A 144179-nucleotide genomic window follows, 5' to 3' on the forward strand; every position below is an offset into this window, starting at 1 on the left:
AATTGTATAATAAGTTTGTACACTATTATGATTCTATTTTATACTTCTATAATCACAAATTTAGCCAAGGCTACACTATAAAAAAAATTTAATAAAGACCACACTTAACCTTTTTTTTTTTCCTACCTAAGCTGATAGCCTGGAGCGGCTATTCCAGCGTAACCGTGGCTAGTAGGTGAGCTCACGGGGCTCAAGCCTGACGATGATGCTAACACGAACCCTAGCAAGAGCCGTGCTTCGCAGAATCTACCACCGGATCGGAAACGCGACCCACTGAGAAGATCCGGCGAAAAACTCAGTGGGCTCTGTCTGAGAGTTAATTTACTCGTCGAGCCCTTCGCCGCAAGCGACGGGGTCGACGAGAACGGTGACCGGTGCTTGAAGTACCTAAAAGCACCGTTAGTGGATCGGGAGGATCCGAGATGACGTGTTTTGGGCGACGTCGACTGCTTTCCATTCTGTCCGCAGGATCGGGAATGTAGTTACCGGCGGCCACGATGAGAGGGTTCTCGTGTCGTGCCGCTTTATGGAAGTGGCGCATCGACGCCGACTGTAGATACTTACTGATGGACTCTAAGTCCAGGTCGTCGTGGAGGTCGACGTTCCTGACGAACCACGGGGCTCCGACGGCTATCCTGCAAAAACAGGATTGAATAATTTGGAAGGATTTTAAGTGAGTGCGGGCCGCGTGAGCGAACACTACACTTGCATACTAGGCTGCAATAAAAGTATCGGGATTGGAATATTTCCACTGTTCCTGTCATATTAAAATCTTTTTAATTGAAAACTCCTGGGTTTTAAAAATCCAATACCATTTATTTATATAAAAAAAGATTCTCGGTCTTGTCACGAGGTTTTGTCAAACTTGTTTAGTCGTTGAGAAAATGGAATTGACTCGAGAAAATTCAAGAGCGATGATTTATTATGACTTTCGAAGTGGTTTAACACAAAAATAGTGTGTTGACCTGATGATTTCTGCATTTGGTGATGAAGCCCCATCCAAAACCACAATTTATCGCTGGTTTGCTGAGTTTCAACGTGGACGTGTCAAGCTCAGTGATGATCCCCGTCAAGGTCGTCCAAAAACTGCAGTCACCCAAGAAAACGTTGATGCTGTGCGTAAGCTGATTGAGGAAGATCGACATGTGACATACCGCGAAATTCAGGCAACTTTAGACATTGGCATGAGTCAAATACAAATAATCTTGCATGAACAATTAGGTGTAAAAAAGTTGTTTTCCCGATGGGTACCGCATTCGCTCTGTGAAGAGCAAAAAGCAGGGCGCGTTACTTGGTGCGTCAGAACTCTCGAAAGATTCCACGCAGGATCCTCAAATGCTGTATACAACATTGTATCAGGTGACGATTCCTGGATATACGCGTACGAACCCGAAACAAAAAACCAGTCACGAGTTTGGGTGTTCGAAAATGAGTTAAAGCCAACAAAAATTGTTCGTTCACGGAGTGTTGCAAAAAAAATGGTGGCCACGTTTGTCTCCAAAACCGGCCATGTTAAGACTATTCCTCTTGAGGGACAAAGAACGGTTAATGCAGAATGGTATGCTAGCATTTGTTTGCCACAGGTCGTTTCTGAACTCCGTAAAGAGAACTGCAACCGCCGCATCATCCTCCATCACGACAATGCGAGTTCTCACACCGCGCACAGAACAAAAGAGTTTTTAGAGCAAGAAAACATAGAATTATTAGACCATCCGCCGTACAGCCCTGACCTAAGCCCTAATGAATTCTATACGTTCCCTAAAATAAAGAATAAATTGCGTGGACAAAGATTTTCATCACCTGAAGAAGCTGTGGACGCCTACAAAAAGGCCATTTTGGAGACCCCAACTTCCGAATGGAATGGTTGCTTCAATGATTGGTTCCATCGTATGGAAAAATGTGTCAAATTTCGCGGAGAATACTTCGAAAAGCAATAAATACATTTTTAAATAGTAATGTTGTGTCACTTCGTTAATTCCCGAAATTTTCAGTGCCGCCCTCGTAGGTCATGCAGATAACCCCCAATAGATACCGCATTATATAACATTTGTTTCAATTCGACTTCACCAAATGTTGAGGTAAGCATGAGTGGCGGGGGATGTGTCAAGTGTGCTGTGATTGGATATTTCAAGGAAAAACTTACAATGCATCAAACCATAGTGATGGGACAGATTTAAAATTGTTGATCGATAAATTTAGTAGGATGATCTGGATCATTGATATTTTAATTTTATTATTAGTTATAAATAAAAAATAAATCAATTCTAAATTATCCAATATTTATTAAAAATAAATGAAAAATAATCTAAGTATATTTCACTGATTTTTAAAATGAATCAGCTTAGTAAAAATTTGTCTTACAGAATTCTTAGGATCTGTCTTCCTTACTATATATCTATGTATTTTTCCACGACACTGTATTAAATCAATAATATGATTACAATTTTCGTGATCAAATTGGTGATATATTTATTATATCAGGATACTTTCACCAACAAAACTACATAATGTTTGTGTTACAAAACGTTCTTTATCTTTATATAATATTTTACAACCTTATTTATTGAGCTTCAATTCAATGGTCTAGTATTAATAATTTGGCGAGATCAAAAGCAGATGAGACCACGGAACAGTGTGCTTAGTGCGCGTTTAATAACGTTCTCGATAGCGCAACAGTTAATTCATTAAGCAGTTGGAACAGCGCTTATAGCGGCAAACGTAGGCAAACGCTCCAACTTTATACACATTTGAATTAACTTTTACGCTATCGAGAACGTTAAAAAACTTGCACTAAGCTCACTGATCTGGTTATATTACTGAGACATAGCATCGATGTTTCGTTGTGTTTCGGTCACAGTTTGTCCTACATTTGAAATACAACTACAACTGAAACGCATAAATGCTAAAAGATTCCAAGTACCTAGCTAATGATAAAGACAAACAATATTTAATCTATTCTCAATTTGACCACAGACGTCAAGAACAAAAGTTTGACAATAAATAGTATGCATTCGTGTGTGCGTCAAATACGTGGTATATAGTGTGTGTAATGTTTTCTTTATTGATTTAATGTATCTTTTATGCATTATTTTAAAAAAATATTAGCATTGTGGACTTCTTCTCTATATTCTCTATAAGTGTGGAAAATTTCATACTCCTCCGTTCGCGCAATTTTCGTAAAAAGGGATACAAAGTTTTTGCTTCACCTATTAGGCAGGCAGGTAGGCAGCGGCTTGGCTCTGCCCCTGGCATTGCTGAAGTCCATGGGCGACGGTAACCACTCACCATCAGGTGGACCGTATGCTCGTCTGCCTACAAAGGCAATAAAAAAAATATATATATTAATATAAAGATAAACTTATAATTTTGCAAATCTTCAAAAGAACATAACGTGCGTAGTAACGTGTATATATATTATACGAGTATATATATCCATGATAGATATTCTGAATGTCGAAATCGTATAACTACATTTGCTAATGTCGACTTATAGCATGCATTAAGATTTATTGCGGCAATAGCTAACAAAACGCTTTTAACTCTTTTAATTTCGGTGTACAGCCATGACCATACTTTTTTCCTGTCAATTTCAACATGCATCACTCTGGTAGAACGTAGTATATCCATCCAGTTATCACACCGGCTTAACTCCTTTCCACGACGTAATGATAGACAATCAATTTTAAGGTCTAAATTCAAAGTAAAAGCGTTGTACTTACTACTTTTGAAATTAAATGAAGGAACAAAATATGAGTTATTATCATAAAAGTATTTTCGGAGGGTTTTCGCGAATTTTAGACATCATTAAAAGTTTAGCATTAAATTTCGTGATTAGTATCTGTATATTCAATTTACCTTGTTGCGTTGACCTTTAAACAATGGGAATCGTAAATATTTATTGAAATTCTAAGCCGGTTATACTCCTTTTTTTATTGCCTAGGTGTGTAGACGAGTTCACAGCCTACCTGGTGTTAATGATTACTAGTCCGTAGACATCTACAACGTAAACGCTGCCACCCACCTTGAGATATAAGTTCTAAGGTCTCAGTAATTACAGTACAGCGGCTGCCCCACCGTTCAAACCGAAACGCATTACTGCTTCACGGCAGGAATAGGCAGGATGGTTGAACCTGCCCGTGCAGACTCAGAAGACGTCCTACCACCAGTAATTATGCAAAATATAATTTTACGAGTTTGATTACACGATGCTATTCTTTCAACGTGGAAGTCAATCGTGAACATCTGTTAAGTACGTTTTTCATTAGAAAAAATAGTCTGCGGGATACGAATGCAGGCACATCACAAGCTACGAATACACCGGACGTGTGTTTTAGGCCACGACGACTTCGACTACGACAGCTTGACTCCAAGATCCTGTTTTTACCTTATACGTGCAAAAAAACTTAAACGAAAATTTTATTTCATTATTAGGTAGGCAGGGAGAAGCCATTCAACAGCTTAGTGTGCTGTATTTACTTTAGACGGGTAAGTGTACCAAAAAGCTAGCTAATGCAATTGGACGCTTTAGTCTTCTGTGACCTTGAAAACTGTGAGATACATTTTATTTAAACCTCCGGAATTCTGCAAAATTCAAGTACACACGCAGAATTAACCTTAGCAAATTTTCGCGTAGATTTCCATAAATTTTCCTTTATTCTCCAATAACGCTGTTGTACATGGTGAGAGGATTAGCCTTTTCCCTTGACTTTATTGAATGATTTTAATGATTATTAAATACAGGCATCTTGTTCATTATCATCTGGTGGTAGGACTTCTTGTGAAACCGCGCGGGTAATTACCACCTCCCTGCCTATTTCTGCCGTGAAGCAGTAAAGCGTTTCGGTTTGAAGGGTGGGGCAGCCGTTGTAACTATCCTGATACCTTAGAACTTATATCTCAAGGTGGGTGGCGCATTTACGTGGTAGATGTCTATGGGCTCCAGTAACCACTTAACACCAGGTGGGCTGTGAGCTCGTCCACCCATATAAGCAATAAAAAATATATAAGCAATAATATCATCTTTTGACGTGGCATCAAACAATCTAGGTAAAACTTAATTTCATTTACTTTTTTTACCTATGTATTTTTCACGATAAGTTGCTGCTTAAATACAGTCAGGCGTCTGATTCTACACGTTACATTTATTATTCTCTTTTTGAAACATAAACGCCTCCACCCACCTTCTTCTGACTTGAGGTTAATTGACACACCAAGCAATTAGAGGCATCATCATTATGTAAGGTATTTCTACTTGACGTCAATAACACATTGTTTCCTAACAAGAAAAGAGTAGACTTTCTTGATCAAAGTTCACAATCATTTGCTTAGTTACTGGAATCGTAATGGGGATTGTAACATGGTATTTATTGTGAAATTTATTCATACATTGTTTGAACAAAAACATTGCAAATGTTAATAATAAACATTTTTTTGACGTGACAACGTCTTATAATTCGATGGAGCCGGCTGCACGCACGAAAAATCATGACTCATTGAGGCGTTCCATTTAAGGCAAAGAGGCACAATCGGCCTCCGCGTTCGGCAGCGTTCGACATCTGTCTCTCTCCTACTTGAGTGAGCGATGCATCCGCGTGGACAGCTGCTATACAATAATACATTTACATGTTTTCTCAAGTATAAAGTTCAGTGAGAAGTGAATGTGGTGTCAATTGTCCATACAAAATATCTATCAAACTAATAAAATTAAAATTTTCTTTTGAAAAATGAAACCTTTCCATCAGTATTTTCTTATTACGTTGTCATAATACGTGTTCAACCATCGTCAGTAAACCGACTTTACAGACAACCGTTTTTTTTTATTCTACACCAGAATAACAAAAAATCCCAATTCTGAGTTATTTGCGGATTGGTGGCGCCATTTCCTTTATAATAATTTTTTTTTTTTAAATTTTAGAGATTTTTGACAGATCTTAACCAAATTACGAGACAGCCTTAGAATAAAAACCAAGCGATCAAAAAAAAAAAAAAAACGTAATCGCGTTAGTTACTGCGGACAAATTGTAAGACGTACACAAAAAACGTATTGTCCAAATTGAGAAACTCTTCTTCTAGTAGGTAAAAATGTTTTATCCAAGAAACGTTTTTCTGCCCAAAGACCGCAAATAAAGTTTCGCGATGAAAATAACTGGTCGTGACTTGGAAACTAACCGCGACCCTGAAATCCTTTAATTAATGTTATTATACGATTTTTGGATAATAACTGTTTTTTTAAACATCTATTATCATTTCTTTGATATTAAATAATGATCAGTAATAATGAAATCTGTCATTTGAACTATCGACTAATGTGGTTTGTGTAAGGTGAAGGTTTGGTCAATTAGATGTTAGGTTCCAAGACGTATTCTTTTCAGTTGTTTAAATCAAAATAATGCATCACAAAGATAATTTTTTTACAACATATTTTTATGGTAAATACATAACCACTAAGAAATACATTTATATTTTTTTATATATATTCTATCCGTGAAGCTGATTTCACGGAATAAGAAAAAAAAATTTTTGTTAAGGTACGACGAACACTGTAGATGAACGTGTCCATGATTCCTTGCATTGAACCCATATCACACTTTGTTGTTATTATTGAATAAGGGTACCCCGCTATTTATATCAAGAGTTTCATAACTTATTCTTCTTTTTCTTCACCTTATCCCACTAGGTGGAGTCGGCACAGCTAATTTTTCTCTTCCATTCCCTTCTATCAGCGATCAGCTCAACACTCACTCCTCTCTCTCTCTCTCATATCGTCATTCACACACTCCATCCATATCTTCTTCGATCGACCCCCTCCCCCTCTACCTTGCACTACCATTTCCATACATCTCCTAGTCACATGCATCTTCTCTCTACGCATCACATGTCCATACCACGCTAACCAAGAGTTTCAGAACTGAACGTCTTAATTTCGGATACTAACGACTGATCCAAATAAATATTTTATTTCCTTTATGTTTTTATTAAGCGTCCTATCAAGACTTGTCCTGCTGCAAATCTGTATTCTGATATTAAAAGGTGATGTTTATATTTTAAACTTAGGTTTACTGTAATTTCTTATGTGTGCCTTTGAATATCAAGGCATCTCTTCCGGTGGGCTTTGTGGCAAATCTTTGTGAAAAGTGACAAATCACCATAGAATAGGCAGCACGGTTCTCTGAGCACCTGTGTACTACGATCGCAAATCGTGATTTTCTGGTGGTAAGGCGTATTTTAAGCAAGCTCCGGTGCGTATAACGACACTGTCTATTTTTGCTGCAGTCATATGTTCTAGTAGATAGGACAGTAGTTGTACATTAGAATACTACTGAAACTACGACCTCATTTCCTAAGGTGAAAGACGGCATTCACAGCGTGATGTGTATGGTCTGCGAACACCTTGTTACGCTGAAAAAATAGACCTTTTGAAAATTTTTAAGTGTTACAATTATAAAAACTTTACCGCGTTGCAAAAACAATGCTTGAGCATCATATCTAGTTCGATTTTTAGTGTTATAATGTTTGATTGGATTTAATGAAGGAATTGAAGTGGTCGTGGCCTAAAGGATAAGACGTCCTGTGCATTCGTATGTGGCGATGCACCAGTGTTCGAATCCCACAGGCGGGTACCAATTTTTCTAATGAAATACGTACTTAACAAATGTTCACGATTGACTTCCACGGTGAAAGAATAACATCGCGTAATAAAAATAAAACCCGCAAAATTATAATTTGCGTAATCACTGGTGGTAGGACCTCTTGAGAGTCCGCACGGGTAGGTACCACCACCCCGCCTGTTTCGTGAAGCAGTAATGCGTTTCGGTTTGAAGGGTGGGGTAGCCGTTGTAACTATACGGAGACCTTAGAACTTAAATCTCAAGGTGGGTGGCGCATTTACATTGTAGATGTCTATGGGCTCCAGTAACCACTTAACACCAGGTGGGCTGTGAGCTCGTCCACCCATCTAAGCAATAAAAAAAAAATGAAACCTAAAAATCAAGGTGGAACCTATACATTGCACAATGTACACATGTTTATCGAAGCGTTCGTCGGTAAAAGTGCGCGCCCGAGCGAAACTTCACGATTTCATCTCTGCGTCCGACTTGCTTATAAAATTCCTTGAAAAAAATTTATTAATATACACTTTTTCTAGAAAATAATAAAGACTTTTTCACGCAACATTTATTATAACAACCTTCCGTAAGGTACATTTCTTTCTATCTTATCCAAGATATCTTTAATCTTCTATCCAATAATAATATTATTAAATTTCGTTCACATATTATTACTCTAAACAAAAGAAGTAAAATTGAAAAATAATAGATTCGCAGTCTTAAATTTTACTGTTAGTTAATGGGTCCTGGGAAGGAAATTTAAAATCTAATGTCACTAGATTGGTAAACATTTTATTTTATTTTAATTCCAAACGTATATAAATAATTAAAGCTACACGACGAAATAAACAAATGCAGGTTAAAAATCACTTAAGTTCTATCACGGAAGCTAGCATCTCCTAGTTCTTTTACAGTTATAATAGTATTCGTTATCTGATGTCTCGTACGCTCTGTATCTATGCCGTGTCTGAGGTTCCTCTTCATGATGCTTCCTGTAACTTTGTTCTACTGACGAAGGTCTACGGCGATCAGGCCACCGCCTTCTGGCGTGGTCCTCATATACAGTACGAGACGGTCTACGGGATCTGGTTCTTGAACTGAAATAAAAGCTTGACTGATCACGTACATATTTTTAATGTCAAAGTTCTGTAAATGGAACACGGTGCAATAGAAATGCCACCTTGAGACTTGTGCTATAAAATTTATTATCTGACATCTCATCTATCACTTTGGTCGGAGCTATACAAGAGAAAATCCTGGTCTATGGCCATTGAATTAGGAACTTGTCTTCTGAACCTGATTATTTTTTCTCTAATTAAAGCCATTTACTTTTTTCCCCATACCTATTCGCTGTTAGCCTAAGGGGCTATTACCTATAGCTACGCGCGGACGAGTAGATGGGCTTACGGGTTCAACCTGAAAGAATTTGCTAACACTAGCCCTAGCAAGAGCAATGTTTCGGATTCACCCTGGTGCAAAAGGGTAAGAAACGTGCCGCGGAGTCTCGAGCTCCCGCGGCCGCTAAAATTAGCAAAGCCGCGAACGCGTCGCGCCCCCGCCCTCAGACTCCCGTTGCGCCTCCAGCCCGTGCCACTCCGTCGCCGCGTCCGGTGGCACAAAATAAAACCCAGACCCCTCCCCCGGTAATCCTTCAAGAGAAGGCAGCTTGGGAAAGAATTTCCCTGGCCCTTAAGGCCAAAAATATCAATTTCACGAATGCCCGTAACCTCGCGAACGGCATTCAAATTAAGGTTCGAACACCCGACGACCATAGGGCCCTCTCTTCTTACCTCCGTAAGGAGCGTATAAATTTCCACACGTATACGCTCCAGGAGGAGCGCGAACTCCGTGCCGTTATACGTGGCATCCCTAAAGAGTTGGATGCCGAGCTCGTTAAGGCCGACCTTCTCGAACAAGGCCTACCGGTTAACTCCGTACACCGCATGCATACAGGCCGCGGAAGGGAGCCATATAATATGGTTCTCGTCGCCCTCCAGCCTACCCCCGAGGGTAAGCAAATATTCAACATCCGAACGGTCTGTAGCCTTTCCGGAATCGCAGTCGAAACCCCACACAAGAAAGGCACACCTAGCCAGTGCCATAACTGCCAATTATACGGGCATTCTTCCCGTAACTGTCACGCGCGCCCCCGATGCGTCAAGTGCTTAGGCGATCATGCCACGGCCCTATGCACTCGCGATCAAAAAACCGCGACGGAACCGCCTAGCTGCGTCCTGTGTCGAACACAGGGTCACCCCGCAAATTACCGCGGATGCCCCCGAGCCCCTAAAATAAATCGACGCGTCGCCCGCCAAAACCGCCTCCGAGCTTCCGGCCCAGACATCAAAGCCTCGGCACCCTCTGTGTCGCAAGCTAAGCCAGCGTTCGTTCCGGCGCCGGTGCCCAGTGTCTCGGCCTGGGCGAAACCGCTGCCGTACACGAACACGGCTACAACTCCCTCCTCCGCAATTCGTCCCGCCCCCGCGACTCGTCCCTTTCCCGCGACTTGCCCTCCGACCGCGTCCGACAATCTCGCTTTAGCGATCGACTTCTTTCAGTCGATCAACTTTGAGCGCGTTAACGCTTTGGGCGACGCCATTCGCGCTGCCTCCACTGCACAACACTTTATCGCCGTTGTGCAAGAATACGCCGACGTATACGCGTCATTAAATACGTACGTCCTCCCCTCACTCCGCCGGTAATCAATGGCGTATATAAGTAGAATAAAGAAAAGGATTTTTTAACGCTTACGGTCTCGCAAATCAACGTGATCAGGTTTCTGACTTTTTGCGTGACCATCAAATTGATATCTTTTTAGTGCAGGAGACCCTACTTAAGCCCGCGCACCGTGACCCTAAAATCGCGAACTATAACATGGTCAGGAACGACAGGCTCTCTGCTCGTGGTGGTGGTACCGTCATTTACTATAGAAGAGCCCTGCATTGCGTTCCGCTCGATCCTCCCGCGCTCGCTAATATCGAAGCATCAGTGTGCCGAATCTCACTGACGGGACACGCGCCGATCGTTATCGCGTCCGTTTATCTTTCACCGGATAAGATCGTTCTAAGCAGTGATATCGAGGCGCTGCTCGGCATGGGGAGCTCTGTCATTCTGGCGGGCGACCTAAATTGTAAACACATCAGGTGGAACTCACACACTACAACCCCGAATGGCAGGCGGCTTGACGCGTTAGTCGATGATCTCGCCTTCGATATCGTCGCTCCGCTAACCCCGACTCACTACCCGCTAAATATCGCGCATCGCCCGGATATACTCGACATAGCGTTATTAAAAAACGTAACTCTGCGCTTACACTCGATCGAAGTAGTTTCAGAGTTAGATTCAGACCACCGTCCCGTCGTTATGAAGCTCGGTCGCGCTCCCGATTCCGTTCCCGTCACGAGGACTGTGGTGGATTGGCACACGCTGGGCATCAGCCTGGCTGAATCTGATCCACCATCGCTCCCGTTTAGCCCGGACTCTACCCCGTCTCCTCAGGATACCGCTGAAGCCATAGACATCTTAACGTCACACATCACCTCGACATTAGATAGGTCATCCAAACAAGTTGTAGCGGAGGACTTCCTTCACCGCTTCAAATTGTCCGACGATATTAGGGAACTCCTTAGAGCTAAGAACGCCTCGATACGCGCCTACGACAGGTATCCTACCGCGGAAAATCGAATGTTGCCCTACAACGCGACGTAAAGTCTCGCATCGCCGAAGTCCGAGATGCCAGATGGTCTGATTTCTTAGAAGGACTCGCGGCCTCCCAAAGGTCTTACTACCGCTTAGCTCGTACTCTCAAATTGGATACGGTAGTAACTATGCCCCCCCTCGTAGGCCCCTCAGGCCGACTCGCGGCGTTTGATGATGACGAAAAAGCAGAGTTGCTGGCCGATACATTGCAAACCCAGTGCACGCCCAGCACTCAATCCGTGGACCCTGTTCATGTAGAATTAGTAGACAGTGAGGTAGAACGCAGAGTCTCCTTGCCACCCTCGGACGCGTTACCACCCGTCACCCCGATGGAAGTTAAAGACTTGATCAAAGACCTACGTCCTCGCAAGGCTCCCGGTTCCGACGGTATATCCAACCGCGTTATTAAACTTCTACCCGTCCAACTCATCGTGATGTTGGCATCTATTTTCAATGCCGCTATGGCGAACTGTATCTTTCCCGCGGTGTGGAAAGAAGCGGACGTTATCGGCATACATAAACCCGGTAAACCAAAAAATCATCCGACGAGCTACCGCCCGAGTAGCCTCCTCATGTCTCTAGGCAAACTGTATGAGCGTCTGCTCTACAAACGCCTCAGAGACTTCGTCTCATCCAAGGGCATTCTCATCGATGAACAATTCGGATTCCGTACAAATCACTCATGCGTTCAACAGGTGCACCGCCTCACGGAGCACATTCTTGTGGGGCTTAATCGACCAAAACCGTTATACACGGGAGCTCTCTTCTTCGACGTCGCAAAAGCGTTCGACAAGGTCTGGCACAACGGTTTGATTTTCAAACTATTCAACATGGGCGTGCCGGATAGTCTCGTGCTCATCATACGGGACTTCTTGTCGAACCGCTCTTTTCGATATCGAGTCGAGGGAACCCGCTCCTCCCCGCGACCACTCACAGCTGGAGTCCCGCAAGGCTCTGTCCTCTCACCCCTCCTATTTAGCTTATTCGTTAACGATATTCCCCGGTCGCCGCCGACCCATTTAGCTTTATTCGCCGACGACACGACTGTTTACTATTCCAGTAGAAGCAAGTCCCTAATCGCGAAGAAGCTTCAGAGCGCAGCCCTAGCCCTAGGACAGTGGTTCCGAAAATGGCGCATAGACATCAACCCAGCGAAAAGTACTGCGGTGCTATTTCAGAGGGGAAGCTTCACACGGATTTCCTCCCGTATTAGGAGGAGGAATCTCACACCCCCGATTACTCTCTTTAGTCAATCCATACCCTGGGCCAGGAAGGTCAAGTACCTGGGCGTTACCCTGGATGCATCGATGACATTCCGCCCGCATATAAAATCAGTCCGTGACCGTGCCGCGTTTATTCTCGGTAGACTCTACCCCATGATCTGTAAGCGGAGTAAAATGTCCCTTCGGAACAAGGTGACACTTTACAAAACTTGCATAAGGCCCGTCATGACTTACGCGAGTGTGGTGTTCGCTCACGCGGCCCGCACACACATAGACACCCTTCAATCTCTACAATCCCGCTTTTGCAGGTTAGCCGTCGGAGCTCCGTGGTTCGTGAGGAACGTTGACCTACACGACGACTTGGGCCTCGAATCTATCCAGAAATACATGAAGTCAGCGTCGGAACGGTACTTCGATAAGGCTATGCGTCATGATAATCGCCTTATCGTAGCCGCCGCTGACTACTCCCCGAATCCTGATCATGCAGAAGCCAGTCACCGTCGACGCCCTAGACACGTCCTTACGGATCCCTCAGATCCAATAACGTTTGCACTAGACGCCTTCAGCTCTAGGAGCAGGCTTAGGGACCTCGGTAACCGTACTCGTCGAACTCGACAAAGAGTTCGCCGTGCAACCTAACCCATGAATCAGCTCGCTGAGTTTCTCGCCGGATCTTCTTAGCGGGTCGCGATTCCGATCCGGTAGTAGATTCATTCGCGAAGCAGCTACTCTTGAGTTGTTAGGTCTCCTTCGGAGGCGCTCGGGTAGCTGTTAGCAAATCCCACCCCTCCTGGCTGAGCCTTTGCTCGCCCACCTGTCCTGGTGAAACTGGAAAGGCCTCCGGGCCACCAGTAATCCTTCAATCATAAAAAGCAATGTTTCGCAGAATCTACCACCGGATCGAAATAGCGACCCACTGATAAAATCCGGCGAGAAACTCAGTGTGTGTCTATGGGTAGTTCACTCGTTGAACTCTTAGGTACGGAAGTAAGTATCCTGCCTATTTCTGCCGCGACGTGTACTTGAATTCCAGATTACAGGTTGGGGCAGGCTATTACAATACAATTGAATCTTAGACCCCATGCCTCAAATTGTGTGGTATGATTCACGTTGTAATGTCCAAGGGCTCCGATAACCCCTTTATACCTATTAGATTGAAAGATCGTTCACCTATATATGCAACGAAAAGGTGATTGTAGATTTATAAGATCCGAGAAAATCCGCAATGTTTTATATGCTTAAGTAATGTTGGGACTAAAATTACAAAGATATTTTGAAGATAAGTTGTGCGTTGGATAACCGCTACAATGCAAACATTACAATGAGATATCTCGAGCGGAGTCTTTGAACTTCAAAACATTTCGTGCGCAACGGGTTCGCGTTATTGTTATTCGGTTTGCATAACGCGAATAGACTCGGGTGCGTGTGAAAATGTCGCGAAGTTACGTTATGTGCAAACAACGTTGTGCTAAGAAGGAATTTTAATTTATAATTAATCTTAAAAGAAGTTTCTTTTCCTAAATATTACACGTTGGTGACAGTTGCTTTTGAAGCTGAAATAATATTATTATAGATTTCCCTGTAATTAGCCTTTCACCTTAAAACTGTAACATTATACATTAAAATTCGGACATGGTATCAATGTGGTTAGCGACATTAATGTTGTAAATATAGCATTTTCAATAACATATGCAATAAAATATTTAGACATTAAACACAAAGTAAACCCGGGCCCGACTTTGCATAAAATTTTAAGATCCAACAGCTGTGCCAAGAGTAATTTTTACTAAAACTAGCAACCCGCCTTCGTTTCGCTTCGGAAACTGTAACTTATTATTGATTTCTCCACTATTTAATGGATGTTATTATACGTATAAACCTTTCTCTTCAATCACTCTATCTATTAAAAAAACCGCATCAAAATCCGTTGCGTAGTTTTAAAGATTTAAGCATACATGGGGATATAGGGACATAGAAAGCGACTTTGTTTTATACTATGTAGTGACAACTTATTAAGCACTTACCACACAAATCGTGAGCAAATGCTCGGGTCATGAACTAGAATATGGCTCCACATCATACGGATCGCGAAGCGCTAAGTACCTACGTGTACGCATGCATGTACTCACTTAGATGGTTTTCTAGAATAGTGCACATTTTTCTTTTCTTTCTGCGGCCGCGACACGTATTCTTCGTCGTCTTGTTCGTATTCAAACTCCTCGACTGAAGGTTTCGAATTATGAAAAACTGGCCTAACGTAAGGAATGTGTACAGGATACGGTTTAACCACTGGAACTGTCACCTAGAATAATTCAAAACTTTTGTTAAGGTGAGATTTAAATTGGTGAGCTTTCATAATCATCAATTTTGTTTCGTTTAAAAAAAATAACGCACACACTCACTCGCCGACACCTTAAGATACGAGATTCATTTTGTACATTAAATTTTATGTTTTGATTCATCATAAACATTTGTAAAAAAAAAACAACACTCGACTATTTTCAAATTTTTACTATTGATAACACTTAAAAACTAAGTTTCAAAACTATTACACAAAAATAAAATTCGTTGATTTGAAATGAAAACGGCGCTTACCCATTGCCTATTTTTATATATAGAATTGGTTTTTTTCAAATGATTCTCTACATGAAACCTAAACGATGAATGATGAATTCGTGCTTTGCTTTCAAGGATGCATCATGCGTGTTATCATGCTATTTGTTAGTGCTGGAATTTTATGTGCATCATAAAATGAATAGCGTTATCTTGCCGTTCGATATCAATAAATATTTTAAGCCTTTCCTAAGCCTTGCAACAACAGTACCTTTGCAATTCGATAGATGTTTTAGCAAGACAGTAAGACTTTACGAGTTGCTCGTTGCATCATTCAGAATCATAAAATAGTTTATTCACATTTTATTACTAGTGGTAGGGCCTTGTGAGCCCACATCTTCCATCTTATTTTTTCCACAAAACAGTAATGCGTTTGGGTTTGAAGGATTAAACACTATAGACTCTATAAAACTGAGACTTAGAACTCATCTTTCATGGTGGGTTGAATTTACGTTGTTGATGTCGAGTACGAGTTTTTTTTTTAAATTGAGACTTGAGGTCTATATCGCAATTGTCTCGTAACTACGCAAATTATATTATATTATTACACAATGTTATTCGGAGTTTGCATTTCATTAGAAATAATAAGTAGATGGCTGAGGGATTTGAACGTGGGCATAGTTGTATCTTTTTTTTCCTACCTGAGTTGATAGCCATGAGAAACTATGTCACGTAACCCTGTGTAGATGAGCTGTCGGGGCTCAAACTAGGAGGCTTTGCTAATACTGGCCCTAGCAAGAGCAGTGCTTCGCAGAATCTACCACCGAATCGGAAACGCGACCCACTGAGAAGATCCGGCGAGAAACTCAGCTGGGCTGTGTCTATGGGTTAGTTTACTCACCGAACCCTTTGGTCGGCAGGATTGGGTATTTAATATCTGGCTGTCACGACAAGAGTTTTCGGTCCGTGCCGCCTTCTCAAAGTAGCGCACTGATGACGATACTTGCTAACGGAGTCAAGCTCCAGGTCATCATGGAGATCCACATTCCTTAAGAACCACGGTGCTCTGACGGCTATCATGCGAAAACGGGGTTGAATGACTTGAAGGGGTCTCAAATTAGTGCGTGCCGCTTGAGCGAACACTGCACTTGCATAGGTCATGACCGGGCGTGTGCAAGTTTTATAGAGTGTCACGTTATTACGAAGTAGTTGCATCACTTGATACAAATAAACCGGACGTTTTATCCTTTAAGCCACGACGAGTAAACAAGGAGACTTGATCGTAGCCCATCTGATGTTACATTGTGGCTGGAGTCATCACAACGTAAATGCTATTATTTTATCAGGGCACGTGAAAATTAGTACCGGCTAAAAAAATTTTAGACTGACCTCTTTTTCCACCGTCACTGGTACCGGCTTTTCTACCGGATAAGGAACTTTTTTAATAACAGGATAAGGTACTGGTTTCTCTATAGGTATTTGCAACTCGTGGACCACTGGCACAGCCACGGGCCTCGACACCGGAACATGGACAGGGTAGGGCTGGGGCACCGGTACTATTACTGGATGGGGAACTTCAATCTGTAAGTTCGGTAAAACGAATTCTATATCTTCGTATTTACCTCTTCAATCTTCTAAGCTTACCATTAACTGTCTCTTAAAGACATTTTCAAGACCGCTTTAATAAACATACATCAAGAGCTACATGGAGACATTCTCTCAAAAACTGTAATTCTCTATCAAGTAATGATATTGTAGTAATGAATATGAGCCACCATTTTGCTCTAATACCAATAATAATAATAAATATATTTTAATAAAATTAAGACACATCATAACTTAAAGTTAAAAACAAGTGTCCCAAGGAAACTACTCAAGAAATTGCTTTCACTATTCATTGAAAGCTAATCTAGCGCAACACTATTCACAGACTATGAGTCGATAGACCCATAATAAGAATATCCAATACTTTCTTCAGTTACTCAGTGTTTTAAAATTGGCGACTTAGGAGAAATCCTAGTAACTTTAACTTTCAATAATGACTTGTGTTGCTGAATCGTAATTTTATTTCCATTTTATTATTGTATGTAGGTACCTACTGTTCTTTTATCAACCTCGATCAATTAATTATTGATATATTCTGAAAGATGTTCATCTAAACGCTTGGATGCACATTATCTTACTGACCAAGAACAAGAAAATAGTGCGAAACGTAAGCCAAGAGATTTTCCGATCCGCATTCCATCTAGATTTTTTATAAATAATTTAGCCATGTGGTTTCACAAGCAATTTGCCCAATGGATATATTAATTGCTGTATTAAAAATGAAACATGCTTTCGGTAACTTAAGAATAAAATGCCATGGTCATCGATGTTAATACTTACCGGGTATGGTTTTGGTACAGGGATATGTAAAGCCTTCGTATCTGTTCCTAAGCTTTCGTAATCCCGAAAATTGGAATCCCTATATTTCGATCTCAAATATGATTGCCTCCACCTGTCCACGACTTTGTTATAATAATCACTATCATCTGAACTACTGTATGCTGTGGGTTTGTAAGTTGGAACATATGATGGACGAGATGTATCTTGATTTCTTAAGCCCAGTAAATCCTCTTCAGATTTAAAGCGGTTTGGTTCTTCGTTATTCCAATCTTTAGGTCTGCTAGATTTGTAGGGATTATGATAGCCATAGGGCCAATAATTTGGTTTATTTTCATATGGAGTGGAGTGGTAGTGATGATATTTATTCCGTTTTGGTATGCTAACAATTTCATCATCAAGGTTATCACTGAAATGTGGGTGTTTTTTAAACGATGGCAACTCAGTTACTTCATAAGTATTTCCCCAGTATGAGCTAGAAGACGGCGTGGTGCTCAGTTGACTTCTATAAGCATTAGAAAAATCATTCAACTTCTGTTGCGAGTCTTTAAATGACTTGATACTAGAATAATCACTAAACGAAATTTCAGGCATTTTTTTAAAAGTGGAAAATATCTGTTGCTCTGGATAATTCAAATCCACTAAGTTACTGCTTGCTGGCACAATTTCATCAATATTATTTAACGGATTTCTCGATTCATTAGATTCGTATTTAAATGTCATATTTATGTTATTATTTGAATACTCGTATCTTTTGCCATGTGACCAATCTTTCCAGTTACGTATACCTGTGCTATTTTTATTTAAAAACCAGGGCTTTTCTTTTATTTTTTTCTTGCTTTCTGTAGATTTGATAGGTTTTTTATAAGGCTCGTTTTCGTTGTTATTTGGAGTAACACTATTTAAACTATAATGATTAGAGAAAATCGCATTATCGTCATTTATATTGATATGTTTATTAAAATTGTATTTGCCATTTATACTAGATCCACTTTTTACCATTTGACTATTATTTTCGGACACTGCATTTTCATACGCATTCCCAGAATGAGAATGTGGCAAAGAACCATAATCGATTATGTCCCTGGGTGTGGTTGTTGAGATACTATGAAATGAAATGGGGTAATGTGGTTTGAGATTAGTGAAATCGACGACTTTTTGAAATTGAATTGGTTTATGTGTATTCTGAACTGCATTGTTTTCATTAGTATTGAATTTATTAACTGAATTTTGATTTTGTACATTTTTATCCGGATTGTTCGATTTTGTATCACCGTCCGCTGTCGTTTCATGCGTATCTGTTATCATAGGTGTATTAGCATAGTTTTGATAAATATCTTGGCTGGGAAAAGTGTTATTTTCCGTATAATTAAATCGTGTTGGTTCTCTAATTTTACCTTTATGAATTTTGGTACCGTATATAGGATTTTCTCTATCTTCACTATATAACTCTACGGTTCCTATATTTCGGTGACCATCGTTTGGATTTTCAAATGTTTGAGAATTAAAATAGTTAAAATTATTCGGAGGGTATTGAAGAACGCCAGATTTCTGACCGTCATTATCGTTTACGCCATCAAAAGCTTGAGTAGCAAAATTGTTTCCAAAGTCCGTTGCATCGAGAGCAGTAGGGAAAGCGGGCGCGTACAATCTCGTTGATGATTCTTGATTGACACCAGCAGAACTAAAACCAGTGTAATCTGCGGAGGTCGGCACGAAACCGTCGTACGATCCGACATCATTAAATCCAAATGCTGAATACGAGATGACGTTGGCTTGTGGCGTGCTTGTTTCTTCATCGACATACGGTCGCCTGTTTTTCTTCGATTTCTTCGCTTCCGCAGAAATATAGAGGTAAAACAATGCGATAAATAAAATATAAATTCGTCTTTGAGACATGTCGATTTAATCACTAGTATAATTAAGAGCGCACTATGAACATTGTTTGGACGTGATGTTTAAATGGTTTCCGTCCGTCGACTGTGGACGTAATGGAATTATCGCGAAAACTGACTGGCTTCCACGTCTCTATTCGGTCTGACCACTACTATTTACTCCTCGTCCTGAGAAAACGAAAGCGTTTCATGCATGAACAACTCGGAAATTTTCCCCGATTAATTCACTAATAACATGTTTCGATGCATTCTGATAATTGTGAATATCGAAGCGTGAAAGAAAATTACCTTATCGCCTAGGAAATGTGTCTTCCGTCTTTTTTGTTACTCCTATTGACATATAATGTTAATTTAGATATGTGACGTTTCCAGTTAAAAAAAATTAAGCAATCCACTTATAACGTTAATTAACAAAATGGGTAGGTAATAAATATTTACATTCGAACAAAATGCTAATTCAAATTAATGCTAATTTTTATTTGGTTATGCGCGTAAATAAATAAAGAACTTTGCTAAAAACAAGTTTATTTGACTATGCAAATTAATTTCGTACAGCTTTAATTTTCAAACTTTCAAAGAATGAAACGCTTAATAACTACGTTTACGCCATAAACTATCCAACTTAAAATGGCCACGGCAGCTTCCTAAGCTTCGAATAGTCAATCCTTCTTATTACGAAGGCGCCACTTTGTACTAAATTAAAATACAATTCAACTTAACAACAATTTTAACAGAAAAAGAAACGAAGTATTTAGTGAAAGAATAACAAGTGGAATGACTTTTAGTAATCTGATATTTGAAAGTTATCAAAATTGATGAACAAAAATTTACATTTCCACTTTCCACTACTGATAATGTCCGATAGGTAATAAACAAACATGCGAATAGGCACAGTGGAGAATTTATATCGTAAGAATGAATATATAATAATTATATAGTTCCTAGAAGACAACGTTACTAGAATTTTAGAGATTCTAAATGTAATCTATACAACTATTACTAAATTATTTATGGTGATTATTATTTTTTTATTATAAACTCCGATAAACGTTTATCATGTATTATGATATTTTAATATAAAGTTTAAACACTCAATAGAATTACGTACATATACATTTAATATTGTGACTTAGACATTTTCTTGCTACAGAACATCACCTAGGTATAACAATTTATATGGGTTCTTTCACCTAATATCATTTAATATCTATTAATTTGTGAAATCTGTCTCATTTATTAGACATCGAATAAAATCTATAAAAAAATATTCTATCTTTGAATTTGAACACTTCGAATGCAAACATACTGGTCGACTATTAAGGGTATTTCAAGTTTAAGGCCATTACAATACAAGTGCAAGTGTATAGGATCCAAAAAATGTATTATCTTTAAAGGAGCGTTACATTTTCCGATAACATCTAAGACGTGAACAGACACTACAATAACACTATTAAAATATATATATGTAGAATTTCTTAGTATGTACTATGATTTTGTTTTTTTTACTCTAATATTCATAGGATATCTACTTTTAAAATATGAATAAAACGTTTAAATATCTATCCAATATACTCTCTATAACTGTCAATATCTATCTACGTTCTATAAGGTGTTTCATAAAAAATGTATTTGTATTAACAACTATCAAAACTATTTGTCGAAGTTAGAAGGCTATCCACCAATATTTTTTATTTACCAAAAATATATGAATAGGCAACGTTAAAGGCGTAACCAGTAAGAGATGCATGTTCATAATTGTGTACAGTGAGCTTAGTGCGAGATTTTTAACGTTTTCGATAGCGTAAAAGTTAACTCAAATTGGTTGGAACGTTTGCCTACATTTGCCGCTAGGGGCGCTGTTCCAACTGCATTCAAATATAAGTTAACTTTTACTTTATTGATAACGTTAAAAAACTTGCACTAAGCACACTGAACGTGACTTAGTTATTACAGATTTGTTTTCTGAATTATTTTAAACTTTCGCGACCCTTACGATACGATACTATTGTTATTATTATACACACTGTTATTTAACGAGTTCTTGTAACAATTTTAACAAGCAATGTGTTCCCCTATATTTTGACGCCGCTGTAAATCTATATTTAGTAAAAGAGGATGCATGTTTAAAATTTTCGGAAAAGTGTCGATACCGTTAAATTATAGGGTAGGGGCGAGTCATTGAGTGTTAATGGTGACACCAGAAAGAGACTAGAAAGAAGGTAGACAGATTTTTCCGTTCATGGCATCCTACCCGCAGTCTTCTGTATATCCGTGATCATGGTCACTGTTGCAAGCGCCAAATTGAGATTAGAACCCGGTAAATAATAGTGTGTGTAGTTTTCTGGAATTCTCCATAAAATAATGGACATAATTTTCGGTCTGATTTGTGAAAATAATGATATTGTGTATCGAGTTAGAACAAAGAACATAGCTGCTAACATTGACAAAAGATTTAATCTTAGGTTGTGACTAGCAATTGATTTTATTGAGAGTTAATTTTTTGGCATTATTTTTTGTCGCAATCACAGAGAATCAACATTCATTTGTTCACATCTGATGGTAAATAGTCACCGCCCATGGGCACTGGCAATACCAGATACCGGTTAATCTGTCTAATCTAGTTCTACCATATGTTTTTACCAAAATTGACAATAGCTTGCACTATTCGTTTATTCTTTTTTTAATTTTTGGTAATTAAAAATATTGGTGTACAGTGAGAACGTTAGAGTGAACTTCTACATTTTTTTGTGACGTTAAAAAGTTTAGAAAAATATCTTTTTTTTACTCTTGTTGGAGTCGACATTACCCTTATGGTTAACATGCAGTCGATGCGTCAGTCGTTCATTGCTCGATTCTATAACATTACGTATTTGTCAATTCTCAATTTAAAAAATTAAGCTGAAAAACGTAATAAATAAAAACATATTTCAAACCGTCAAACTCGAAGAAACTCTCCAATGAGAGATCTATAATAATCCAAGTACATAATAAATTGATATTTTTTGTGACACTTTTAGTGATTACTTGTTGAAAAACAATTAGGTATCTATACAAATATTATAAAGTATTATAAGTAATCATATTAACATTTTATACCATACAAGCTTTGCAAACAAAATGTTTCACACTCACACCATCTACAACCAACAAAACGCAAACACTCAATTCAATGGTAATATTAAACAAACACGCCTCGTGTATAATCAAATCTGAGCAGCCTTGTATTATTATTTAACTCTGCGCTAGATGGCGATGCAAATAACTCAAATTCATCCATCTAGATGGCGCTGCTCGTATTTAATCTGTGGCCTTTTTATATCGACTTTCTGAACAAGACATGTGCCGTCCTAACCAGTTTCATTACTAAGAAGACATAGTTCATAGAATATAGTTTAGTACCAGAAGGATTCTCTAAAGGTAGACGACGAAATTTGGAATTTCAGTGTGCAGAGGCTGCCGGTGTGTGCGCGGGAGGAGCCGCATGTCTCAAGCGCGCCCGTATCTCTTGCAGGGTCGGGTTTGTGCCCGGCTCTACTTCTTCTGTAGTCTGCTCGGCTTGTTCTAATCGCCGAGCCCGCTCTGTCAGGGCGCGCTCTAATTCTGGAAAAAAAGAAAAAAAATCATTGAGCAACTCCGTGTGTACGAACCTCCGACCTTTTTTTTATGATTGAAGGATCACTGGGGGCCCGGAGGCCTTTCCAGTTTTACCAGGACAGGTGGGCAAGCAAAGGTTCAGCCAAAAGGGGATTTGCTAACAGGTGCCCGAGCGCCTCCGAAGGAGACCTAACAACTGAAGAGCAGCTGCTTCGCGAATGAATCTACTACCGGATCGCAATCGCGACCCGCTGAGAAGATCCGGCGAGAAACTCAGCGAGCTGATTAATGAGTTAAGTTGCACGTCGAACTCTTTGTCGAGTTGTACGGTTATCGAGGTCCCTAAGCCTGCTCCTGGTGTTAGAGCTGAAGGCGTCTAATGCAAAGGTTATTGGATCTGATGGATCCGTAAAGACATGTCTAGGGCGTCGACGGTGACTGGCTCCTGCGTGATCAGGATTCGGGAAGTAGTCAGCAGCGGCAACGATAAGGCGATTATCATGACGCCTAGTCGCGAACTCTAATCTGTTCTAAGCTATGTTTTCGGTGTTTTTATGAAAGGGTATATACGAATGGTTTAATACGATAATTTGCTGTATAGTAAAAACGAATAAAACATAATATACATATGCTTTCATAAAAATTTACTAATATGTCACCACTTGTTTTCCTTTATTCCAAGAGAATTACTGTGGAATGACTAATCATGAGCTCTCTCGTAACATTTTTCTCCGAAAAAGCGGCGCATCACGATAGAGGGTTATCGTGGCCGCCTCAAACTACATATTCGAGTCAGGCGACGGAACTACGCAAAGCCGCCGTCGCCCAAAATATATCATATCTTATCGGATACTCCGGATCCACTCTCGGTGCATTTAGGCTCTCCTAGCACCGGTCATCGTTCTCGTCGACTTTGAAGCGCAATCTAGCCCGTGGACACAACTCACTGAGTTTCTCTCGGTGGGTCGCAATTCCGATTCGGTGGTAAATTTAGCGAAGCACTGCTCTTGCTAGGACAAGCGTTAGCAAATTCTCTCAGGTTGAGCCCGTGAGCTCACCTACCCGTCCGCGCGTAGTTGGAATAGTCCGATAAGCTACCAGCAATTGCGTTTGGAAAAAACCTAACATTCAAACGAATCATTAAAAACTTCAACAAAAACCACTTTTAATTAATGACGTATTTATTTTATCTACAAACGGAAAAGGAACTTGTTTGTTATCAATCAACTTCGACTCTACTGTTTTGTGAAACCGAATGAATTCTAAATTTAATTAATGAACCATACCCACGACATAAGAATAGTTAGACCGTTGTCTTTACCATCAAAATTACTGACTGACTACCAAGACTACCAACTGGACTTGTATGTACTCAAAACTGTTTTTCGAACAATTTGAACGATTTGAATCGTCGTGGCCTAAAGGATAAGACGTTCGGTGCATTCGTATCTAGCGATGCAACGGTGTTCGAATCCCGCAGGTGGGTACCAATTTTTCTAATGAAATACGTACTTAACAAATGTTCACGATTTACTTCTACGGTGAACGAATAACATCGTTTAATAAAAATCAAATCCGCAAAATTATAGTTCCAGTGAAGGGACCTTCCTAGTGGTAGGACCTCTTGTGCGTCCGCACGGGTACCACCGCCCTGCCTATTTCTGCTGTGAAGAAGTAATGCGTTTCGGTTTGAAGGGTGGGGCAGCCGTTGTAACTATACTGAGACATTAGAACTTATATCTCAAGGTGGGTGGCGCATTTACGTTGTAGATGTCTATGGACTCCAGTAACCACTTAACACCAGGTGGGCTGTGAGCTCGTCCACCCATTTAAGCAATAAAAAAACACAATTGAGAAACAAAGCACAATAAGCTGGATGTAGATTCCACAGCGTTTATCAATAACAGGATTTATGTATGTGGAAATAAATGTAGGTAATGATGAATGCGAACTTTTTCTTGGGTTTTTCCTTTCGCTCGTATCTACTAAATATCTTACTATAAAATGTAACGTAATCATAAACTTTATCTAGTATTGTGAATGTACGAGTAAGTGTAGGTACGAGTATCTAATTACTACTACGTACTGCGTACGTTTATTAGCAAAATGTTTATCACATCATATCAATTTGCCGAAGTCTATTGTATTTGTCTCGTATCTTGAATAGAAATTTAAAAAAAAATATGCCTGAATTCTATTATACAATGATTGTCGAAAATAAAAATCACCAACAAAATACTAAAATCTGTTTTTGCAAATACCGATTACGGTACAGTATTACAAATTGACTGTATCAATTGATTTTCTCACAGTAATATAAGTAATAAGATTCAATATGCCCGCTATAATCACTTCCGATATTTCTAGTGATAGTTTTCTCTTAGGCAAATCAATCGGACAAAGATATGAGCACGATATTTTCACTTTCATTCAGTGTCGTTTTAGGTTTCAGGTAAACGCTGATAAGTTTATTGTTTAAATTAACAAAGGAGGGTTTATTTACAATTATTATTAGGAATATTTATTTTTATTGTACAACACTACTTTAGTTTTTGGGTTTATTAAAAATAGTTGTGCTTGTTGTATTGAATAACTAGCGACCCGCCCTCGCTTCGCTTCGGAAACATTAAAACACACATGAAACCAAAAAAAAAAAATAAAAAAAAAAAAAAAAAAATTAGCCTATGTTCATCAGGGACAATGTCGGCTTCTAAAGGAAAAAGAATTTTTCAAATCGGTCCAGTAGTTTCGGAGCCTATTCGAAACAAACAAACAAACAAATCTTTCCTCTTTATAATATTAGTATAGATGGAATGTTATATTCGCCTTGAAGGTGAACGGCCTCAAGATGCACCTGCGGCCGGTGTTCACATTATGCGCCCAATAATGGCCCTCAAACAAATATGCGAGCAAAAAATCAAACTAAAGATTCGTATTCCGAACGAGCAACCCCGACTCTAACGAGAATAATCATAATTTATTTTGTAGCAACAATTTACGCGTACTAGTGGTTGCCCGGTAGTCGAAATTGAAAACTTATTATTACAATAATTATAGACACTACAACAATAATTATAGACTTGTCGGCGCAAATATGACTATTTACCTACTGATCATCAACTAATTACTCTGTGATAAGAAATTGATGTTAAACAGTTCCTTTTATTGTAATTTCAATACTTTAAAACGTGTTTGAAAAACGTGTAAACCCGCTCACGTGTTTGAAAAACGTGTAAACACGCTCACGTGTTTAAAACGTGTCAACACGCTCACGGGTACGAAGCCCCATAAATACGGCCGTGCTGTCTAGCACTGTTTGATTCGTGTCCGAGCCGTTGTACTGTACGGATATCTCTGTAACGTTGTTATGCTTCTCGTGCAATATACGAAGTTCTCGTGAAGTTCTCGTGAAGTTTTGTTTCGGAAACCCAAACATGAGTCATTCGTCAAGAAAGTGATGACCGTGACGTCGGCGGTGCTGACATCACACTTTTTACAAACAATACGGACGTCCCTACTCCGTCATCAGAAGCGGGATCACACGCCGCCTCCGCTCAGCAACAACCTGGTGACCAGATAACCGTATCGGCGGATAATGACTACCCTCCAGCATCAGCCGATAAGCCTGTACCGTCTGCTTCACAAACCAGCATGATCGAGCAACGGAATCAACAATCAACTGATCAATGAATACAAAAGATAAGTTTTTATTTTTGATTACTAAAATTTCACCACAAAATTCATCTGAAGACCATGATATCCTTACACAACGAACAACACCTTACACATTCTTATCCCACCTTCAATAAATCTACGAGAACCTCCGAGAAATCTACGAGAACCTCCGAGAAATCTACGAAAACCTCCGAGAACCCTACAATAAAATCGCATTAATAGTCTCAAACTTACATAGTTACAAGTAACGCAAGTATAACAGATGCGCTACTAAGAGAAACTTTTTATTCCTGCAGATCAATGGGAATCAAAGAAAACCTACGAGAATCAACGAGGCTGGTGCAGAGCGCGCACCGCCCAAGTGGGATCACATGCCGCCTCCGCTGAGCAACAACCTGGAGACCAGATAACCGTATCGGCGGAAGAAGACTACCCACCAGCATCAGCCGATGAACCTCTACCATCTACTTCACAAACCAGGATGGTCGAACAACAAAATCAACAATCAGCATAAGGATAAGTTTTTATTTTTGATTAATAAAATTACGCCACCACATGAGTACCACAGTGTACGCCACCACATGAGTACCACAGTGTACGCCACCACATGAGTACCACAGTGTACGCCACCACATGAGTACCACAGTGTACGCCACCACATGAGTACCACAGTGTACGCCCACTACATAAGTACCACAGTGTACGCCCACTACATAAGTACCACAGTGTACGCCCACTACATAAGTACCACAGTGTACGCCCACTACATAAGTACTACAGTGTACGTCCACTACATAAGTACCACAGTGTACGCCCACTACATAAGTACCACAGTGTATGTCCACTACATAAGTACCACAGTGTACGTCCACTACATAAGTACCACAGTGTGCGTCCACTACATAAGTACCACAGTGTACGTCCACTACATAAGTACCACAGTGTACGTCCACTACATAAGTACCACAGTGTACGTCCACTACATAAGTACCACAGTGTACGTCCACTACATAAGTACCACAGTGTACGTCCACTACATAAGTACCACAGTGTACATCACAATATAAAACTACACAAAATAAGTTACTTTCAAAGTAACATAAAAAGGTACACAGATACCAATCTCAGAAACAGACATTCCATTGTTTCAGATGAACTCCAAGAACTCTCTGGTGATACACCATACATGGGCGGCTGGTGCAGAGCGCGCACCGCCTGTCAGTATGGCCGTGTCGGCGCAAATATGACTATTTACCTACTGATCATCAACTAATTACTCTGTGATAAGAAATTGATGTTAAACAGTTCCTTTTATTGTAATTTCAATACTTTAAAACGTGTTTGAAAAACGTGTAAACCCGCTCACGTGTTTGAAAAACGTGTAAACACGCTCACGTGTTTAAAACGTGTCAACACGCTCACGGGTACGAAGCCCCATAAATACGGCCGTGCTGTCTAGCACTGTTTGATTCGTGTCCGAGCCGTTGTACTGTACGGATATCTCTGTAACGTTGTTATGCTTCTCGTGCAATATACGAAGTTCTCGTGAAGTTCTCGTGAAGTTTTGTTTCGGAAACCCAAACATGAGTCATTCGTCAAGAAAGTGATGACCGCGACGTCAGCGGTGCTGACGTCACACTTTTTACAAACATCACGGCGGTCCCTAATCCGTCAGACTTATTAATACAATAATTATAGACAATAATTAATTTAAATTATAAGTTTGAACATTATTATGGTTCTATTGTCAAAGACTTTACTTCTATAATCACAGATTTCGCTAAGGCTACACTATAGACAAATAATATTAAAGAAATCAATATTAATCTATTCTCAACTTGACCACAGACTTTAACAATAACCAAAACAGTATTAATGCGTGCGTGTGTCAAATATATATTATGTTGGTGTGTGTAATGTTTTCTTTATTGGTTTAATGTATTTGTTATGCATTATTTAAAAAAAAATAGCATTGTTCACTCCTTCTCTATATTCTCTATAAATGTGAGAAAATTCATACTCCTCCGTTCGCGCAATTTTCATAAAAAGGGGTTTGCTTCACGTATTAATATATATGTAGATAGTAATATGGAACTTGAAAAGGTTTGTTAAACTTTAGTATTTAAATTGTACGCGCTTCGATATCTTCAAGTTTCATAACAACAACAAAAAAAAAAAACAGTTCAACTAATTAATACTTGCTGTATTTATAGGCAATTACGTTGCGGAAATATTACGTGAGCAAATAAACCGAGAAGTCTTCGATTAGTTAGATTCTAGTTTCGTAAATTCGAATAAAAGGAGTGCCAAGATTTAATTTATTTACACGGTCGCAAAATAGTTTTTGCTTTTAGAGCACTTGTTAGTGTAGATTTTTACTATTGGAAGGAAGGACGTGTTTTGAGAGAGCGCTGATGCCACCAATTCAGGAAATGTACTGTTCTTGTGACTTTAGACAGCCATTACAAGTACCATAAAACTTCTACTTTATGTCTTAAGTTGGTTAGCAATAGATTAATAAATATGTTTTTCAAATCCACTCTTTGATTTATCTTTTTTTTTTATTGCCTTTGTAGGCAGACGAGCATACGGCCCACCTGGTGGTGAGTGGTTACCGTCGCCCATGGACTTCAGCAATGCCAGGGGCAGAGCCAAGCCGCTGCTTATTAGCTTTGACATCGAGCGTATTTTATAGCGATATGCATTTTGATCTACCAATGCTACGGCATCTCATATAAAATTACGACATTTTTCGACAAATCACTGAAACGTATGAATAAATCACAGTTGTAATTTTATTGAACTACTAAAAAAGTAGAGTACCTTGAGTTTCGACCCTGTTCATCCGTTGTGTGTCTATTTTTTTTTTTTTAGCTTAGTTGGTTGGACGAGCTCACAGCCCACCTGGTGTTAAGTGGTTACTAGAGCCCATAGACATCTACGACGTAAATGCGCCACACACCTTGAGATATAAGTTCTAAGTTCTCAGTATAGTTACAACGGCTACCTCACCCTTCAAACTGAAACGCATTACTGCTTCACGGTAGAAATAGGCAGCATACATCGCAACATTTAAAATTTCATAATAATACGTTATTATCTTACCTGTTTTGTAATTGCGTATCACTTGAGTTATTCACATTTCGGAACAATCGTCAAGGTCGAATGCCAATATTGCAGTTATATTTGAGCGTGACATTCAATTACTACATTGACAAGACAATCTACTTCATCATCATCATCAACAGCCCACAGTCGTCCACTGCTGGACATAGGCCTCTCCCAATCTACACCACTGAGCCCGGTCTGCGGCTCTCCTCATCACAATCTACTTAGCTGGGATATAATAATAGTCCAATAAAGATTACAACTATCCCTTATGTAATAGTGTTATTTGTGGTAAGAAATGGAGCATTTATCGAGAATGAATTCTAACGAGATAAGAGAAAATTATAAAGAAAGACAAACAATATTTAGTTAGATAGACCTGAGACTGTAATTAAAAAAGAATCGTACTAATAAATACCATAAACACATTATGTGAAGATCGAACAAACAGACAACTAAATGAAGAGATTGTAACATTACAATATCGGTGATTTGAACTCAATCACAGCCCTATTTTACTATTATATGTTACCAAAATATTATAAACGTTATAAAACTTATGTTAAGGCTATTGTTCATTCTAAGGCAAATGACTAATAATCCCAATAAGACCAGAGAAATATTGCACGATCCCAATACCACAGTGCAAGAGAAATTTAATATAATAAAATTGAAACTCGATTGACTTTTGTTCCGTCATTACGCAATCTTCAAATTCGTTATATAATGCAATTGATAGTTTTGGTGTACCGAATTAATTACAAGATATCTTGCTTTAGAGGTTAGCAATCTAATAAAAAAAAAACAACGAATTTCTTACCTGGCGCATCCTTGTGTTGCTGTTCCCGCATTTGATTCAATATCTGCTTCTCTTTGTGTTTCGATAGCGCCTTTTCCAATTCACTCTTTTGATTTAGGACATTCTTTCCTCTAAAATAAAAGAATAGCTTCATTCAAAATTCTCTATAATAATAGTTGCTCAAATTAAGTTTTAATATTTTTTTAAAATGGTCCTGTTAAATGTAAAACCCTTGTGTAGTGCTATTGAAAAATAGAATTGTTCATTATTGATTTTTTTTTTTACTAGGCCAGACCAGGCCAGAGCATATTATTATCTGGTGCCAATCGGGTATGACAACATGAATCTAATCGGCCACCTTACACGGGATAGGTAAGAACAAAATGGCTTGCAACAGTGGTACTAACCCAGACACGGTGGCCATACCACAAGGAATTAAGATATAATAATAATATTATGATAATAAATAAACAAATCGCGCACGATTATCATTACAACTTGGATCGCCTTTGTTATGGGAACCAGAGACAGATATCCATACTTATATACGATTAAATAAATACATATTATATAGATAGTAACCACCCAGACAAACAGCAAACAAACCTGTTCATTATAATAATATGATTTTTGTACCCGGTGTGGGGCTCGAACCCACAACCCTCGGCGCCTCGGTCAGGGACGCTAACAACAGCACCACCGAGTCAGTCGTAAGTCGAAAAAGTCTCAGATAAGAATTAGGTTATAGAATTAGGACTGTACCGTTATGTAAGATACAGAAGCTTTCATGTAGGATATTTTTTTATAGGAATTTCTGTAATCCAAATTCTCTAATAAAAAAAAATCATAAACAGTTCAAGTGGAACCTTGTATGGAATTGTTGTGGCGCGAATGACCAAAACAAGGATGCACAATACGGTATATGACGTCACGTCATTAAAATGCAAGCGCGCGAGTGAGATAGCAATGTCGCTGCTACACCGGTTTTCTTCATACCGATCATTGTTGATCTTGAAGTACCGATCTTCAAAATATGAATTGATTGTGACAAAACACGAACGCATCGGGACCACCGAAAATATGTGATAGGGAACCTTTCAGTCAAAGTGTGATTATATACACAACAAAATTATAGCGACTAAAAAAACCGAAGAGAGATGGAGAGAGAAACGTCTCTCGAAATGAGAGAAAGAGAGAGGGTACAATAGGCGATCTTATCGCTAAAAGCCCTCTCTTCCAGACAAAGCCGTTTATCTACAGAAATTCAGAAAAATATACAGTAGGTATGGTTGCTTTATACTATTATTAGCACGTCCTTACGGATCCATCAGATCCAATAACCTTTGCACTAGACGCCTTCAGCTCTAGGAGCAGGCTTAGGGACCTCGGTAACCGTACTCGTCGAACTCGACAAAGAGTTCGCCGTGCAACCTAACCCATGAATCAGCTCGCTGAGTTTCTCGCCGGATCTTCTCAGCGGGTCGCGATTCCAATCCGGTAGTAGATTCATTCGCGAAGCAGCTACTCTTGAGTTGTTAGGTCTCCTTCGGAGGCGCTCGGGTAGCTGTTAGCAAATCCCACCCCTCCTGGCTGAGCCTTTGCTCGCCCACCTGTCCTGGTGAAACTGGAAAGGCCTCCGGGCCACCAGTAATCCTTCAATCATAAAAAAAAAAAAAAAAACTATTATTAGCAATAGTTAGATTTTTATTATTAATTATTAAGTGAACTATTTTATATTTAAATATACGTAGTATTAAGCGGTAGGCAGCGGCTTGTCTCGGCCCCTGGCATTGCTGAAGTCCATGGGCAACGGTAACCACTCCCCATTAGGTGGGCCGTATGCTCGTCTGCCTACAAGGGCAAACCATATTAAAATGGCATTACAGCTTCGGAATGAGCGTTGACTGCATATCTCCGCTAGTAGATAGCAGATACTTTACACATATAAAAAATTTGCAGACAAAGACTAAAATATGCGAAAACAAGCGTGATAAACATTAATATCGATTAGAAACTTTAGAATGAGATAAGAAAAACAGCGTAGTGGCGACGTTGTTGTAATCTTATCATATCGTGTTGTGATACGGAATCCATTAAATGTATTTAACCTTATATGGTAATGTGGAATTTCAACTGATATCAACATTCACGGCGAATTGTGCAAAGTTTACCAAATGGCTAATAAAATGCGCGTCACAACAACATTCGTTCCATTCGGCGGATACTTACTAAAGTTACTGTAATTTATACAGATCGCATTATAAACAGCAGATATTACATAAGTTTACTCATTTACCTACATAAACATTGTCAACAAATGAATTTATCATAAATAATTTACGCAACAATCTCACAGTCACTATGCCTAAAACACAATTCGTTATTGTTTCATGCAAAGCTCCCTCGAAGGATTCCCACGCGCGGTACCTGCATGTGTGAACTATTCGTTGGCACTTACTGCAATGACGTCATATAACTGCATTTTTTATTTATTTCGCTGCACATCTGTTCTCAAATAAGTCCTGCTAGTCTAACGTTGCGTCACCCATAATAATCCTTCGTAATAATGTATTCGTATTGCGTTGTTGATCTCAAATCAAATTAATTAGTTTTGCAACAAATTTTGAAGGTTCACGACTTTTTAAAATGTTATTGTTACTTGAAGCGTTCATAATTAGGCCGATTTACGTTAGTGTCAAACTACCAAGCTAAAAACTTATTAGAGCTAGCTAGTTCGTTAGCTCGGTTTAATCCCGGCTAAATTAGTCCTCGGCACATTGTCACTGGTGCTTGCGACGTATAGTTAACTCTGTTTACAAGACGAATTAAGGCCACCGTCGTCATCTACATCGTTCTATATCTAGACCTAATTATTAGAATTAATGAGGCTAACGCTTTTCTGTTATTGCATCTTGAGTTGCACATAATTTGGAATAAATAACGCTGTTTACATTAGATTAAGCTATCGACGAGTTTGTTATTTGAAAATTAATCTAATTTATAAATAATTACCATAATTAGGTAATATTACTTTGACTTGTGACCTTTGTTCCTTATGTAACGTTTAGAATAACTTTTGTTTGTTAGATTGATGTAGGTTTATGATAGACTATCAGATAAGTACATGTACAGTATTTTGTTGGGAAAAATCCGGGGTTACCAAATTAGGAAATTGCTGAGTATTCAACGACATGATTGAAATTCATGACACCAATAGAAATTTTACATAGTTTGCAAACATTTTTATTCCTTACGCATCGCGTTAATTGAAGACACAAAATAACTAAACTTAAATTAAAACAAATAATTAAACTGGAATCTATCAATGTTTGTTGCACTATTTACTAGAATACATTAAAAATTATGTGCTAGCAAGTCGGACTGGAATTGCTTCCTTCCGGAGCCTGCAGAAGCGGAAATAACAGGACTAGATGGAACCGAGAATCAAATTGGATGTGCAAATGGGCTGTTTCAACAGGTTGACTCTGTATTCAAGGTAATCAACCGACTGCATTTAGAAAATCAATTCTGGAAATTCTAAAAATTAACTACATACAAAAGAGTTGTGCAATTTAGTAAAAATAGAAAGAGAATATTGTAATTTCAAAGATCCAAATGAAACTCCAATAGCTTGGCGAACCACAAATTCCAATGGTTCGTGCAACAGATGTGCAATAATTGGTTTGGTGCCGAGACAGGATGCGGCACACCTGTCTGCGAGAATTTAAACTTAGGAACGGCAAAAACGAAGTATTCAGTTTGTTATTTATATATCGAAATACGCTAATAAAATTATAACAAGTATTCTATCATTATTCCTGAGACATTTTACATTATTTCTGTTATACCTCACCATAACAAAATACCAAAACAAAAGACCACCAATAACAAAAGAACCCAAAAAGTAGTTAAAAGAGACGATCAATTAACTAAAACAGACAATAAATACTTTGTGAAATAAAAATTTTTATAGTTAAAATCTATTAGCTCTCTTTTGAAAACTAATCACAACGCATGTTGTCAGATGTAGCCAATAGTTATATTTTAGTATATTATCTATGGTTCATTAATATGAACGTATTAGTAACATAAATATTAGCATATTTTTAAATACTAGTGGTCCCTCAGTTGTCGATATTCGACTATAATTAATTGAAATTATAAGTTTGAATATTATTATGATTCTATTGTCAAAGACTTTACTTCTATAATCACAGATTTTGCCAAAGCGACACTATAGATAAATAATATTAAAGACGAACAATATATATTAATCTATTCTGAATTTGACCACAGACTTTAACCAAAAACAAAAGTTTGACTTATATAAACTTGAATAAACAAAATAAATAATGCACATTTGTGTCAAATACATTTTTATTGATTTAATGTATATTATTATATTCTTCTCTATATTGTCTATAAGTGTGGGCATACTCTTCTGTCCGCGTAATTTTTGTAAAAAGGAGTACAATGTTTTTACTTTACGTATATAGTTTAACCACAAAGTATGATGTCATATGTGGCTAACCGTTGTTTTAGTACATAATCTATGGTAAGCTTATTGCTGCAAGATTTTTAACTACAAAACTAGTCTGTAACTCATCAGATTATTACCACAAATACTACAAAATCTGGTTTCCTATTTTTATAGTTTAATGTAAAAAATAACTTTTTAAAATCATAAAGACCATTAGGTCAAAAGCAAAAGACGGCTTCTTCTCCGACACACAGCTTATCGAAAAGGCTTTGTGACAGACTGAAGTACTTATTAAGGACTCTTCGCTGTAACAATGGACAAAGGGTAACGCGACCACGGGAAAAATTCCTGATATTCCGGTACAATAGCTCAATAAAATTATGTGCTATAATTTAAGTTCTTGCTATTGTTTATGTGTACTATAATTTCGTGGAGCGTTTCTATTAATATCTGCTGACTTTTATTCCTGCTAGTCGGAGATTGTATTTACGACAGACTTGTACATAAAGGTTTATTTTTTATTTTTAATGGCCTCTAAATAATCACAATACGTTAAATGGAAAAAAAATTTTGGTACTCACATCCTCTGATTAAAGAGCAGCTCTCTATGCAAGTCCATACGCTGTGGACTTTCTAAGCATGGATTTGGCAGTCGTCGTGGTGCGATGAGGCTTTCACTCCCCGCACCATTCTCGCCTTCTTGCACCATATCCACGGCGCCCAGGTTTGCTTCCGACACCAGCGTGGACACCAGGTCCACGCCGCCGCCACCACTCAGAGCGTCCACAGATAGCACTGAAAGAAGAAAACTTTATAGACTATATAATTTTATTAGAGATAAGATAAGATAATAGAGAAGTCTAGAGATAATAGAGAAGATTAAAGATAAGATAATAGAGATGTCGTCGTGGCCTAACGGATAAGACGTCCGGTGCATTCGTGTTGAGCGATCCACCGGTGTTCGAATCTCAGGCCAATCTCACCAATTTTTCTAATGAAATACGTACTCAACAAATATTCACGATTGATTTCCACGGTGAAGGAATAACATCTATACTAATATTATAAAGAGGAAAGATTTGTTTGTTTGTTTGTTTCGAATAGGCTCCGAAACTACTGGACCGATTTGAAAAATTCTTTTTCCATTAGATGCCGACATTGTCCCTGATGAACATAGGCTACTTTTTTTTATTTTTTTTTTATTTTATTTTTTTGGTTTCATGTGTGTTTTGATGTTTCCGAAGCGAAGCGAGGGCGGGTCGCTAGTCGTGTAATAAAAATGAAACCCACAAAATTATAATTTGCGTAATTACTGGTGGTAGGACCTCTTGTGAGTCTGCGCGGGTGGGTACCCTGCCTATTTCTGCCGTGAAGCAGTAATGCGTTTCGATTTGAAGGGTGGGGCAGCCGTTGTAACTATACTTATATCTCAAGGTGGGTGGCGCATTTACGTTGTGGATGTCTATGGGCTCCAGTAACCACTTAACACCAGGTGGGCTGTGAGCTCGTCCACCCATCTAAGCAATAAAAAAATGATATTAGCACATATTATTTATTCATATAATACATTCATTATTCACCGAAGCATTCATCAATTGAAAATTAAATAGGTAAAGTGTATGTTATTGATAATAATAAAATAATAGAGGTCCGACAGATTTGGATACTTTTTTTATTTTTACTTTTTGAATATGTATTTGATTACTATCTAAAAAAACTGTAACGATATTTCTTTTATTATAGAAATCTTAATTTACTTAAGTGGAGTAATCGACAGATGTATAGTGTTTTGAATCACGCTAAGGTTTTAATAAAAATATTATATTTCGTAAGTGTCAAGTCATGGGAACAGCTGGTTGTTGTAAATAATTTAGAAATAAAATGATAAATACACTACTTAAGTACAGTTAAATACAGTTGATTATATAGATACCAAATATGCCAAACTACTCTTTTATTAATAAAACCGAAATATTCCATTTTGTTTTCATCCCATAAGTTTGGACGTACTCGACGCAAGCCGTTCAAATTTGTTTAATGAATCATTTGATGATATCATCAAGGTATTATGAAGTCGATGGCATTCCAATCTACACATTCAGATACAAACTTTAGGAAAAAAATGCAATCATATTTTATGAACTCACTTTGAATCAGAATTAAATAAATATTTGAAATATGAGCAAACACGCACTAAACGACTTAAAATTAAATTCAATTAATAAATTTTCGTGTCTTTAATTAGCAGCAAATACGAAATGCGCTTTTTCCCAACATTAAAACTTACATAATGGAGAACAATTAAAACTATTGCCTATGTGTATTACAACATTCGATTTCAAACTTGAATATAGAATAGGTGAAACAATCAAGTGGATTTAACAATCACATCGCTATAATGTAAGTAAAAGTGAATAACACAATAATCGTACTACACATTAAAGGCGTGAAAACATGAGTACTTTGTTTTATAGCTAGGGCCTGATTCGCCTCGATCCACAGCCGTGGTTGAAAGTCCCCCTGATCTCGGCTTAATAAGAGTGCGAAGCCCGGACCTCTCGCATCCTTCCTAAGGAAATAACCTAATATTACGTGGGAACTCTTTCTAGGGGAATACTATTTTGAACGTTTAAAACGTTTCGCAACTTGTTCCTGCTCGTTATCTCGCGCCACGACCTCATTCCCGGCACTTGGTACAAACGGAAACTGTGCAGTTATGAACTCTTGAAATTCATTTCACAACTTTCGCGTAACTGAACAACGAAAATTTAAAACAAAAGCGCGACTCGAAAACAACAAACAATAAATTCGTTTGCTTAAACAAATTGAATTAATGAAGCGACACAATGACTTTGATACGTACGCTTTATGTGGCCTAAGTAAACGAGTTATATGTATGTGAAACCTAAGAACCAAGACTTCAACACGCTTGGAACATGTACCATAGAAAACTTAACATGTAACCGACCTCAATATATTGAATTCAATTTTACTACCGTATGTCGAAACCATCCGTGAAAACTATATGGCAGCAGTGATGAACGATAACCACTTATAGATAACCGTTAAACTTTATCGATTTGGCATTGCATGCTGCCACAGTAGCCGTCCCAATTTTATAGGTTTATAGTTCACTTGATGGCGAGTGAAAAAAGGTTTTATACAATATTATGGCTTATATACATTAAATTTTTAGTACATTTTTGAACGCACACTGATTTCTTTTGCAATTATATGAAATGATTGCGGTAGTATCTTAACGACCATGATAATCATTGATAACCGCATCATTTGAGAAATACTGGATAGTTTGGGTTATTATTTTGTATTAATTGCTGCCTGAATAAAACATTGAAATGTAGCTCGGAAAATTGGAACCAAATGATTACAAACAACTTTATTTGAATTTAAACTATACAATTATAAATAATTCAGCTCCTGATCAGCTAGTATGTACATATTTTTTTGTTCAAAAATGACCTCACTCCACTGTAAGTTTGTCTTTGTTTCGTATATGACGCAAATTATACTACATCTACTTTAAGGATTATATTACTTAGCAGGTCGCGGTTTCACGATACAACGTCGACCTTGTAACCTTCATTAACTGTTGCTAATAAATTAAGAGTCTGTTAGAATAAATTTAACGTTGTGTTATTTTTTTACCACAATTCATGAATATTCTGGAATATAACGCAATAAATACCTCATTCAACTTCTTCTTATTTGTAATTCAATGACGTGAACTATTTATACGAATATTATCACTCTGTTAATTCGGTAACAAAATGTTAAAAACACTTGACTATTTATTCTTACAGAATGTTTACTTAAAGGAACAGTAGACGCGTAGGTTTCCCTACGGACAATTTCGTGCCGACAAATGCACGACATAACACACACGGCTATTTACATAATACCTGTTATCAGATACACAACATTCACTTAAAAGACCGATATACTCGTACTGTACTTACAAAAAAAGTCTGTTGTAACTTTGTTTGCTTTATTATAATATATACGAGTGCATTTAAACTCCATTGTATACCCGTCAAAGATTTCACATAGCGATAATTAAATTATGATAAATGTAATTTTTAAGTAATCCTTAATTAAGATAGTTAAAGGACATCGGGCACCTTTGTATGGGACACTTACCTACAGCGAACAAAAATGAAATTAGGTCTGGTGGATAGGCAATTGAATCTAGTTTACAATGGTATAGGTCCCATATCTGTGAGCCGTGGGAATAAGGAGAAACTGGACATTAAAAAAATATATTTTTTTTTACTTTTTTGTGCAATAATTCAAGAGGAAAAAAGGAATAAAAAAAACATGTTTTTCTCTTTACTTTTATTCTGCCGCATCCAAATCTACAAGAGTTTCGTCTAAAAACGCCGCAGGTGCGTGAAATTCTTCTTGATATATAGCCCAAGATAAAAAGTATACCACACTGGCGATGTGCGCGCAACTCCCTACAGTGCGGCGGCCGTGTATACAGGAACAGTAATACCCTTCGAGGCTTTGTCTTCCTTGCAATGCCGGATTTATTAGTATATATGTATAATAGCGTTTTGCTCTTATGTGACGAGACTGTATTCTGCCTCGTATTAATATTTTATTTTCTACCAACTCTCTGCGATGGTATAATTCCATTATATACACTCCGTTTGGCCGCATGTGTTCATGGCAATAAGATTTGGCCAATTTCAAATGGTATATTCCCAAGGTAAATAAAAATAGCTCGTCGTAAGTTAATTGTGGAAAATCTCTTAATTCGGGATTGTTTGCCTCTATCGGCGTGAATGCAACTCTTTGCCTGTTTAAGTTGTTTCGAATCACGTAATCAGCCAATTCATTTTCTCTATTTATATTCTCATTTATTATATTTATAAACTCTGCGGCATGAGCGTTATCTCTATATATATCAGTCAGGTTGACTTTACGAAAATACCACGGAGTGATATTTTAACTTACTGAGCGGTCATATTTAGTAATTAGGACAAATAGTCAACTTAAAATATGAATTTCATTTTACTTTTATTTCCATTTTCCCATTGTTATGAATTAAAATAACCACATAATATTAAATATGATTGGAAGCACTATGATTTAAAAGTGTTTTGGTTTATGTTCGCGACTTTAAAAAAAGCGGGTAAAAAACGCCCAATGATCTTTGAATCCAAAATTAATTTTATAAATTTTAGCATGAAGTGACTATCATTCGATGTAATTTACATTTTGACGCAGATGAGCTTGCTAGACACGATCAAGGGGTAGTAGCAATAGTGTTTCAGATGACTGTGGTCCCGTAACTTCTGATTAATAATCAGCCGACCATTATGTAAGGTCCTCAATTAGTTAAAGAATACGTAACGACAAGGTTTCTTTTGTCGCAGTTATATTCATGATGACAGGAAAGTATGTCGAATTACTAACGGCTGAGGTCATAAAAATAGTTAATATTGAGACAACAAATAACACTGGTTAAATGTACTTCATTCGAACGTTGCTATACTACTAAATTTTCTAATAATTTTATGATACTTTCGCCGGTTTCTAAATATTAGGCAATACGTTACTCTACCACACATTACAACAATCGATAGTTAGAACGAGCACTTATTGCAATAAACCGGAAAATATCAGACAAACACGGAGCCGGAACCAAAAACCGTCGGATTGACGAAACAATTCAATAATTACCTGCGTTAACGACAATTAAATCAAACATTTATTATAAGTGATTTCCTAACGGCATATTTTAACTAAGAAATGTAAATTAGCATTGAATGTTAACTGTATTGTAGAACTGTGGCATACTGGTCCGCAATGTTTTCATTATAAAGTCGCTTATACTAGATGCGCCTTGCAATTTTTTTCCCAAACTATTTCGCTGGTAGCCTAAGAGGTTATTCCAGCTACACGCGGACGGGTAGTTGATCTCACAGACTTAACTTGAGAGAATTCGCTAACACTAGTCCTAGCAAAAGCAGTGCATCACAGAATCTACCATCAATCGAAATCGCGACCCACTCAAAACATCCGGCAACAAGCTCGGTGGGTTGTACGTACCACACAATGAAAAATGTCGAATCGCTCGCGAAACAGCAATTAAACAGCAAATTGTGAATATTACGAGATGCTTTCCTAAATTATACTCTAAAAAACCTGTCAATAAAATCAGAGCTCTGGCGCTCCTTCACGAAAAAATATATAACCAACTTCTGCGATTCCGATCCGGTGGTAGATTCAGCGAAGCAGTGCTCTTGTTAGGGCCAGTGTTATCAAATTCTCTCAGGTTGAGCTTGTGAGTTCAGGTACAGTCCGTGAGTAGTTTGAATAGCCCCTTAGACTACCAACGATTAGGTGAGGAAAAAAGACAACTTCTAATTTAAATATTCACCTTATGCAAAAACCATATCTATATAAACTTTTTAAAATCATGAAGACCATTAGGTCCATTAGGAATATTATATTCGAAAATCCCTTAAATCCTAATAAAAGTCACGCAGGCTCAAATGATTCTGAGATTAGCCTGGTCAAATGGATACAGGCAAGTTTTTAAATCGCATTTAGGTTTTAGTCATGTACAATAAAATGAGCTTGGCTACAATAAAAAAGCCTCTATTCTGAAATTACAGTACGCATTTCAATTTTACTTATTTGTAATACATTTCATCTTATTCAATAGTCTGAACGAAGCGTCCTTGAGAAGGGTAGGCTGGATAATCCCGGGGAACGTTTATTGAACCGCCCACTTCAAAGGTCACGTATCACACTTTTTTTAAAACGATCATTATTTTGCGAAACACGTGTACAAGAATTATCTTCTTAAGCTTAATGATAATAAAGAATGTTAGGAATTTATTAAAGAAATCTAAATACCAAGATAAAAGAGGCTCCAATCAATTCAGTATAGCAACTTGCTACATTATAATTTCTAAGTATTGTACCATGAGAACTCTTAAAGGCGGTAACTTTTAGCTAGAATATCTCATAATTACATTCCATATAAGGTAGTAATAGTATATTGTCTACTTTTTCTTCTATACTTCCTCTAAGCACCTATGTTAAGTACATACTAGTAGTCAGGTAATTGAGAATATGCACGAAATCATACCACGACCTTGCTTGCTTCGCTTATTTCTGTCACGATGCATTCTTGTGGTTCAGTCTGAAAGTTGGGATAGCTGTCAATGGAATTGATACTTAGGCTTTCAGAGTACATACTCGTGCCTATGTTTTAGGAAAACATTTAAAAATTAGTCTGCCTCCTTCCTCAAACCTCCACGAACAAAGTATGACAGGGACAACTGTAATAAAGGCAATAAAAACAACAAAAATATAAATTAATAAGTAACTTTACCTCGGACGCACCTACACAATTTCTAACGTCACTCTATGGTAAGCTATCGTCTAACCTTTGACCTACGGGTATTTTTAGCCCACCATCCGACGATGTTGTTTTAGCAAGGCCGTGGTCGTGTTCATTTGCTGAAACAATTGACGTCATTCGCCATCTGAAGGCTGTTAACTTGTTAAGTATGGCCCCGTTAATCTAATATATACAGTTACAAGGTCTGACAACAACTAATTAATAAGGATAAATTTTTATTACATGCAGTACCATGTACTTTACAACAAAGACATCTACAGAAACACATTTGTTTCAAATTACGCTGATGTGAAGAGTCTTTGAGAACAATTTCAAAGCACTTCCCCGAGCTTTTCCAACTCGTCTTTAGACCGCCAAAGAACCCAACGACGAACGTCTTCATTTTCTAGCGACATATTTTCTGGAGCACAAGCCAAACCTTTATCATTAGTGTGACAGAAAAAAAAGTGCGTAATGGCAGAAACTATGCTGGTTTATGAATAGGCGTGTACGTGAAATATATGCGGTTTTCTCAAGTTCTTTATTATTTTCCTTCTTTTTTTCGCAAGAAACGTGAATGAAAGAACCGCTAAACGTTTGAACTAGCTAATTGTAAAAGATCATTGAAAACCACACTAACTTAATTCATAATATCGCTCTCGTACATAATACATACTCGGTCATAGCAGACATGATAAACGGTTTTATAACGAAATTAATTACAATTCTGGGTGAATGAGCTTACCTACCTAGTGTTAAGTGGTTACCGGAACCCACGAAACCTCACGACCTGAATCCTTCCACCTTATGGTAAGACGATTCCACCTTGAGACGTGAGGTCGAAATCTGAGCATTGCATATTGCAGTTGCGTTGCAAGACGTCCCACCACCAATATAAATTTTATTTACGCACAACTCAGGCACAAATAAGACAATACATTGACTAAATGCTATACGCGGTGTTACGTCAACTGTTATTTCATTGAAAATACTGACGCCTATAACTTCCAGAACAAAAGAACAATACTTTGCAGATCACGATGTGAAGTTAAACTGAATAAAAATAACAACTCTCAAATATATATTATGTACACACATATGTATGTATGTATGAATGTACATACGTACGCTTCGACGAGACAAATTGATGCGACACCTAGTTATTATGTAGATATGTTTGTTGACAAGATTTGATACAACTGAAAATTAAGATAATAATGATGAGACTGTAATAATATACATATCTCTATATCAATACAAGTGACACCAATGACAAATAATTATCATTAATTAAGCCATATGGAGTGTCATTATAATTCTTGTTTAAATATAATAAATTTTAAAAATTAAATTTATTTTAATTAATTCATATTAGTTCTGTGGAACGAATAGTTTGGCCACATTGCCATAAAGGATGACGGCAACTTGGAAAATTTAATGGTCACCGGCAATACGGATAGAAAAGGACCACGAGGTAGAAACCCGACACGTTAAATAGGTAATAATAATAATAATATAATAAATAACGTCAAGTGATCCACAACAAATTTTTGTTGCGAGAAGGTGGTCACGGTCCTCGGCATTGAGGACACCGAAACGAGGAGGAAGAGGAACGAATAAAGACACTTAATAATTTTCCAATTCAATACTTCCTTCGGTTTTTCAAAGTTGGGTAATTTATATATTTATAAAATGAATACCACAACGTCAGAAGTCGTTTGGAATCCTTACAATCGTTCAGTGATGTATTTACTGTGTTAAATTTAGGCCCGCATTTACTGTTCCATTAAAATCTGATTATAAATAAACAAGTTTATCAATATTACTTTGTCCATTTTAAAGCGCATCGGTCAATGCTTTAATTTTATATATATTTTTCCGAATTTCAAGATATCACAAACACACTATAACTAGACAGTCACAGGTTGGGTTGGTGGTGTCGGCCTAGAGAACCACCTCTTTATTTCTGGTGGGTTTTGTAAAAGGCGACTAAGGGATTCATTGAAAATTGGGTAGTAGCATACTGTGGGTATTAGCCAAAGTACTACGAGGACCAATCTGCATTTATTGTAGATAAAGCGTACTATAAGCCCTCACCGGATGATACCATTATCTTGCCCCCCCGATCACCCTCTTCGGCCAACCTATACCCTGGGCCAGGAAGGTCAAGTACCTGGGTGTTACCCTGGATGCATCCATGACATTCCGCCCGCATATAAAAACAGTCCGCGACCGTGCCGCATTTATTCTCAGGAGACTCTATCCCATGATCTGTAAGCGGAGTAAAATGTCCCTTCGGAACAAGGTGACACTTTACAAAACTTGCATAAGGCCCGTCATGACTTATGCGAGTGTGGTGTTCGCTCACGCGGCCCGCACACACATAGACACCCTCCAATCCCTACAATCCCGCTTTTGCAGGTTAGCCGTTGGAGCTCCGTGGTTCGTGAGGAACGTTGACCTACACGACGACCTGGGCCTCGAATCAGTCCAGAAATACATGAAGTCAGCGTCGGAACGGTACTTCGATAAGGCTATGCGTCATGATAATCGCCTTATCGTTGCCGCCGCTGACTACTCCCCGAATCCTGATCATGCAGGAGCCAGTCAGCGTCGACGCCCTAGACACGTCCTTACGGATCCATCAGATCCAATAACCTTTGCATTAGACATCTTCAGCGCTAACACTAGGAATAGGCTTAGGAACCCCGGTAACCGTACTCGTCGAAATCGACAAAGAGGTCGACGTGCAACCTAACCCATGCATCAGCCCGCTGAGTTTCTCGCCGGATCTTCTCAGTGGGTCGCGATTCCGATCCGGTAGTAGATTCATTCGCGAAGCAATTGCTCTTGAGTTGTTAGGTCTCCTTCGGAGGCGCTCGGACAGTTGTTAGCAAATGCCACCCCTCCTGGCTGAGCCTTTGCTCGCCCACATGTCCTGGTGAAACTGGAAAGGCCTCCAGGCCACCAGTAATCTATCAATCATAAAAAAAAAAACATTATCTTGCCTATTTCTACCGCGAAGCAGTAATGCGTTCAATTTGAAGGGTAGGACAAATGTTATATAATGCAATTGAGACTTCGACCTCCTGTCTCAAGGTGGGCGGTGATGTCTATGACACTTACAATTGGAAATAATATATGAATGTGAAATAAGTACTTGAAATTGAAATAAATGAAAATTATGCAAAACTTATGACCCACCCTATACAACTACTGAGAAGAAAATATACATAAGCCTTTATCAAATTTACTAGACAGTCTCAGTACATTCAAAATGAAATACATATTAGATGAAAATCTATTTGAAACTACTAGTCGTATATGCATACGTACATCTTTTTTATTATAGCACTCTGAATCTTAAGCAGACGTAACCGCTATACAATAAAGCAACGATTTTACGTTCGTCCAAAGATACCTAATGGGATGAGGAAATTATTACTATGGTTATATGATTCTCAAGGCACGTGCGGATTGGTAACTGTGTATTTATGGACCGCAAATTATAAAACTAAATGGTCAGTGTCTTAAGAATTTTAACACATTGCCCTAAATTTTAGTTGGTCATGCTTTAGAAACGTCTAAATATTTACATTACACCATTAAGTAAGACTATTTAAATTATACATTCCTGGACTATTTAAACTAAAGCGTAATAAAGGTGTTGTTAAAATAAACAGAGACACGTCAATGACTGACCTTACACAAATAACTATTATAGACCAACGCAGCTTCTGTAATACATTCAGTACCGGATTATATCTGTCCGCCGGTATGGTGACGTGTTCAATCAACATTGAATGGAAGATCCCTCTGTCGTACGTGGCTCGATCAATGAGTTACTTCCTCATGCGGGCGCACACCAATCCTTTATGATACTTGATGACACTAATGACTCCAATCTGAATTTTCCCGTGTCCTTGTTATGGGGGGGTCAACTGATATGACCAAGAAAGGAGTGTACATCACTTCGTATGCTTAATAAGTCCAATAAAACTAATAGATCTTCATTGGCTCAATAGACGAATAAACTTTTTAAATGCATCGAAACGAAATACGTTTTAGAAACCATGTTGTTTTTTTTTTCATCGACATTGGTACATAAGCACTGAATGTCGTAACAGATAGTGTGTCCACAATCAACTAGGGTGTAAATGGAAAAGGGTTGAAGCCATTAGGGTACGACCCTCATATTATAGTTACAAGGACACAAGTGAATTAGGATATTCAATGCGGTTGCCAAAAAGATTCCTGTTATATTTAAATTCAAGCACATTGCGTCATGATTCATAAACGGTCTATTTTTAATTTTTTGTTCTGATTTTTTTTCTACTTAGATATAGAGAGAGAGAGAATACACTTTATTGCACACCAAAATACAATTTACATTCAAAAAACAGTCAAAAAACGGATACATTTGTACAATAGGCGGTCTTATCGCTAAAAGCGATAAAAGCTCTTCCAGACAATCGTTTAATTTACAGAAATTCTGGAAAATATAAAAATATAGCATAGATAATTTTTGGAATGTCTGTATTTGGAAGTTATTTCTGATTTTATTCATTATTTATCCATCCACTTTTATTACTATTACTATTACTATTTACTCCAAACGATTAGAGGTACATTCACAATTTGCTAGTATTAAATTAGCCAGTTTAAATCAACATAGAAACAACTAACATTTAGCTGAAATTCTCAAAGCGTTGTGCAATACGTATTTATAATACTAGCGTTTCTGTAATGGTACTAATAAGCACTAGCTGCACCTGAAATAGAAGTGACCGCGATAAACGCTCCGATGCAATAATAAGGGCTCTAACGAGATTTGTTAAAATATCATTCGAAGTACGTCCAAGTTCAATAAAACTTAATCTTCAATAATTTGCAGCATTTGCGACCTTAATTGATAGTTTTTATAATATTCAGAATAAAATGAAAAATATACACACGAATATCTCTGTCTGTGATTCGTCGATTATAAATTCAAAAGTATTAACATAATTAAAATTACTGGTACGGTTTAATATCTTATTCATTATTTGAATTGTATAATATTTCTGCCTTTGTAATAGCTTTAAGTTTTCATGGTCACGTGGAAAGTAGTCCTTAGAGAAGTTTTGATAATAATAATTAAAAAAAATCCAGACTACTGACCATTATTCACTTATACCATTTACTCAATCTTTCGGTTACAAATTTTAATTTCACAATATCTAACAATCTCACAATACCTACATCAGTTATTTTAGTGGGGTAAATATTTCAACTTTTAGTCTGTATTTTCAACTTTCTTGTACAGTATGTGTGAATTAATTGAAATAACAATTATTATGTAATGCTTTAACACTTTGTGCGAAAACTTAATCTCGCATCACATTTTTTTTTATTGCCCTTATAGGCAGACGAGTATACGGCCCACCTGATGGTGAGTGGTTACCGTCGCCCATGGACTTCAGCAATGCCAGGGGCAGAGCCAAGTAGCTGCCTACCACATCGGTCAAATCCAGATTTACAAACATGTCACACTTATCATTTACAACAAGTACGCGAATAGTAGGTACAAAATATAGTTTTAAACCGACAGGTAATGCTTGGATTAAATGAAACTAATATAAATATATTGCAAGAGTATTTTTACCACGATTTCAAGCTTATCTTCGAACAAAATTATCTCTGACGGTCATCTATAAAGATTTTTCAAGCGAGTGTAATCTCAAAACTCTGATCCTAACTTCCATTTTTATTAGTTGTTTGTTGTTATATTTCCAAAGAAAGATAAGAAGGTTTGTACCTAATTGACAATATTGAAAGCTAGGATTTTGCTTTATGAAGAACTTAACACGTAGCAAACATAGATAGGTTATTTTTAACTTCGAAGGTTTTTGTTATTTCTATCGGTTTTATATAAAATATTTTTCACTTTGTTTAGTTTGATAGAAAGATTTTCTTTTTGTTCAGGTAAGTAATAATAAGGCAAAGGGAAAATTTTTCAAAAGCCGTGAAACAGACTGAGAGAGCATCCACTCACGTGATTCTAGTACATTTTGTGCTCTAGACTTGGCGTCGTTTGCAGTGAATTCCTCATTCATTCCTCATAGGATGTTTAAATGAAGGGCTAGCAAAAGCTGACATGTAAAATTTAGCACGACAATTAACATAATTTGACGGAATCAAATTAACCATTCAATAATTTGAGAAGCGTAAAAGTTGTACAAATACTTTTTTATAAGTCACATTAAGTAAAGTTTCATGTTTTATCTGCATTCGAATTGTCATACGTTAGATTACTTTGCATACAATCCATTAAGATGTTTATAAAAACATGATGTCTAGTAGAAATCGATAAAAAACAGAGTTGACAACCAGATATGTAAACTTTAACCGACCTTGAGATTCATTGACCTCACCTGAATCCATTCTGACAGATTTGTTGAACTATCGATAACAGTGACGAGGGACATCCCTAGGTTGTAAGTGCGTTCATGGGCAGGGCTCTAAGGGCGTTGACCCCAACGGCAGACGGAGCTTTTCGCGTCTCGCCCTACTTGCCGCCCGCCCAACTCGCAATCGTATACGTAATTCTTGTTTTTTTAAACAATAAACCAATGGTTAAAAAACATATACTGCAGTAACAATTTGAAAACAAAATAAAGTTTTCGAAGGAAAAGACGGAGTTTTACGTTCAGATTTTTATTCATTGGCTTGACTTTGCGAAGAGTATACTTCACATTTCAAGCGTACTCAGTCTTCATTGTACATATTACAATGAAAAAAAAAATTGCTTACTACATTTTTTGGAACACCGTTAGGTATAACAAAATCATTGTTCAAGTGGGTTCATAGGCTAGGTCTGTGAAAATAATAGTTTTATATACATTATAGTGCCCGTTTGATTATTAAACCTGACCACAATTACAACATAACAAACTTTGTAATCGGAATACGTGTCATGTACAAAAAATAAAATATAGTTTTATAGTAATAATGACACAGTAACTATGTAAATTGAATCAAACTTATTTCGAGTAATATGAAAGGGAAGTGAAATTGGCTTCTAAAAAATTGTAGTACTTAAAAGAGGGAAGTGATAGGCACTTCTATGACTGTACTTAAGCTTTACAAAGCAAAGATTCAGCTTCGTAAGGGGCGCTGCACCCTTCTCTGGATTGGGGTTCCGAAGAATAAGTTTAATATATTTAACTTCATACGGAAAGGAACCGTTTGGTATCTCGATTCTCACCTCGCGGTTCTATTTGATACCCTTCTGACATAGTTTATTGGGAATTATTTAGGATGATCCTGTCATCAAATTAAATTATTGCATCTGCCACTGGAGCAAAACTACTACAGCGTTTTTGTACGTACCACCAGAGTTTACATTCGTTCTAGAACAAATTTCTCTCCGCGATATTTCCGAAGCGCTGTGACAAGGTGGTAGGTAGATCGTATTGTGAATGGGCATGGGTAGGTACCACACTTATGCCTGTTTTGGTACGAAAAATACACTAAAATAGCCAATTTACAGCAAAATCTTCCTCATGTCTCAAGGTAGGCGACAGCATTCACGTTGTAATGTTTATAGGCTTCGAGTACCACTTTAACATCCAGTCAGCCAAAAATTCGTTCACTTATCTAGAGTAATAAAAACGCGTCTTCTTTTAATAATATTTAAGACAAATAACCAATATTCCTTTGGCTGTATCTTTGGACTTTCTAATATTCATTATGTAAACGCCTGTAAACGAATTCCAATCGAACCTAACACAATCGCCCCCCAACGGCGTTAATAAAAACTATCAATTCATATCGTGTATCACATAAGTTCCCTAGAATAAGAAAGCGAACATCTGGTTTCTTTGTGTACCCGGTAATACATCGACTCGGTATGGAACGGGACGAGCAGGTGCCTTTTCAGTTTACTGATTGGCAAACAGATGCATCGATTCACTTCCTTTGTCCTTTTCGAGCGTTCCCTGGCACTCGTGCCACCAGTTATGTGACGCCGACGGCCATTCGCCTGCACTTTCGCTGTCGTCCCCATGCGGACGCATCGTCCACAGTGTGCTCCGATAAACTTACTCCGTACGTATAGAATAGAATTTGAATGTTTATTTACAGCTCAGCTTTACGATGTGGATGATTGTGTTATGATCATTTTCCACTATGTTTATGAAAGGATCGAAGGAGTTGTAAAATGACGATTAATTTAATAGTAATGGTATCCTGTTGATTGAAATGCTTTATGGACTTTAACACAAATTTGTTCAAGGAAATCTATATTTATATCTTTATTATTTTTAATAGGAAACCTACGGATGATAATAATATGTATGTTCATTTGCGTACGTGGATAAACGAATTCACGATCAATCTGATGTTAAGAGATTACAGTAATCGTGGTATAGCCATGACAACGTGAGTGCCTTCTCTCATCTTGAGGCAATTTTACCCAGAAGCCGGAACTAGTCAATGCATAGATATAGAAATAGACATAACAGTCTAGCTGACACTTCATCATGGCAGTCGAATACATTTTATGTAAGCTAATTTGGAGGAAAAAATGTCGCTATCCGAGGATTAAAGCGAGGACAAAAATGCATGACTATCAGTACAGTGGTGTATTAGGTCACGGGTAATAATTAGATTTTCAAAAATCCATATAGTTAAATGTATAGTATAATAATATCGAATAAATTCAGCAAACTCGCGTTACATAACGTTAAGAATGCACATCGAACCACGGAAACTGGTTTGAAAAACTAAAAGTTAAACGATTATCTTGAACAACCCGCGCTGTCCCCTCTCGTAAGAAATTACAACGAATGCGTAATGACCGTGTCGTGAGACAACATTGTCGCAATGTCGACTACTTTCTTATAATATTATAATGTCTAATGCGACATTATTTTGAAATGTCGCACCTTTAAAATTATTTCGACCCATTCGTTTTTATTCAAAAATGGACCTAAAACGACCTTTTTAAGCGACTCGTGATAATCAAATGACCAAAAGTAGTTTATAAAGGGACAAGCTTATCCATCGGTCTCTTTCACTCCGTCCCCTTCCTCTACGTCTTTTCGGTTTGAACACTTTATTCGATGTTTTCCAAAAAACACATTGTTTGGTTTAGGTCTCAATAATTCTAAAGGTGCGATGCTTTTGTTTCGCGCCTTTAAAAATCAAACTTGACTGAAGATTATAAAGCCAGCCCTGAAATGTGTCACGACAACTATAGACTTAGAAAGTAAACAAATGCTACGGTACTTTCCATGTATGCAGAATTTCATGAATATTGAATAGGTACGCGATTACCAACCGACTACGACCGACACTGATTTTTATGTGCCCTTCGTGCAGTAACTTATATGATAAAATGAAATATTCTGTATGCATATTAATTAGGAACTATTTCTATTTCACTATCTGGTTTTATATTACGTTTTCATTAAAGGATTAAATTATAATTACAAAACCGTTTTTTTTTCATTCTGTTCTGAACAATTGCTCAATTACACAATATATCGCTTATACGTTGCAGTTTGAAGTATGGAACAATCATAACATATTACAATTGACATTATTTATTATCCATAGAAAATATTACGATTCCAGTATCTCGAAATTAAAACAGTCCAATTTCACCACTCTAGAAAGACTGTAATAATCCTTATATAAAAACTGAGATCGATTATAATATTATATATTTTAGAATTTCAATTCTATAAAAAATATTGGGCTGCGTAATCCCAATATGCATAGTGCATATTGTTGTTGCGCAACACCTCTGTCTAACGTGATTCTAGTGACCGCATTTTGTAATCGCATGCCTTCGTGATTTTCTTATTTGTTCACTAAATCTTTGTAATAGTATGTTTATAGCATTAATAATGAATTTACGAACATAATTAGTTTTTTGTATCTTCATTCCATTAGCATTAAACATCATCGTCCACATTTATAGTTCATACGCAAGATGTTTTCAATACGTTTTACAGTCTTATACTTCAGATTATTTAGCTTTATGATATCATCTCAAATTCCAATGTTGAAAGATGTGAGCACTAAAACTCGAGGCAGTAGTACCTACACGTGCGCGGTTTGAATGATAAACGGTTGCTAGATAAAACAGTCGGTCACCTTTGACAGAAAGTCGTAACTGACAAAGCGTTCTAATCTCTTAGTTCATATTCATGTGAGAATGCGAGTACAACGATGTATTGTGCTCAGCTTAGCGGGTTGCCTGACAAAATGCCACAGAACTAATGAGATACTCGAAAATGTCGAATAATGGAATTGTCATATTTGTGACACGGGAAGAATGTTTTTGTCTGATGTTGAAATTACTTGACAAAAATAATTGCATCAAAGCCATCAACTTTTTTTCTTATTGCTTAGATGTGTGGACGAGGTCACAGCCCACCTGGTGTTAAGTGGTTACTGGAGCCCATAGACATCTACAACGTAAATGCGCCACCCACCTTAGATATAAGTACCAAAGTCTCAAGCATAGTACAACGGCCGCCCCACCCTTCAAACCGAAACGCATTACTGCTTCTCACGGCAGAAATAGGCAGGGCGATGGTACCTACCGCGCGGACTCACAAGAGGTCTTGCCACCAGTAATATTACCAGTATAGTAAGATGATGAACTTACTTGACAAAAATAACAGCATCAAAGCCATCAACTTTACAGGTATATTTGTTTTCATTCAAAAAGTAATCATTGATCTATCTTCCTTTAATATAAGCATGTTTATTTTTAATTTCGTCAGTGTAGTGTATTAGTGATCAGTAAAATCTTGCAATACAATTATATTTCAATAAATTCATTAGTCAACGCTAAATACTGGAAATTGTTCGAAAACCATGGAAACAACGTATCACCATGAAACGCTAGTAATGAGTTATGAAAACATACAAACAATCAAAACATGTCAAGAGGATCAAGTGCCGTAATCAAGCGCCGTGAAAGTGCACGTGTCCTGGACAAGTGCTTTTGTTTAAACCACACTATTAGTACGTGTGCTAAATGACAACTAGCCGTGGTGAAATACTACGCTGACAAAACGAAACAATTTTATTCACGAATTAGGTTACGAATGAACTAAACTTTCATACACGCATATTCCTGATCTATCTCTATTAATGGCTGTGTAATGAGAGGTCAATGGTTAACGATAATTACTTATAGATATCATTGGTATATACCGTTTTCAAATATGCTGAGCTTCTCTTGTATTGTCGGTGCAAGTCTACGTGCTCTTGTATCGCACATATCGGAGACGGATGCACGACGAACCACTACGCTATAATGCCTTTACAGGCCGGGTACCGTGTCACGGCCACCTAACAGGATTACCTTACCTGTCCTACTGCGCAGGTAGGCTGAACCAATCGCACAGATGTTTAACCCGCTTATAAATATTAGAGCGATTCGAACAGAGGTAAACAACAAAGCATAATATTACGTGCGCGTAATTTATTGCCAGATTATATTTCATTACAGATTATATTGTATCATATACATTAATTTTTATTTATATATAAGAGATGCCTACTAATATAAAAAACGTGCATGATAATATGTATGTGTAGCTTAAATCATTTATTTATTGAGTTGCACCAACAAAGTGATCATCAATATCAAACATTGATAAATTGACAATAAGTACATGTCAGATGTCCCCTCAATTATAGCTGCAATCGACAGTGCAATAGTTGACATTTCTAAATTAGAAAAGTAAAAATACAATGAGTAATTTTAAGAAACATGAAACCCAGAATAATACTTTGTCACTAAGTAAAAATAAATCAATTGATCAGTGGATCAGAGACCTAGGTCCTCAGCCTTATGGTACTAATTGTTCATCATCCATGCATAGTTTCCATACTATATTTTTTCTATCTAGCTTCATCTCAAGGTTCCTTCAATGCAAAATAACAAGAATATTTGTTACAAACAATTTTGTTTTCGTGATTCATTGACCGCATAACTATGACTCTATCTTCCATCATCCCTATGACTGATTCAATAAATGTTGGTTAATAATTGATACAAAAATTGCTAAACAGACAGGAGTGATTTGTAATTCTGTTTACATCATTGGCATAATATTATTAAGTAAGACCCGGTAGGACAGATAAGAACTATCGAACACCGTGTGTGTGCAATCAAAGATTAGTGTCAGTTCGAACCAGTATTATAGTAACTAGCTCATGATCATTTATTGACGTGCATAATTTTGGGACCTAGTATTTATATACTCGTTCCAAATACCTGTAGGATATATTCTGTACTCGAAAAAATCTAAAAAAATACGTAAGAATGATATCGTCAATAATTATTAATTAGTTTAGGTAGTTGCTATTAAAATATAGAAGGCAATCGAATATTCCACTCGATGTTGTTTATTAATTTTCAAAATGCAAAACACGGCTTTTTCTTAGAAACATGCCATTATTTTCGTTCGTAACACAAAATATTTTCACTGTTAGACGTACTTAGATTTCACCTACCTACTGTTAATAAATTTACCGGCCGTGTTATAACGATACGTTTTCACGCGTGATTAGACGTATGTTTTGTTAGACCTCTTGTGAGTAATTTGTAGGCAAACGTGTGTTACACATGTTAAACAGGAAGTGATCGAATCGTTATGATGCGACGTCGTTGTCAAAAAATTAAATTGATTTATTTAGTTCCTTCCTGTTTTCAAATTATGATTTAAATGGCGTAACAAACTAATTAAAATGCATTTTAAGTTTGTATCTTGCAAATATTTGACCGATCAATCTTTACACCAATAATTTTGGCTACACCTTTTTAAGCTTACTAAGTTGTCAAACATGATTTCTTTATTATTGGAAACAACATTGTATTACAAACATTTAATATAAACATTATTCTGACCGACTTAAAATCGAAACCAAGGACAAGAGGATATTAATTCCGCCGGGTTTTTTTTAACTTCAAACATGTTACCAATACTTTTTTTTTTGTTGATTCTCCGCTACCAAAAACTCAAAGAATATTAGTAATAACTTAAAAACCAAAGTACGAGCATATTTACCGAAATAACGGTAGAAGTAAAAAAAAAATAAAAACTCGGAGTTCATAGTCATTTTGTAATATGAACTTTAATACCATAAATTCACTTTGTAAAATCTGACATCGGAGATCTACTACTCAAATATTTTTTAGCTAAATACATTTATTTTCCATGTATGTACATACGGCATGTGTTCACTGAAAATGTTTAAAGGGTTTTTTTTTTAATTATGCTACTATTTTAATATGGTCGTTGTTTCTACGCAATAGTCGGTATTGATCATCAAAATACAGAGAGGTGAATAATTACTTCTGGTCTAGATAAAAATGTAAAAATTCAATTTACCTATTTAGTTATTTTACAAGCGATTTATGATAATTGATAATTTATATTTAATTTGGGATAAAAAATTTATTAATCATTAGTATTATGTATTGATATAATTAAATTGATCTATATGCATACAAAAAGTTGTCATGTTACATATTATTGTAATTATTGATAGACAGCAAAAACAGAATAAATTATATTAAAACACATTTACATACCGTGATACGCGACTGGTTAAAGAAAAATGTACGTTTTTATCGCTTTTCTCGCGGCTTTTTCAAGTTGTGTCCTTGGTAACTAATAAAAATTATTATTATCAATTATCTCGGAAAACTCGGGGTCCAAATAGATTTACGCAAAAACACGCGTCTGGCCGACAACACAACCAATCACCATCCACTACTTGATTTGATTGATAAACAAAATTTCCGTTTCTCGCAGCGCGCGCATTTCAGTGTTGCTATACAGAATACATTTATTTTCATAGTAGTTTTTAAAATAAAATTAATTATTCATTATTTGATCCCCGTGTGAAACACTAATCTCGAGCTACTGTTACTACGTTCCTACCACCCGTCAGTAGTAGCAATAACCTCAACTACTATCTTACCTGACTCCTTAATTCCTGAATCCCTTTATCTTAAGTGCTTATGGAATAAATTATGGAAGACTCTATACCATCGTATCCTATGCAAGCCACAATGCCTTTTTTATTGCTTACATGGGTGGACGGCATCGTGGCCCACCTAGTGTTAAGTATTTACCTGATCCCATAGACTAGACATGAGATCTCCTTAGACCTCAATTTTACAGTACAACGGCTGCTCTGCCCTTCAAATCAAAACGCTTTACTGCTTCACGGCAGAAATAGGCATGGTGGTGGCATCTACCCACGCGGACTCACAAGACGTCCTGCCACCTTCCGTCCATCGTCCTTGGAAAATATTAGAGCATCTGTTTTTTATGGTGGTAAGTTTTGGAGGTTATTGTTGCTAATGTAAATAATAGTTCCACAAATAATTTTAGAAGAGAAAACTACCAGCTTTGAAGCTGTGACGTGAAAGATTGAAATTCAAAAAAGCACAACCTAAATTCGATCGTTTGAAGACTTTTTGCTTCAATTACTTCAAGTAATATCGGCTGCTTTTTTAATAACTTTAAGGCTTGTTACCTTTTTTTAATAAATTATTAAAGGAAATCGAATTGATCTACTTTGCTTTACAACACTGACTGAAATAAACATAGAAAGCATATTAAGATGAATGAATAGAGGTGTTCTGCGGGCCTGCTATTGAGGTACTCGGGTAGTTATTAGTAAAGTTCCTCTTTTGACTAAGCCAGATCGCTCACTTTTCTTGGTGAAATTCTGAAGGCATTTTTTGTAACATCAGTCCCAAAAAATAAAGTAAGAATATCCATTTTTTTCGAATTGAAAATCTTCAAAAAAATGAAAGTTTTAAATAGTTTTGTCATTTCTCAAAAATATTATTATGACCAATAATGATCTCTATCTTTAAAATTTGGTTAACTTTGTTTAGCACTTAGTGGTTTCGATAACTTCTTCACAACGTTATTCAATTAAATTATTATAGTAGAATTTAAACATTTTATTTGTTGCATCACAACTATGATAAGGAAAAGAAAGCTGGAAGAAATCAGTGTGGCCAACTCAGCGAAATTTCCAGTAGATTTGGTGGTTTAGACGTCCTTTAGCGGACAAATTTGATTTTAGTCGCTAGTGGCTTTTCTAGTTTTTGTTGTGGCTTTCGTTACTTGAGTCAGTGGTGAGTGTACGAAACTGAACCACTTTTTTTTCTTTCTTTTTTTCCACCGGAGAAAATCGCCGGATTATCATCTGCGCAGCGGGTGGGGTATGTGGGAGTTGAACCTCACTAAAAACTCCTGCCGCTCACAGTGGGCGCCTTACCCCGGACCGGGCCAGATCCCAGTCGTAGTTATTGAGACGGCAGGGCAGGGTTTACGCAGAGCATATTACATCCATCCCGCCGTCCCCCAGACGCTGGACTGGCGGCCGCCGGTGACACGACCACCGGTTCTAAGCATCGAAGCCATGACGCCAGGCAGCGACAAGTCCGGTCCTATCTTTGCGACCAGAACACGGCGCTGCACCTCCCAAGCGGGGCAGACAGCGAGCGTATGCTCCGCCGTATCCAGGTCGTGTCCACAATGGTGGCACCTCGTCGTCGGCTCAGCTCCTATCCGGTGCAAGTACTTCACGAAGCATCCGTGCCCGGGCAGCCCCTGCACCAGATGAAACGTGAGGCGTCCTGCGCCACGATTCACCCAGTCATCAAAGAGTGGGTAAACCACCTCGACAGTCCGTAAGCCCCACATGGGGTTGGCCAACCGCCTCGACCACGATTCGAGAAATTGAACCACTAGAATGATTTCCATATTCATTCAGGAATCTCGAATTAATTGCTATAGAAACATATGACTGGTTCATCCGATCTTTGCCGAGGCAAGCTGCCTACATAGAACTATACCAACTTAACAATGACGATAATGATCTGTTAAAAATTGTACAATCTTATTAAACTAGATGGCTATCTATAGAGTCCACAATTGCATGTAATGTCACCAAATTATAAGAAAGATGCTATACAGCAGAATCACTGCATATAATGTATTCAGATGACGTCAATTATGCGTGACATTGCATCTATGTATCCAATTCTTACTGATATTAACAGAATTCATAAATTATTTGAATCAAAAGAAACAGATAATTCAAAACTATAGGATGAAATGACAAATTTGATTGATACACTTATTGCCAAAATAATATTACTCAGAAAGTAGATACTTTTACGCAAAATATTCAAGATTTTGTAGACAAGAAATTTTATTTGGGTACAGATTGAATTTCATCTATACTAATATTATAAAGAGGAAAGATTTGTTTGTTTGTTTGTTTCGAATAGGCTCCGAAACTACTGGACCGATTTGAAAAATTATTTTTCCATTAGAAGCCGACATTGTCCCTGATGAACATAGGCTACTTTTTTTTATTTTATTTTTTTTGTTTCATGTGTGTTTTAATGTTTCCGAAGCGAAGCGAGGGCGGGTCGCTAGTATGTTAATAAAGAGGAAATAGTACGTAAGAGGTGTATCTAGTTCATTGTACATTTGATTCCTGAACTAAAAAACAGGTTTCCCGAAAACTTGAAACTCATTAAAAATATTAAAAGAATTAGTGTAGATCATGCACTATCTCACAATAAAGAGCGGGTAGCTGACATGGTGTTTATATTGAAAAACGCAAGAAGATATTTCGAAAGTTGCAGAGCATCAAATCTATTTACTCAGTTGGAAAAATAACAAAATACAAAGGAATTTTGTACAAGATACTGAATTTCGAAAAGATGGCTGGAGAAAACCGATTTCAATATTTAGACACATTTGCTATATCTTTATTAGTTTTACTGAATTCTAACGCTGACGTAGAGCGATTATTTAGCATTAGCATTAGCATGGCAGCACAAAAAACAGAAACTGAATGAAGTTAGATTTGCTATCTTCAATTCTCACTGTCAGTGCTGGCTTGAAACGCGAAGGAAAATGCAATGCAATAAATACATACTTTTTTTTTTTTTCCTACCTAAGCTGATAGCCTTGAGAGGCTATGTCAGCGTAACCCTAACTTTAGTAGGTGAGCTCACGGGGCTCAACCTGACGATGTTGCTAACACGAACCCTAGCAAGAGCCGTGCTTCGCGGAATCTACCACCGGATCGGAAACGCGACCCACTGAGAAGATCCGGCGAGAAACTCAGTGGGCTGTGTCTGAGAGTTAATTTACTCGTCGAGCCCTTCGTCGCAAGCGACGGGTTCGACGAGAACGGTGACCGGTGCTTGAAGTACCTAAAAGCACCGTTAGTGGATCGGGAGGATCCGAGATGACGTGTTTTGGGCGACGTCGACTGCTTTCCATTCTGTCCGCAGGATCGGGAATGTAGTTACCGGCGGCCACGATGAGAGGGTTCTCGTGTCGTGCCGCTTTATCGAAGTGGCGCATGGACGCCGACTGTACATACTTACTGATGGACTCTAAGTCCAGGTCGTCATGGAGGTCGACGTTCCTGACGAACCACGGGGCTCCGACGGCTATCCTGCAAAAACGGGATTGAATGATTTGAAATGATTTTAAGTGTATGCGGGCCGCGTGAGCGAACACTACACTTGCATAGGTCATGACGGGGCGTATGCAAGTTTTGTAGAGTGTCACCTTATTTCTAAGGGACATTTTACTTCGCCTACATATCATCGGGTAGAGACGTCCTAGAATGAAGGCGGCACGGTCGCGTACCGTCTTGATGTGAGGGCGGAATGTCATCCTACTGTCGAGGGTGACGCCTAAATATTTGACCTTCGGGGCCCACGGTATGGGCTGGTCGAACATCGTGATTGGGCGAATGGCGGGGGCGGGGGTGTTGACGCGCCTAGTCGGGAGGGGGATGCTCAGCGTGGTGTTCGGAGGACGACCCCTTTTGAAGAGCACCGCTGTGCTTTTCGTGGGGTTGATGTCGATGCGCCACTTCCGGAACCACTGTCCCATGGTGGTGGCTGCGATCTGAAGTCGTCGATGAAGCAACGCCTTCTTCCTACACGAGTAGTAGATGGCGGTGTCATCGGCGAAGAGCGCCAGATGGGTCTCCGGAGACCGGGGTATATCATTGATATACAAACTAAATAGTAACGGGGAGAGGGCGGAGCCTTGCGGGACTCCGGCTGTGACGTGACGGGGCCGGGAACGCGTTCCCTCGACTCGATATCGGAACGAACGGTTCGACAAGTAGTTTCGTATGATGAGCACGAGTCTGTCTGGCACTCCCATGTTATACAGTTTGTATATCAAACCGTTGTGCCAGACTTTGTCAAACGCCTTCGCTATATTGAAGAAGAGGGCTCCTGTCGGAATGGGTTACTACATACTACCAAATAGCATAGTACAAAAATTGCGACCAAAGAAATTTATTCTGCAAAAACAGAAATTGTAGAAGAATCCCTTCTTCTGAAGATAATTAAGTCCTTAATTTATTATATTTTAGGACTTCACATAATATCTGTCCGGCAAAATAATAATATGTTAGTGGTTTTCGTAACAATTAGTAACAATTAAACAGTAAGGGTTTAGTAACAATTAGTGGATTCATTAAAAATAAAGCTGGCAGCACTGGAGCAAAAATCACAATTGACAAGATTTTGGCCTAAAGGTCTAAGATACCAGGCCATAAACTCCAAAAAAATATAAATCACAATTGACATTTGACAATCTCGACGTATTCCGCCTGCCGATCGCCAGGGCTCTGGATTTTATATTTTAATCCAAAAATTCAAAAGAAATTGCTAAACATGGGCTATAAATTTCTAAAACTTGCCTCTCCTACCTTTAGAGTAAGTACGAAAAAAAATAATCATTTCCTCTTAAAATTTACAATATCACAGAAGTTATGCAATGGTATAGGTCCCACCTATACGTATAGCTGTTTTTTACAGACATAAATACACCATAAATTATTCGTTTTAATAAATCTACAAAAAGTTTTTGCTCATCTTTGAATTCGATTTACAAAGGCAATAAAAACAAAATAAATAATTAACCTGTAATGACCTTCAAGCATGTGATCGTGTCATTCGGCGATAATCAGAGACGCTCTGATATTTAATCTCAGTAGTAATTTAATTTAAAAAAAAATTTATAACTTGTATTTCTATGTTGTAGTACTGTTTTTTTCTTACAGAGTGGAAGTTTAGTACGAATTGCTACAAGACAATATGCTACCACACATGATGCAGATCTTGTTGTTATCGGTTCGGGCCCTGGTGGATACGTCGCAGCTATTAAAGCTGCCCAGCTTGGCATGAAGGTCTGAATATTAAAAAGATGTTGTGGGCATAATTTCTATGCTATACATTTTTACAATTAGAATTAACTTTTAAAGATTAATATTAACCTAGAGTGAGTGATAAAAATATTATTGGTGCTTTCTTTAGGTGGTCTCAGTAGAAAAGGACCCTACTTTAGGAGGTACTTGTCTCAATGTTGGATGTATACCATCAAAAGCTTTACTGCACAACTCACATCTGTACCATATGGCTAAACATGACTTCAAGCAAAGGGGTATTGAAACTGGTGAAGTTACATTTGACTTCAAAAAGATGATGGAATATAAAGCTAATGCTGTTAAAGGCCTCACAGGAGGTATCGCAATGCTCTTTCAGAAGAACAAGGTGAGACATTGCATTATCAGATATTTGAATGACTAAGTTTAAAAAAAAAAATTATATTACTAATGTTAAAGCAAGCATACTCTTTCAATTTTGATCTCTGACAAATCTTTTAATATGCTTAGTTAGATCAATATAAGTTTTTTCTTAGTTTGTTTCATAAATAATAGATATTTTACAACTAATCAAGAGAGGTACGATATACACAATTGCAAAAAAATTGGTCATTTTGCACTAAACTAAAATATTGTTATCTAAAGCCTGTATAAACATATATATGAATATATAATAATATGAAAAAGAAATTAAAGTTTTACTTCATGATTATTTTTCACTGTAAACAAGTATCATTCAACCAGTTGTGTCTTGCTAAAATAATAGGTAGATATAATAGGGTAAGTAATTGAACACTGTTTTCCAATATGTAGAGGGGAACTATATTATTATTGTTTTAGTTGTATGTAAAAAAGGTTACTGTATTTGAATTTTTCATTATTGCAGGTTAATCTTGTCAAAGGTGTAGGAACTATAGTTGCCCCAAATAAAGTTGAAGTACACGGAGAGAAAGGTGTTGAGACTGTAAATACCAAAAATATTTTGATCGCTTCTGGGTCTGAAGTTACACCTTTCCCTGGAGTTACTGTAAGTTATTCTTAATAGATATGTTCATTTTATTAAGTGGCAAAAGGTGCAAATTGACAAAAGAAGATTTTCTTGCCCTCACAATAATCATATAAGAACAGATAGATTTTTGCCTTTTTAGTAGTGAAACTAGAAAAAAGTGGCTTACTTGCTGAAAATATTCCTTTTTGAAATTCTTACCTGTTCATATTAGAGGAATTCTGCTTTTGTCAATTCAATTAGCCATGATGTGTTCTAATTGATTACAAAATATAAGAGTAAATAAAAAAGAGTGAAACTGCTTGTAGCATATTGTGATTAAAATAATTAGATAAAACATTTTCCAGAATTGTTGTAGTTGGCATTGTACTATGCATTAGTTAATTAAAAAAATAGCTTTGTATTGCAATGCTGCGGCTTTTATTGTAATATCTCTGCACTGTTGTTGTTGTTGTAATAGTCTTAGGGTACCCCGCTGGTGAATAGGGCCCTCACAAGTTGTCTCCACTTGACCCTGTTTTGCACTTGCTCCTTGACATCACTCCAGTTCATGCCTGTAGTCCTCATCTCGCACTACTGATATTTTATTTGGAACAATAAAAATCTATTTTGAAGCTATTACATAATGATATTTCATCATAGTAGTTTTAAAACAATTTTAAAAATCTAGAATCACATCTATACAGTTTGATGAGAAACAAATAATCACATCGACTGGAGCACTTTCCTTGGAGTCAGTACCGAAAAAAATGTTGGTGATTGGAGCTGGAGTTATCGGTTTGGAACTTGGTTCTGTTTATCAAAGGCTTGGTGCTGATGTTACTGCAATTGAATTCCTAACTAGCATTGGAGGTAAAATATTAATTTTGTCAAGTGTCAAATAATAAAATATGTACAAGTTATTAATTCCCATATTTAACTATTAATTTAATTCGCTTTATTAATGAAATTTAAAAAAAATCTGTATCAGTCACTATCTAGATCTATCTGTTAAGCTAATTTAATATCAGAACTGAATTTAAAAGACTCAGACAATCACATAAACCTCAGTGTATTAATGTTGTCTGATTAGATAAAGTCACAAGATATTGCAAATAAAAAATGTAGTATCTAAGAATAAAGAGCTTTCAAGTAAACAGATAATAGTTTGTATGATTGATTATGCATCATCATACTGTCAAATAGTGTAGAGTAGTGTAGACCTTCAATACTCACAAAAGAATAATTTCGTTCACTGTGCTTTCGTTTCATTTAATTAAATATATATTTATTTTTTATTGATACGGGTGAACGGTGTCCGGTAAGAAATGGCGTGCGGAACACAGACATCACAACATGTATGCCTCCTAACCTTGCAATATGATTTGTAAATCTCTATCATAAAGTATACTGGCTATCACGCCCTTCAAACCGCTACATGTAAATTACTAAGATAGACAGTGAGATGGGTTATAATTCACCCTCTTATCATTAAATACACAAATTATTTTTGCCATATTGACGTTTACTACACTTCTTATTATGAAATTGACATATGAATTATGTTGATGCCTATTTTCCTATGTATTAGGTGTTGGTATTGATGGAGAGGTAGCCAAGACTCTTCAGAAAATCTTAAGCAAACAAGGAATGAAATTCAAACTGGGAACTAAAGTTTTAGGAGTTAAGAAAGAAGGTAGTACTATCAAAGTTGATGTTGAAGCTGCTAAAGGTGGCAATAAGGAAGTGGTAAGATTTAAGACATTTTGTTTCAAAGTAACTAAAACATAAGATAGAATAATAAACCTTTGATGAACTGTAGCTTCATAAAGAAAAACAGAGTGGAATAAAAGTGATAATAGGACTAAGGCATTTGAGGGCTCCAACGATTTATCGTGTATTTGTGCCTCATAGGAACTGTTTAAAGAATTTATTTGAAACAATATAGTCATATTTATTTTACAGTCTTACCACCCTCCACTGGTACATATTTTTCAGCAATACATTTTTTTGTTGCTTTTGAAGGCAGACGAGTTTACTTACTGCCAACCTGAAGGTGAGTGGTTACCGCTATTAATAGACGTCAGCAATAGCACAGCCACTCTCCACAAGCCTGGCTTGAAAAAGAACATGTCAGAACTGGGGGAAAGACAGTGGAAAGGAGTTTCATTTTAGAACCAGCTAATACGTGCCAAAAAAATATTAGGAACCACACTGTCAATGAACGCAGCGGATACAAGTAGTATAGATGAACTCTGCTTTGGAATAATCTTTAATAAATACTCAGACCGTTCTTTCAAACCACTGCATTCAGTCACAGTATGTAACCAGAGATCATATTTCCCACACACCCTTTTGCTCCGAGATGAAATTCTGTGAATCCTGAGTTCTTTGCCATGTTCTTTTTGAAATGAGTTTTTGAAAAAAGTTCCCAGAAATCGGCTATGGGTTGTTAGTGCCCCTGACATTGCTGTGTCTATAAGCGATTGTGTTCGATCAGGTGGTCCATATGCTCATATCAGTTTTTAGGCTATAAAAAGAATAATGTAATAAATTAATACTTGTACATCATAATATACCAAATGAATATTACTTTATTTATAATAACATATTTATTTCCTTTTGTCTTTGGCTACCTGTTTATTGTTAATATATTATATGGTCTGATATCTATCTTAAAAATATATTTCAGTTGGATTGCGATGTGGTGCTAATTTCAATTGGTCGCCGCCCTTACACTAAAGGTCTCGGGCTCGACAAAGTGGGCATCGCTTTGGATGACCGCGGCCGGATTCCTGTCAACAACAAATTCCAAACTACTGTACCCGGGTGGGTCATCCAAATTAACATACTGGTGTTAGGACCAGGTGGTTTTTTTACTGGTGGTAGGACCTCGTGTGAGTCCGCACCACCTATTTCTACCGTGAAGCAGTAATGCGTTTCGGTTTGAAGGGTGGGGCAGCCGTTGTAACTATACTGAGACCTTAGAACTTATATCTCAAGGTGGGTGGCGCATTTGCATTGTCGATGTCTTTGGGCTCTGGTAACCAGTTAACACCAGGTAGGCCGTGAACTCGTCCCCACATCAAAGAAATAAATAAAAAAACAATGTAATTCATTCGAGTTGCTATCTGCGTAACAGTCAATAGAAACGCTACGACTTTTACGTTCATACGACCTAATAGTCGAAATCTCAATCGCATTTGGATAAAGGGGAATAGCATTTGAATGAAGGAAACATAAGTACTTATGCGGACAGTATTTCTTGTGGCTCATAATATTCTATATTGCCAGTATTGTACACATGTGTCTGGGAGGAGAGTTAAATAGGTAAATAAGGAGCGGATACTGGTACAACAGACAAACGATAAGGAAGTATTAAGTATAGCATTCGCGGTACGCGATATTGTGATCATAAAATATGTATACAGAGACCGAGAGATAACCGATTGTGAATTTAAATCACGGACTGTTGCTAATAAAAAGGATTTCATTTTATATTATTTCCAGAATTTACGCTATTGGTGATGTAATTCACGGACCAATGTTGGCTCACAAAGCGGAGGACGAAGGTATCGTCTGCGTGGAAGGTATTAAGGTAAATAATATCAAACTAATTTTTATTAAATATTGACCATTGGCAATGCGGTGAATGGCTTTGTTATGTGTGAATATAATTGAATAGAAGCTTAAAATAGAATAGAATAGAATGAAAATAATCCAAATGTTTTCTATAAAAATGCTTGTCAATCAATCAACTACAAAATAAACCAATGACTGTACATGATTTGTTCTCAGTTATTATAGTTAATTATTGTAATGCAGATTAGCAATTTTCAATAAAATGGATAGACTTTTATAGACAACAAGGAAAGAAGGATAGCTAAGGATTAGATCTAAGTTTTAATTGAGATCGCTGTTATAGCAGACCTGACTATTTTTGTAACTACATATTTCTTAAGGCTTTAACTGCTTGAATCGCATTAAAACCATCAAAATAGAACTAAGTGATATTTCAATCGTTGAAGATGAAACTGAAAAAAGTTGTACACAAATTTTCAGGGTATGCCCGTCCACTTCAACTACGATGCAATTCCGTCGGTTATTTACACTTCACCCGAAGTTGGCTGGGTCGGAAAGACTGAAGAAGATTTAAAGAAAGAAGTAAGTCTCAGAACTTATTTGTTATGAAAATGCTAAGCTGTCATTCACAACTAATTAATATTGTTAAAGGGCAGAGCTTACAAAGTGGGTAAATTCCCATTCCTGGCGAACTCCAGAGCGAAGACGAATGGGGAAACTGAAGGTTTCGTCAAAGTGCTTTCCGATAAAACTACAGACGTAATCCTTGGGACTCACATAATTGGCCCTGTGAGTATAAAAAATTGTTAATGTTTATGCTGGCAAATGAGCACTTGACAAAATTAAATGTTATTAAAACTGTTAACAGTCTCAATCTTTCGATAGATCGCACTGCTTATTATTCTTAATAATAAATATTATATCGTAAAATATTATAATAAATTGTATTGTAAAGATTAAAAAATTAACCAGAAATAACCTTCTAAAATAAAAATGTAATATTTTTATGTTTATTTGTATGTGATACAAGCTCGTGTATTTTATTTGATTGTGTTGAAATTAGTAATGTTGCCTAACCAGGAAAAGTTTTGCCTACGGCACCACGACAGATGGCGCGCTACTAGCGCCATCTGTCGTTCAATTACGATAATAGATTTTATATTTTGAACATGAATCGCTTTTTTCCTATTTACTTTTTTAACGGATTTTTAAGATCATTATCAGCAATATTACTTGTATATAAATATTTGATATATTCATCAGGGCGGTGGTGAGTTGATCAACGAGGCTGTACTCGCGCAGGAGTATGGTGCCGCTGCTGAAGACGTTGCGAGAGTCTGTCACGCGCATCCTGTAAGTATAAATATACACAAAACGAAACCTAACAGTCAATTTTTTTCAGTTTCGTGAACATGTAACTCGCAAAATCCGCTTTGTACCTTAAAGCCATTAAATATTGATAGTAATTAATACCTTTAGTAATGATTTGCATTTTTTAAGATCTCAGTATAGTTACAACGGCTGGCCTACCCTTCAGACCGAAACGCATTATTACTGCTTCACGGCAGAAATAGGCAGGGCGGTGGTACCTACCCGCGCAGACTCACAAGATGTCCTACCACCAGTATCTTATCATGCATACAACTATACATATGTACATATAAAATCTTGCATTAGACGCCTTCAGCTCTAAAGCTAGGAGCAGGCTTAGGGACCCGCGAACCCTACTTGTCGAACTCTGCAAAGTTTGACCTGTAACCTAACCTAATCCACTGAGTTTCTCGCCGGATCTTCTCAGCCAGTCGCGATTCCGATCCGGTAGTAGATACATGCGCGAAGCAGCTGCTCTTGAGCTGTTAGGTTTCCTTACCTTACTTGAGTTATTAGGTTAGGCGCTTGGGCATTTGTTAGCAAAACCCACCCCTCATAGCTGAGCCTTTGCTCGCCCACTTGTTCTGGTGAAACTGGAAAGGCTTCCGAACAACCAGTAATCCCTCATTCATAAAAAAATGTACATACATATATACACACATATCATATATATTTGCATATAATTAATGTAAATTTGATTTCAGACATGTGCCGAAGCGCTACGTGAAGCAAATCTAGCAGCGTACTCCGGAAAACCAATCAACTTCTAAATGTAGAGGTGCTAATAATTAATGAACCCAATGAACAACTGGGTTTTTAGTCTATATTGTGTCCGCTTTAAGGAATCTTGTATGAATGAATCTGATTTGAAAGGAATCGTGCCGCGTACGTTTTTAAATATAAAGCTCAAGTAAATTATTACAAGAGTATTTGATAGCGTTGAAGGAACACACTGTTATTTATGAAATCATTAATTGTGACGCCAGTTTGCTAGTATGTGATATTTATTTGTATAATAACTAATAAATAATTTCAATAATACTTATTTTTGTTAAAGTACCGTTTAGTTTTTTTTTTGTGCAAGTGCAAACCTAAAGGATCCTTACTGTCACTAAAAATAAAACTACATTTGTGTATTTATCTTGTTTTGTAAATACCAGAATACATTCATGTAAGAAAGTTTTATTTTTATTTCTAAACTAAAAAACATTATAACAAAAAAATTAAATGGGAAATTCATAAAAACAACAAAGTTCAAAACTTGTGTTAACAAACGTATAAAATATAAATCTTGACTAGACAAACTAACGAGTAAACAGTTCGTGTTGTAGAAAGAAAATCAACAATGTCATTTTTAAATGAATCTAGTTGAAATACATTAATATAGTAAAGGATAATAATTGTAAAATGTCATGGATATAAAACATCTATTTTATAATGGATATATTAAATCTACAGTCAATTTACAGAACAATACAATCTGTGCTTAGTCGATAGCATTACGAAAAAACTATAAAATAGAATTATCAGTAGGTCGTTCTAGAACTATGTAGTTAACAACGAAAGTTAAAAGTAACAGTCGGAAGAAATGACTCGTGGAGTAAGAAGGTAGCGGTGGATAAAGCGGTGACCTATACTCTATTCCAATTACGAAGGTCCTTTTGACACTTCTTAGAACGTAACTCTTCACGTTTCGCATAATTTAAAATAATAAACATTTTTTGTTCATGGTCGTAAACATCATTTAAAAAAATACACAATCAATCTAAATCATTATACAATCAATTCACACACACAATAACATAATAATAACATATGTATCATTAGACTTCGTAATTGGAATAGAGTATGATTGGTTGAAACATTAAATTACTAGATCACGACAAGCCTCCGCTGAAGAAACGAATGACATTTACAATTTTGGTGTGAATCTCTCATGGATTTAACTAAGGCGGTCCGTTCATTTTCATAAGACTAATACAGTACACGCGGGCTAATTTAGTCGGCTTCGACTTCAGCAGGGTATTAATTGAAATGAATTATAGTAGTTATTTTGTCCGTGCAGTTTGGGTCTTAAAACATAGCCCGGCTAGGGCAGTGAGCATGTTGCGCGGGCGCAACGCCATTATCGATAAAAACTAATGAGTCATCGAAGGCAGGTACACGGCGCACATTGTATTATTATCGAGATCTAGCAGAACTTAATTAAAAATAATACTCCTCTAAATATTCTTAAAACTCCCTTTATTACACAGGTGTATAACCAAATAACCGATATTGAAAAAAAAAATATAGTGTGTAACACCATACAACACAAGGGAAGTCTCGAAACATAGGTTATGCGTACTAGCACGAGTGTATTGTTTAGTTTTGCTTTATTGCAGAATGCGAACAGGTCTGTTCTTGTCGTTTAAAGTGCTATAATTGGTCATTTTTATCGTTTGTTATATCATCGAGGATACGTTAAGGTAAGTTTGAACCTTATAATATTGAAATGTTATTAATTAATAACGTTTTTGCTGTAGTCCTTGAAAAAAAATTTCTTTTTGTGTTGACTTTTAAAAATATATGCAAGTGTATACACCGGGAAATCACTGTTATAGCATTCTACGGTTAATGTTCTTTGAAATTTAGTTGGAATCCCTTGCTCCTATTTGCCCCGCTCATACATTTTTTTTGTTTTCAGCGCAATGAAAAGGCGTCATATTCTTAATATATGGTTTCCAAGTAATAAAAAAAAGGTCAAAATAACCTTATAATTGAAAAAATACTACAATATTATGACAGAGGACTGTAGAAACCCTCCACGATCACTTCAAATGTTAATAAGTAGTCTTACAGCAAAAATACAATCTAAATGGGAGAAATGTAAGCGAAAATAACAGGGATCAATCTGGATTTAGTCAAACATTTCTGTTATCTTGGAGGCACAAGACATATGCCGAAGAGACAAGAAAACTTTATTTAGTACATTGTTCCTAGTACTACATGCCTTCTAGTAGGTATACACAAAATCCTCTCACACTCAATAGAAGTAATTGAAACATGCGTTTTACCTTTGGACCAATTAGCAGAAGAAGCTCAAGAAGCGAACAATAAGGAATATAGGAGGAATCGCGAGTATTTCAGCAGGAAAACAAGCAGAATTAACACCAATCAAGACGTACTTAACCGATTTCTGATAGGTTCAGATCCACTTCTATCTTCCAAATCAACAGTGCAAAATAGAACATGGGAGAAGAAACTTACTCGACGGAGGAAGATGGGTAGAAGGTTATGCGAATTTTTTTTAGTCTTTTGAATATATTTAGGGGTGTAAAATATATTTCTTGTGTATTTAGAACAAAGTTGGAGTATTAAAAATAATATTTTGAAAGAAAATAAAGATTAAATGATTTTTATTAATAATTAATGTTATTTATTTATTTATTTAGAAATACGAAATAACATCTAATATTAACATTTTATGACACGTAAAATTAAAAAAAGGTAAATTCACGCAAGATTGAATTAAGTTCTGCTAGATCTCGATAATAATACAGTGTGCGGCGGCGGGGTGGTATACGAAGGGTGATGAGACATTGTTATGTTATGAGTCATTTGTACTTACCTGCAAATTAAATTACATTATGTCGAAGAGAAATGTGTTTTTATGCATTCGTTCTCTGAATTTCTTTAGTGACACAATGGCTACTCTTTTGTTTAGTATCAAAACGGCAGAATTCATTCAAAATAATATTTGCACGTGTTGTTATCAACAATGTGTTAAAATTTTTAACTGAAATAAGAATAGATCCCGAAAAGTTACAAAGTGTTAATTTCTGCCGTTCTTGTTAACTTTCTGCGGCGATATGTGATGTAAGTGTTCGATTAGTGATTTTTTCTTTCATTTTTATCAGTAACCCACAAAATGACAAAACTAAATACACTATCGATAACGATTATCGACAACAATAATGCGCATCACTATGCCCGTCCGTCCATAAGGCTCGTGAGTGGAAGAGAGAGCGAAATACTCGCTTCACTGCTCCGACTTTTTATGATCCAAACTGCACGGACAAAATAATTCTACTATAGTAAATACGATGGCAATGAATTACCGAATGATGCCAAAAAAAGTTCTCCCACGACTAAGCACGTTTGGAAGTTCAGTACGCCTTTATATATTCAGTCCGGCTAAATCTACTACATAAAGTACTGTGCAAACTGCTGCGTATCTTATAGAATTGACAACAATCTTTACATAAACAAAACGGACATAAAAAACATTGAAAAAATATATATACTTGTATAAAATCATGCCAAAATCACCAATGATAACACATAAAAACTTAGAAACTTATATACATATATTACTACATATTTTAACACAAACAAAATCAGTCTACAAGAGAGCACAAATACTAAAAAGAGTAGAAAATGTATTATTTCCTATAAAGTCCTAAAAGTCTAAGGGGATTTCATCTCATTAGAGGTGTATGGTTATTAAGTAAAATTTCCATTATAGGATCCAGGATAATGAGCGATTACTGTTACCAAAGCTATTGCTTTTTAATCTATTGATTAAATTGCTATTTCAAAGAATTTAAGCGTAGAAAAAATGTATAGCAACTATAAAATCGAAACAGGATACAGAACCTCTTAGATTACACAAACATTAAACTGGGTGAGCATGAATATTGTGACATACCAGGTAAGTTATAGGTATTACAGAAAAAATACCAGGTTTTTCAAGCTCGACTTAGCTTAACTTTCCTGTACATTCTCTTCTTCTTCTTAGTCGAATATTTCATTGCTGAAGGTCATGTCCTTGAAAGCCCTTCGTGGCTCTTTGTACCCTCAGCTTCCATTTGCTTCGGTTTTCGGCTTCTCTCAGGGCGTTCGCAACAGAGAGTAGTGAGCGCAGATATCTGATCCGACCAACGGTATGGTGGCCGGCCGGCGGGTTTTTTCCCGTCTACCCACCACAATCAATCTTTCAAGGTTGTCTGGTGGCCGCCGAGCAATATGACTAAAGTAACCAAGAACCTTCTGGTAGCAAATCGTCGACAGTCTCGTTTCTCTTGGCGGTCCACGTACATTACACAATAATAACCCGATTTTATTCATAAATTTATCATAATAAAGAAATAAAAGTAATAAAATAACATTAAAACATAATCCTGTAAGAATAACAAATTCGAACAATCGAAAAATCAAACAAAACAATTTTATAATTTGATTCGTTTTAAAAATAATCGCTCATTGTTTAGTATTACAATAATAGTATCGGAAATACGAATACTCGTAGGTTCGAATAATATTTAAAAAATCTACGATAATATTAAATCTACGATAAGATCAAGGGATCTGCAAATTGATGCAAACGTTAATTCGATGGATATCATTGGAAACTAACACCAATAATTGCTCTGAGTCATCTTTCAAATCCCTTGCTAATTCAGCCCCATGTGTCCATTACCTGATTGCACATATTCAAGTAAAATTTTGGTGACAAAATCTCACTGTATTCTGAACAATCTTTCGAATACAGTATCGCAGTAATCATTGTAGTGGCATTAGATTCCATATACTTACGCAAAACACGTTCCAGTTCAGTTATAGATAAACTGTTATTAATGTAAAAATCTTTAGACAAACGGAAACATATTTCCCACAGTGTTGCGTCCACGGGGAATATGTTTATCAATTTATCAATCACATCAGCTGCTTTACCAGAGAGATCTTGTTCGAAAATGTTTACCGTTGCATTGGGTAGTTTTTTCTTCGACAGATATTTTAATTCATCACAGCAACATGGTAAAGATTTAAATGTTGATGGATCTATTACGTTATAGGCGACGTCGTTCAAAATAGCCAAGGACACCTCTTTTATCCTTTTTGCTATGACATTTGTAATAGTTATTTTGACCTCGTCTTTCCGGGTAGGTGGTCCAGCCTCGCAGTCCGCGCTGTGTTCAATCTCAAGGGGCGTGCTGTGTTGCACGTAGAAACAATCGTTTTGGGGACCGCGTTTTAAATTCTCTAACATTAACCTCAAACACTCAGAGTATGCGTTATTATGATAAGCTAATTTGGCAGCCATATTTAAATTCCTTGCTACATTGGCTTCGTTTATCCACGGTTTGAGTAGCATTATGACGTCATCGGCCCACGACTTCCTCTTGAAATCCTTCATAGACTGTAGTGGATTTAGTTGCGATACTATAGGTTGCCTTTGCAAGTCGTTGGCGCTAGATAACATGTCGACAGCGGCAACGGGCTGGAACAGGAACTTATGGTTCGTGCGGCTCGCTGGAATCTTGATTACGCGTTTCGTTGTTTTCATCATAATAACCCGATTACCTCCCTTCGTTTTCTCATTGGAGATCTGATGAAAAAAATTTATGTACATTTTTTTATTATTTTTTATTGCTTAGTTGGGTGGACGAGCTCACAGCCCACCTGGTGTTAAGTGGTTAATGGAGCCCATAGACATCTACGACGTAAATGCGCCACCCATCTTGAGATATAAGTTCTAAGGTCTCAAGTATAGTTACAACGGCTGCCCCACCCTTCAAACCGAAACGCATCACTGCTTCACGGCAGAAATAGGCAGGGCAGTGCTACCTACCCGCGCGGACTCACAATAGGTCCTATCACCAGTAAGATGAGATAGAAAATATCCACATTAATATGAGGATTAATCACAGTATTGCCAGATTCGAGTAATCGATAATTTACCTGTAAATGAGTGTTGCCAGTAGAATAAATTCGTCCATCGTCGTCGATATATACGGTGAAGTCACCACCGCACCCGACCAACGCTTTGGTATTAAACTCCATATTTTCATCAGCATCTGTAGTTTTCTCACTATCACTTTTCATAGTATGAGGTTGTGTCTCCGTACGAATTTTAACTTCGGTTGGAATCTGTATTTGTTTTCTATCGCCACTGCCTGTTCATAATTAAACAATTTAATTTAAAAAAAAAACAGATCTCTGCTGTCTTAACTGCTTTAAATGTGAAATTAAAGAAAATTATTACGTCACTTCATTTCTTTTGAAGAATATTAAATCTGCAGTAACAATAATTACTTTTAAAAAAATTAAAAAAATGTTTTTATTTATGATCTATATATTTTATGCTTATTGAGCATATTATATTATTAATTTGCATAATGATTAGACCTTACCTAGCTGTCCATCGAAATTAAGTCCCCAGGTATAAATAGAGCCCATGTTGTTTATTATGCATGAGTGATGCCAACCAGCGGATATCTGTAAATACGAATCGAACCACATTAAATATTTTTTCACAACAGAGATGTCGGAGGAACGTGATCTTTTTGCTAAATTTGGAACCTCTGGGTCTGCGGAGGGACTTCGGTTCCCTCTGTATTTTGTACCGTATGTTCCATGGGGAGTGCTCTAAGGAATTGTTTAAGATGATCCCCTCATCTCCTTTTTATCATCGCACCTCCCGCCATCGGAGCAGAGTTCATCCATATCATCTGGAACCGCTGCGTTCATCGACAGTGCGTTTCCAGAGGTCTTTTTTGTCACGTACCATCCGGCTATGGAATGAGCTCCCCTCCAAGGTGTTTCCTGAGCGCTATGACATGTCCTTATTTAAAAGAGGTTTGTGGAGAGTATTAAGCGGTAGGCAGCGGATTGGTTCTGCCCCTGGCATGGCTGAAGTCCATGGGCGACGGTAACCACTCACCATCAGGTGGGCCGTCTGCTCGTCTGCCTACAAGGGCAATAAAAAGGCAATCAAGGGCAATCCATCCTCAATAAATTCTCTTTGAAGGTGCCATCCAGGTTACCTCGTTACTGTCTTGGTCTGAGTACTCGGGTATTACTGTCCTTGTTGTCTTCCTTTTGTTTTTTATTATTTTTATTATTATTAGTATTGTTAAATCTCTGTTGATATATTAATGTAATGCATGCTGTGATTGCCTCTAATTAGAGTTGCAGTTATCAATTGCTCTATACATGTCAATGTTATTTTATGTCTTACTGTAAACCCTGATGGTAATTCTTAAATAAATAAAAATTAAAAAAATTACTAGTAAATTATCCGGATCTAATTACCTGTACGATTCTCCCTCGCACGTTGGTAGTGTCGACGCAGGAGGGTGCGAGGTATCTGTCGTTATCGTCGTGGAAGGGCAGGGTGGGGGAGGAGGGCTCTGCGGCGCGTCGTGCGGCGGCGGCGCGCACCTGCTGCGGACTGGCGCCCCACACGTACACCTCGCCTTTGTGTGTTAACGCCAACTGTTTAAAATTATTTCATTACTAGCGGCCCGCTCCGGCTCAGCTCGGGTCTTTAACAAAAATTTCAACGATATTTGACGTTGTTCTATTTTTTTTAATAAAAGAACACTTATTGCGGCGTAACTATAATAGTTAGACACATGATGTCGCGACACTTTTTGTAAATAATAATGTGTTCTACAAAGTCGTAGTACATTATTTTTTTCTATCATCAATAGTTTTCGCAGGGCACGCGATGCAAAGAATATTTTAGGTAATTTTTTTACACCTTGGGTTACATTATTGGAGTTTTAGTAAGGATCCCTAATATTTTTCAAAAAAGATTATAGCCTATGTCACACGGGAATAGTGTAGCTTTCACACAGTAAGAGAATTTTTCAAATTGGTTCAGTAGTTTCGGAGCCTATTCAATACAAACAAACAATTCTTTCCTCTTTATAATATATTAGTATTAGTATAGATAGAGATTTGAAACGAGTCTTCAGCGGTAATGGATATTGTATGGATCAGCTTGTTGGACCATGAAAATGGCGGATGAAAGGAGATTGCATGCAGCAGAGATGCGAATGTTGCGATGGATGTGTGGAGTAACCAGAATGGATAGAATACGAAATGAATATGTTAGAGGAAGTCTGAAAGTGGCACCTGTGACAGAGAAGTTGGGAAGTGCGCGTTTGGGATGGTATAGTCATGTGATGAGACGAAATGAAAATGAGGTTGGTAAGAGGGTGTTAACTATGAATGTGAAAGGATATAGAGGAAGAGGTAGACCTAAGAAGAAATGGATGGATTGCATGAAAGATGATATGTGTAAGAAGGGAGTGAACGAAGAAATGGTATATGATAGAGGAGTATCGAAGGAGAAACCATGTTGCGCTGACCCCAGCTGACTGGGAAACGAGAAACGAGCAGGAGAATGATGATGATGAGTTTTTAGCGGTAAGCAGCGTCTTGACTGCGTCGCTATGAAAGCAATAGCTGATGTGCACAAGTAATGGCGACCATTCACAATCACGTGATTTATGTGCTCGTCTCCATTAACAAATAATTTTCTACGGGTGTTCCTCGTTTCGATATCGAGTAGAGGAAACTCGCTCTCGCCTCCGTCATCTGACTGCCGGAGTCCCGCAAGGCTCCGCGTTCTCCCCGTTATTATTTAGTTTGTATATCAATGATATACCCCGGTCTCCGGAGACCTATCTAGCGCTCTTCGCCGATGACACGGCTATCTACTACTCGTGTAGGAAGATGTCGTTGTTACATCGGCGACTCTAGATCGCAGTAACCACCATAGGACAGTGATTCCGGAAGTGGCGCATTGACATCAACCCCACGAAAAACACAGCGGTGCTTTTCAAAAGGGGTCGCCCTCCGAATACCACTTCGAGCATCCCGCTCTCTAATAGGTGCGTAAACACCTCCGCCGTTAGCCCCATCACTCTCTTTGACCAGCCCATACCGTGGGCCTCGAAGGTGAAATACCTAGGCGTTACCCTCGACAGAGGGATGACATTCCGTCCCCACCGGGTTTTTATACGGACGGGACGTGAACGGAACGGGGACGTGACTGCCTCGTTCAAAACGGGAACGTGATGTAAATGCATACGCACTGTGACAATGACTCGGATCTAACGTGCTAGTGTTGTGAACAACGAAAGATGGATTTTTCATTTCAAGAATTGGCTTTAATTGCTATTGCTCTAGATGACGAAGTAGCTACGACCGTGAACAAGAAAAGGAGATTTTCTGTACATCCTACATGGCAGAATAGAATTATATATTATTATATAATTAAATTATATAATGCTGGATTTGACCGTACACACTCGATTAGTTTTTCGTTATCCATTTTCGACACTTGCGTATCAAGACGTCACTAGTTCTCTCTCCGGAACGAACGGAGTGACTGTGCATACGTAGCGGAAACACGGACGGGACGGGGCACGTCCCGTGAGTGCCACGTACCCGTCCCGTCCGTGTCTCCGTGAAATATGCTCTTTCATATACATTTTGTATGAAACGATGTTTGCAAAACTTCCCGTCCCGTCCCGTCCGTATAAAAACCCGTCACGTATGCAGCGGCCTTAAAACGGTACGCGACCGTGCCGCGTTTATACTAGGACGAATGTACCCTATGCTTTGCAGACGAAGCAAACTGTCCCTCCGTAATAAGGTAACTATCTACAAAACTTGCATACGCCCCGTTATGACGTATGCAACCGTAATGTTCGCTCACGCGGCCCGCACCAACTTGAAACACCTTCAGGTTATTCAATCCCAATTCTGCAGGATAGCCGTCGGAGCACCATGGTTCCTGAGGAACGTGGATCTCCACGATGACCTGGAGCTCGATTCCGTTAGTAGCTATCTATAGTCGGCATCGCTGCGCCACTTTGAGAAGGCGGCACGACATGAGAACCCTCTTGTCGTGGCCGCTGGAAACTACATACCCGATCCAGTAGACCGAATGGTAAACCGTCGACGTCGCCCAAAGCACGTCATTACGGATCCTCCCGATCCATTAACGGTGCTTATAGGCACCACAAGCGCCGGTCACCGTCCTCGTCGAACCCGTCGTTTGCGACGAAGGGTTCGACGAGCGAATTAACCCATAGACATAGCCCACTGAGTTTCCCGCCGGATCTTCTCAGTGGGTCGCGTTTCCGATCCGGTTGTGGATTCTGCGAAGCACTGCTCTTGATAGGGTCAGTGTTAGCATCACTCCGGTTTGAGCCCTGTGAGCTCACCTACTAGTTAAGGTTACGCTGAAATAGCTTCTCAAGGCTTATCAGCTTAGGTAGGAAAAAAAAAAAAAGTTTACAGCGGCGACAGCTCCTTTGATCCGAATAAAAAATGACAAGGTCTTATATAAAGTGTCTCACGTTATGAAAGTATCCGGCGGCGAGGGCGCGCACCGGCTCGTGCAGCGCCACGCGCACCGGTAGCGACGCCTTGCCGCGCTGCCCCGTGCCCAGCTGCCCGAACACGCTGGCGCCGCACGCCCACAGCTCGCCGCCGCGCGTCAGCAGCACCGAGTGGCACGCGCCGCACCCCACGCTCTGCACCTGGCGCCATTACATTCGCTGTCACGGTACCAGGTTTTTATATACGCTTTTATTAGCTTCAGGCGTATGTATGTTAACGGAATCTTTGAACATGAATTTGACCCCCATTGAAAACGTCAGATTAACTCGAAATTTGGTATAATTATTAAGAAACGATGACAATTCAGTATTTAAAAAAAAAATGAAATTCCTCACACTAGAGGTCCTACCACCAGTTATACTGTCACTGTACGAGGTTGTTTTGATCCGGCGAGAAACTCAGTGAGTTGTGTCTATGAATTAGTTTACTCGCTTGCGACGACCTTACCTTTCTCCCCAAAAACTTCGTAACCAGTTGTGGGGTCCACTGATCGTCGATGTTTCCGAGGCCCAGCTGACCGTGCACTCCCCACCTGTGACAGAGTATTTAAACAATCTATTTATTAAGTAGGCAATGATAAATCTATTCAGTACAATTTTCTTCATTATTTGCCATCCAAGCTCCTTTTTATATTTAGCAGCTATTAAAGAAATCCAGTGCAGTGAAAAAAAAACTAAATACATACTAAAGTATCAGTAATTATGGACGAAATAAGATAATTGAATTAACACTACTAATAATAAAATAGTTTATTGTGCAATGTCATACAAGTCCTTCAGTCGTGTAATGACTTTGTATTGAAACATTTTTCTTAAATTTCATAAACAACCACTTCTATTGAGATGCAATGTGAGCTGAAATTATTTGCTATTCTTTTCCTGCGATTGAAATTTCAACTACACGCGAATGTAATTTTTCAAAGGTGTAATGTTATTTTATATTTAAGCAGTTAGATATTTAGTATTTAGTTAGGCTAACGCACAGTCATTTAGTTGTGGCTTCTTGATGTCCTTTACCACGTACCCAAGTATGCCGTAACTTTATTTTCACGGCAAATCTATACTAATATATAAATCTACAGTGGTCTTCACGGATGTTCCGTTATAACTACTGAACCGTGCATCCGATTGACTTGAAATTTGGTATCCATGTAGAAAATAGATGTACTTAATGGATAGGCTAATATTTATATGAGTGTTGGACTCCCTAATAATAATCACAATAAAACAATAATGTTAATTTTAAATGCCCAGCGAAGCGGGCTAGTACGGCTAGTGTATGTATAAAATATAACTAGACCGCGATGTTGTAGTATCAATGGTTTACTCACTAAAAATTGTTTTTGTTACTTGGATGGGTGGACGAACTCACAGCCCACCTGGTGTTAAGTGGTTACTGGAGCCCATAGACAACTACAACGTAAATGCGCCACCCACCTTGAGATATAAGTTCTAAGGTCTCAGTATAGTTACAACGGCTGCCCCATCCTTCAAACCGAAAGGCATTACTGGTTCACGGCAGTAATAGGCAGGGCGGTGGTACTTAACCGTGCGGACTCACAAGAGGTTCTACCACACTAATTACGCATATTATATTTTTGCGAGGTTGATTTTGATTACACGATGTTATTCCTTCACAGTGGAAGTCAATTGTGAACATTTGTTAAGTACGTATTTGATTAGAAAAATTGGTACCCGCCCGGGATACGAATACCGTTGCATCGCTAAATACGAATGCAGACGTAACAGTAGAATGCTCATAAGAGCAAGCTCAAAGAGGTCCTACCACTAGTAAAAGGTCAACTCTAATACCTCATAGTTCCACTAGAGAGCAACTACGGGGACAGCTGTCAAATCAAGTATGGATAGGGGATTTAATGAGGGAATGTGACGGACCCCCACGTGAGGAGTCGCCCGCCGGCGTCCACCGCGGCGGAGTGGTAGTGTCCGGCGGCGACGCACACGAGGGGCGCGCCCCCCGCGAGCCGCACGCGCAGCACGCCGCCAGACGCGCGCGCCGCCTCGCCCGCCGCGCCCCGCCACCGCCGCCCCACGCCCAGCTGACCGAACGTGTTGTCGCCCGCGCTGTACAACTGTTACGTACATTTGAATATCGGCGCTTGAAAGGCAAACGTGACTATAGTAGAATTATTTTGTTCGTGCAGTTTGGGTCATAAAACATAGCCCGGTTAAAGGCGGTGAGCATGTTGCGCGGGCGTAACGCCATTATCGATAAAAACAAATGAGTCATCGAAGGCAGGTACACGGCGGCAGGGTGGTGAGACATTGTTATGTTACGAGTCATTTGTTGTACTTACCTGCAAATTATAGTACATATGTCGAAGAGAAATGTGTTTTTATGTATTCGCTCTCTGAATTTCTTTAGTGACACAATGGCTACTCCTTTGTTTTGTATCAAAACGGTAGATTTTATTCAAAACAATATTTGCACGTGTTGTTATCAACAATGTGTTAAAAATTTTCACTGAAATAAAAATAGATCCCGAAAAGTTACAACGTGTTAATTTTTGCCGTTCTTGTTAACTTGCTGCGGCGATATGTGGTGTGAGTGTTCGATTAGTGATTTTAAATTTCATTTTTATCAGTAACCCACAAAATGACAAAACTAAATACACAATCGATAACGCTTATCGAAAACAATGATGCGCATCACTATGCCCGTCCATAACGCTCGTGAGTGGAAGAGAGAGCAAAATATTCGCTTCAACGCTCCGATTATTTATGACCCAAACTGCACGAACAAAATAATTCTACTATAGCAATATTAATTTATTATCATTTTGTAGTCTATAGTACGTGCTTAGTATTTAGACAAAAACGATAAATAAAATATCTTTTTATTGCTTTGATTGGTGGACGAGCTCACGGCCCACATGATATTAAGTATTTATCGAAGCTTAAGACATCTACAATCGCCGCCACCCACCTTGAGACATGAGTTCTAAGGTCTTACTTTTAACAGTACAACGGCTGCCCAACCTTTCAAACCCAAACCTAACATAGTAATGTTAGCTTTCGGTTACCTATTTACGGTAAGTGTGGTGGAACCAATGAAACGAATGAATGTCCTGCTCGGTTACCTTAAATATGAAAATAACTCACTCCATTTTCCGTTAAGATGAGAGTGTGGTGCCGTCCACAGGCCACGTCTATAACCCTGCCGATGAGCTCCGTGTTGACTGGTGTACTAGCCATCATCACTCTGGCGTTGCCGTCGCTGACCACGGCCCAATGCGCCAGCCCGCAAGTGAGGGAGCGTCTGGGTGTGAACACTTGGTTCTTCCACGTGTCGGATGGAGGTTGCGTGACCTCCAAATGTATATCTTGACATGGTTCCCGGGCTTCCACAGCACAGGCGACATTGACGAACGTAGATATTAGTTGTGTCATTTTTGCTGTCTAAAAATGATGTTTATATTAATACTAGCTTTTGCCCGCGACACCGTCCGCGTGGAATAGTTATTTTGGCATAACGCTAAATTTTACTCCCATTTCATTTACCTAGAAAGTGAAAATATTTTGAAATATTCTTTATCGGCGCTCCGTTTGTATTGGTCTTAATGTGATGTTATATAGCCTATATATAGCCTTCCTCAATAAATGGGCTATCTAACACTGAAATAATTTTTCAAATCGGACCAGTAGTTCCTGAGATTAGCGCGTTCAAACAAACAAACTCTAGCTTTATAATATTAAGTATAGATAAACACGACTCGATGGAGATATAGCGTGTAATGACTTTATACAGGGTGGCCCATAAGTCCTTTGATATGAAAAAAAAATTATTAAAATAAAACTAATTACATTATGAATTAAATTTTTATTTACATAAAAAGCTTAAAAAACGGGAATTATTTTTTGAAAATAACATCTCCTAAATGTAATCCGTTGCGATCACGGCACTCTTGCAAACGACGTCTAAAATTGTCGATGACTGCGCGGCACGTCACTGCTGAAATGCTTGTCATTTCTCTGCGGATGTTTTCTTTTAGAGCCTCAATTGACCGCGGGTTTGTGTCGTATACTTTAGCCTTAAGGTAGCCCCACAAAAAAAAATCCATCGGGGTCAGATCTGGACTACGTGGAGGCCAGGAAATGTCTCCTCTCTTAGAGATAACTTTGCCAGGAAAAAGTTGACGGATAACGGGCATAGCAGTGTTAGAGGTGTGAGAAGTGGCCCCATCCTGTTGAAACCACGTCCTGGCATTAAAGCCTGAAAAGTTTTGCAATTCTGGTATGAAAAACTCTTCGATCATAGCCACATATCGCTCCGACGTAACAGTAAGCGCCCTCTGCCATCCTCAAAGAAGTAAGGCCCTAGGATACCATGGGCTGACATAGCGGCCCAAACAGTCACTTTCGGACTATGTAAGGGCTTCTGATGCTTAAGTTTTGGATTGATGGGGCTCCAATAGCGGCAATTTTGTTTACTAACATGCCCGTTAAGATGGAAATGAGCCTCGTCAGAGAACATTATGTTATTGAAGGAAGTAAACCGATTCAACATTTCATTCGCATAATTTTCTTTGAATACCGTCAGTTTGCTTTAATTCTTGAACCAACTGAATTTTGTAAGGGTGCATATGTAAATCTTTCTTCAAAATCCGTTGTAACGATGTCCTGGATACGTTTAATGCTCTGGCGCGCTTACGAGTTGACTGTGTCGGATTTTCGGGAATAGACTGTGTCACTGTGTCTATGTTTTGTTCCGTACGTGACGTCCTTGGGCGACCCAACCGCGGTTTATCTAACGTCGAACCGGTCTCCTCGAACTTAGCAACCCAGTTCTTAATCGTTTGAAGAGTTGGAGTGTCGTCAAAGTTGTGTAAACCTTTGTGTTCTCGAAATTTACGCCGCGCAACGGTTGCCGAATTGTCGTTTTTATAAAACTCGCGCACATAAAACGCACGGTCCGCTCCGGTAAAACGCTCCATCGCGACTAAATTCCCAGAAACCGAAGTTACTCCCCCCGCTTCCCCTGCACCGCTCACGCGCGCCCTGTTCGTTTTATTCAAATTTTACTTTTCAAAGGACTTATGGGCCACCCTGTATATAATGAAGTAATAACTTATGCAGGAGTTGATAAATTTACTAATGTAGTATTTATTTATATTCAAAATCTGGGTTGGCAAGTTCAAGAAATATAATACATGGATTGAAGAAATAATTGAAATAGTTAAGTGACACTTTGAGCAATTATCATTATGGTTTTTGGTAGAGGCTGAATGGGATATTCTGATTGTTTCTCAAAACCCAAGTGTTTGCGTAAAATGTACATCCAAGTCTTAAATGTTGACGTCATTGTTCAAAAAGTGTGCTCTATTTCTTTTTTTTTTTTTTTTTTATGATTGAAAGTTTACTGGTGGCCCGAAGGCCTTTCCAGTTTCACCAGGACAGGTGGGCGAGCAAAGGCGGGATTTGCAAACAACTGCCCGAGCGCCTCCGAAGGAGACCTAACAAACTCTCTTTCTCTAGCGCGTTTAAAAGGCTTACAGAGAGAGAGTGAGAAAAAGAACGGCTTAATTATATCAAACAGTTACATTACAGTTGAGACTTTATCCTATCAAAGCCATAATAATAAACGCAACATTAAACCGTAAAATGACTTTTGACTGTGTCTCTTATGTCGCGAGAGCTGGTAGAAAATCCACAATCAACAGTTGGATTTAATTATCATTGGGCTCTAGAAATCGCTTAAAAGACGTTAATTCGTTAACTGATATCGACAATACCAACATACTAAAGATATAAATGACATTATTTTTTTTAACAAAAGACTAATCTTGAATAATTTCACAAAACTTTCAAAAAAATTCTTAATCTTCAGTTTTTACACAATAATAATAATAATATGATCATCTATATTAAATACGTAGCATATTACGCTTTATGTATTATTCATTACTAAAATATAGGCACTTACATAAATTGTGCATATGCCCTGCTTCATGTCCCTCATTACAGGCCGCAGTTGGTCTTGTAACGGATTCAACCACAAACATAGACACTGCAATTTTATTTTTTATGTTAATATTGACCTATTGTTTAATTTGCAGCTGAATTTTTTTTCAGCTTATTCCTCTACTTACTTTAAGTAGGAAGGTGTCAAACTTTTCACAATTGGCAATAATAAAATCAAGAAGCCATTGGCTGTCTTCTTCCAACAGCAGTGGCACAACACATTGCTCCCTAAGGAGACAGTTTAAAGCTCCTCTGCATATAGCACTTCGCGACTTTACTGCTGACAGAAGTATGTTAGGATATCCTCTGTGAATGCTGAATAATGGTAGCATCTCCCACAGGCCAACCGCAGCAGCAAATGAAGCCAATTCCAATAGTTCAGCCGGATTAAGAGTTGTGAATTTTACATCCCTAAAACAAAAGTACAGTTATTGAGAACATTTTTTTTTTCGTACCTAAGCTGAGAGCCTTGAGAGGCTATATCAGCGTAACCTTAACTAGTAGGTGAGCTCACGGGGCTCAAATCTGACGACATTGCTAACACGAACCCTAGCAAGAGCCGTGCTTCGCAGAATCTACCACCGGATCGAAACGCAACCCACTGAGAAGATCCGGCGAGAAACTCAGTAGGCCGTGTCTGAGGGTTAATTTACTCGTCGAGCTTTTCGTCGCAAGCGACGGGTTCGATGACAATAATGACCGGCGCTTGAGGTACCTAGAAGCACCGTTAGTGGATCGGGAGGATCCGAAATGACGTGTTTGGGGCGACGTCGACTGCTTTCCATTCTGTCCGCAGGATCGGGAATGTAGTTACCGGCGGCCACGATGAGCGGGTTCTTGTGTCGTGCCGCTTTATCGAGGTGGGAACATTCTACTGTTATAGGGTTACATTCAGTTTTTATCAATCTACTATAGCTATCATTAGGCAGCGTTTAGACATATTTTTTTTATTAAATATGTGATAAAATATAATGACATAATCATAATCTATTATCATATTCTTCTATAATTTTTTTTAACTATCTATTCAACTTTTTAAATTAAGCTATCGAAAGTAATAATGTTTCAATAGAGATTTTTCTCACTAACCAGTCGAATATTTCTTCTTCATTAGTAGACATTTTGATCAACACAGCGAGTAATTTGACGATAATTGCAGCATTCCCAAGACTTCCGACATTCGCTGACTGTTTAAACATGGACAGTTCGTGGAGACGACCAAACACACCTAGTCGGGCTACCCAGCCATCTGGTGGACTCTGAAATAATTATATCGTACCATTAAAGTATGAAGTACCGTGATAAGTTATAATATTATTAGTTTGTAATACCAAAGGTGATATCGGTTTCATTTTAAAAATTATTAGTGATTTCACGATTTTCTTTCTATGATTTCACTATTATTATGATTAATTCTAATATTCTGTGTATCTACTGAAAAAGCAGTTTTCAGTGGGACAAGAAATGACAACGGATAATAATAATAAAAAAAGCAATCGAGATCGGAAAGCGTTAGCTACCCCTGCGATCCACAACTCTATCTGATCATTGCAAAAACTAGATAGGTGATAGGTGAATAGGAATGAATACCTATATTAGAGGAAGTGTGAAAATAGCTTCGGTAATTAACAAATTAAAGGACGATTAGCGTAGTATGGACGTGTGATGCGTAGAGAAGAGAGAAAAGATGCATGTGAATAGGAGATGTATCGAAATGGTAGTGCAAGGTAGAGGAGGAAGAGGTCAACCGAAGAAGACATGGATAGAGTGTGTGAATAACGATATGAGAGAGAGAGAGAGAGAGAGAAGAGTGAGTGTTGAGATGACGGCTGATAGAAGAGAATGGACGTGAAAAATTAGCTGTGCCGACCCCACCTAGTGGGATAAGGTAGAGAAAAAGATGAAGAAGAACTAGATAGGTGAGGTACAATAAAAACACTATGAATGGTTAACAAAAATAGTAAGTACAACCATATTTGTATGGAATTGGATCGTTTGTGTACGTTTGCCGCTAGGAGCGCTGTTCCAACTACATACAATAATGGCTTAACTTTTACGCTATCGAGAACGTTAAAAAACTCGGACTAAGCACACAGGTCGGTAGGTGTATGTATAGTGTGTGCACGTACTTGCGCTAACGAGTAGAGGTAGTGCGCGGATGCGATGTTCCCCCGCGACATGAGCAGGTCCGCGGCGGCGCGCAGCAGCGGGGGCAGCGCCGCGCCTAGCGCCGCCGCGCGCTGCTCCGCGCCCGTCCCGCCGCGACATATCGTGCCAACGAGCCACTCGCACACCTCGCAGCTACATAACAAACACCAGTCTTGACTAGTTTACCCCAAAGACACAGCCCACTGAGTTTCTCGCCGGATCTTCTCAGTGGGCTGCGTTTCCGATCCGGTGGTAGATTGTGCGAAGCACTGCTCTTGTTAGGGTCAGTGTTAGCAACACTCCGGTTTCAGCCCCGTGAGCTCACCTACACACATTAGGGTGAAGCTGAAATAGCATAGGTAGGAAAAAAACTAGTTTACATTATCATCCGTGTTGTCGTTGAGCGACAACAACATCGGTAATCAACAGAAAATAACGAAATGAAAATATTCAGTGTCCTCAGTGAGAGTTTTTTAACGTTCTCGTTAGCGTAAAAGTTAACTCAAACTTGTATGGAGTTGGAACTGTTATATCTCTGTACTGAACCCTAAAATGCTGATACCCTCCAACCACTCACTAGACGGTCCGAGGTAGAGACTTTAGAGGAGACCGGAGAACGGTTAGTAGAGCGTGAACTGTCTTAGAGTACGGGTGCGGCTGCTGGGGTTGCTCCTAGAGTTACATCATCCATATTGTATAAATCAAATAAAATTGTTCGTATCCTAAAAGTTCCCTTTTTAAAACGACCTCAGAGTAAACTCCCATAACAGAACGTTTGCCTACGTTTGCCGCTAGGGGCGCTGTACCAATGAGTAAACTTTTACGCTATCGAGAACGTGAAAAACTCGCACTAAGCACACAGATGTGGCTTCAGCGTGTTTAGTTACATACATAATGTAACGTAATTGGGCTTCTACTTCACGTTTCAAATTTGTAGTTTTTTTTTTTTATGATTGAAAGTTTACTGGTGGCCCGAAGGCCTTTCCAGTTTCACCAGGACAGGTGGGCGAGCAAAGGCTCAGCCAAGAGGGGCGGGATTTGCTAACAACTGCCCGAGCGCCTCCGAAGGAGACCTAACAACTCAAGAGCAATTGTTTCGCGAATGAATCTACTACCGGATCGGAATCGCGACCCGCTGAGAAGATCCGGCGAGAAACTCAGCGGGCTGATGCATGGGTTAGGTTGCACGTCGACCTCTTTGTCGAGTTCGACGAGTACGGTTAGAATTTGTAGTGACAATCATGTGGAAGTATAGTATTTGCATTGTATCATTCGAAAGATTCAAATCCATTAGTGAACATTGGCGAAGGAATTTTTATATCAATAGAGGGTCCCCATTGTTGTTTATATAATATTTATAATTTTATATCTCACAATGTCAGTTTTTTTACTTCAATTTATGACTGCTAATTTACCTTTTATTTGCTAATTAAAATATATCGTTTGGGTTTGCTGAGAGTCACCTTCATGGTTATATTACAGTATATAAGTATAATATCTTATTTGGGATAATTGTTTTTTAAAGTATTATAATCCAACATACAGTCTTTATCACAAAAACAAGTACCTCAAGAAGTAAGTTAGGTTAGTAGCTAGGCTTAAAAATATGAGATTGAAATTAAACTTACATTGTATTCAATATATATGCACCGCAGTTTGTTACAATCAAACACGGTTGTAAAGTGAACCTCGGTAGTTGCAAATCACACAAAAAAGTTGGCTCTTGCCAATCACCAGTTGTTGTGGAGGCGTCTTTAGCAGTCATAAGATGAGCGCGCTGCACATCACCGATGAGTTCCGCGGACCACATTTCAGTAAAATCTCGATTAACTCCTTGTGAGCCTTCATGCTGAAAATGTTATTATTTTCTACTAAGTGTAGAAATATTTCTTTTCAACAGATTTGTTATACATATTTGTGTATTACTGTTTTCAAATCAAAATTAATTAAAGTACAATGAGAAATATTGCAAACATTCAACATTCCATATCAAACATTCAACTTTGGATGGGAGTTAGGTGAAAATTAATAATAATTGTCGTGGCGTGCAACCTTTTTGAAAGGACATAAGACCTACAACGACTAGACATAGACTAAGACAGATTAACTATAATATTTAGTTTATCTTACCTGAATGACTGAAAAGCTGGAACTGTGCACCTCAATTTCATTTTTCCTCAATAGATAAATTAACCTTTGGGACCACAAACCTTGTACATATAAACCATCCTTTTTTATTTGTGGTCTCAGAGTTCTAGATGGTGTGTCTTCTTCAGGGCTTTCAAGCTAAAATATTTATTTAATAAATCTATTCACCAAAATAATGTAATCTACAAGCATGTTCAAGGTTATTTAAACGATATTTTTTATTCCAAACGTTTTGCATAGCACAAGAGCTTTACACTGTAATTACACTAATAAGACATTTCTACATATTTAATAATTTACTTACAGTATTTTATTACAGTAATAACTCAAATTGGTTACTTAATATTTTGCTTCGAAAATATAATCATAAATTTAAACTTACTATCATTGTTCCCTCATTTAATTCAAACGCAGTCAGGAAATGTCTTCCGTTTACATACTGAGCAGTCAATGCCCAATTATTCGAACCTTTTCTAAACAGCGGAAGGTATTCGGTTGGTTTCAATACATACTCCACCGTTTGTGACTTGTGTTCATCTGTAGGTATATATCATTTTAATTTTATTGTTGATGAATGTTGTAACCATTAATTAGGCAATTTAAACATACATAGATAACTTTACAAACGTAAAAATTACGAAGTAACTGATGGAAAGACGAATTGTAGGCTTGCACTTCAAGGTACGATAGTCCTACAATTCAAGCTTCTGACGTGTTGCATGTTGCATTATATTGTAAAGAATAAAGAATGGGACACCAATTGAATATGCAATTTCGAAAAGGGCACATCTCTGAAAATGTAAAATGTTCAGGACATGAAAAAAAACTGATTATTTTCTAAAGCAGTGTAAAATTTAAAATATTAACTTTTGAGATATATTGTAGTGTTAATTAGCAATAAAAAATTACTGGAATTATTATAAAATATGGGTGTAGGTAAACCTCAAAACTACATGTATATGCAGTAACGTATTTGACAAAATATACGACATGTGCCCTTTTCGAAATTGCATATTCAATTATACTTTATATTTGAAGCTTTGATGGGATAACCCACTGAGTTTCTCGCCGGACCTTCTCAGTGGTTGCGACTCGGATCCAGTGGTAGATTCTGCGAAGCAATGCTCTTGCTAGGGCTAGCAAATTCTCTCTGGTTGAGCCGGTGACCTCATCTACCGGTTCGGGTGTAGCTGGAATAGCCTCTTAGGCTACCAACGAATAGGTAGGGAAAAAAATATATGGGATCTTGGCTGTTTATCCAGAGCATTAAAAAAGTATTTCTTTTTCATGACAAATATTCTTATTCTTTAACTAATAAAAAATGATATTATCTACTCCATCAAATTATATATCAAATTATATATTATAATAGTCTACAGTTTTTATGGTCAGAGATGACAAATACTTAAATAAAAGTACGAGATAAGGCCGTGAAAGTGGTTTTAATTATGCCTGATACCTTGAACTGTAATGAAAAAAACTACTAATAATAAATGTAAATTAAGAGACGTTTCATTGTCAAGAGATGTCATTATTAATTCGATCGTCATTGGCTTGGCTCAATTTTCTGACTACATTTTGTTAATACACTATGTTCTTTCATTCACCTTTTGAACTTCCTTGAATAAAAAGTGTAATTTTATCCTTTGATAGTTGCTTTATATAAGACATAAATCCATCTTTTTTATCTCTGTCGTTAGCTTTGATTTGTTGTAACCAACTATAACCATATGATCTGTGCTCTAATACTAATTTCCACTGTTGTGATTTAGTGCTCGAAATCTGGAAATGAATATATTTTATACTACAATTCAATATACATAGGACAGTTATATTTAAAATACATTTGACTGATCATCAAGCTTTATCATAGAAAATAATTATGATGTGAAAAGGAACCCTTTTCCCTTTTAAGCTTGTGAATTATTTTTCATTACAAAAACTAGTATTTAAAGGGTTCTTACAATCACAATTTTTACATTTGCTAAGAGAAAGAGCTATGATCACATGCAGACTGAAGATTGCATGTAGTATGTTAGTAGCACACTTGTCTACCCTTTTTTGTGTCCGTTTTTGGCTGTTTCACTTTTTTTCAGACACAGGCCCAAATCTCATATGAGGTGCCCACACTTAGGTAGCGAGTGGGGTTGTGGGACTTGACGGTCTGCATATGTTGGGAAAAATTTGCGGGATTTAAATTACTTTTTATATTATTATGTTAAACTAATTAAAACATTAGAAAATACAAAAGAAAGATCTAAAAAATGCATTTTACTGGCCAAATAGAAACAGAATTGCATTGGTTTCATTGCTTTTCCGGAGTCCAAACAGAGAATTTTGTTAAGCATATCTATTCTATATCAAAACAAACAGCAGTGGTGTATTTTTTTGGCTTTTCATTTTATTGTGCACAAAGGCAATTAAGACCAAATATAAACATGCTTATTGAAAAGACAGTTAGTTCCCTTAGCCTGTTTAGAATAAAAATGTGATTAAGGTAAATCATCTTTCTCAATTTTGTCTTTAAATAGAGACAAAGTAAAGTATATTTTAAGCTTTTAATGTTTTTCATATATTGGCCAGAATACACTAGCTGTACCATTTATGTACAAATATACTGTTTCAATTTATAATATAACACACACCTATACTATACACACAGAAATGAAGCCTACTGATCATGACTCTCTTGAAATCTCTTTTTTTGACGATAAACATGTGACTTGGGTTTAAAAACATCAAGATGCCAAATTCATGCCAAAGCTATATGATGTGTATCTGAAATGATCTTTGAAAATGCACTGTCAATAAAAGTAGCAGTTCCAAGCCTCATATTTTAAATGTTAGGTTTTAATAACATACTAACCAAAAGTGCTAACAAATCCAATGAGTCATCAAAACAAATCTGTAAATCTGTAATCTCTCCTGTCACCTTGCATTCCCCTACAACACTCTGGGTCTCCAATGAATAAAAGGATATTGTTCCGCCCTGTGAATTGAAAATTTTAAAGTCACTTTTACAGCATACAAAATAGTGAAAATGTCACTAACTGTCTTGAGGCATATAGCATGGAAGACTCAATTGTAGTTTAATCACTGTCCCACACTTTAGACCAGAATGTATGAATACCTTCTGTTAGAAATAGACAGGATTGAAACAGAGTGGGCTTAGAATATGCATTTACTCTTCAGGTACAATAACTTCATTAATTTTTATTACATTTCCATTACCAATTTATTTTTTAAAGTATATCTTGAGAATTATGTTTTATTTTGATTTTTTTAACGTACATTTTACAAAGACCTTATTGTATTGTGAAATAATATAGGTATTAAAATTTCATTATCCAATTTTGTATTGTAAAAGTGTATAGCTGAAACAAATATTAAAAACACAAATTTGTATAATACCTTAGATGCAATTATGAGTATATTTTCAGACTCTTTAGTAAGCCAAAATACCACTGATGTAGGTTTTGGAATGTTACCAAGTGGAAGAACAGTAACACTTGACAAAGACCACTTGTGATCGAAGTCATTTTGTGGAATGAATTGGGGTAGAAAAGGTACTAGAAGCACTTTCTGTTCACTTAAAATAATTGTCCAGGTCCCACTAGGCTCAAAACACATGCAATAAACTGGATTATCCACGAAGTCCCAATCATAATTTCGTTCAAACCTCTTTGACAATGGATCAATATATATGAAAAATAATTCTTTGTCACTTGAAAATGCAAAAAACTTCTTTAGACCGACTTCATAGAAACTGTACGATACAATATCTGCGTGAATTAGCACATCCAATTTAAATAAGCCAGAAAAATCAACTTTTTCATTAGACTGAGCCATTTTTTGTCAGTCAATGGCCAGCCAATTCAGCCAATTGTTTTGTATTAATGCATAGTCTGTGGCACTTAAACACTGATTAAACATTATAGACATTGAAAGAGATGCAACGTCAGGAATTAGAGCCATGACATCTACAGTCATTTTCAGAAAGTAGGTACCGGTAAAATGGGGCGATTAGGGATTGAAAGGCGAATCGGGAAAAAACCGGGAAAATCTTTCGACGCTCAATATAAGTTTTATATTCGTTGCAAAATCTTCCATTTTTTTGTAGTTTAATAGTAGAATGTTGAAAGTTCACAAAACAACTCTGAATATGCATGATAATAGCTGCTAACTTATAAAAAATCGCGTTTGAAATTAACTTCCTGTGGTGGTAATTATTTTAGTGCTAGAAACTTTGCTCTCTTTTATTTATTTGATAATAATAGAAGACGACTATGATTTATAAACGTTATTTAGTGTTTGAACCAACATATATATTAAAGGTAAGTCTCAGTTGTTATTGGTTTTAATGTATTTGATTAAATAAAAATACATGTAAAAATCTGTTGTTTTTGGGGATATTGGGGACGTGTTAGGTACAAATAACAACGAAAAAGGGGTCAATTGGGATGAGAATACGTGAAATGGAAACGACCTAAGTATAAATAGATACAGGTTTGTAGGGTTGTCTATGTAGTTATAACAATATTTTTTAAATTTGTTGGTAAAAATCTGGTTTATCGAAGCGAAATTGAGAATAAGTCTTTATTTGAAATAGATCAGCAATTTAATATAAGTAAGTCGATTTTGCAGAGACATGTAACAAGATCAATGAAATCTCAAGGTGGACAAAAATGTCTAAGTAATACATAATAAAATATTTAATATTTGCTCAGAGTGGGGGTATTCATCTGATTAATCCATGGAATAACCGACACACCTAATCTCTTAACCCAGATAGAAATATCAGCCCCTAAGTACTTACCAAGAACGGAGAAATATAAACCGTTTCTAAGAAAGCCCACTATATTTGTATAAATATATATTGTTGTTACTGCACTGTCGATTGCACCTATAATTGAGGTGATGTCTGCCATGTACTTTTGTCAGTTTTTCAATTTTTTTAATTGATGATCACTTTGTTGGTGCAACTAAATAAATAAATAAATTAAAACTATATATAAAAATAAAAGTAGTGCCAACCCTAGCAAATTTCTCATTTCGTCCCAATTAACTACAATTTTCGGGTAAATAGGGATTACACATATTTTTGCATTTTTTGCTTAAACTGGAATGCTAGTTGCATAATTTTAAATTAGACAACAAAGATGCCCCCAAGACTCAATCATTTTGATCCTGATATAGCATTATATACATCAACAACTACCTTAAAATTGCTCATAAAGTTGGAATTTGTCCCTAATCGCCCCATTTTACGGTACGGTAGCACCTGATTTTTGAAGATGACATCTATGATGACTTTCTGAAAGTACCTGATTTTTGAAGAAAGTAATGTATAAAAAAAATTAGAGCGCTTAAAGGTATCAATTGAGTCCCACTCTAGCGTACTGCCAAGGAGAAATAAGAAAGAGCAACCGGTTGGCAGCGTATCGCGTCCCGACTCGGCAGGCTGGTTCTGGTCCAGGAGGTATTTCGGGACACCAGCGACACTGTCTGGGTAGCCCGACGGGCTGCCGTACCGAGACAGCTGACGTTTCAGAACCTTCAATTCAAACAAATGAATTCCCGAAATCGTAATTATATTAACTATCTGTATTCGAATGTTCTAATTTATAAAAGACTCAGTAAATATGACCACCATTTTACTGTGATTATATTTCATCCCATATAATCTGATCTCATTTCACGCCTAGTTTCATTTTAATCAACTTCATTTCATTTCATCATTTTTCATATAATTTTTTTTTACATTAAAATTAAAATAAGACTTGACCTAAAGGTCACAGTTACCAGGTCATAAAATCCTTTAAAAAATATAATGAATAATCTGTGCTGTGTGACCATCTCTTATCTCTAGATCCTGCCTTCCTTTAGTTAGTTGAAAACGTACCAAATCCATCCAAAGTCTGCTTAATGCGCGCGGATGCGCTATTCACCTCCTGAGGTATGTGGCGGGGTAAAACGGGGGAGGGCCCAATTGACAAGATGCAGACGATATTGTATTTAAGTGCAGATAAATGTCAGAAGAACATGTTAGAATTAATGTAATGGGTACCTAATTGTAATATTGTATTTTTCTACTTCCTGGTTCAACAAAAAATGCATATTCAAAAGTGTTTATTATATTTTATTATTTACGATACAAAACAATTTTATAAACAAATTAACATTTCGTTATAAGAAAAAAAAATTACATGTGTTAGTTACATGTCACACGTGTTAGAAGTGAAACCTTCAAAAATTATCGTTCCGATATCGAGTCGAGGGAACGCGATCCCGCCCCCGTCACGTCACAGCCGGAGTCCCGCAAGGCTCCACCCTCTCCCCGTTACTATTCAGTTTGTATATCAATGATATACCCCGGTCTCCGGAGACCCATCTGGCGCTCTTCGCCGATGACACCGCCATCTACAACTCGTGTAGGAAGAAGGCGTTGCTCCATCGGCGACTTCAGACCGCAGCTACCACCATGGGACAGTGGTTCCGGAAGTGGCGCATCGACATCAACCCCACGAAAAGCACAGCGGTGCTCTTCAAAAGGGGTCGCCCTCCGAACACCACGTTGAGCATCCTTCTCCCGTCTAGGCGCGTCGACACCTCTACCTCCGCCATTCGCCCAATCACGATGTTCGACCAGCCCATACCGTGGGCCCCGAAGGTCAAATATTTAGGCGTCACCCTCGACCGAAGGATGACATTCCGCCCTCATATTAAGACGGTACGCGACCGTGCCGCCTTCATTCTAGGACGTCTCTACCCGATGATATGTAGGCGAAGTAAAATGTCCCTTAGAAATAAGGTGACACTTTACAAAACTTGCATACGCCCCGTCATGACCTATGCAAGTGTAGTGTTCGCTCACGCGGCCCGCACTCACTTAAAATCCTTCCAAATTATTCAATCCCGTTTTTGCAGGTTAGCCGTCGAAGCCCCGTGGTTCGTCAGGAACGTCGAACTCCATGACGACCTGGACTTAGAGTCCGTTAGTAAGTATTTACAGTCGGTGTCGATGCGCCACTTCGATAAAGCGGCACGACAAGAGAAGCCTCTCATCGTGGCCGCCGGTAACTACATTCCCGATCCTGCGGACAGAATGGAAAGCAATCGACGTCGCCCAAAACACGTCATCTCGGATCCTCTCGATCCTCTAACGGTGCTTCTAGGTACTTCAAGCACCGGTCACCGTTCTCGTCGAAACCGTCGCTTGCGACGAAGGACTCGACGAGTAAATTAACTCTCAGACACAGCTCACTGAGTTTCTCGCCGGATCTTCTCAGTGGGTCGCGTTTTCGATCCGGTGGTAGATTCTGCGAAGCACGACTCTTGCTAGGGTTCGTGTTAGCATCGTCGTCAGGTTTGAGCCCCGTGAGCTCACCCAGTAGTTAAGGTTCCGCTGGAATAGCCTCTCTAGGCTACCAGTTTAGGTAGAAAAAAAAAAAAAATTTAAATACAATTATCTAAATGTCTAAGTATATTATTAGTAAAATTTTGTCATTAGTAAATAATTGTAAATCACCTTTTATAGTATGAGGTAGCGCCCTCTGTGAATTGATACTTTAACTTTTTTTTTTATTTATTGCTCAGATGGGTGGACGAGCTCACAGCCCACCTGGTGTTAAGTGGTTACTGGAGCTCATAGACATCTACAACGTAAACGCGCCACCCACCTCGAGATATAAGTTCTAAGGTCTCAGTATAGTTACAACGGCTACCCCACCCTTCAAACCGAAACGCATTACTGCTTCACGGCGGAAATAGGCGGGGTGGTGGTGCCTACCCGTGCGGACTCCTAAGAGGTCCTACCACCAGTGATTACGCAAATTATAATTTTGCGGGTTTGATTTTTATCACATGATGTTATTCCTTCACTGTGGAAGTCAATCGTGAACATTTGTTGAGTACGTATTTCTTTAGAAAAATTGGTACCCGCCTGCGGGATTCGAACAACGGTGCATCGCTACACACGAATGCACCGGACATCTTATCCTTTAGGCCACGACGACTACAAACTACGACTACTTCACGTATATCCTAAATTAAAATTCACTAAAGGAGGTTTCATACACACGTTACTATCAAAACATCTCACAGATGGCGCTGTATTAAAAATAAAATATTTTATACGTATGTTTTAAAGTATGTAGGAGCTGAGCATTCTGTCTCACTTTTTCTCTCAATCTTTCTCACTTGCTTGCTCCCTACTCTCACTCCATGGCTAGTTGCTTCATGCTACGTTCGCCCTGTCTTACTCTCTCTCTCAATCGGTCTCGATCACTCTCTCTCTTTTTCGACACTTCCGTTGCATACCTGCGTGACGTTATTAAACTTACCGAAGACTACCCAGTGAATCCTCTCATATTTTTTTTGTTTACTAGTAGCGGCATGGTTTTTATTTTATTGCCTTTGTAGGCAGATGAGCACATGGCCCACCTGATGGTGAGTGGTTACCGTCACCCATGGACTTCAGCAATGCCAGGGGTAGAGCCAAGCCGCTGCCTACCGCAAGGTAGGCATGGTCTTTTATAGCGAACAGACGGGTTACTAATTTGCAGTTACAGGAATTACAAAAGGCTACTTCTGGATCATCTTTAGCTTTGGAGATCCACGATAAAAGTAAAGGATCTTAAAATTAAGAAATTATAATCTAAATCGAATCTATCTTTAAGTATGTCTCTATGACTGATTAAATTGAAATATAAGCCGTAAACTCGTGTTTATGAATACTCGTTTCAGGATTATCAACATTCTAACCAAAGTTTTAAATTTGTTAATTGAATATGATACGAATATAGTACGAGAAGTATAGGGAAATCCCCTACATGCTCACGAAGTATCTTCAGAGCTGTCATTTTTTACATTTTATTGAGTTGCCACAAGAAAAGTTATTTTCTATAGCCCAGTACTACTACTACGTTTGTCTATCATGCCAGAAGCTAAAATAAGAGTCCAATCCTGCCAAAATGGCAGGATCCTGCCACATATGGTCACACTGAATCTGTGGTTCAAATCAGAACCTATAAGAAGAAAAGAGTAAAACTAGAAGTGAGGGAAAAATGGAGTTGACGGAAAAACGTAAAGCTCTTGATTAAATGGAAGAACTATAAATGAGATATGAAAATATGTACTCATTAAAATAATTGCAAGTCTGCAAAAACATTAGAATGCTTGTTATTAAGAAAGAAAAATATTTTAATATTGAATTGGCGCTAAATACGGCAGTTTTGACAAATTTACATAATGTTTAAAAATTTTCAAGCCGTGCCTTCACAGTTTATTACTCATAAAATTTATGTTCGTCTTATCTTTGAGTTTATGTTACATAGTTTTAAAGTAAATTACTAAAATAACTTTTAGAATCTGAAAGATCACTCTGAAACCAAACATGTTCGCGCTGAATTTAAAGAAAATAAAAAACGTTGCAATTCCTCTTTATCGACATGAACAAACACGCTCAAAGTCATTATTTAACAGGGGCTTACATTTTTTGTTCAAAAAAAACCTACTTCTCACTAACAGTATTACCTCTGGTGGTTTTATGGCAATAGGAGACTTGTTTCAACAAGAATTTGAATTTCAATCAAAACTATTAAAAGAAAGATATGATTGGGCAAGAGCCGGTAAGTGTTATTAGAAATATTTTGCCCTACAATAAAATTTCTTCCAATTTACATTTTAAAAAAAAAAGACTTTCCAAAATAGCTTAGACATAATATATTCTAAAATCAATTCAAGTTTTCTTTCATATTTTAGTTCGGATGTTCATTGTGGGTACAGTATTAGGACCCATGCATCATTATTACTACATCTATTTAGACAAAGTTTTACCGAAGAATGATGTAAAGACAATATTTAAAAAAATACTCTACGATGAAACTATAGTGTCACCATTGACAATTGTTTGTTTTTTCTACATAATGGGGACATTAGAAAAGAAGTCACTGGAGAAATGCAATGAAGAAATAACAAAGAAATTTAAATATGTGTATTTGGTATGTATGCAATCAATTTGTAAAGATTTTAAATTAAATAATTTTTACTTCACATAAAAATTCTTTGCTTACAGGCTGACTGCCTCTTCTGGCCTCCAGTTCAATATATTAACTTTTATTACTTACCAACACAATACCGAGTTGTGTATGTAAATCTTGCAACAATGGTATTTAATGTATTTATGTCATACATGAAACATTATGATCAACATTTGGAATGAGAAAAACTTTCTTAGTATTATGGTAAACGGGTAATTATGTGATTTTTCATTGTAATATTTATATGTTGTTTCATTTTTAATTATAATAGAGAGTAATCTATATTTCTAGTTTTTAATAGAAACAAAAACTGAATATTAATCCTTAAAAGGACTGATGTAAGATATGAAGCTTCTGTAAATAGCTATCACAGCATAAGGTACATCTATTTAATTGAAAATTATGCAAATTTGATTTGCAATCAATTATTAGCTCAGCAGGAATATGTAGTCACATTGGTGCAATCATCTGACTTTATGAATTATATTTTGTTGTTTGTATTGATTTTGTGCTTCACAAAAATGTATTTATGCAATTTATTGCAAGTGGTTAAAAAAATTTCTACACTAACATGTACAATTCCCTAGTGTCATTGTGAAAAGTGTGTAAGCAATTTTTGTTAACACTGAATTGAGTATGAGAAAATACATTTTTTAAATTATTAATGACACGAGAGAGGTCTGCTTTTACTGATGAATTTTGTAGTTCATTTTATTTCTATAGCCTAACAGAACTATATAAAAATTATTATAAGATGTTGAATTTTCCAACGTTTCATGCACCATATGTTGTGCGATATATTAATATATAAATTATTGGTTCTAAATGAAACCAAATAATTTTATGTTATAATTTTTATTGGTTGTTAATAAAAATCAATACTATTTACCTTACCACTAGCTTCGTAATATGCACATGCTACATAATATAGAATGAAAATAAAGGTAAAGTTTGTGTATCGATTTCATATTTATAATATAAATTTATAATAAATCTTATTTATGAACATTCTTTTTAGCCCCAACACATTGTCCAATCATCCTTCCTTGTTTGTAGTTTCACCACAATACGATATAATGCCAGGGCAGGTCCAAGAGGTAACCCCAGACCCCTTACAATGTCAGCACGACATGCCATACTTAAAGCTTGGCCATCAAATTCCTGAGAATGCAATTCATTTCAAAAAATTAAAAATTAGTTTGTATCAATTATTTCAAATAAAGGAATAAGGAATGGGATACTAACCTGATCTCTGAGAATAGGGGCAGCTTCAGGATGATGCTTTGAAAAGTACTCAAAAACATCATCAGTATTCCAGTGTGTTATGTCAGGTATGCTTGGATCTATTGGTGTATCCATAGATAATTTGGATGGTGCTCTATCTAGTTCATGTGGCTTCAAGAAAGGATCAACATTTGGTGAATTTTGTCCACTGTAGTCAAAGCTTCTGGGTATTATGGCGGGTGACCCTATCACAGTTGGTCGAGATTCAAGGCAATTATTGCATTCCCATTGATCCCAAGCCTTCAATCTATCTGGTATCTGAGGTGCATGACAAAGTGCATGATAAGCATCAGAGCAAACACTGCAGACAGTGAGAACACCCTAAAACAAAATAAATAAAAATTTGGTATGATATTAAAAATATCATACCTTTTTTTTTTTTTTTTTTCCTACCTAAGCTGATAGCCTTGAGAGGCTATGTCAGCGTAACCCTAACTTTAGTAGGTGAGCTCACGGGGCTCAAACCTGACGATGTTGCTAACACTAACCCTAGCAAGAGCCGTGCTTCGCAGAATCTACCACCGGATCGGAAACGCGACCCACTGAGAAGATCCGGCGAGAAACTCAGTGGGCTGTGTCTGAGAGTTAATTTGCTCGTCGAGCCCTTCGTCGCAAGCGACGGGTTCGACGAGAACGGTGACCGGTGCTTGAAGTATCTAAAAGCACCGTTAGTGGATCGGGAGGATCCGAGATGACGTGTTTTGGGCGACGTCGACTGCTTTCCATTCTGTCCGCAGGATCGGGAATGTAGTTACCGGCGGCCACGATGAGAGGGTTCTCGTGTCGTGCCGCTTTGCCGAAGTGGCGCATGGACGCCGACTGCAGATACTTACTGATGGACTCTAAGTCCAGGTCGTCATGGAGGTCGACATTCCTGACGAACCACGGGGCTCCGACGGCTATCCTGCAAAAACGGGATTGAATGACTTGGAATGATTTTAAGTGTATGCGGGCCGCGTGAGCGAACACTACACTTGCATAGGTCATGACGGGGCGTATGCAAGTTTTGTAGAGTGTCACCTTATTTCTAAGGGACATTTTACTTCGCCTACATATCATCGGGTAGACGTCCTAGAATGAAGGCGGCACGGTCGCGTACAGTCTTGATGTGGGGGCGGAATGTCATCCTACTGTCGAGGGTGACGCCTAAGTATTTGACCTTCGGGGCCCACGGTATGGGCTGGTCGAACATATATCATACCAAATTCATTCATTAGATATTACTGTAACCCAGGTGTTAAGAGCCAATTATCTTCTTTATTAAGCCTTTCGCTACAGCAGTGTACTCCGTACACAATAACATATTTCGAGATTTTACAATTATTATCAATAAAAATAAACCATTTACCAATAACTATTAAAATTCTCAATAAACAGTCACATTTTGAAGCAAGTGTTGACACAATCCCTTATTACAATTTTCTCACATTATGTAGATACGCTTGTAGCAAAAGGGTTATCTTATCTAACAGGTGAGGTTCTCTTATTGTGAAAATTAAAACCCAAGTTAAATATTAGTTTAACTTACAGCATCATTAGTTTCACAGCATATTACACATGTTTTACAATGAGGACATTGCCATGTGTTGTCAGGCCTTGGTTTTAAAATATTGGAACCTGATTGCAAACAGCTTATATGAGCTTTGTTGCTGCAATCACGGCATTCAACAAGTCTATCATTTGATCCTCGTGGTTTTTGTACAAGGCAAACTGAGCAAACTCCACCTGATTCTTCATGCGGCAAAGAATCTTCCTGGTCTATTTCATCACCACTTCCATCCAAAGAAAATTGGCTTTCTGATAATGGTGCATCATCCTTAATATGTCCAGCCACCATCAATCTTTTTTTTATTGTGCTCTTGTTCAAGGACCCCACAGGACGACCCCTTTTTCTTTTGCTCGGCACATTGTTATCTGATGGATCAAATACTTTTTTTGCCATTTTTCGTCGTTCTCCTACACGTACTGCAGTGCTGCGAGTTGTATTATTACTATGCCCACCAGAAACACCTCCACCACGTTTTTTAGGCCGTCCTCTAGTTCTTTGAGGAGATGATCTGCATGAAGAATTAGCTGAGGACGTCATCTAAAATAATTTTAGAAATAGCTTTATTAAATATCATGAATACAACAATAGTCTCTAATAAAAATTTACTTACTTTCGTATTGGAATCTGCATTACTCTCAAATCTAAAACTATCAGAGCTATCTACATCATGGTCTGCTGGTCCCAAAGCTAAATTACCATTTGGTAATTTCACTAAACTACCAGAGCTTAATTCTTTGTTTACAATATTCTCCAATTGTTTTTTGGAGTACTTTGATTCCTGATCAGAAGCAGCTTTTATAAGGTCATCAAAGGCAATTCCATTTTCTAAATAACTTTGATCTTGGTAGATAAGTGTTGCTATAGCCGATGTTATAATTCGGCGTTCACTTGTTGCAATTGCAGCAGACATGGCTAATAAATAAAAGAAGAAGTATAGGTTGTACTTAATAAATAAACATCCTCCGGTCTAAGAAAGACATGAAAAAAAAAAGTTTAATTTTACAATATATTATGTTTAAGAGAACTCACAGCTTGGGCCCACTGTCGATGTCTTGAATTCTTGAAATATCTAAGAATGACTTAAAAATAATTTTAGCACTATTGTAGTGTCACCAGAAAATAATAGTTATTATGAGATGGATGCTGATCTCATCTACTAACAAGAAATAAAAACAGATATTAAACACTTACTGTTGTTTTTTGATTTCTTTCTCCACTTAGCAGCGTTCCTGTAGCTCACATTATCTTTATAATCTACTTTATATATACTTTTCTCTTTAAGGCAGCGCTTTAGATCTGCTTTTGTGTCCTTTGGTTGTACTTTATAGCACTTCAACATAAATTTACAAATTCTGTTCGCATCTGGACGTGACTTTCTGGCGCGCAAGTGATCAATAGCTGCCAATATTTGATTTTTATACTTTATTTCTGACATTTCTGTAATAGAAAATTGGTAAATATAATATGAATATACTGCGATTATTTTGCATTATCAGCTTGGTCATAATGAAAGTACACAATTGTAATAATAATTCTAGAATTTCAATTGCTATTTACCTGAGAAAAATCATACCGGCGGCGAATCGAACCGTATATCCAAGCTGCGTATTGAATTTTATTGACACGTAAAGTTGCGATTTTCACCTACAATCGATAATTAAATACTGTTGCATTCCAATGCATTCATTATAATTGTAATTGCGATTGTGCTATTAATACTTTCAGCTTAAATGGCGTTTGCATACATTAATATTCTTTGGATATTATTTGTACTTATTTAATTGTAAATACTGTAATCCCGTTAGAAACTTTGATGCAACTTCTCAAATCTAATATTAAGTGTATAATCTATGGTATGACAGTATGGAAATTGGAAACTATAGTCGGACTTTTTGGCGGGAATGCGAGAAGTAAAGTTGTGTGATTTGTTTTATTTTGTCTATTTAGTGTTTATTCAGGCTTAAATGTGTAATAACGGTGGTTTATTAAGTGTTTAATATCTGTAAAAGTGCACAAATGTGGGAAAATGAAACAAAACTGCTGGACGTCACTTCTCGGGTCCTACAAAAAGTCCAATGAAAAAGTCTCAGTAAATGACCACCATTTTACTGAGATTATATTTCATCCCATATCATGTCATCTCATTTCATTTGATTTCATCCCAGTTGATTAATGTCTCAAATTAATCATCTTAATTTCAATTCATTTCATCATTTTTCATAAAAATAAGAATATAAATTAAAATAAGACATGACTTAAAAGTCTTAGTTACCAGGTCATAAAATCCCTTAAAAAAAAAGAAACTATAATCGGACTTTTTGGCGGGAATGCGAGGAGTGAAGTTGTGTGATTTGTTTTATTTTGTCTATTTAGTGTTTCATATACAACATAGCGGCTGTGCAAATGGGTTCGGTATTCAATTTGCGAACCCGTTTGCGCTTCCTCCTACACTTGTTTACGAATGTCTCCCGAATTTCTCTTCGTTTTTAATTCGTCAATAGAACATTGGAGAGAAAAAGAGTTTTTAATTGGAACGCAGGCGTCATTAACGCCCATTCTCGAACCCCAGAGAACCCATTTGCACAGCCGCTAAGTTTGCGAATGAAATGCCGGCCACTCACAAGCGCGCGAACATTTGTACATTGTACGAATGTTCGCGCGCATATGAAGGGCCGTCAGATATTCGCAAACATAGCGGCTGTGCAAATGGGTTCGGTACTCAATTTGCGAACCCGTTTGTGCTTCCTCCCACACTTGTTTACGAATGTCTCACGAATTTCTCTTCTTTTTTAATTCACCAATAGAACATTGAAGAGAAACGGAGTTTTTAATTCTTTCCCAGGCGTCCCTTGGCCCTTAGCCATTCTGTTTTTATGGGATTTCTTTTGAGGGTCCCATATGGTCGATTCATTTTGCAGGAGTTCAATAAACTCCATCACCTTAGTGTTGTTCCAATCCATGATTAAGCTACGCTACACAGTATACGTCATGAATTATGAAAATGGTGAAACGTCCGTTACCTTCGCAATCGTGGGCGCAACTGGTCACACGAATGTGTGGGAGACTACACGAATAATCGCAGTTCGCGTGCTTTGATGTCGGTTGATAAACCGACACAGCTTGGAAAACCACGAATGCAGCGAAAACTTTGCATAATCATTTGCAAATGTCGTCCTACACTTGCGGGTTTGCGTATTCTTGCGAATGTGAGTGACCGGTATTAGACGAAGTCAATTTTTTTTTTGGAGTTTATGGCCTGGTATCTAGACCTTTAGGCCATGACGAAGTCAATTGATTTTTACTGTGTTGTCAGTTTTTTATGAAATAAAAATAGTGTTGTGACAAAGTGAATAATTGAAAAAACTCCTGAATGAATGAACTTTCCTCCATTATCTAGTGAATAGTTAGTGTGCCAAACTGCCGATATCGGTTACGGTGTAGTCGTGCTTTGTACATACTAACGAGTTTTCGATGACTATGTTCATATAGTATCTACCTATAATGAATACCGAGTGTTTTAAACATTAAGCAAAACATTGCGAGGAAACTTTTAAGACTGTCCTATTTTCAATACATCATGTACTTGAAACTATAGAAGTATAAAATATAACAATTATAGGTAGGTAATGAAAATAAAAAAAAACATCGCTTATTACATAATTTGTTTTTATTCATCATCAGATAAAAAACCATCACTATCGCTTTCGGTGATATTAATTATAAATCTGACTCAAATATTGTCTTACTTACTTCTGTCTTGTTTACTTCTGTCATTTTGAAGGTTTTGTTATTTCTTGCAATATATTCTTGCACCCATACTAACTCAATGGGATTGAGCTCACAATGGTATGGGGGCAGACATAACATAATTATCCCATGCTGCGCTGCCATCTTAGCTTTAACCATTGTTGCTTCGAATGAAATATTTTTGCTCGTTAGCCACTCTTGTATTCTAGGTTTAGTCCAAGACATTGTAGGCAGCGATTCTAGTTTCCTGGAGTGGTAGGGGGCATTATCCATCACTACTATGGAATTTGGTTTTAGTTTTGGCAAGACCCCCCTAAACCACTTCTCTAAGGAATCGGCATTCATCTCTTGATGATAATCTTCTTAATTTTTTTGGCTTCAAATATTAATAAGCTGTCTTCTACGAATCCTTCTTCCCCGCCTATATAGCCGATAATTAATCGTTTGCCCTTTCCTAAAGGCTGTTTTAAGCCAGTGGTCAAGCCATCTAGGAAGGCCTGGCGGGACGATAAAACTGTCTGATCAATCTATGCCTTCTTCGATGACCTTCGTGACAGTGAAAAATATTAATTAATTATTGAAAGTACAATTTAATGTAAAGAAAACAGAAAATTGTAATTACCTTCGTTGATCCAGGTTTCATCTTGGTAATAAATATACCTTCCTTCCTTTCGATACTCTTTAATTTTTCGAAGGTATCGCTGGCGCCATAAAATAGTGTCCTGTCTGTCAATCAAAATACTTTGTCTTGATTTTGTGATATAAACCTAAGAGATAGATAGATAGATAGATTTTGTGATATAATTGAAATTTCAATGTTTCATAACATTTCTTAATGTACTCCAAGAAAAATTGGGCAAGTCTGGGTCTTCATTGACAACCTTAAGAATCTGTAAAGTAATAAAAAAAAGTTTTTGAGTAAGGAAGTCTACGTAATCTAATACTTTGGTTTTACAAAGAACATTATGGTAGACACAGAATATAATGCAGTAGAAGGAATAAAGTTTAAGATGCCTTTATAATGGTGGGTGGCTCGTTTTCATAAAAAAATGATGTACTTTTCACCTTATAGCGGCAAAAGTAAAATCGTCTAATTTATCTTTGAAACTGTGTTTCGGTCCACGTTTCTCGGGAGACTTAAATTGTTCATTTTCTTAGTGTTCTTTTAATACACTGTAAACTGAGATCACACCAATCCCGAAATGTCAGCTGTTTTCGAAACACATTCTTTTTTTTCGGGAGCTTCAATAGGTAATAGTGAAGCAGCTTTCTCCTTAAATACGTGTTTGTAGACGATTTGTATCATAACTTTTTCGGTAACGCTTAAAGCAATCCGCGTTCTCTTCTTTCTTGGAGACAAACTTTGGTTTGACGTGCTTGGTTGAGGATCCATATCGTTTGTACGGAACAATATAGCAACAAATAAACACAACAATTTCCACAAACACAACGTAACGAAAAATTTAACAAAAACAATAATTAAAGAGCGTGAGCCCAGAAAAAATATTCGTGCTATCAGACCAGAGGTTAGAAGCCGAATTACAAACAAAATGGCGACTAACGCGCGCGGCGTTGATCGGTGTTGGCACTAGTCGCCGCGCCATGCCTTAGAATAAACTGTCAAAAAACTGATTGTAGTTACATACTACTAGTAATTGATATCAGAGCACTTTTATACAATTTTATTGTAAATTAGAAATAATATTCTTTTATAGTTTGAAATGATTAACTATTCGCACTCATTGTTCATTCATCTGATTGAACGAGAACTGAACGCATCACTATTACTTTAAATATAGCAACATTATTTTACAAAGTGACATTAGCAACTGTCAGTGGGCTTCGTCTTATAAAAATACGACTCTAATGGAGACTTTTTAGTGACTTTTTGGCGGGAACGCGAGGAGTGAAGTTATGTGATTTGTTTGTTTTGTCTATTTAGTGTTTCTTCAGGTTTAAATGTGTAATAACGGTGGTTTATTAACTGTTTAATATCTGTGAAAGTGCACAAATGTGGGAAAATGAATCAAAGTCGCTGGACGTAACTTCTCGGGATCCTCCAAAAAGTCCACTGAAAAAATATCAGTAAATGACCACCATTTTACTGAGATTATATTTTATATTTCATCCCATATCATCTCATTTCATTTCACTCCATATTATCATTTTTCAAAAAAATAAGAATAAAATTAAAATAAGACATGACCTAAAGGTCTTAGTTACCAGGTCATAAAATTCCTTAAAAAAAAAGAAATGGAAAGATAGCACCTAGATTTTTAAACACAAAATTTTTATTAATTAAAATCAATTACACACCTAAATGGTTATTTGTAATTATTACTATATATCACATAATAACCATGGCTACGATTACTCGTGGGATATGTGTTTTTAGTTATCTTAATATGCTCCCTCGTCGTATCGTTAATTATTCATTTCAACCACAACATGCTGAAAATAAAAACATAGGTAAAATCGTACATGTTGCGATTATTGGAGCCCCAAATTCAGGAAAAAGTACTTTAATAAACAAAATAATTGACCGAAAGGTGAGAATTTGAATTAACAGGTTATTATTAAATTAACGATTTAATTATTTTTTAGATAATATGTTCTTTCTTTTATGGACTTTTCTTTACAGTTCAGGCCATTTTATAATATACTGTGTTGAAACACCAAAATCCTTAAAAAAATTGCATTATTTATTAAATTATATTTTGTGAGGATTAACTGTTAATTGCATAATAACATTTATTTAAAATGTTATAAATATTTTTTTTATTATTTATAATGTAAATGATAACAATGCTATTTTTGTATTGGGTACCATTGTAATTTTTTGGTATATTGATATTTGTGGGAACTGATTTATGTTTATTGATACATATTAATTTATCAACTATGTGTAAAGTACTAAAATTACTATTACGTTATTGTTAGATATGTTTTTTTTTCATACACATATTGAAAAGAAAAAACAACTCCTTCGCAATATTGTTTTTTTTTCTATAGATATGTGCTGCTTCAAATAAAGTTCATACAACTACCAAATTAGTAAGAGCAATGCGTTACTTCAATGACACACAGATTGTATTTCTGGATACACCGGGTGTTGTAACTGATAGAGAACAAAAGAAGTAAGTAGCTGATAGGGCACACCTCCTGGTGGAAGAGTCTTGTGAGGGGGGTGGTACCAGCATGCTTATTTTCATCATAAGGCAGTAATGCATTTTGACTTCAAGGATCGGGCAGTCATTGTACTATAAAACTGAGACTTACAGTCGTGGTCAACTAATTAGGGACAATCTTTAGTTAAGCCAAATTGTGAATTTTTTTTTAATTTTCCAACGAGTCTTAGCAATATTCCATATCTTTTACATGTAAGTGTAATTAGTCATTTATGTGCGCGATTATACAAACAATAACAACTTCTTTTACATCAAACCTCTTTACAGTATAGCTGATACAATATCATAGTGCTATTGGTTCAAAGAATGCTGGCTGGCCATTTAATTAGGGACACTGAGGTATTGCGTTCTAATTTCAAAATTGGAATTTTAATACTTTTTTGTTTCTTTTCTTATTGTTTAGTGGTCGTTTTGGCGGCAATTCAGATTTTTTATTTTAAGTTTTGAGAATTATTTTGAAGAAAAAATGGGCAAAAATAAAAGTTGCGATCCAACACTACGAAAAATTATCATGAAGTTTGTCGAGCGTGGTTGGTCATACCGAAGGATAGCACAACATCTAAATTGTTCAAAAACGATGGTATGCAATGCAGTGCAACATTTCAAGCGCTATAACACAGCTTTAAATGTGTCCAGAACAAAAAGATCGAGAAAAACGACTCCACAAGAAGATAGAATGATAACCAGGTTAGCTAAGAAAGATCCGTTTCTAGGCTCTATTTTAATTAAACACCAAGTGTTTGGGGCAAACGAAAGAGCCGGTGTATCTGCGAGGACCGTTCGACGACGTTTGGTAGAAGCAGGGTTGTTCGGAAGAGTGGCTCGCAAAGTACCGTTGTTGAAGAAAGAACATAGAAATGCTCGTTTGGCATTTGCACGTAAATATGGACATTGGACCTACGCCCAATGGCAACATGTACTTTTCTCTGACGAGATCAAGGTTAATTTGATTTCTTCAGATGGAAGGCAATATGTACGGCGTCTTGTAAAAGCGGAAATGAATCAAAGATTCACAAAAAAAAGGTGAAACATGGCGGTGGAAACATTAAAATATGGGGTTCATTTTCTGGACGTGGAGTGGGACCTGTGAGGAAAGTTCAGGGTAACTTAGACCAACATCAATACAAGGCAATATTGGAAGAAACTATGCTTCCCTATGCTGAGGAGCATCTTCCTATTATATGGACGTTTCAGCAGGATAACGACCCGGAACATACCGCCCATTCAGTCAAGTCGTGTCTTACCAGTAAGTTTGTATCGGTGCTAGATTGGCCAGCAAATAGCCCGGACCTCAACCCAATTGAGCACCTTTGGCACGAAATCAAGAAAAAAGTTGCCACTTATCGTAATACAAATTTGGATGAACTTAATGAAGCTTTTTGTGAGGCATGGGCGAACATTCCTGTCGAAACATGTCAGAAACTGATAATGTCTATGCCACATCGGTGTCAAGCGGTAATTACTAACAAAGGTTTTGCTACTGGGTACTGATTTTACACGTAATAAAATGGAGCTGTTAAAGATATTATAACACTGAAGATTATAAGTTTTGTGTAACTGTATTTTTCATTATACTTTACTGTCCTTAATTAAATGTCCACTACGGAATTGTACCTTAATATTTAATACATGTTTAATCTTTGATATTAAATAATTTTTCTATTTATTAAATATTTTATTTACAGCCATTTATCGCATAATAATCGGACCACATTATGCAAATAATAGGTGCTGAGAAATCAATAGGGTTTTATATTTAAATGTACATAACCGGTTATAGCCCTTCACTATCTTGAATGTCCCTAATTAGTTGACCACGACTGTATGTCTCAAAGTGGTGATGTCTATTGGAAACCACCAAAAGTACCATACAATATTCTAGATGAACTGGTTGGCACATTGTGTTGCTATTTGATCTAGCTTATAATTTAAATTGCCACATGTCTCAAATTAACCCATGTTCAGAATGATAATTGTGTATGAATATAGGAAATTAATGGTTTAATAATTAAGGTAGTTAATATTGTTTTATTGAAGTGGTATTAGTAGATGGAACAGCCCAGGTTTGTTTCTTTAAAAGAAAGTACACATACTTATTCTTTTTCCTTAGAATTAACTTAAATTGTATTTTGATTACCCTCAGGCAGCCACCACATCTTGGTATTGAAACTCTTAAAATTTTTATAGCATTTGATTAATGTGGTTTATTTTAGAGTGGGCCATAAACAAAAAAAATCTTTTCAATGAGCATTTATTTTCACAATTTCAAGCACTGTGAATTGTTTAGCATGAAAAAAAAGAATAATTTTAGTTAAATTCAATAAAATTACCTAATATCACTAACATCACTCTTTATGTTCACAGATACAATCTCCCACCTTCAATGCTAGGATCATGTCACAAAAGTCTCAGATGTGCAGATGTAGTTGGTGTTGTTCATGATGCATCATGTAAATATATCAAAGAATCTTTACACAAGGATGTTGTTGAAATGCTGAACTCTGTACAAGATATGCCAAGTTTTCTTATCATAAATAAGGTATTGTAGCGATCTCAATGATGGGAATTTAATCATAATCACAAAATTTACAAGATTTACATTAATTTTGCTTTTTGTACTATTTTCTCTTGTTTTATTATTGAAATTAAATAAATCTAACGCTAAAGGAGAGATGGGATTAAAAGTTATGATTTTTTTAATGCTATTTTTACTAAAGTCAAGACGTGCAATTAATTTCAAAATTTACTCACTCATCAAGGACATATGACAATAACTTTAAATTTCGCTCTAATATCTACCAGTGGGAACAGAATAAAAGAAAACAATTAATGAATTGTTACTTAGGTTTGCTATAGCGTGTTTTAGTTTTTAAGCTACACACATTTATTTTAAACTTATTGGCAAACTTTTTAATCCCTTAGGTTGATAAGTTGAGGTCAAAGAAGCAGTTATTGACTTTAGTGAGGAATCTCACTAACGGATTTATTGCTGGGAACCCTATTCCTGGTCCCACAAATCCTAATAAACAGGAGAGAGGCTTCAGTCATTTTTCTGATGTGTTTATGGTATCTGCTTTGAATGGTGATGGAGTTTCAGATATAAGGGTGAGTAAGAGTAGTTTTATAGACACTATACATTCATATTAGGGTAATTCATTACCAATATTCCTCGGTTGTATAATATATGTACATATGCATATATGATTAAGAAGTCGATTTCTAGCGTCGTTCTGTTACTACTACATTTAGTGTTAAAACAATCTGATATGTTATTACGAAATTTAATACACGAAAATAAACTGTATTAATAGAATTAAGTAAAACCACTTTTACGATTTAATCTGGTTTTCGTGATCACAGACAACTGATGGTCGGTCGTAAATTTAGTTTATGTACAATACATGTAAGTATAAATGCATATGATATTTTGTTAAAGGAGTACCTTGTCAACAACGCCAAGCCCGGAAAGTTTCATTATTCAACTGAAGAATGGACTGACCAAACGCCGAAATCAGTCATAGAAGACGCTGTGAGAGCGAAATTCTTAGATTTTTTGCATCAAGAAATACCATACAATTTGAAAGTGAAATTAGATTATTACGAAGAGATCGATAACGAAGATAAAATCATATGTTCAGTATCTGTAGAGTGTCCATCAGAAAGGCTGATGCGACTAATAAGCGGCGCCGGCGGCGGCCGCCTCCAACAGATAAAGTCTTCTGTTCGGAATGATTTGATAGACGTCTTCAGGAAAACGGTGATCTTAGACTTGCAATTGCACGTGAAAAATAATTTTTTGTTAGCTAGTTAGTTCGCAGTGCTCCGATTTTGTTATGGCTTTTAAGAATAGTTGAGAACTTAAATAAACTTTTATGTTAACCTGTGTATTTGTTGTTATGTTTTATGGACTGGTAATAGATATCCGTAACAAAATATAAACTTAAAATCTGTTCACGAATAAAGACGTTATAAGCGATTTACTTCAAACTGGACAGAATGAATTAATTTCTAGAGTGACGTTCGGCTTTCAAGAGTTCAAGATTACCAGACAAATTATAAGACTAGTTTCGAAAAAACAGTAGGTATCTTCTCTTCATTCTCTCTAAAACTTTATACTTATTTTAGAACTTTATTCTTATAGCATACATAAATTTTGATTAAAAATATTCTTAAATTCGTTTTAATTCCTCGTTACGTAATTTTTTTTTAAGTCAATAAACACGTCTACTGTATCTTTTTCTTGTTTTTATAACGCTCCGCAATATTTAAATGGTGGTTAAACCGACGACCTAATCGACGGTGATGTTGAATTTTGAATGTTTCAATGAAAAATAAAACGAAACTGAAAATGTTCTTGTTCGACCAGGAAAACGTAACATTCGATAAGTACCATCTTGTAAGGAAATTGGTCTTCAAAAAGAAAACAAATGAACTCTTATACGACCACTTTGTTGTGGTTGTTGTCTGTCTCCGAAATTTAAGATGGTTTTTCTCACGGTATAGGTATTGGTATCAAGCTTACATAAATAATTCACTAATTAGTAGGTAGGTACATCTGTATTTGGTTTGTCAAACACTTGCTGAATTACGTTTACATCTTACAAGCGTTTAAAAAGGTTATTGTTAACAGTGTTGTTAACGCTGTCGCATAGTGACAGTATACGACATCAAAGTACCTATTCAAATCTCAGCAAAATAAAGATCGAGTATTATTACTCCCTAACAATTAAGTACCATGAACATGATTAGATGATCGAAACTAAATTTGGTTGGGTGGTTTATACTTAACAATAGAATTGTACGTACAAACACTAGAGACGGTACAACTTAACCACAGAACTTTGTTAAGACTTGTTTACGAACAGTTACAGTTTCCACTTTAAGTGATGTTGGTCCCAAACATAACGTGTGTATATGCTTAAAATATACACGATTCAAACGACTTTAGTTTTGAACGGGGCTAATGTAATTAAAGATGGATAAGATAATATGTACACATGAAGATGATTCTACATGGTGAAGTAGTATGTTTTGTCAAAACGGCAATAGTATAGAAGCATTCGTATTTTATTTCAGTTATCGTTACATTTCGCCGGCAGAACGTATTTGACTCTTGTATATCACAATGTTGAATTTGAGCTGTTGAAGAATAAGACACCCTTCTTTTTAAATTAGATTTTTTTAGGCATATATTACATATTTATTGTTGCTTCGATTTATAAAATACTAGCTGTACCCGTCCGCTTCGCTGGGCATTTAAAATTAACATTATTATTTCTCACCCCCACAAAGATTCTCATCATTAACGCCCCCGCAACTGGTGTAGGGAGTCCAACACTCATATAAATATTAGCCTATCCATTATGTACATGTATTTTCTACATGGATACCAAGTTTAAAGTCAATCGGATGCATGGTTCAGTAGTTATAACGGAACATCCGTAAAAATCACTGTAGATTTATATATTAGTATAGATTTACTGGAATGCCAAATTGTTACCTACTGGGACTGAACTCGATAACAATAACATTTTACTACAAAATTTTTGACTTAATCACTAAAAAGAATGCTCCTACATTGAATTAAGAGTGCAATTTGTTGTCCTTACAGAAATGGAATAAAACAAAGTAAAACCCATGCTACTTTTCTAGAAAGCACACAATATTATAGATTCAATGGAATGCTTCTAATAGCTTTTTCTAGGTTATCGATTCCCAAGCGAACAGGTTTCCCAATAATCTGTAGGTAAGAATGCAAATGAGTTCCTGGCTCTTGTGCAATGTTACGGAAAATTAGAAAATTTCGGTTTATTTACCTCCCACGACGTTCAAAAGCTTTGTTTTGAATCTACAAAATTGTCATATCTGTGTTTATATTTTCGGTGCATTTTATTTGTGGTCTTGTATCCTACGAAGTAATTGTTCGATTTAGGAAAAGTGAACGTTTCATCTTCAATGTAAGCGCACTTAGCCTCTGTCTGTACGCTTCATTTAGTTTTGGTGGCTAGGATTAAAATTCGGATACGTGTGCATGGTCACGTTTGCCTACTTAAATGTGCCGCTTAGCTAAAACACTATAACTTTCTAGTGATTTTAAGTAACATCAAGTAGCAGATTATTGTGGTTGAAATCCATATCATGTGGTACTTAAGAAAAATATGATTGACATTTTGCTGTTATATACGAGATGTTTAAAACGAGAAATCATTTTTTTTGCATAGGTACATGGTCAACTGCAATCTCAAATGCAATATGTTGCAACTAATAATACGTTGGATATTTATTTATATGAAATTATTATTATGGTAGGTATTATGGTAAATAGGCAGGATGGTGGAAACTACTCGTGTGGACTTACAATTATTATTCATTTGCTTACTTAGTGCAGCCTCTTACAAACTAACAGTTAAATAAAACATTTGGAAGTTTTTAATGGTAGCTTGAGTAGCTTTTTGTAATAGATAAAATCGCTACAAACCATTCTTAAATATATCCGTATCCGGAGTAGGCTATATAGGAGGGAGTAGGCTATAGGCTAGCAAATCATTAAGTAGCGATCTCCCGATCCATTAACGGTGCTTTTAGGCACCACGAGCACCGGTCCCGTCGTCGTCGAACCCGTCGCTTGCGACGAAGGGCTCGGCTAGCGAATTAACCCATAGACACAGCTCACTGAGTTTCTCGCCGGATCTTCTTAGTGGGTCGCGTTTCCGGTCCGATGGTAGATTCTGCGAAGCTCTGCTCTTGCTAGGACCAGTGTTAGCAACACTTCCGGTTTGAGCCCCGTGAGCTCACCTACATCTTAGGGTGAAGCTGAAATAGCCTCTCAAGGCTATCACCATAGGTAGGAAAAAAAGTTAGGTAACAAGACACCATGATGCGTCGGCGATTCGGTGGCGTGCTGAGTACGCGCGTGCAGGGTAAGAAACTACCGCAGGCGAAGCTGCCCTTCACTTGTACGTCCGCGCATATGACCATTAAGCACATATTATAGCGATACTGTTTCTAACTAGTCAGGTCATAAGTATTGTCACACAGTAAAAACTTTTCTTTTAGAATGCTGGCCACAAAAAAGTTTATTGAATTCGAATTTCGAATTGTTCATGAAAATAAAAATGTATACTTTTAGAATTTTACTCATTTTTAAATATGGAGTGGAAGCTTAAAGAAGACCGTGTTGCAGTTATTGCGTTGCATCGTTGCGGTTACGCGCCAATTCAAATTTTTAACATACTGAAAATTTTGAATATAACCAAAATATTCGTTTATCGTACCATCAAACAATACAATGAAGACTCTAGTGTAGATGACAGGTCAAGAAGTGGTCGCCCTCGGTCTGTTAGGACTCCAGCAGTGATAAAAGCTGTGAAGGCGAGAATTCAAAGAAATCCCAAACGTAAACAGAAACTGTTGGCCCTTCAGATGGGGTTAAGCAGAACCACGGTGAAAAGGGTGTTAAATGAAGAGTTAGCGCTTCGGGCATATCGAAGAAAAACAGCACATCGTTTGAATGCTCGTCTAATGGACCTGAGACTGAAGAGATGTCGCGCTTTGTTGAAGCGGTACGCGGGAAAAAAATATCGGGAAATTATTTTTTCGGATGAAAATTTTTTTACCGTAGAAGAGAGCTACAACAAACAAAATGATAAGGTGTACGCACACAGTAGTGAAGAAGCGAGCAACCGTATTCCGCGTGTCCAACGAGGTCATTTTCCATCCTCGCTCATGGTATGGTTGGGAGTTTCTTATTGGGGCTTAACAGAGGTACATTTTTGTGAGAAAGGTGTAAAAACGAATGCAGTTGTGTATCAAAATACAGTCCTGACGAACCTTGTGGAACCTGTTTCTCATACCATGTTCAATAACAGGCACTGGGTATTCCAACAAGATTCGGCGGCAGCTCATAGAGCGAAGAGCACACAAGACTGGCTGGCGGCGCGTGAAATCGACTTCATCCGGCACGAAGACTGGCCCTCCTCCAGTCCAGATTTGAATCCGTTAGATTACAAAATATGGCAACACTTGGAGGAAAAGGCGTGCTCAAAGCCCCATCCCAATTTGGAGTCACTCAAGACATCCTTGATTAAGGCAGCCGCCGATATTGACATGGACCTCGTTCGTGCTGCAATAGACGACTGGCCGCGCAGATTGAAGGCCTGTATTCAAAATCACGGAGGTCATTTTGAATAAACTTTAGTGTCATAAGAATCTATGTTTTGTTAAGTTCATTTAGGTATATGAATGGTTACATAATGAATAAACTTGTTTCAATTATTTTACATTAAACATGTGACAGAATTTATGACCTGACTAGGTATTGCAGAGGAGTTATGATCAATTTTGTTTTGACACTACAAGAAGCATCTTTTGTCACAGCTCTGGAGTATTTAATCCGACCCCATCAGGTGAAGGATATAAGAACGAATAGTATCTATAAACATTCTTGAATATAAATCTACAAACAGCAACAGCAGCGAGAATCTCAGTCGAAAGCGTTATTAAGATAACTTCGCAAATAGGTATCAAACCGAGTAAACTGCCTCGCGATGATCTGCGAAGTCATGCGTCTGACGAATTATGAATACGAGCAGTACACTACCCCTTTCACTGATATGTTATATGCGGCCTCTAGGTAAATGTCTATTTGGAATCAAAATTAAGTCTCAAGTCACATATAGAACAACCGGTAAATTATTTGGGAATGTCACAGGCGACCGTGACCAGCCGAATGCAATAACTAGCATTTCTTGGTGTTCAAATGCAAGCGGCTTCTCTTTTCCCACTCCGCAATCCGGAAATATCGCCATACCACTAAGCCTTTGTTTTGGCCTTACCACTAGTAACGCAGTACTAATGTAAATTTTTGGGGATTTGATTTTTATTGCACAAAGTTTTTCCTTCGTCGTAGAAGTCATTGGTTAAATACACACAGACTTACTTAGAACAATTGATACGTGTCTGCGGGATTCGAATAACACATTCCAAATTTATTGAAATCGCTCTTGATTTCTGTCTCGTGTTTGTTAATGTCTACATTGCAAAGACATCAGGTAGTAAGTTCATAATGTATTTCTTGGAAATTGTTACCGGTGTAAAAATTATTCACATTCGTACAGATATTGATTGCTCTTTATTATTTTAACAATTTCGTTTACAAGAAATATAGCGTCCCTTCTGAAACATACGAGCTCATTTTCGCCATCACCCGTCCATATTTTCATATTATGTGCTCAAGCGGACCGCACTTTCAAGATTTATCTTGATGACAAAGGGACACGTGCAATAAACTTGTTCCTTTTTCAAATTAACTGTCAAGAAATGTTTTATTGTGATCATTTTTCTATAAAAAACCAGAGTTTATATTATCGTTAAATACATAACATATTTTTAGTAAAATTAAGCCGCATAAAGTTCCTTTTTTTATTGATTGGTGACCCGAATGCCTTTCCAGTTTCACCAGGACGGGTGGGCGCGCAAAGGCTCAGCTAGGAGGGATGGGATTTGCTAACAACTGCCTGAGCGCCTCCGAAGGAGACTTAACAACTCGCGAATGAAGCTACTACCAGATCGGAATCGCGACCCGCTGAGAAGATCCGGCGAGAAACTCAGCGGGCTGATGCATGGGTTAGGTTGCACGTCGACCTCTTTGTCGAGTTAGATAAGTACGCTTACAGCGGTCCCTAAGCCTACTCCTAGTGTTAGAGCTGAACGCGTCTAATGCAAAGGTTATTGGATCTAATGGATCCGTAAAGACGTGTCTAGGGCGTCCACGGTGACTGGCTCCTGCATGATCAGGAATCGAGGAGTAGTCAGCGGCGGCAACGATAAGGCGATTATCATGATGGGTATAAAATTCTCACGCGTAGATTAATACTAATTATTCTGTCGGATCACTATTGTTTGACTAGTGCTATTTAGTATTCGATATTGATAACGATAATTTTCCGTTTTACTTAGTTACATCTGTCAGTTAAAATAAACTCACATATTAAAATATACCTACATGACGCAAAATTGTTTCACTTTTAACTGTGTAAACTTGAATTCACTTTGTTTCAATTTACATACCATATATGTATATACAATTCTGAAAGAATCATATTTTACGAGCTGACATAAAGGTTTTAGGTTCATTATCTATAAATACGGAATTATCAGTAATCCTGGTAAAGTGTCTTTAAATAATCCCGTTGACGCGTCTAGCCAACTGTTTAAGTTTGGTTGGGAGCTTGGGACTGCATATTCATGCAATCTTTGAAACTTCCACAGACTAAAACTACCACTCAATTTGCAACTTATACAGTATCTCGTTATGTTTTGAGTCAGTCTACCGAATTACAGGCAGGATAATTAAGTGTGAATACACACGAGAATTTACTTAATAGTGTTCAGAAATGTTGATATATAAAAAAAAATCTGGGGCAAAGTTTCAATTGCATTGGTATCCAATAGGTAAGCTGGCGTGGTAACTGAAATATAATCAGCCCTTTTTCAGCACAAGGATTTTCATAAAATGGTAAATCACAAAATCATAAAATAGTACCGTTTTCTTTTATTACAACATTAATGGTATTTCGGAAATTCAAAGAGCTCTTATCACTTATAGAGACGTTTTCAGTTTAAAGCCTATATTATTACGTTTTGGTTTCTATCCTTGGGTCATTATACAATACAATAAAATACATTTCTAAAATGCATTGTATTGCACTGTACAGAATTTTTACATACTATAAATCTCATAAATAATTTGGTCCGCTAAATATCAGTTCGAAATTCTTATACTGGAGTGTGGATGGATACAAAAAAGTTTAAGTACGAGCAAAGGGTATTCAATTTCTTAAACGGCCATCATTTTTGTCGGGACCTCCCATGAATCTTAAAGATAGCGTTTAATGGAAATAGCAGCCCGCTGTTGAACATTATGCTCATATGTGAACTATGGCTTTGATAGTCACCGCATAAACAATTTATGTATTATACATTTTTGTGTTATAGAATCTAATAAAATATCAAAATGGATTGGTGGTTGGAGTGGAGCTTAGTTTATTTTTATAAGTAATTCAAGAAATTTATTTATTTTATTTTATTTATTGGGTACCAACGTATTAAACATCAGCACAGAACAGTACAGGTAACATAGACATTAATCTCACACTAAATGCTAACACAATGACAGGTACCGACTGCATGCATTGGTAAAAAAAGCGGTTTATGGTATAATACTAGAGAAAAAAAGAAAAAAAAAGAAATTTATATATGTATATAACATTTTAAAATGTTACAACTTAAGTAAGTTAAAGTCTTCTGTATACAATGACAGTCCTCTACCTTCCTCAGCCCCTCACGTTGCAAAATGATTAAATAATTACTTGTCGATTATCCAATTTGATGACGCACATGTACTTAAAGCTTTAAAAAAACTTGATCCGAATAAGGGACCTGGTTCGGATGGCTTTCCCGCAGTATTTGTTTCTAGATGCGCTACAGTACTTGCTCACCCACTGCGTCTGTCGTCTGTCTGTCTTCATATACAACAAATCGTAATATATGACGTCATATATAACAGGTGTTTTCCCAAGCGATTGGGAGCTGGCGTTGATTGTTCCTTTGCATAAGGATGGCCCAAAGAATCTTATCAGGAACTACCGACCTATTTATATTCTTGCTGTATTTGCAAAGATTTCCACCCGATTTTGGCGTGGCATTTCAAAAATCTAATTAGTCCTCATCAACATGGTTTCACGAAGTCTAGATCTACGTCAACAAACTTGACATCTTTCATTAACGCAATTGCTGTCGAGGTCGACAAGCGCTCGACTGTTAATGCTGTGTACACCGATTTCAGCAAGCCGTTTGATCGCATGAATCACAGAATCCTTTTGCAGAAGCTCTCTGATAACAGCATTGCTGAGCCATTGCAAACTTGGTGTTCATCGTATCTCTCGGCCCGGCAATTAATGGTTGTAGCGTCAGGTTTCTTTTCTGACCCTTTCTCGACACCCTCTGGTATGCTATAGGGATCCCATCTCGGTCCTCTATTTTTCAATATAGTTGGTTTTCACTACTGCAGACATTATCTGTATGCGGATGATTTGAAGATCTTCAGGGTTGTAAAATGTCCGTCGGATGTGATATTCCTGCAGAACGACATTGACCGCCTGGTTTCATGGTGTTCACGCAACAATATGGACCTCTATCCGGCCAAATGCTATTTAATTCATTTTTCCAGAAGAAAAACTAGAACTCACTACAACTACTCTATAAACCATAGCATCATAAAAGAGGTCGATAGTACCTATTAGGGATCTCAATGTGGAAGTTGACAGAGAACAATATTTAAAAATGTTACAACTTAAAAAACAACGGAAACGTATTTCAAATACACCTAAAAGCATTTCAAAGTAAACAATGTCGAATCAACACGATGAATTTTATTTATCTAAAGGGAAATCTCTCCAGCGAAAAGCAAACACGTCCCGAGCAAAAGACTACTGAGGGATGAATGGCTCACTGAACTAGAAAATGTTAGTTGATTTTTGAATTTCACACTTCAATGGGCTATTTAACGCGTGGCAGCTCGTTGACGATTGTGTTTAGTAAATATCTCGTATTTGTATAATCTTTTGCTTTTGAAGTCAATGACATGGGTTTCGTATTATAATGTTTTGTAATATTTATCGTGCCGAGCATTTGTTATTGGTAACATGCTTCACTAAATTTTAGTTAATACTCGTCTACATCCGTGATGGTTCAAAAAAAATTACCTGAAAGTCTTTCCTGCCCGTATCATCAAATTATATAATTGTAAATGAAACCATACAATAAAATTATTTATTACGATTTGTTGTTGACGCATTCATTACAACAAAAGTAACAGTAACGATGTTTTTACAATGTACAAAATACAAAATATTCCTATCAGTGCTGTTGTGAGTAACCTGATTCTTTGTCTTAATTTTTTTAGAATTGATATAATCAAGTCTCTTTGCCGGTGGTCTCTTGTGGTGCTAAATCCTGTATATGATGTGTTTACAATATCAATAGAGGACGGTAAACGTGTCTAACATGACAGTGGTGTACTGTTATAGTCGTGCATGCCACCTCCTTTTAATATCTTGGTTAGTACTATTATTACCAATTTCCCAACACCCTTTGGTATAGTTTCTTTAAATAAAAAAAAAGACTTCCCACTACTCTTTATCTACCCAATTGAACACTTTGGAATAAAAATAGAAAGAAAGAATATGATGAGAGTGTACCTGACGGATAATAAAATTGATTACATAAAGTGTAATGGAATAAAGTTTTATTTTTACATTCCAAAAAAAAAAACGAAAATAACACAATATACAAATGTATAACAAGGAGAAAAAAAATGAAATACACAGAAGTTCACACACAACCATGATATAAGCTGTCGCTCGTTTCATGTCATGTCTGGATTAGAGCGGTGTTGGTTCGAGGCTGTATGCAGAATTTCATGCAATTTGTTTTCAATAATAACTGCAGATTTTCGTCGTTTATCATTCAAAAGTATTCGCTGAAACGATGGCGACCGTATTTTTTTTTTTTTTTTTTTATTGCTTATATGTTTATTATTGCTTATATGTATATTTGTAGTCGTCGTGGCCTAACGGATAAGACGTCCGGTGCATTCGTGTTGAAGCGATGCACCGGTGTTCGAATCCCGCAGGCGGGTACCAATTTTTCTAATGAAATACGTACTCAACAAATGTTCACGATTGACTTCCACGGTGAAGGAATAACATCGTGTAATAAAAATGAAACCCGCAAAATTATAATTTGCGTAATTACTGGTGGTAGGACCTCTTGTGAGTCCGCGCGGGTAGGTACCACCGCCCCGCCTATTTCTGCCGTGAAGCAGTAATGCGTTTCGGTTTGAAGGGTGGGGCAGCCGTTGACTATACTGAGACCTTAGAACTATATCTCAAGGTGTGTGGCGCATTTACGTTGTAGATGTCTATGGGCTCCAGTAACCACTTAACAATCAGGTGGGCTGTGAGCTCGTCCACACAGCTATGCAATAAAAAAAAAAAAAAAAAATATGTGTGGACGAGCTCACAGCCCACCTGGTGTTAAGTGGTTATTGGAGCCCATAGACATCTACAACGTAAATGCGCCGCACACCTTGAGATATAGTTCTAAGGTCTCAGTAGTCACAACGACTGCCCCACCCTTCAAACCGAAACGCATTACTGCTTCACGGCAGAAATAGGCGGGGCGGTGGTACCTACCCGTGCGGACTCACAAGAGGTCCTACCACCAGTAAAATGTCGATTCGTCGTTATAACAGAGACTTAGATAACAGAACTTCGATGTCGTTATAACAGATTTTGACTGTACTACGTAATGTTATTCTGGATTATTCTGGAAATACAATTAGAGTGTGCTTATGAACATTTCTGGCCATAAATAAAGTCTGTGTACTTGTTTAAAGTGCTATTCAATCAATTGGGACATCGGTAACCGTTAACATACCAATTCGAATGTCTCAATGATCAATTTATTTCAGCTTGTGACACAGTATAGAGATACTTCAGTGATATTACGGGTCAGTAATATTTATTATTTTTATTTATTTTATGATTGAACGATTACTGGTGGCCCGGAGGCCTTTCCAGTTTCACCAGGACAGGTGGGCGAGCAAAGGCTCAGCCAAGAGGGGTGGGATTTGCTAACAACTGCCCGAGCGCCTCCGAAGGAGACCTAACAACTCAAGAGCAATTGTTTCGCGAATGAATCTATTACCGGATCGGAATCGCGACCCGCTGAGAAGATCCGGCGAGAAACTCAGCGGGCTGATGCATGGGTTAGGTTGCACGTCGACCTCTTTGTCGAGTTCGACGAGTACGGTTACCGGGGTCCCTAAGCCTGCCCCTAGTATTAGAGCTGAAGGCATCTAATGCAAAGGTTATTGGATCTGATGGATCCGTAAGGACGTGTCTAGGGCGTCGACGGTGACTGGCTCCTGCGTGATCAGGATTCGGGGAGTAGTCAGCGGCGGCTACGATAAGGTGATTATCATGACGCATAGCCTTATCGAAGTACCGTTCCGACGCTGACTTCATGTATTTCTGTATAGATTCGAGGCCCAGGTCGTCGTGTAGGTCAACGTTCCTCACGAACCACGGAGCTCCGACGGCTAACCTGCAAAAGCGGGATTGTAGAGATTGAAGGGTGTCTATGTGTGTGCGGGCCGCGTGAGCGAACACCACACTCGCGTAAGTCATGACGGGCCTTATGCAAGTTTTGTAAAGTGTCACCTTGTTCCGAAGGGACATTTTACTCCGCTTACAGATCATGGGGTAGAGTCTACCGAGAATAAACGCGGCACGGTCACGGACTGATTTTATATGCGGGCGGAATGTCATCGATGCATCCAGGGTAACGCCCAGGTACTTGACCTTCCTGGCCCAGGGTATGGATTGACTAAAGAGAGTAATCGGGGGTGTGAGATTCCTCCTTCTAATACGGGAGGAAATCCGTGTGGAGCTTCCCCTCTGAAACAGCACCGCAGTACTTTTCGCTGGGTTGATGTCTATGCGCCATTTTCGGAACCAATGTCCTAGGGCTAGGGCTGCGCTCTGAAGCTTCTTCGCGATTAGGGACTTGTTTCTACTGGAATAGTAAACAGTCGTGTCGTCGGCGAATAAAGCTAAATGGGTCGGCGGCGACCGGGGAATATCGTTAACGAATAAGCTAAATAGGAGGGGTGAAAGGACAGAGCCTTGCGGGACTCCAGCTGTGAGAGGTCGTGGGGAGGAGCGGGTTCCCTCGACTCGATATCGAAAAGAGCGGTTCGACAAGAAGTCCCGTATGATGAGCACGAGACTATCCGGCACACCCATGTTGAATAGTTTGAAAATCAAACCGTTGTGCCAGACTTTGTCGAACGCTTTTGCGACGTCGAAGAAGAGAGCTCCCGTGTATAACGGTTTTGGTCGATTAAGCCCCACAAGAATGTGCTCCGTGAGGCGGTGCACCTGTTGAACGCATGAGTGATTTGTACGGAATCCGAATTGTTCATCGATGAGAATGCCCTTGGATGAGACGAAGTCTCTGAGGCGTTTGTAGAGCAGACGCTCATACAGTTTGCCTAGAGACATGAGGAGGCTAATCGGGCGGTAGCTCGTCGGATGATTTTTTGGTTTACCGGGTTTATGTATGCCGATAACGTCCGCTTCTTTCCACACCGCGGGAAAGATACAGTTCGCCATAGCGGCATTGAAAATAGATGCCAACATCACGATGAGTTGGACGGGTAGAAGTTTAATAACGCGGTTGGATATACCGTCGGAACCGGGAGCCTTGCGAGGACGTAGTTCTTTGATCAAGTCTTTAACATCCATCGGGGTGACGGGTGGTAACGCATCCGAGGGTGGCAAGGAGACTCTGCGTTCTACCTCACTGTCTACTAATTCTACATGAACAGGGTCCACGGATTGAGTGCTGGGCGTGCACTGGGTTTGCAATGTATCGGCCAGCAACTCTGCTTTTTCGTCATCATCAAACGCCGCGAGTCGGCCTGAGGGGCCTACGAGGGGGGGCATAGTTACTACCGTATCCGATTTGAGAGTACGAGCTAAGCGGTAGTAAGACCTTTGGGAGGGCGCGAGTCCTTCTAAGAAATCAGACCATCTGGCATCTCGGACTTCGGCGATGCGAGTCTTTACGTCGCGTTGTAGGGCACGCATTCGAATTCGATTTTCCGCGGTAGGATACCTGTCGTAGGCGCGTATCGAGGCGTTCTTAGCTCTAAGGAGTTCCCTAATATCATCGGACAATTTGAAGCGGTGAAGGAAGTCCTCCGCTACAACTTGTTTCGATGATCTATCTAATGTTGAGGTGATGTGTGACGTTAAGATGTCTATGGCTTCAGCGGTATCCTGAGGAGACGGGATAGAGTCCGGGTTAAACGGGAGCGATGGTGGATCAGATTCAGCCAGGCTGATGCCCAGCGTGTGCCAATCCACCACAGTCCTCGTGACGGGAACGGAGTCGGGAGCGCGACCGAGCTTCATAACGACGGGACGGTGGTCTGAATCTAACTCTGAAACTACTTCGATCGAGTGTAAGCTCAGAGTTACGTTTTTTAATAACGCAGTAATATTTATATGGCATTCACATTGTCTTGTCTCTTCACTGTCTGAAATTATTATTGTAGCAGTTATCATAGAATGGAACTTATTGGATGAAAAGTTTAGTTGTGCTATCTATTCGAAACAATAACATTAGGATGTTCGTCTACTAAGCAGTATTTCCTGACCTATAGAAAGTCATTCCTTTGTTGTTCCCCAACGACTGGTAATTCTGACCTAATTTGTCAGTCCTTAAAATTCATTCCATTGCTGAAATGAATTACTTTAATTTCGATGTAGAGATAGACGCGATGACAGTATCTGTCTGTGTGAGCCCACAACTAGCCTCACCATCATTAATGAAGGCATTAACAGACCGTTATGACTGTCGGTACTTGAACCATTGTACCATGGTTCACTTGCGGACTAAACAATAATAATAATGGTTGGTTCAAAGTAAGTATCAGTTGAATGGAATATTTGAAATGTATTCAATTGATAATTACTTTTAATGTATCTTTTTTATTTGATTGGTTTTGTTAATTTTGAGTATGTTTCAATGATACTATGTACACATAGTACACATGTTGGTTTCCTTGTCCACAAATCCCTTGTCAACAACATTACGGAAGTCAGTAGTGTGTCGTCGCGGGTTGCGTATCTTATACTAAAACTAAACAGTAGATACTCAATAAAAGTTGTGCAAGCATACGCTCCCACATCGACATACTCTGACGAAGTTTGCGCGGTCTTTTACGATGATATCGTAAGAGCCATCGAACGCACAACCAAGACCCATTATACCGTAGTGACGGGGGATTTCAACGCAAAAGTAGGGATACAAGAATGTGGAGAGCCTGTATTAGGACCCCACGGTGTTGGCTCTAGGAATGCCCGAGGTCAAATGCTGGTAAATTTTCTCGAGATGCGGGGGCTTTTCTTGATGAATTCGTTCTTCAAGAAAGGACTCCACAGAAAATGGACCTGGCAAAGCCCAGACGGGAAGACTAGAAATGAAATAGACTTCATCTTAGCGAATAAGCGGCACATATTTAGGGATGTCACCGTGATTAATAGGGTTAAGACCGGCAGCGATCACCGGCTGGTACGCGGCACCCTAAATATCGACATTAAGCTGGAGAGATCGCGTATGGTAAAGTCTAGCTTGCGACCAACTAGGCAACAAATCTTGGAGCCCCCAGATGACTTCCAATTGGAAGTCAAAAACAGGTTTGACGTGTTGGAAACTGGTATGCTATGTAAACTCGCATTGTGTAATGTGGTTGCCGGGATTACAACAAATTATCCGCTAAGCTAAGAAGGAATGAATTGTATAGTCTAATTCGTGGGTGGTCCCCCAAATGAGTGCAGTAGAATGGCCTCGAGCAGGGAGAAATAGCGGGACATCGTGAGATGCATCAAGTCCCCCAATGCCCCCTACAACACTACATGACGACCACGACCACTCTGTCAAGAGTGACACTATTGAGAAGAAGAAGAAGGTTGGTGGGAACGGGAGGACTAAAGTTATGTCATCCACTATCCACAAGTAACTGAAATGAGATCGGTGGACATAGCTTATCAAGTTTTCCAAAAAGTCCAGTGATGTTTCAGTAAATTTCCACTGTATTAGTGGAACGTTATTGAATTTCGAATCGATTTAAGCCTGTTGCTAGCAGTAATGGCATTGCAAGAAGCCATATCCAATACTGAAAAAAAAAACAAGAAATACATAAATCGTGTAATAAAATTATTATCATTGTTTAATTTATTGACTTTGAAATCTGCCCAAAATTCGAAAGGGTCGTCAGTCACAGTTTTTGCCTTATCTATATGTATAAAAATCAATTGCTGTTCGTTAGTCTCGCTAAAACTCGAGAACGGCTGGACCGATCTGGCTAATTTTGGTCTCGAATTATTCGTGGAAGTCCAAAAAAGGTTTAAAAGGTGAAGATTCCAATTGTTTTTTTTAAATTTATTTTATACAAAAGTTAGGTCTTTTATTTATCGATTGAGGCACTACGAAGTCTGCCAGGTCAGTTAGTTAAATAATAAAAAAGACAAATCAAACGAATTTCTAATTACGTTTAAGTTTGAAGGCTGCTACAATATAAAGAAACGGCGATAGCTTATCCGGTTTGCTAAACATTATTCGGACAGTTAAACTGAGCAATATAAATTTTCATTTCATTAGATGTTGGCTGCATACCAAAAAATACATTTGGAAAACTGTGTGTCGCAAACTTCATAAACATACCCAAATTACGTTTTGATAAAACTTTAACACCTTACATCGTTATTCGTTATTGAAAACGCTTGGCAAAAAAAAACTTGAGACGAATTGAAACTTATCTATGCGGAATCTAGAAAACTTCGGGAAATGTTACGTCAGTAGTATAATTTATGATTTGAACTTCACAATGCTGCTAGATCCTCGTCAAAATTATATTTCACAGTTCTTTCACGAATATCCAGTTTTTTATCTTCACATATGTATTAAATAACATATTCAGTATGTACGCTAATGAAAAAGCCCTTTGTATTTTACAAGAAAATACATAGTACTTACTTTTTTCCTCAAAAATAAATGGTTTCGTAAAGCTTATAATCTAATTACCGAATTACATTAATCAGATCAAAGGCCTCAAGTGAACATTTGAGTTGATCATATTCGCTAGATTATCACTGTTCTTTTCTGTTAATTGCTATGTAATTTAATAACCTCGTTTAAATTCAAGAACGTTGGATTTGTAAAAAGATTGAATTTCTAATTTCGGATATTTTCACTATGAGTTATCCAAGTAGTACTATCTATGAAGTTTGAAATGATTGAATTGTATATGTATGCTTAGAGTAGCTATAGTATTCAACCTAGCAATGAAAAAACATAAATAAGATTTCCTTGTTCCCTACATATGTTATATATCATTATGATTAAATTTACAATGTTAGCTCATCAAAGACGAGAAAATGATTTGGTTTCAGATTTAAAGCTCTATATCTTATATAATAAAATAGTGGCTAATTATGAAATCTAATTATTACCACTTTAATAATAGATGATTGATAAAGCGGTCTTTAGTTGTGATTTTTCGTATTCAATGACATCTTAACCGAATAGTTTTCTGCCTAACAAGACACTTTCAGTGATATAAAATTAAATGCTATCCCTTGTCGGTTAAGGAAGTGCTCAAGTACCCCTAATACAATAAACGTGCCCCTCGGGATATTTTTAGTATGGTCAAGTGCTCGATTTGACCGCTGCCAAATATCCTAAAGATTGAGGCAGGAATCCCTAAATTGAAGTGAAGTTTTCTCATTAATTTGATTACGTCGATCCCAGGGCCCGACCCGTGTCACAAGTTACTTCATTAGTTACGCAACTTGCTGAAAGTAATCCTAGGGAATTACGTTTTGTAAGACACGAATTACCGATAATATACCTTTATATTTACATGCACTTGTCTTGAGCGGTTTCGTTTGAAATCAACCCTTAAATCAAAAAGACTTACTATCAGGATCGTGATTAACGATCCGCGAAAGTTAATGTCTCCATTTTCTTATTTATGATTAATATTTAATGTCTAATAGCATATTTAAGGCTTTCGTGTTTCCGGTGGTTAATATTTTTTAAGTTATGTCTGTATCTTGCAATATTAAAATTAACTATACGCGTATTTCTTTTTTCCGCGAAACAGTCGTGGTGTAGTTTCATTACACTTAAATAATAATAAAAAATGATTTTGCAGTTGACAGATATTACATTCAAATATCATAGGTATTATGGAAAAAATTAAAAGCTAACCAATCTACAGTTTTTGAATAAAATACACGTTGTGATATGCAAATAGGACATTTCATAAAATTAGAATTTAAAATCAAAGCTCCGTTTCCGAGGTGTTTTTGTCTGGAGCGGCGCGACATCGTGCACATAAGTTATGACGAATTATTTATGTTGGCTGATGCCACCAACAGGCTCGTATTTACCGCCAAGATCTCGTTTACTGCACTCTCGTATTTGCATTTTATATGCCTTTACTCTAACATAACTTTATTATGACAGGGATACACATTATACACATCTCACATTTGCGGAACTCGATGTAAAAAAACATGGATGATTGGTTTAGTTTTGTCATTGTGATTTTACATTTTGTTTTCATGTAAAACTATTTCAGCTGATATTAGTGGCATCTAGTTTGAAAATTTCTGTTCTTTGTAATATTGAACAGAAAAAGAAATGAAATAATTTGTCGGATTAAAACGTAAAAAACTGTGAAGTATATTACCTATTACTATGTATTGGGTTTCCATAATCATATAGCAGCAGCAGTAACAATTTATTAGATATTAATACAGATTATTTTTTCTAGATCTGCATTCTGGTATTAATGGGTCATTACAAAGTTGTTTGTGATGAAGATTGCATTAGGCATCTCATTCCCGTCTGGCACATAACAGTCCGAGTCGGGTTTAATTGATCTAGGCAGGATGATGGATTGTAGTGAATAGCGCGCCGGCTACGAGCGGTTTTGCGGTGGATAGATGAATCTAAGTGCCGCTTCCGCAAGATGCTTTTGGAGCTCCAAGCCGCCCCGTACATATACCCCTAATGCCTACTTGAGCCTATCAATCTTAGTAATGGCTGCGAAGCTCCATGTCCATCTACTGAAATAACGTTTATTTATTTTGTATTTTTATATGGTCTATTATAAATTTATAGCTAAGTTACACGAGTACTGGTTATTTTCCTTTCAACCAAACCCAAACCACCTTCAACTATGTGTATAATTACAACTAATTTTAGTTTATCACTCTATGGTTTCAAATATCTTATAGTTTTTATTGTTACAGGCAGGATACATATTTATGATTTATTTTCCTAGGTTTATGATATAAACATTAAATTTTATTATATTATAATTTTATTATATAATATATTTTTACTACATTGCATATTATAATAGAAAAAATGACACTAGTGCTTTAACTGGATACAAAACATTAAAAATATTGTGTTAAAAGGCGCTTATTGAATAATATAAGAAATAGAGCAAGTTTAAAGCTTAAAGTATTAGCGGCAATAACTACTTTGCCTGTGATAAGCCACTTAATTAACTTAGTGCAAACATTATTAAATAATATCAAAAAGCTGATGGCTGTATTGAACTTTTAATCCTCGCCGAGACAATATCAATAGTTCATTATAAAAAATTCAATTTAGGTGATAATTTTTCCTAAATTTTGTTTTGTTGGATCTTGAACCACTTTTCTGAAATTTGTAGAATAATTAGACTCAGAATTATGACCGCATTAATTGGACATGTTATACAACTTTTTCAGTGTATGAATCTCACTAAGCTCGTAATATTGAATGTATTTTGAATTACATTAAACGCAGCAATGTAAGATTTTGCTGGACTCTTATCAGGGGTTGATTCAAGAATTCAAAATTTTCCTCGCATTTCTCGAATATGATAATCAACAGCAGTCGTCCCTTCCATGTTTTGAATATTAACGATCTCTCGACCGCGGCTTGCTTTTTATGGCCTTACCTTGTGCTAAATAGAAGTTGTAAAACGATTTTAACGATTGATAACCTTAACAACGGCATGATTTAATAATCACGGTAAAACATCAAAATGCTGCTATCATTTCGACGTTGTGCTATTCTTAATTGGAAAAGTTTATTTATCTTTCATGTTAAATAAATTTAATGAAAGAAAATCTTATTTTGATACAATTTCACATAATTGAGAAGTCAAGCCTAAATGCTGAAATCCAGGAAGTCCTCGTAACGAGCGATGCCGGGTTTGAAACGCCAAAAACACGTACTTAATATATGTTTATAATGTATTATCTTTTAAACTGGTGGTAGGACCTCTTGTGAGTCCGCACGGGTAGGTAGCACCACCCCGCCTATTTCTGCCGTGAAGCAGTAATGCGTTTCGGTTTCAAGGGTGGGGCAGCCGTTGTAGCTAACTATACTGAGACCTTAGAACTTATATCTTAAGGTGGGTGGCGCATTTCCGTTGTAGATGCCTATGGGCTCCGGTAACCACTTAAAATCAGGTGGGCTGTGAGCTCGTCAATTCATCTAAGCAATTAATAATAATAAAATGTTTTTTTGTCTGCTTATTATTTTTGTTAGATAACACTACTGATAAAATTTTATTTCTATTAACTTATTGTACTTACTTTAGTATGCTGTACAGGGTACTCGTCTCGATTGAAAACAAGAGCGGGTTGTTTGCGTTCTACCACAACTATGCTGAGTAGGCATTGGATTTATGATGAACCGTCCTTTTCATTTGATTAATTACTTAAGTCTAAATTAATTAATTAATTCAGTTAACCACAGCTAACTTGAAGAAACAGCACGAAAAATACATTTTCCAATGAATAAGTTGATTAATATGCGATTCGTTTTTTGGATTTTTTCCTTCACATCACCGTGTCGATGGCGATTGTTTGAATAGTATGACATCTCCACTTGTGTCGTCACATTAATTAAAATAGCTGTGGATGTTCGTGACGTATTTCGTGATTAACTTATATGAAAATCACTAGAGAGTTGAGCAGATTGAGTAGTCCTCATAAGGTAAGGCATCAAAGAGAAATACGTAATTTATATATGTGTATACAAATAGTACATATCAATATTTACATACCCAGAAATTATGATGTCAGTCAAATTAGGTAAGTTTTATTCATCCATTTCTTAATATGGAGATCACGGCTAGAAATATGGATAGTGGTGTTAAAGGAGAATGAAGAAAGCTATTTCTCTCTAGCACAACGATATTCCTACAAAGCTAAAACCAGTTTAATAAAGTACATACATAATTATTAAATACTAGACGCACCCCGCTGTTACGTTCAGAAATAATGAAAGACGCTGCAATTTTATGGGATAAAGAGTTGATTGTGTCATTGTCTGATCTGTAAACTTCCGGGCGGTTTGTAGATCCATTGGTATGTAAAATCACGAGCAGTAAACGCACTGTTGTATAGGTATAGCAGATCTACCGTCCGTTACCTAGGTCATATCATTTACCATAGTAAAAAGTATTTTATGGGAGGACTACACACGTAGCGTTTTACGGTGGGAGGTCGCCCCTCGAGAAATATTTAGTCCCAGAGGCCGTCTGTTTTACGGAATGTGTCCTGTAACTTCAACCTCGCAATCCTTCGGGCTATGACGGTTATCATAGTTATTACAACCTGTTGAAGGGCGCGGGAATCCGCTGGATGTGGGCAATGTAGAACGAGTCATTTTGGCGAGCTTTGGGACTGATAATAAGCAATGGGCTTCTGTATGCTGATAATGATAATTTGTTGATCCAGGTTATTTGATAACTTTGTACGAAATTTCGTTCGAACGATCAGGTATACCAGCTGTCTTGTTGATGATGTTAGAATCTTATAAATTTACAAGATTATCTTGAAATAGTTGTTAGCGCTATTCAGGTTCTTGCGGGATTTCTTTCATCGATTTTTAAATACCGTTAAATTATAAAACATCAAATAATATTGAACGTTTAACTCTAATTAGGAAGTTTTAGTTATGGGTAAGAATCTTCGCCGCGTATAAAATATCGCGCTAACAGACACTCTCTCCCTTGAGACTTTTCGTAATTCGGTCGCGTGGCGAGGCACTGTCGATTTGTCTATTTGTGTGATTAATGGAACTACGTTCTATTTTATCCTTATATTTCTTTAATTTGAGGTGAGTTAAAATCGGAATTGGAAAAATACATCTTTTATCTTAAACTTTTTGTTACGATTTAACTATTGGAAGAGAGTAAGTCCAAGCATTTCGAATCGATGGGCTGTTGTTATACTATACGATTGAGGCTTAGACTTCATGTCACGAGGGTGACCGCATTAACGTAATTATATCTCACGGGTTCCGGTAACGATACACCTGAGTTCGATTCCCCTCTATGCAATTAAATTTTGCGAGATACCAAAATCAACACATAACATACATACAAAACCGAGGAACAATCCTATAATTTTGATGCCTATATATAATTTTTAATGAAAGTATAATGTGTATAATATTACCCTTGGAGAATCGTGAGCGAGCGAAGTTGCCGACATTACAGTAGTGAGTTATTCAGTGTCACGTTTAGGCGACCCGTCTCAGTCGCTCTTGTGTCGCCTTCGTGTATACCACTTAAACTTGAATTTGGATAGGAAAAAGATTTTATTTGAGACAAATTAATTTTTAACACGAGAATAATGGTTTTTTTATTAAACACAATGTAAAATTTTTCCTTATCTCAGACTTATCATTCACGCCTGAATTAATACAGAAATAACAAAAAATCTTTTTGTTTTTTACGGGATGAAATAGTCTATAAATGTTTCTTGCTGATTTATCATATTAAAAACGCTGTGTTGTATGGAAGTTGGGTTTATTTACGAAGCTGATAACGTCTTCAATTTCTCTAGATTAGAAAGAATGGAAGAAAGAAAACTATAGTTTGTGAATTATCTGAAGACAAAGAGAGTCTTTTAAAAATCAATATATTATTATGTATTATATATTATTATTATTATGTAATTTTTTTCAAAATAAAGTTTAATTCGTTATTTCATGGTGTGATTTGTTTTTGATAGATTCGTATATTAGTATTAAGCGGTAGGCAGCGGCTTGGCTCTGCCCCTGGCATTGCTGAAGTCCATGGGCGACGGTAACCACTCACCATCAGGTGGGCCGTATGCTCGTCTGCCTACAAGGGCAATAAAAAAAATTAGTAAGTACTCACTCCATTGGCCTTTGTAAAAAAATGCAGATTCACCGATTGATTTTACATTTTTTTTTTAATTTTTTTTTTATTGCTTACATGGGAGAACGAGTTCACATGTGTTAAGTGGTTACTGGAGCCCATAGACATCTAAAACGTAAATGCGCCATCCACCTTGAGATATAAGTTCTAAGATCTCAGTATAGTTACAATGGCTGTCCTACCCTTCAAACCGAAACGCATTACTGCTTCACGGTAGAAATAGGCAGGGTGGTGGTACCTACCCGCGCGGACTCACAAGAGGTCCTACCACCAGTAATTAGGAGAGCATTTCAAATGTAGCCTGCTGAAAATCTTAAACCTATATTTAAAAAGCAAACGTGCATCTAGTCTTACAAGTGGTAGTACCTATATTTTCTTGGGAAAGTTTGCACAAGAGCACCTTCATTTCTACGGAAATTGAATTAGACTGTGTCAAGTAGATTATTATTAAAATGTTATAGTGAAGTGAATCGTTGAAGCGGCCACGTCCGCTAATTCATGGAAATATTAATGTAGTTCACGTGGACGTAATCTGAAGTCGCAGCACGTTGCGGGCATTTCGCCTTTGAAATCACTTCCCGGCCCCGCTCTCCACTTCTGACAGTGACGTATTGTTGCTCTTCTTAAACATTAATGTAATGGATTTCGCTTCATGTTGCAGAAGGTATCGAATATTTTATCTGCTTAATTCAAAGTATTAAAGTCGCTGTAAATCTTCGTTTTAAATTAAGAACACTAATTAATTTTTCCGTTATATTATTCGTTTCTTAACTGCGTATATAGCCGCAGCAGTGCCTCTTAAATTTTAGGCCTTTTCAGGTTACCGTACCGTTTTCTCTGAGGTATTATGTGAGGCGTGGCTGACGAATACCAGTGGCGAGCGCATAAGCACCAGGGCGTGCCGCTTATATTGTCCTATTGTTATTCAAGTCTGTAATGTCTGGAGGCCCAAAAAGAACACATGTAAGCCACCATATACGAGTTTGACGAAAGAGCAAACGGATGACGGACGATGAAACTCCGTAATTCCCATTGGTTCTCACCTAACAGCGCATCCCGAGGGTAAGTGTAAGCGACTACGTTTAGGCGGGCTTGAGAAAACCCATCAACCGAGAGACCGAGCGATCGTAGCATCGTCGTCTACGAGTTTGGCTTTTTTTTTATGATTGAAGTATTACTTTTGGCCCGGAGGCCTTTCCAGTTTCACCAGGACAGGTGGGCGAGCAAGGCTCAGCCAGGAGGGGTGGGATTTGCTAACAACTACCCGAGCGCCTCCGAAGAAGACCTAACAACTCAAGAGTAGCTGCTTCGCGAATGAATCTACTGCCGAATCTCTGGAAGATGGGTGCATGGGAGAGACGCGCTTCGCATGTAACGCTTCGTGTTGCCCACCGTTTTCTGTCTCAGAGGCACACCCCGCCCACCGCGTAGCTGATTTCACACACCACATTACGTAATGCTGTGTTGAGCTGAATTTCATTGTACAGAATCTTACATTTTATTAGTTTCAGCAAGAAAAAGGCTAGTTTTTTTTTTTACAAATGTTTGATTTTATAAGTCACACTTGCGCATTAAAGTTCTTTGAAGTCAATTGCTCTTCTTAGATGTTTGTACGAATTCTGAGGATGCGAAATGAGAGGAAAATCCGTTTTAAACCGCAGTAGACGAGGCCAGGACGCGCCGAGCTCTCGATCCGTCACGCGTCGCGCTAACTTAATCCCTCATCAAATCCAGATTAATTAAACGGGAGCCGACCACGAACCCGGCTCAGCTACTCACGCATATTGTTACATGTGTCGAACAAAGACTGTCTGTGTCGTGACTTATGAAAGTCCTCTTTCGGTTTTATTTTCGCCGATTCGTTGATCAATTACGAAGCTCTCATTATTTATCTTTCAAAGTATCGTATTTTAAATGAACATTCTAAGCTTAATAAAGTTAGAAGACAACATTTTTGACGTGACAACGTCTTATAATTCGATGGAGCCGGGTGCACGCACGAAACAACATCACTCATGTGATGACTCACTGACTGACTGATCACTCACACCTCGCTCTGAGGCGTTCCATTTAAGGCTTGAAATGCAAGCGAGAGCGCGCAACGAGCGACAAAGAGGCACATTGTAAACAAAAAAAATATCGACATAATTGTATTTATGCGTACAAATAAATGTAACTTGATCAATCCAATAGTGATTTCCATTTACCTCCTTCTCTATATCCATACAAAATATCTATCAAACAAATAAAATTAAAATTTTCTTTTGAAAAATGAAACCATTCCATCAGTATTTTCGACGTTGTCACGTTCAACTATCGCCTGTAAACCGACTTTACAGACAACCGACTTTTTAAATGTTTATTTTGGAGTGGTAGAAATCACATACCACAACGTTTGTGGTTTGTCAAAGATTTGTGTTGCAAAATTGGTTCTCTGTTATTTTTGCTTGGTATTCTAATCCGGGTATCATCAGTCCAACTATTGACTTACTTGTAAAATACTGTAATCATTATTATGATATAAATTATCTATCTAAAAAGAGCGTCTTAAATTAAATTTATAAGAGAGATGAACTGAAAAAACTAAGTTTAATACACAGTGCAGAAAGATTAACAAGCAATCCTGACAGAGTTATTCGTAATACAATCAAAAACTTTTGATGAATTCTTCCAAAACTGTCTTTGTTTCCCCTTTCTGTCCAACTTTTATAATAAAATATAGGTGGGTACTGCAACTCGACGTATTCTAGCCAAAAGTTAGTCTGTAGAAGTAGTAAAATAAAGGGTAGGTAGTAAAAAAAGACAATATTAGCGGTATGAAGAACACCCTCCTTACAGCATTCCTTTTTATAATTGTTTGGGTGAGTGGCGCTTACGGCGTATCTGATTTTAAGTAGTTATAGAAACGCATAGCGAAATATAACGTAAATCTCCACACGTAAAACTCCACCTTGAGACATGAGATATTTCAATTGCATCGGTTGTCCCATTCTTCAAACAGGAATGGATGGCTCTTCGCGATATTAGGTACACTTCGGTTACGCGTTGTTTTTTTTTCTAACCCTAAGAAGTAAGTGAGCTCAAGCCTGACGACGTTGCTAACACTAAATCTAGGAAGAGTGCTTCGCAGAATCTACCACAGGATCGGAATCGCGACCCACTGAGAAGGTCCGGCGAGAAAATCAGTGGGCTGTGTCTGTTAGTTAATTTACTCGTCGAGACCTTCGTCGCAAGCGACGGCTTCGATGAGAACGATGACTTGTGCTTGGAGTACCTAAAAGCACTCGTAGTGAATCGGGAAGATCCGAAATGACATGCTTTGGGCGATATCGACTGTTTACCATTCGGTCTGTAGGATCGGGAAGATTTTTTCGTCTTAGTTGTGGATTTTTGATTACATATTAAATACGTATGTTCTTAAAAAACTGTAAAAATATATACAGATATCTAAGAATAGATAGTATTTATACGTCGTGTATCTGAATTTTATAGCATGATAATAATAAAATTGTATGATGGTCGAGAAATGTCCACAAACGCTGATTTATAGGTTGACAGTGAGCGATGCAATACGCGCTGCGGGTAGTCGGCCGGCGCCTTGGTTCGAGCGAATCACGGAACCCTCGTAGCGAAATGCCACGTACCGAACCGTACGTATTACGCTATTTTCATACGTCGCAAGGGTTCATCCGCGGATCAACGTGAAGAATTTATTGAGTGTGTTTACACAGAAAATAAACGATGTGAGAGTTCTTTCACCCTTTGACGCTGTTAAATTAGGTAAAAACGTATTCCACTGTGGCTTTTCAAGTAATTGTGTTATGATCTCAAAATATAAATGGAATAAATTTTGATCCAGATTATCTTGTTTGATGAAACAAATCTCTTGAATTCAGAAATTCAAAAATTTATATTTCCTGGTTGTTATCTTCACAGCTTAGTTACACCAACAAGACAATGCATGTAAATATGTAATAGCAGAGACGGTATACCTAACAATCAATATCAATCTACATATCCGCCCCTGATTGTGCAATCAGAGCTTATGGAAGATTCCTCGTAAAATTTTACGACGAGCATTATAGAGCGGGAATAAGCTGAATAGTTATCTGCTGTATAACTGTAATATATTATAACAGTTCCGTATTACGTACACACTTAAATCCGTATAAGAACAGCAATTTTGATATCATTGATTCATAACCGGTACAGTTTCTTTTATGGACCTTTTTATTAATATTTTTAACGGATTTAACATTAATTATAGGCTGCAGCTTGTCTCTGCCCCTGGCGTTGCTGACGCCCATGAGTGACGGTAACCACTCACCATCCGGAGGCCCGTATACTCGTCTACCTAGAAGGGCAATAAAAACACTAACGTATCGTTAATAATGAGGTAGGTGGGTAACAATGCCCAATTATTTGCCACATTGCCCTTCTATGTTCACAAAGCAATTCATATCAGGGAAGCAGCGCTCCGGCGGACTGTAACATTGAACTATATGGCTAGCTGTAGAGTTAAATGGCCGTCAGCGCACTATAAGATAATCTTATCCCTTATGAGTAAACATATCTTCTGTCTGGCCTCTTAATTCGAGATCCGGATGGTGTTGAGGTAAAATGTTTTTGTTCCGAAAAAAAATACCTAACCTGTATAAGTTGCAATCGCGATGATACAGAAACAGAGATCTCAACCTTGACGAGTACTATTTTAAAAGTATTATTAAAAGTGGCCTTTAATGTATCGCAGATACGGCATGTCCAATTTTCAGAGTAAGGTTCGAATATCAGCAAGCGTTCCTCGCCTTACTAGCTCTTGTGCTCATCGCACATTGTCCCTTAAGTGAGTATAAGGAGACGATATATTTATGGTAGATATATCAGTTGTCCGTTAGGAATGCCAGGTGTCGTAGGTAATAATGATATCCGGTGCACAAAAAAAGTTTATTAATTAACACATAAGATAGGTCGACGACACGAAGACATACACAAAACCATAGAAAAGAGAAAAAGTGGAAATGAGTAGAACCGTAACACAAAATGTTCACAATAACAGCTGTTGTTAGCGGATAAACGATAGATAGCAATAAGCGTTCGGAAAGCAAGCGACACGGGCTTCGCGGCCGAGGATCTCAAACCGACTCGCGCGGGGCGCTGAGTGATCTGCGCACGCGCGTCGTTCGTGATACGCGCTGAGTCGTGTGTTTCCAATGCATAATGTCACACTGATATAGTAAAGTGAATGTCGTGTTATAATGTTAATGTTTTGAGTAATAGCTACATATTTTTTATTGCCTAGATGGGTGGATGTGCTCACAGCCCACCTGGTGTTAAGTGGTTACCGGAGCCCATAGACATCTGCCAATGTAAATGCGCCACCCACCTTGAGAAATAAGTTCTAAGGTCTCGAGTATTACAACGGCTGCCCCGCCTTTCAAACCGAAACGCATTACTGCTTCACGGCAGAAATAGGCAGGGTGGTGGTACCTACTCGTATGGGCTCACAAGATGTCCTACCACCAGTAAAATAAATAAAAAAAAACACTTAAAAAGAAGTCGCAACTTATCTCGAGTTATATATAATCTAATGACCTGCTGATTTCAATCTGGAATAGAAGATGACAGGTCTTATGCTACTATAGCGTGAAATTATCACGGAATATCCCAAACATAAAAGCAGCTCCTAGGAATCGAGCAGAGATCTTTGTCATGTTCACTTTTCAAACACCAATGTTTAGATAACACTAATTCCCGCTGTAGCGAGAAGACGCAACCTTAAGTTTTTCATAGTTAAATAAGATATCTATTTGACAAATTCGAACCAAGCAAACATAAATTGGTTACACCGCTGTGATTTTAATTAGCCAACATTGTCGTATTCACTGTTTTAATGCAGTAAATAGCGATAAACGACGAAAGTTTTGATAGGAATTGGAAGCGCACTAACATAATCTTGGAAGTTTTGCGGAAGGTTCTTGCGAAATGTGTTCCATCAGCTGAATAGTGCGGCCAGCGGATATTTCCAACAGTTCTACCAACAAATTAAACCCCATTCAGAGTTGCCTCCTTAGTTACAGATAGTGGGGAGAGATAGTTCCGAACTTGACCATACGGGATATTTTAGATAGGAAATCGACATATCAAGATAAATCTTGATCATCTTGGAGTAGATTCCAGTTCAAGATTATTTAGTAAAGCAAAAACCATTTTACGGAGTTTACTTAATATATACATAAGATATTCATATAATACGGTAGATAAAATGTAAAGTCAACTACAAATCTAATTGAATGTAAGTCGAGTGTGAAGAAAAACAAAAAGCATATTAGATATATTAGTGGTAGAGTAAGAGTAGGGTTGGTTTGTGGATTCGAACCACGTTCGTTCGCCTTCATTCACACGAGTCTAACGGCGTAGATAATAGAGACTTACTGCGCACTTTACTCTCCCATACCTAAAGCAATAATTCTCGGGGAGTAGTTTTCATGTGAAAAGTAAAAGACCAAGAGAAGTTAAACTGTGGGCATTTCATAGCAGTTTTATGTCCATCAACAAGCTTAACTAAAGAAAACCTATTATTGTGTGGTTCCGTGTGAAAATGTATAAAAAGCTATTAGTGCAAAAATTCTACTTTTAAATTGTTACTCTTTATAACTGAAAATTGAAGAATTTGTTTCGTTTTGTCATTTCGATGCGTTCATTTTTCTTTGAAAATTTATTTTACTTGCTATTCTAGTCACAATATTATTACTTTGGTCTTTTAATTTAGGATCATTTTCATTCTTAATTTATATGGTGTTATAGAAAATGGAACAGTGAGATCCATCAACGCGACCGCCGCTCAGATTGAGCTGTCAATTACGTCACGGCTTTCCCGCCCTTAATCTGTCATCTAGACACCAATTAAGAGGAAAACTGCCAGTGCGAGCACTTGTTATAATTTGTCTTGCGGAAAAATAGTCTTGAGGGGAAATTAGTGACCGTAGACTTAATATGAAAAGAGAATAATGATTGCTGTTATGGTATACCTTTATGGCATAAGTATCATGAATTATGTAGTCGAAAGAAATTGCACCGGGATTTTATTTATTACTTCGACTTATGAAAGTCTCCAGTGCCCAACTAATGTTAAGTGATTGGAGCCATCGTAGCATAGCATAGACATCACAATGTGAATGCCGTTACCTACCCTGGGACATGGGTAAGTTTGATTGTATGCTACCCTTCAAGCCAAAAGGTGTGACTGCTTCGCTTTTGAAACGAGCAGGCTGGTTTTACCTATACACGCGAGCTTATTGTATGACGTGCTAAAAATAATACCCAAATTCTTTTTTATTTTTGGATTTTATTACAATTGATTTGGATTTGATTTTTATTACACAAGATGTGGTGAAAGATCCACGGCATTCCTCGTCGTAGAAGTCATTCATAAACATTTTTTACGTAATTATTTTATTCAAAAAACACACCGGCCGCGGCGTAGTCGCATTACTTTACGACGTCTTGTGCTTTAGACCACGACGAATTATATCTGTGATATTCGCGATAAGCTATAATGCAAGTCCATACGTGTCCAAAGTTCTGCTTAATTATGCCACGGAGCAATTATACCCTCATGTCGGATGACCTCTTCTCTCAGAAAGTTCAACTGTATTTTGAGGGTTTTTAGACACCAGTAAACGCTTATCTCGCCTTACAATTAACCTAAAATAATTTGAATAGATCCGAAATGTAACCTTGTCATGCTTTTGTTATTCAAAGCATAAATAAAACGGAAAACGCTATGAAAACTGCAAACCGCGTACAAATGGAACATTTCTTGCTGTCACACGAAATATAATGTTAATAAAGAGCTATGTTACCTTTCCTCAGTCGTTTGGGATTACGCCAAGTCGAGTCGTTGACAAAGACGGGTACACGACTGTTGTGTTGTCACGCATTCAGATTTGTGAATAAGACTGTCTATTCGTAGGTACCGAACCGTAAAATTCAAGGATCGAGTGCGATGCACAGCCTCAGCAATACATACGAGATTTTCACGAATCTACTCAGGTACAAGCAACGGGTGGGAGGTAATATTATATTTGTTATTCGATTACTCTGTTCCCGTATTATTGATAGTTTTTAGTTTGCAATTTCAATTTGGTTAATAGCTTTTGTATGTAGCGAGACTAGTTGCTATTCTGTTCTGACAGATCTTAAACTACATTATTTCGCAATGATTAAATGTAAATAATCTTATAGGTATTATATTTACTAAATAAATAAAAAAGCATTAACTTTGTGCGCAATAAGCGCAAAGGTAAGCTGGTAAGCAATATTGGTATTATGAACATTTTATCATGCTTATGATGATAACATAATCACAACACGGCTTTCATTTTTTATACTGTCAAATAAAACTCGGACAACATTTACGGAGACAATGCTATAAAAATCGGCATAAAATCTCGGCGCCGAAAATTTTATACGCTGTTACTAGTACGTTCATAAATCGATGAGAGTAACAGTCGAGTGAAATGACTCTATAAGGAAAATCTACGAATTTTTAATCAAAATGATATTGAAAACTCACTTGAAACTACTTTAAAGTGCATGAAAATTTTCAAAAGATCATTTATTATAATTCTGTAACATTGGCTATTGGCATTGGTATAGTCCTTGTACTATACGGTTGAGTCTTAAATCTCATGTCTTAAAGTAGGTAGCTACATTCACGTAGAGTATGAGCTCCTGTAACTATTGAACACCAGGTCGACTCAGAGATCATTTATCATTCCGATAGAGGCACCCGTCACGTGCGGACGTGCTCATCGACCACTCGATTGCCCGGCCTTTGTTCGCCCGGCTTTTGTTAGCCCGGCCATTGTTCGCGCGGCCTGTGTTCGTGGTACATCTGCCGACCAAGTGTTTTTTTTCTGGAAGTTTTTAATTGTTTTGTTTCCTTTTGTTATTTCTGTGTTCGTGGTACATCTGCCGACAAACTGTCTTCCTGGAAGTGTTTAATTGTTTTGTTTCTTTTTGTTATTTCCGTTTTGTTGTGTTTTTTTCTTTGTCCTGTAGTAATCGTGCCGCATCGCCACCTGTGTTCAATAGAACCGCTCAGGTCCGAGAAGTTGGGGCCTCGCCGCAAGGCGAGTGTTTTCTAAGACCCAGGGTAGCCCCCCCTGGGCACGTAGCCATCATGGACGCTGTATTTGCGGAATTTCTCCGGCTTCGCTACCCAAAGCTCACTTCCGAGTTTCAGGCCTTCAAGGCCGATCACACCGCGAGCCCTCTCGTGGACTCCGCCGAGCTCGCTGCTCCTGCGTCGCCTGTACCTGCGTGCAAAGCTTCTGCATCGAGCACCGCAGCCTCCGTCGTGCCTACCGTTCCCGCGTCGCCTATACTGGCGAGTAAAACTGCTGCGTCGTCCGCCGTGGTCACCGTTCCAG

At 37.6% G+C, this 144179-nt stretch overlaps 8 protein-coding genes and 1 long non-coding RNA gene across 11 annotated transcripts; 3 read left to right on the top strand and 6 right to left on the bottom strand.

Annotated features, from left to right (window-relative positions):
- Positions 1 to 8166: 8166 nt before the first annotated feature.
- Positions 8167 to 19776, bottom strand: LOC114249273 (uncharacterized). 2 transcript variants are annotated; one of them, XM_028182779.2, is made up of 4 exons: positions 17465 to 19776; positions 16469 to 16660; positions 14656 to 14828; positions 8167 to 8701 (listed from the first exon to the last, which is right to left on the bottom strand). In XM_028182779.2, the coding sequence occupies exons 1-4, from the start codon at positions 19358 to 19360 to the stop codon at positions 8494 to 8496; spliced, it is 2469 nt and encodes an 822-aa protein (XP_028038580.2). In that variant the 5' UTR covers positions 19361 to 19776; the 3' UTR covers positions 8167 to 8493. The 2 variants fall into 2 exon arrangements, with proteins under 2 accessions (XP_028038580.2, XP_089593213.1); XM_089737087.1 differs by lacking the exon at positions 16469 to 16660.
- An 88-nt stretch (positions 19777 to 19864) lies between these two features.
- LOC114249287 (protein FAM107B) lies at positions 19865 to 53735 on the bottom strand. Its single transcript, XM_089737088.1, has 4 exons — positions 53605 to 53735; positions 35594 to 35807; positions 30554 to 30663; positions 19865 to 22956 (listed from the first exon to the last, which is right to left on the bottom strand). The coding sequence occupies exons 1-4, from the start codon at positions 53669 to 53671 to the stop codon at positions 22796 to 22798; spliced, it is 552 nt and encodes a 183-aa protein (XP_089593214.1). The 5' UTR covers positions 53672 to 53735; the 3' UTR covers positions 19865 to 22795.
- Positions 39351 to 48485, bottom strand: LOC149500318 (uncharacterized). Its single transcript, XM_089737034.1, has 2 exons — positions 48425 to 48485; positions 39351 to 39952 (listed from the first exon to the last, which is right to left on the bottom strand). The coding sequence occupies exons 1-2, from the start codon at positions 48483 to 48485 to the stop codon at positions 39366 to 39368; spliced, it is 648 nt and encodes a 215-aa protein (XP_089593160.1). The 3' UTR covers positions 39351 to 39365.
- Positions 53736 to 60983: 7248 nt separating the features above from the next.
- Positions 60984 to 68758, top strand: DLDH (dihydrolipoamide dehydrogenase). Its single transcript, XM_028182773.2, has 12 exons — positions 60984 to 61192; positions 61540 to 61665; positions 61793 to 62029; positions 62528 to 62668; positions 63334 to 63499; positions 64218 to 64375; positions 65319 to 65455; positions 66137 to 66224; positions 66689 to 66790; positions 66860 to 66997; positions 67472 to 67561; positions 68284 to 68758. The coding sequence occupies exons 1-12, from the start codon at positions 61151 to 61153 to the stop codon at positions 68347 to 68349; spliced, it is 1491 nt and encodes a 496-aa protein (XP_028038574.1). The 5' UTR covers positions 60984 to 61150; the 3' UTR covers positions 68350 to 68758.
- Positions 68708 to 92957, bottom strand: ca (RCC1 and BTB domain containing protein claret). The gene is made up of 18 exons (XM_028182783.2): positions 92452 to 92957; positions 91907 to 92029; positions 90648 to 90822; positions 89423 to 89577; positions 89023 to 89178; positions 88521 to 88741; positions 86874 to 87045; positions 85834 to 86003; positions 84873 to 85155; positions 84707 to 84790; positions 81886 to 82182; positions 80659 to 80855; positions 79211 to 79295; positions 78721 to 78903; positions 75656 to 75838; positions 74755 to 74839; positions 74303 to 74517; positions 68708 to 73949 (listed from the first exon to the last, which is right to left on the bottom strand). Exons 1-18 carry the CDS (start codon positions 92887 to 92889, stop codon positions 73020 to 73022), a joined length of 4152 nt encoding a protein of 1383 aa, XP_028038584.2. The 5' UTR covers positions 92890 to 92957; the 3' UTR covers positions 68708 to 73019.
- Positions 92958 to 97984: 5027 nt separating this feature from the next.
- On the top strand, positions 97985 to 100086 carry LOC114249261 (mpv17-like protein 2). Its single transcript, XM_028182762.2, has 4 exons — positions 97985 to 98124; positions 98407 to 98669; positions 98803 to 99041; positions 99116 to 100086. The coding sequence occupies exons 2-4, from the start codon at positions 98435 to 98437 to the stop codon at positions 99260 to 99262; spliced, it is 621 nt and encodes a 206-aa protein (XP_028038563.1). The 5' UTR covers positions 97985 to 98124; positions 98407 to 98434; the 3' UTR covers positions 99263 to 100086.
- Positions 99920 to 103791, bottom strand: LOC114249260 (uncharacterized). Of its 2 annotated transcripts, none has more exons than XM_089737025.1 (6): positions 103471 to 103791; positions 103105 to 103350; positions 102524 to 102825; positions 101893 to 102450; positions 100326 to 100685; positions 99920 to 100241 (listed from the first exon to the last, which is right to left on the bottom strand). In XM_089737025.1, the coding sequence occupies exons 2-6, from the start codon at positions 103346 to 103348 to the stop codon at positions 100095 to 100097; spliced, it is 1611 nt and encodes a 536-aa protein (XP_089593151.1). In that variant the 5' UTR covers positions 103349 to 103350; positions 103471 to 103791; the 3' UTR covers positions 99920 to 100094. The 2 variants fall into 2 exon arrangements, with proteins under 2 accessions (XP_089593151.1, XP_028038561.1); XM_028182760.2 differs by having other exon boundaries at positions 102524 to 102880; positions 103471 to 103588.
- Positions 103792 to 105562: 1771 nt separating this feature from the next.
- Positions 105563 to 107413, bottom strand: LOC149500319 (uncharacterized). Its single transcript, XR_016325103.1, has 3 exons — positions 106726 to 107413; positions 106283 to 106550; positions 105563 to 106206 (listed from the first exon to the last, which is right to left on the bottom strand). It is a non-coding gene; the product is annotated as an uncharacterized LOC149500319 (long non-coding RNA).
- An 81-nt stretch (positions 107414 to 107494) lies between these two features.
- LOC114249264 (GTPase Era, mitochondrial) lies at positions 107495 to 112735 on the top strand. The gene is made up of 5 exons (XM_028182766.2): positions 107495 to 108209; positions 108673 to 108797; positions 111213 to 111387; positions 111771 to 111953; positions 112285 to 112735. The coding sequence occupies exons 1-5, from the start codon at positions 108021 to 108023 to the stop codon at positions 112657 to 112659; spliced, it is 1047 nt and encodes a 348-aa protein (XP_028038567.2). The 5' UTR covers positions 107495 to 108020; the 3' UTR covers positions 112660 to 112735.
- Positions 112736 to 144179: the final 31444 nt, after the last annotated feature.

This window comes from Bombyx mandarina, chromosome 22 (genome assembly GCF_030267445.1).
Source record: "Bombyx mandarina strain Sakado chromosome 22, ASM3026744v2".
NCBI lineage: Eukaryota > Metazoa > Arthropoda > Insecta > Lepidoptera > Bombycidae > Bombyx > Bombyx mandarina.

Coding starts and splice junctions, on each gene's coding strand:
- LOC114249273 (XM_028182779.2), bottom strand. CDS start 19,360: ATGTCTCAAAGACGAATTTATATTTTATTTATCGCATTGTTTTACCTC. Junction 16,661..17,464: donor CTGTACCAAAACCATACCCG/GTAAGTATTAAC, acceptor CCGAACTTACAG/ATTGAAGTTCCCCATCCAGT. Junction 14,829..16,468: donor CAGTGACGGTGGAAAAAGAG/GTCAGTCTAAAA, acceptor GAATTATTCTAG/GTGACAGTTCCAGTGGTTAA.
- LOC149500318 (XM_089737034.1), bottom strand. CDS start 48,485: ATGAATGAGGAATTCACTGCAAACGACGCCAAGTCTAGAGCACAAAAT. Junction 39,953..48,424: donor ACAAAATGTACTAGAATCAC/GTGAGTGGATGC, acceptor ATTTTCGTAAAG/TCAACCTGACTGATATATAT.
- LOC114249287 (XM_089737088.1), bottom strand. CDS start 53,671: ATGTGCGATACAAGAGCACGTAGACTTGCACCGACAATACAAGAGAAG. Junction 35,808..53,604: donor GCTCAGCATATTTGAAAACG/GTATATACCAAT, acceptor TTCTTCTTTCAG/TGCTATCTGTGGACGCTCTG. Junction 22,957..30,553: donor GCAACACAAGGATGCGCCAG/GTAAGAAATTCG, acceptor CTTTTTTTCCAG/AATTAGAGCGCGCCCTGACA.
- DLDH (XM_028182773.2), top strand. CDS start 61,151: ATGGGCTATAAATTTCTAAAACTTGCCTCTCCTACCTTTAGA. Junction 62,669..63,333: donor CACCTTTCCCTGGAGTTACT/GTAAGTTATTCT, acceptor ACATCTATACAG/TTTGATGAGAAACAAATAAT. Junction 66,225..66,688: donor TCTGCGTGGAAGGTATTAAG/GTAAATAATATC, acceptor ACAAATTTTCAG/GGTATGCCCGTCCACTTCAA.
- ca (XM_028182783.2), bottom strand. CDS start 92,889: ATGGCTCAGTCTAATGAAAAAGTTGATTTTTCTGGCTTATTTAAATTG. Junction 89,578..90,647: donor TATTCAAGGAAGTTCAAAAG/GTGAATGAAAGA, acceptor ATATACCTACAG/ATGAACACAAGTCACAAACG. Junction 75,839..78,720: donor CCGCCGGATACTTTCATAAC/GTGAGACACTTT, acceptor AATTTTAAACAG/TTGGCGTTAACACACAAAGG.
- LOC114249261 (XM_028182762.2), top strand. CDS start 98,435: ATGTTCGCGCTGAATTTAAAGAAAATAAAAAACGTTGCAATTCCTCTT. Junction 98,670..98,802: donor ATATGATTGGGCAAGAGCCG/GTAAGTGTTATT, acceptor TTCATATTTTAG/TTCGGATGTTCATTGTGGGT. Junction 99,042..99,115: donor AATTTAAATATGTGTATTTG/GTATGTATGCAA, acceptor CTTTGCTTACAG/GCTGACTGCCTCTTCTGGCC.
- LOC114249260 (XM_089737025.1), bottom strand. CDS start 103,348: ATGTCAGAAATAAAGTATAAAAATCAAATATTGGCAGCTATTGATCAC. Junction 102,451..102,523: donor ATGCAGATTCCAATACGAAA/GTAAGTAAATTT, acceptor AAATTATTTTAG/ATGACGTCCTCAGCTAATTC. Junction 100,686..101,892: donor GCTGTGAAACTAATGATGCT/GTAAGTTAAACT, acceptor ATTTTGTTTTAG/GGTGTTCTCACTGTCTGCAG.
- LOC114249264 (XM_028182766.2), top strand. CDS start 108,021: ATGGCTACGATTACTCGTGGGATATGTGTTTTTAGTTATCTTAATATG. Junction 108,210..108,672: donor ACAAAATAATTGACCGAAAG/GTGAGAATTTGA, acceptor TTTTTTCTATAG/ATATGTGCTGCTTCAAATAA. Junction 108,798..111,212: donor ACTGATAGAGAACAAAAGAA/GTAAGTAGCTGA, acceptor TTATGTTCACAG/ATACAATCTCCCACCTTCAA.